This window comes from Platichthys flesus, chromosome 24 (assembly GCF_949316205.1).
Source record: "Platichthys flesus chromosome 24, fPlaFle2.1, whole genome shotgun sequence".
Taxonomy (NCBI): domain Eukaryota; kingdom Metazoa; phylum Chordata; class Actinopteri; order Pleuronectiformes; family Pleuronectidae; genus Platichthys; species Platichthys flesus.
The window spans coordinates 14,907,522-15,042,323 of record NC_084968.1 but is presented as its reverse complement, the minus strand read 5'-3'; the positions used below and the strand labels follow the sequence as shown (position 1 = coordinate 15,042,323).

The 134,802-nt window shown below is 45.6% G+C and overlaps 15 protein-coding genes, 2 long non-coding RNA genes and 6 other non-coding genes across 31 annotated transcripts in view; 12 read left to right on the top strand and 11 right to left on the bottom strand.

The window, feature by feature from the left end:
• Window positions 1–1,009, bottom strand: part of rnf175 (ring finger protein 175) — a 4,411-nt gene extending 3,402 nt beyond the window's left edge. The window contains exons 1-3 of the mRNA XM_062384363.1: window positions 870–1,009; window positions 543–580; window positions 1–79 (exon numbers count right to left, since the gene is read on the bottom strand). The exon at window positions 1–79 is cut by the window's left edge and continues 63 nt beyond it. Coding sequence (XP_062240347.1) covers window positions 1–79; window positions 543–580; window positions 870–890 — 138 coding nt within the window. The 5' untranslated portion in view covers window positions 891–1,009. The remainder of the gene's footprint in view (window positions 80–542; window positions 581–869) is intronic.
• A 455-nt stretch (window positions 1,010–1,464) lies between these two features.
• LOC133950245 (uncharacterized) lies at window positions 1,465–3,987 on the bottom strand. The gene is made up of 8 exons (XR_009920241.1): window positions 3,829–3,987; window positions 3,180–3,242; window positions 2,908–2,971; window positions 2,620–2,683; window positions 2,359–2,420; window positions 2,098–2,161; window positions 1,818–1,881; window positions 1,465–1,587 (listed from the first exon to the last, which is right to left on the bottom strand). It is a non-coding gene; the product is annotated as an uncharacterized LOC133950245 (long non-coding RNA).
• LOC133950361 (small nucleolar RNA SNORD14) lies at window positions 1,659–1,749 on the bottom strand. Its single transcript, XR_009920249.1, has one exon. It is a non-coding gene; the product is annotated as a small nucleolar RNA SNORD14 (small nucleolar RNA).
• LOC133950360 (small nucleolar RNA SNORD14) lies at window positions 1,946–2,036 on the bottom strand. The gene has a single exon (XR_009920248.1). It is a non-coding gene; the product is annotated as a small nucleolar RNA SNORD14 (small nucleolar RNA).
• Window positions 2,232–2,323, bottom strand: LOC133950358 (small nucleolar RNA SNORD14). Its single transcript, XR_009920246.1, has one exon. It is a non-coding gene; the product is annotated as a small nucleolar RNA SNORD14 (small nucleolar RNA).
• LOC133950357 (small nucleolar RNA SNORD14) lies at window positions 2,490–2,581 on the bottom strand. Its single transcript, XR_009920245.1, has one exon. It is a non-coding gene; the product is annotated as a small nucleolar RNA SNORD14 (small nucleolar RNA).
• On the bottom strand, window positions 2,755–2,846 carry LOC133950381 (small nucleolar RNA SNORD14). Its single transcript, XR_009920267.1, has one exon. It is a non-coding gene; the product is annotated as a small nucleolar RNA SNORD14 (small nucleolar RNA).
• On the bottom strand, window positions 3,042–3,132 carry LOC133950359 (small nucleolar RNA SNORD14). The gene has a single exon (XR_009920247.1). It is a non-coding gene; the product is annotated as a small nucleolar RNA SNORD14 (small nucleolar RNA).
• A 681-nt stretch (window positions 3,988–4,668) lies between the features above and the next one.
• On the top strand, window positions 4,669–14,879 carry LOC133950243 (tripartite motif-containing protein 2-like). Its single transcript, XM_062384502.1, has 14 exons — window positions 4,669–4,805; window positions 7,545–8,185; window positions 8,286–8,434; window positions 8,749–8,929; window positions 9,047–9,306; window positions 9,403–9,541; window positions 9,623–9,808; window positions 10,074–10,278; window positions 10,473–10,576; window positions 10,705–10,872; window positions 11,010–11,178; window positions 11,277–11,347; window positions 11,440–11,580; window positions 11,672–14,879. The coding sequence occupies exons 2-14, from the start codon at window positions 8,087–8,089 to the stop codon at window positions 11,822–11,824; spliced, it is 2,025 nt and encodes a 674-aa protein (XP_062240486.1). The 5' UTR covers window positions 4,669–4,805; window positions 7,545–8,086; the 3' UTR covers window positions 11,825–14,879.
• A 110-nt stretch (window positions 14,880–14,989) lies between these two features.
• LOC133950244 (uncharacterized) lies at window positions 14,990–17,105 on the top strand. The gene is made up of 2 exons (XM_062384503.1): window positions 14,990–15,150; window positions 15,738–17,105. Exon 2 carries the CDS (start codon window positions 15,741–15,743, stop codon window positions 16,650–16,652), a length of 912 nt encoding a protein of 303 aa, XP_062240487.1. The 5' UTR covers window positions 14,990–15,150; window positions 15,738–15,740; the 3' UTR covers window positions 16,653–17,105.
• An 11,207-nt stretch (window positions 17,106–28,312) lies between these two features.
• Window positions 28,313–44,546, top strand: LOC133950323 (uncharacterized). Its single transcript, XM_062384574.1, has 18 exons — window positions 28,313–28,361; window positions 28,903–29,273; window positions 29,418–29,460; window positions 29,829–30,101; window positions 31,068–31,343; window positions 35,694–35,966; window positions 36,074–36,346; window positions 36,859–37,227; window positions 37,773–38,024; window positions 38,683–38,734; window positions 39,478–39,592; window positions 41,777–42,026; window positions 42,277–42,396; window positions 42,519–42,534; window positions 42,627–42,718; window positions 42,842–42,886; window positions 43,351–43,413; window positions 43,651–44,546. Exons 1-18 carry the CDS (start codon window positions 28,313–28,315, stop codon window positions 43,659–43,661), a joined length of 2,943 nt encoding a protein of 980 aa, XP_062240558.1. The 3' UTR covers window positions 43,662–44,546.
• A 145-nt stretch (window positions 44,547–44,691) lies between these two features.
• si:cabz01074944.1 (SLAM family member 5) lies at window positions 44,692–49,868 on the top strand. 2 transcript variants are annotated; one of them, XM_062383486.1, is made up of 8 exons: window positions 44,692–44,790; window positions 46,753–46,955; window positions 48,006–48,296; window positions 48,507–48,782; window positions 48,864–48,962; window positions 49,063–49,118; window positions 49,212–49,289; window positions 49,452–49,868. In XM_062383486.1, the coding sequence occupies exons 2-8, from the start codon at window positions 46,865–46,867 to the stop codon at window positions 49,539–49,541; spliced, it is 981 nt and encodes a 326-aa protein (XP_062239470.1). In that variant the 5' UTR covers window positions 44,692–44,790; window positions 46,753–46,864; the 3' UTR covers window positions 49,542–49,868. The 2 variants fall into 2 exon arrangements, with proteins under 2 accessions (XP_062239470.1, XP_062239469.1); XM_062383485.1 differs by having other exon boundaries at window positions 49,063–49,289.
• A 962-nt stretch (window positions 49,869–50,830) lies between these two features.
• On the bottom strand, window positions 50,831–54,172 carry si:cabz01074946.1 (CD48 antigen). The gene is made up of 7 exons (XM_062383491.1): window positions 54,093–54,172; window positions 53,071–53,280; window positions 52,901–53,002; window positions 52,366–52,632; window positions 51,865–51,981; window positions 51,453–51,486; window positions 50,831–51,272 (listed from the first exon to the last, which is right to left on the bottom strand). The coding sequence occupies exons 1-6, from the start codon at window positions 54,127–54,129 to the stop codon at window positions 51,464–51,466; spliced, it is 756 nt and encodes a 251-aa protein (XP_062239475.1). The 5' UTR covers window positions 54,130–54,172; the 3' UTR covers window positions 50,831–51,272; window positions 51,453–51,463.
• A 735-nt stretch (window positions 54,173–54,907) lies between these two features.
• vangl2 (VANGL planar cell polarity protein 2) lies at window positions 54,908–61,311 on the bottom strand. Its single transcript, XM_062383482.1, has 8 exons — window positions 61,040–61,311; window positions 58,891–59,132; window positions 58,524–58,647; window positions 57,837–58,444; window positions 57,364–57,500; window positions 56,724–56,859; window positions 56,343–56,589; window positions 54,908–55,888 (listed from the first exon to the last, which is right to left on the bottom strand). The coding sequence occupies exons 2-8, from the start codon at window positions 58,959–58,961 to the stop codon at window positions 55,631–55,633; spliced, it is 1,581 nt and encodes a 526-aa protein (XP_062239466.1). The 5' UTR covers window positions 58,962–59,132; window positions 61,040–61,311; the 3' UTR covers window positions 54,908–55,630.
• A 660-nt stretch (window positions 61,312–61,971) lies between these two features.
• Window positions 61,972–80,560, bottom strand: arhgef11 (Rho guanine nucleotide exchange factor (GEF) 11). 3 transcript variants are annotated; one of them, XM_062383477.1, is made up of 41 exons: window positions 79,071–80,559; window positions 77,020–77,111; window positions 76,824–76,928; window positions 76,657–76,706; window positions 76,498–76,555; window positions 76,184–76,383; window positions 76,004–76,075; window positions 75,783–75,890; window positions 75,569–75,617; window positions 75,394–75,431; window positions 75,178–75,270; window positions 74,714–74,782; window positions 74,506–74,610; window positions 73,990–74,088; window positions 73,694–73,736; window positions 73,508–73,604; window positions 73,261–73,383; window positions 72,580–72,603; window positions 72,298–72,424; window positions 71,880–71,976; window positions 71,666–71,695; window positions 71,404–71,536; window positions 70,358–70,564; window positions 70,154–70,201; window positions 69,784–69,932; window positions 69,436–69,576; window positions 68,964–69,040; window positions 68,754–68,879; window positions 68,397–68,514; window positions 68,161–68,309; window positions 67,993–68,068; window positions 67,735–67,920; window positions 67,312–67,393; window positions 67,152–67,232; window positions 66,967–67,022; window positions 66,726–66,875; window positions 66,402–66,635; window positions 66,017–66,130; window positions 65,538–65,836; window positions 65,179–65,311; window positions 61,972–65,085 (listed from the first exon to the last, which is right to left on the bottom strand). In XM_062383477.1, the coding sequence occupies exons 1-41, from the start codon at window positions 79,103–79,105 to the stop codon at window positions 65,036–65,038; spliced, it is 4,323 nt and encodes a 1,440-aa protein (XP_062239461.1). In that variant the 5' UTR covers window positions 79,106–80,559; the 3' UTR covers window positions 61,972–65,035. The 3 variants fall into 3 exon arrangements, with proteins under 3 accessions (XP_062239461.1, XP_062239462.1, XP_062239463.1); XM_062383478.1 differs by lacking the exon at window positions 71,666–71,695 and having other exon boundaries at window positions 79,071–80,560; XM_062383479.1 differs by lacking the exon at window positions 66,017–66,130.
• Window positions 69,035–70,350, top strand: LOC133949577 (uncharacterized). Its single transcript, XR_009920157.1, has 3 exons — window positions 69,035–69,605; window positions 69,757–69,918; window positions 70,035–70,350. It is a non-coding gene; the product is annotated as an uncharacterized LOC133949577 (long non-coding RNA).
• Window positions 75,818–84,275, top strand: myadma (myeloid associated differentiation marker a). Of its 4 annotated transcripts, none has more exons than XM_062383490.1 (2): window positions 75,818–75,952; window positions 82,792–84,275. In XM_062383490.1, the coding sequence occupies exon 2, from the start codon at window positions 82,899–82,901 to the stop codon at window positions 83,748–83,750; it is 852 nt and encodes a 283-aa protein (XP_062239474.1). In that variant the 5' UTR covers window positions 75,818–75,952; window positions 82,792–82,898; the 3' UTR covers window positions 83,751–84,275. The 4 variants fall into 4 exon arrangements, with proteins under 4 accessions (XP_062239474.1, XP_062239473.1, XP_062239471.1 ...); XM_062383489.1 differs by lacking the exon at window positions 75,818–75,952 and adding an exon at window positions 78,981–79,085; XM_062383487.1 differs by lacking the exon at window positions 75,818–75,952 and adding an exon at window positions 81,069–81,375.
• A 774-nt stretch (window positions 84,276–85,049) lies between these two features.
• Window positions 85,050–90,970, top strand: LOC133949568 (uncharacterized). The gene is made up of 6 exons (XM_062383481.1): window positions 85,050–85,391; window positions 86,353–88,046; window positions 88,155–88,397; window positions 88,502–88,726; window positions 88,970–89,012; window positions 89,164–90,970. The coding sequence occupies exons 1-6, from the start codon at window positions 85,217–85,219 to the stop codon at window positions 90,222–90,224; spliced, it is 3,441 nt and encodes a 1,146-aa protein (XP_062239465.1). The 5' UTR covers window positions 85,050–85,216; the 3' UTR covers window positions 90,225–90,970.
• Window positions 90,971–93,467: 2,497 nt separating this feature from the next.
• Window positions 93,468–101,638, top strand: ltb4r2a (leukotriene B4 receptor 2a). Its single transcript, XM_062383484.1, has 5 exons — window positions 93,468–93,600; window positions 96,684–97,238; window positions 97,977–98,177; window positions 98,339–98,379; window positions 98,956–101,638. The coding sequence occupies exons 1-5, from the start codon at window positions 93,598–93,600 to the stop codon at window positions 99,257–99,259; spliced, it is 1,104 nt and encodes a 367-aa protein (XP_062239468.1). The 5' UTR covers window positions 93,468–93,597; the 3' UTR covers window positions 99,260–101,638.
• Window positions 101,639–101,766: 128 nt separating this feature from the next.
• ltb4r (leukotriene B4 receptor) lies at window positions 101,767–105,550 on the top strand. Its single transcript, XM_062383483.1, has 4 exons — window positions 101,767–102,278; window positions 102,999–103,539; window positions 103,768–104,044; window positions 104,628–105,550. Exons 2-4 carry the CDS (start codon window positions 103,019–103,021, stop codon window positions 104,988–104,990), a joined length of 1,161 nt encoding a protein of 386 aa, XP_062239467.1. The 5' UTR covers window positions 101,767–102,278; window positions 102,999–103,018; the 3' UTR covers window positions 104,991–105,550.
• Window positions 105,551–108,436: 2,886 nt separating this feature from the next.
• On the top strand, window positions 108,437–117,365 carry slc12a10.1 (solute carrier family 12 member 10, tandem duplicate 1). The gene is made up of 27 exons (XM_062384573.1): window positions 108,437–108,582; window positions 108,990–109,125; window positions 109,469–109,588; window positions 109,671–109,746; window positions 110,324–110,419; window positions 110,666–110,805; window positions 110,892–111,002; window positions 111,084–111,198; window positions 111,410–111,540; window positions 111,622–111,706; window positions 111,979–112,136; window positions 112,239–112,346; window positions 112,510–112,633; window positions 112,724–112,825; window positions 112,959–113,114; window positions 113,228–113,327; window positions 113,417–113,528; window positions 113,746–113,880; window positions 114,017–114,123; window positions 114,219–114,301; window positions 114,410–114,478; window positions 114,664–114,768; window positions 114,909–115,020; window positions 115,508–115,594; window positions 115,863–115,998; window positions 116,291–116,358; window positions 116,659–117,365. Exons 1-27 carry the CDS (start codon window positions 108,437–108,439, stop codon window positions 116,795–116,797), a joined length of 3,057 nt encoding a protein of 1,018 aa, XP_062240557.1. The 3' UTR covers window positions 116,798–117,365.
• A 2,860-nt stretch (window positions 117,366–120,225) lies between these two features.
• LOC133949576 (snaclec 7-like) lies at window positions 120,226–122,749 on the top strand. Of its 2 annotated transcripts, XM_062383492.1 has the most exons (5): window positions 120,226–120,289; window positions 120,616–120,665; window positions 120,796–120,861; window positions 121,433–121,468; window positions 121,827–122,749. In XM_062383492.1, exons 3-5 carry the CDS (start codon window positions 120,828–120,830, stop codon window positions 122,162–122,164), a joined length of 408 nt encoding a protein of 135 aa, XP_062239476.1. In that variant the 5' UTR covers window positions 120,226–120,289; window positions 120,616–120,665; window positions 120,796–120,827; the 3' UTR covers window positions 122,165–122,749. The 2 variants fall into 2 exon arrangements, with proteins under 2 accessions (XP_062239476.1, XP_062239478.1); XM_062383494.1 differs by lacking the exon at window positions 120,616–120,665 and having other exon boundaries at window positions 120,249–120,289.
• Window positions 122,750–124,122: 1,373 nt separating this feature from the next.
• On the top strand, window positions 124,123–133,745 carry LOC133949564 (protein mono-ADP-ribosyltransferase PARP14-like). 2 transcript variants are annotated; one of them, XM_062383476.1, is made up of 15 exons: window positions 124,123–124,357; window positions 125,911–126,050; window positions 126,208–128,322; window positions 128,425–128,661; window positions 128,755–128,979; window positions 129,110–129,176; window positions 129,408–129,551; window positions 129,688–129,747; window positions 130,186–130,362; window positions 130,763–130,901; window positions 130,985–131,040; window positions 131,264–131,971; window positions 132,247–132,380; window positions 132,463–132,646; window positions 132,846–133,745. In XM_062383476.1, the coding sequence occupies exons 1-15, from the start codon at window positions 124,180–124,182 to the stop codon at window positions 133,124–133,126; spliced, it is 4,845 nt and encodes a 1,614-aa protein (XP_062239460.1). In that variant the 5' UTR covers window positions 124,123–124,179; the 3' UTR covers window positions 133,127–133,745. The 2 variants fall into 2 exon arrangements, with proteins under 2 accessions (XP_062239460.1, XP_062239459.1); XM_062383475.1 differs by having other exon boundaries at window positions 126,205–128,322.
• Window positions 133,746–134,802: the final 1,057 nt, after the last annotated feature.

Sequence of the window (134,802 nt, the reverse complement as noted above, 5' to 3'; positions counted from 1 at the left end):
GGCCACCAGGATCAGAACCATCTCGGCATGCATGGCCTCGTGGCCCCGGTGCTTCACGTGCAGACGCTCGTGCTGGACCCTGGAACCGGGCAGGAGCACAGAGATGTAAACACTTCTTAATATTTGTATTAGGAACAGATATTTAAACAAAATCCCTTTTGCATTTCAAGAATAAAGTTGTAATATCAAGACCCGGGAGCAGTCAAATCTCAAAGTTAGGTCCAGATTTAGATTTATGTAGTAGTGTCAAAGAGCAAGATAAAATGAATCAGAGGAAGATAGAGATTTTTGCATTTTGAGAATAAAGTCGATATTTTCACGTTCTACCAAATACAAAAATTCCAGGTTTGTTCTCTGCATATTGACTTGAATTCCTTATTGAGTTTGTTCTGGACACATAAAACCAGTGATGGTGAAACACGTGTATATACATATACAGATCTGTGTATAGATCTATAACTAGAGCTGTGTTTAGAGCTGTGTTTAGATCTGTGTTTAGATCTGTGTATAGATCTGTGTATAGATCTATAGATAGGGCTCACCTCCAGTTCTCTCTGTGGCTCATCTTCAGCAGGTCGTCCTGGAATCACACAAGCAGTAGCTCCGCGTTAGCATCGCGTGCTATCCGCTCAATGACATCAACACAAAAAATAACTGCACACACCTGATCTCACGTCTGTGTGTGTCTGTCTATAACGTCACCGTGAATCAGGAGCAGCTCGAGTGTCACGTTTACAGCTAGCATGCTAACAGCGAGGCTAGTTAGCATGCTAGCTCGGCACGTCAACGTTGGCTCGTGTTACCGTCACTTTAGCTCGTTTAACCCCCCGCAGTGAACACGGCGGGTTTATCAACGCAGGTGTTCTTACCTGGGGGATCACCGCCGCCATTGCTAGCTTCTCACCCGCTCCTGCTGTTAGCTACCCGGCAGCTAGCAGCTAGCACAGCTGTGACTGCGGCTACGGAGGCCCGGGAGGGTCAGTTACCATCTGCTCCGTAGCCCCGCGTTGTTAGACAAGTAGCCCGTGTCCCAGTAGCCATGGTTCCCAGTTTAACTGTAACACCGGCTTCTTTTCATAAATATGAGTGTTACAGAAATATGAAGTGTTTATTCCTTACACAATACATATTAACTTTATACATTTAAAAGAAAATCATGACCTATTAAAAAAGTTCCAACAAATCAGTCCTTGTTACTTTGGTTTTAATCTGTTTCCCGTTAAAACAACTGGGTGAAACTCATGATCACAACCAAGACTGGTGATTGGTCACCAGCTCAAGATGGCGGCCGAAGGAAGTGGAGACTTGTCATCCATCTTTATTTGGTCTGAATTCTTCAGACGTCAGATCATTTGCCACAGAAATTAAGATTGAATAAGAAAACTACATTGTCAATTTTAAGGAGCTCTGTTAAAAATGAATCATTTCAGTGTATTAGAGACCAAAGAATTCACACAAGTCAACTTCAGTTAGTTCAATCTTTATTTTGTGATGAAGCAAAAACAAAAAAGCATACAACTATTAATGCTTTGACAAAATAGAGTAATCCTCCAGAGGCATCATCAGTTGAGAGATCATCTCGTGGACCTGTTGGGAAAAAGTAAACGTAAGCAAACAGACGAGCACGTTTCAAGCTAATGGACATTATTGATCTGAGTTCGCTCAGACATCCAAGGAAGGTTGGGCCGTCATCGGTCTGTGACCTCTGGTGGAAACTACGAATGGCAGGGAAAGTCGTCATCACTGCGAACTTCAGGTAGTCTATTCGTATATTACAGCTGAATATTCAATCTCAAATATCCTGTTTCCACACGTACCAGCAATAATCCAAGCTTTCCTCATCCGGGCAGGAATCATGAATAGACTCTAGTAGATTTCACCCTGAAATCATGAGGACACATTAGTTAAACCTAAAACACAAAGATCACATTCTTCTTTTTAGAGTTCGCTCAGACATCCAAGGAAGGTTGGGCCGTCATCGGTCTGTGACCTCTGGTGGAAACTACGAATGGCAGGGAAAGTCGTCATCACTGCGAACTGAATATTGTCTATTCCTATGTTACAGCTGAATACATAATCTCAAATTTCCACACGTACCAGCAATGATCCAAGCTTTCCTCATCCGGGCAAGTTTCCTGGACGGGCTCCAGTAGATTTCACCCTGAAATCACATGAGATGAACCATTAGTTTAAAAGCCTAAAACACAAAGATCATGTTCTTATTCAGGAGTTCGCTCAGACATCCAAGGAAGGTTGGGCCGTCATCGGTCTGCTGACCTCTGGTGGAAACTACGAATGGCAGGGAAAGTCGTCATCACTGCGAACAGAACATGTTTATTATAATAATTATTTACGTACCAGTCACAAGCTCTGAGGGTCCCCCCTGTCGACGATTTATCTTTGACTGACCCAACATCCTCCTGAAAGAGAGAGATATTCAGTTTAGCTCAGAAGAAGAGATGTTACAGCACAAGTTAGATCTTCAGTGTTCGCTCAGACATCCAAGGAAGGTTGGGCCGTCATCGGTCTGGTGACCTCTGGTGGAAACTACGAATGGCAGGGAAAGTCGTCATCACTGCGAACTGTATATTACAGGTGAACATAAGTTTCTTCTCATACCTTTATGTATCCCAAGCGTTCCTCAACTGGGCAGGACTCAGGGAAGTCTCCAGTGGATTTCACCCTGAAATCACATCAGATGACACATTAGTTAAAAAGCCTAAAACACAAAGATCACATTCTTCTTATTAGAGTTCGCTCAGACATCCAAGGAAGGTTGGGCCGTCATCGGTCTGGTGACCTCTGGTGGAAACTACGAATGGCAGGGAAAGTCGTCATCACTGCGAACTGAATATTGTCTATTCCTATGTTACAGCTGAATACATAATCTCAAATTTCCACACGTACCAGCAATGATCCAAGCTTTCCTCATCCGGGCAGGTTTCATGGACGGGCTCCAGTAGATTTCACCCTGAAATCACATGAGATGAACCATTAGATAAAAAGCCTAAAACACAAAGATCATGTTCTTATTCAGGAGTTCGCTCAGACATCCAAGGAAGGTTGGGCCGTCATCGGTCTGTGACCTCTGGTGGAAACTACGAATGGCAGGGAAAGTCGTCATCACTGCGATGGACACGTTTCTCAATGTTCAACCACAGGAGGAGACGTTCACTCACCTTCATGGTGCACGTGTCGGTGTCCATGTGTTCACAGGTGGTGCGCAACAGACACGATCAAATCTGAAAATGTAAAAACAGATTTTAAAGCAGAGGACCATGAATGTTAGAAACTCTTCAGTTACACCTTGTATGATGCATTTAAATACAATTCTCTTAAATTGATAATTTACTTAGAAGTCAACTCCGAGGCTCCATTTCATCTGAAAACGCATCAACGGTCAGAAAGCTACGTGACGTCATGACGTGACTCGATGTCGATTCTAAGATTAATATTCATGTAAAGTTTCGAAGCTTTGAGCCATTAAAACAAACGGTGATTGTGCTCAGGTTTCTTCAGCACGTGTTCAGCTCGTTATCTGAACCCACGTGTTAGTGAACCTGAAGCTGAGTCAGTCTCCGGACATTGTTCTTTCCTTTAGAATGTGAACGAATCCGGATCATTTAGAACCAGATGTCTGTTTCTGGAGAGACTCGAATGATCCACGTGACGGAAACCACGTGGACCAGGTTCAGACTCAATCCTGAACCATCCGCAGGTCGAGCTGCTCAGCTCAGAGGAACATGGTCGAGCTTCTCTTCACCACATTCACACCGAGGATCGAACCATCTCAACACCAACATCTCAACAGGATCTGAAGAGCTTTACCTTCTCAGGGAGGACTCCTCGCTCCTGGTTCCTCAGCTGCTGCAGCTCAGATGATCCTCACACGTGTGGTCCACCCGAAGCTCGAGCCCCGGTTTTATCCAACATGGCGGATGTGGTAGGGCCCCTCCCCGCCTGACCGCCCCCTGCTGGACGGGAGGGACAGCGACACCCAGGATTCCGGATGTTTAAAATCACACACGTGTGAACAGAGCAGATAAATAAATACACAACAGTTATTATACAGAAAAAGAAAGTAACAAACAATAAATTACTACTATGCTGACATTTAATAGACAATAGACATATTATGATTAATGTAGCTATTGTGTGTACGTGAATTTTATTTAGATATGAATATAATCTAATAAATTCTCATAACTTGTAATAAATAAATATAAATGTCATGAACACTGACTATTAAAATAACAATAATAATAATCCAAAATATTCCGATAGAACCCTTTGTGACTGCTGAACAAATTTATTTGCACAAAAACAGAAAATGTAAGTTAATAATTGATTAAAATCAATATATCATACAGCTCACTCTGTTTATATATAATAATCATAAAGATGTTAAACGTCTTTCATGGAGATTTGTTACGATGTGCATATCTTCTGAGCTGTGACGTCAGAGGAGAGAGAGACACTGTGATAAACAGAGAGAGAGAGTATCCAACGCCCACACCTTCAGATAACGGACGGACAAGTCAACCAATCACCGCTCTCCATTTCTAGACTCTCATGCTTTTGATTGGTGAATGCTTCAACTCCCCCCCCCACCACTCCACACAGTCTGGTGGTGCTGCTGCTGCAAGCTGCTGGTGTTGCCGTGACGATGACATCCTCCCCCCTCCCACACACACACACACACACACACAGACACACACACTCAGACGAGAGGAGACGGAGCAAACAAGACGTGATGGCTTCAGGCTGAAAACACACATCCATCGGCTGCGTCTCAGGAAAACATGGTGAGTGCTGGCTTTGGTGGAGATGACAGAGGGATGGAAGGATGGAAGGATGGAGGGATGGAGGGATGGAAGGATGGAGGGATGGAGGGATGGAGGGATGGAGGGATGGAGGGATGGAGGGATGGAGGAATGTTTGGGGATGACAGCAGCATCTGTAGCATGGTGGGTGGGTGGGTGGGAGGGAGGAGATGAGGATGGACAGATTCCAGGATGAACGAGGATGGATGAGTGAAGGCCGATCTGATCCACCTCAGCTTCAGAGCAAGTGTGTGTGGGTGTGTGTGCTTGTGTGTGTGTGCGTGTGTGTGTGTGTGTGTCTGTGTGTGTGTTTGTGTGTGTGTGTGCTACTAGGCCTGTATGTTCTGCACGTTAGCATCCTTGCTAACGTGCCTGTGAACAGACACTGGTTGATATATATATATATATATATATATATATGTGTGTGTTTGTGTGTTTGTATATATATTTGTGTATATCGATCAAATAACTCACACTCTTAAATTTCAGTCCTGTAAATATGTCTGATCCATGAATTCCTCTCTCAGAAATCATAGAAAATGTTTAAACAATGTTTTATCTCACCACGTTAAAGAAATATAAAACACCTGGATCTCTTCAAACCAACCGACTGACTCAAAACATATCACTCAACAAAGTTTTGCGTTATTCTGTCCCGTAGTTTTTTTGCATAATCCTGTTCACAAACAAACAAATACACAAGGTTTGAAGCCTCAGTTTGAACATATTGTTCAGCGCCATAAGTGACCAAATTTGGAGGAGTGTGGGGGCTGGAGAACACGCCCCCCCCAATCCAGCCACCTGCACCCAGGTACTAGCTGTCAATCACACTGTGGTATCCACCCCCCAATACATCTGGTGCTTTATGGTCTGTTTGACTCTGAATGATCATAATTCACTAAATGATCATCAGCTGTTTGAAGATGACCTGAAACTAGAGACTGAGACAGAAACAGTTTACTGACGTTAGAAAGAGAGAAGTCACTTTCTATAGAGACTACCAGAGGAGTCTCCCCCCCAGTCTTTGGGTTAGTGTGACTTAGGACACACGACTTTTACAAAACAGAGTTAAATACAAAACAATACAGCAAATTGACAAAAAATAAAACATAAATAGTTAAAAATTAAAGGATGCAAGAAAGAAAAATGGTTTTATTGTTCCTTTGTCTAAATGTGACAGTTACAGACAGTCACCAGTGTCACAACACACACACACACACACACTTGTCTCTCTATAAGGGAGGACATTCATTCTCTTAATGCATTCCCTATATAGACCAGCACAGCTAAATGCCTAACCCCAACCTATCTCAACCCTAAAACCAAGTCTTAACCCATAAACAGCCCTTTGAATTGAGGACCAGCCAAAATGTCCTCACTATTATAGTATTTAACCAAAATTGGCCTCATAACTATAGATACACACACACACACACACACACAGAGATTCAATGTTGCCCCATAATCCTTTGCAGCATCGTACTGCAGTTTCCTTGAATGAAAGTGTGGGGGTGGCTGCAGTGACTTTGTGTGTGTGTGTGGGTGTGAGTGTGCATGTGTGTATGTGTGTGTGTGTCTTGAGGAGATAAAACAAGAACTCATATCCATAATCCGTCCCCTTGATAAATTATTCAGAAGAACGTGTTCAAACCTAAAACACAGATATGATGTAAAATATAAACACAGTTATAGTTTGTATCAAGAAAACAATGAGACGATTCGAGGTGATCTGGAAACTCTGGATCTGTGCTCAGTGAACACACGACCACGTGACCTCATATGTAGGATTTCAGGATTAAAGCATCCCCCCCCCCCCACAGCGGTCCGTTACCATGGAAACCTCGGCTGCTCCCCGTCTCTTCCTGCTTCGTTTCCTTTGAAGTCGTTTTCGTGACCTACATCACCTGATCTCCGCCTGTGGGTTCATGAACCGATACGCCACCTACAGGAACATATGCACATTCCTATAGTTTATATAGTTAGAATGCATTATCCACTCTACTGATACCACAGATTTATTTGTGATTTGATGCCAAAGCTAAATTAAGATTTTTACTTTAAACCATCGGCTAGTTTCTGACATCTTACCAACAAGGCGATCAATACAGGATGTTACAACCACTTCCTGCAGCTATGACATCATCATGACATCATTTATATCACATGACGAACGATTGGTTGATGTTAATAAAATGTAGATTATGTCTCATCTTGTTGGTGGAAAATAAAGAAGTAGATGTCTATGGTCCTATAGGACGCAGAGATTGTTTAACTCTTCATGACGTCATTTTCTGACCTGTTCATGACGTCACTGATCACATGACATCATACGATGGGGAAAAGCGCATCAGCTCTAGATCTAGAGATTTTTAGATCTTTAGATTTCTATACACGTGTTGTTTAGTTACTTTGAATAAACACATAGGACGAAAATCAATCCCTGCTTTTGGAATACGCTGCTGCACAAGGTTGAGGTTTTACAAATTATACCGTCAGAGGTTTGTACAGCACAAGTGGTGGTTAGAGGAACTGCAGCTTAAGCCATAATAACTGTGCTAAGACCTGACACAAATTGGAGCTACAAGCCGATGTTTCACTCGACAGAATCAAACCTACGTACCTGCACATGTATCAGACATTCTATTGATTACACTGGAAAAAGTTTGAAAGTGTTATTTTTGTTATTTTCCCACTGAATCCTCATCCCTGTCTTCTCCTCAGGATTCAGAGTCTCTTCTCGTTCTGAACCCTCGGAGTGATAAATGACCAAAGACGTCCTTCAGTCTCTGACCTGCCGCTCTCACGCTGCACTTCTTCTCCTTGTAGTGAAGACTCCAGGAACACATGGAAGCAGAGGGAGGTTTTAAATGGACACTTTGTGGATTTCCTGAGGTCTGGATTTTAAAACCCAATAAGAATGTGATGAAGTCACTGACCACAGGCTCAAATAAAGGGCGTGTCTGAAGTCATAGCCCCGCCCTTCTGCAGCGAAGAGGTCAACAACTTAAAGCGTTGTTGACAGAAGTCGAGAAGTCTCAGAAACACACGTAGATCTGAACCCAGATCTGTTGAATCCCTCTGACATGACTGCAGGCCCTGAGACGAGCGCTAGCCTGTCGTTGTGACATGTTTGTTTAGATGTCGTTTATCTGAACGTCTGTTCCGGCTGACGAGAAACGCTCTCTTGTCCGAACGTCTGGCGCCCCCCCCCCCCTGGCCACAGAGTGGAATAAGGGGCGTGTTCAGGGGTCCAGCCCTCGCAGATGGAGGCTCACCAACACTCGCCAGACAGCAGCAGTGAGGAGTGCACCGTCCTGGAGGCTCCGCCCGGAAAAAACAACTGCCCACAACACGCAGGGAACGTACGTGTATACAGTGATAGTTTATAAAGACCATCAGGGACTGTATATAAAGACCCTCAGTGACCGTGTGTGTGTCTTTGTGTTATTTGTCACGCTCCAGGTGGCTGATCTGTACTGCTCGGCCTGTGATTGTGCGCTGTGTGATGACTGTGTGTCCGACCACGAGGAGCACCCCAGGGTGCCGCTGTGCGAGGCCCTGGAGCAGCATCGTCTCAGCCTGCAGGAGAAGCTGGGCTTCGTCCAGAACAGGTGATTGACACAACCGCACAGTGCGTCTTTATGCTGCTGGTTCCCTTTGGAGTTCAATATTTATTTAGTAAATATCCCAAATATTGTGAGGTTAATGAAGCTATTTAATTTTGGACTTATATACATTTACATTTAATTCCCATACACGAGACCTACTTGATATCTATACTGAGCACGCATGAACATTTACTGTGGGGAACAGATAATTAACAGAATTTAACCTGGTGTGTTGAAAAAAGACAAATAATGAAAGAATCTATAAAAACTTGGGCCTCACCATGAACTTCCACTTCCCTCTGCATGTTTGCCTCCAGACTCCCTCAGATATCAGACGCCCTGTCCTTCGTTAAGGAGATCCTCCAGCAGCTGACCAGTCAGAGAGCTTCCATCGAAGAGGACATCCAGTCCAGCTTCGAGGACCTGCACAAGCAGCTGGACGTCCGGAAGAGTGTCCTGCTCATGGAGCTGGAGGTCACATATGGACTCAAACAGAAGGTGAAACATGTCTAACACGTGTTTGGGGGGGTCAAAACTAAAGTGTGGTTGACGCGGCAGTGTAGCGTCTCCTGTCACTGTGAAAACCATTATTAAATTAAATGTGTCTGTTGCCAGGTCCTCCAGGCCCAGGTAGACAACCTGGTTCGGGGAGAGGGGGACATCAGTGCCATCTGTACCCAGACGGAGGAGGCTCTGGCTGGGGAGGCATGTGTGGCGAACCTGCAGGCAGAGCGGGAGCTCGGGGAGAGGTTGGCGGGGCTCGCCGGTCTGGGTATGCCATGTCAGCCGGAGGAGAACGACCAGTTGGATCTGGTGCTGGAGACCGACGTGCTGAGGAAGTCGATACACAACCTGGGGACAATCGTCACAACCAGGTGAGACTGATGCAAAGAATAACTGCATTACAAACACTCATGTCATTATATATTAACAATTTACACTTTCTCCTGAATCTTCCTCTTCTTCCTTAGTGCGGTGGCAAGCCAGAGTGAGGCAATGGGCGCCGGCCTGGAGCAGTGCATTGTGGGACATCCTTCCTCGGTTACCATTGTCACAAGGGACAAGTCAGGGGGAGCCTGCAAGAGTGGCAACGCGATCCTGTCAGCTGAGGTTCGTTTAAATCCCTCAGTCAGATCAAACGTCTGGACCTCCTCACAAAACACCTAAAAACTTCTGAATGTGTGGATGCAGGTTTTCACCCCAGATGGCAGCATCGTGGACGGGGAAATTATGGACCACAAGAATGGCACTTATGAGTTTGTGTACACAGTCCCGAAGGAGGGCAACTTCTCGCTGGCACTTCGTCTGTACGACCAGCACATTAAAGGAAGTCCCTTCAAACTAACCGTCACCAGGACCTTGGAGGTCGACGTAGAGGTGAGTGTCTGTATCTTAAAAAAGTTGATCATCAACTTTCCACTTGTATGACATGACTTATATTCCAGGATTTTAGTTGAGTTCAGGTCTTGTGTTCGGTCTAAAGTCTTTCATGACCCCAGCTCTTCAAACTCAAACCAGGTTCCTTCTAGAACATTTACACCTCTTGATAATAATGTTTTGCATTTCATTGTTCTCCTGCTCCACATGTTGCAAGAAAATTGGCAAACCCCTGAAAGGAACTTGTCTTCTCCAACCGTTGCAGTCTCTCCAGGTGTCTCCTTCCACCACCACAGCAACCAACTCCGCCGCCAACGCCACCCCGTCTACAGGCTCCTCTGATGGGACCAAGAGAAGAGGGAAATCCCCCGGGCAGAAGAAGAAGGGCTCTAAAAGGGCCAGCAGTGCACTGGGCACCCCAAGACGCAAAACTCAGAACCCCATTGAGGATGACCTCATCTTCAGGATCGGTGAGACAATCGTCATGAGAAAATAGCCTCTATTGTGCTAACTATATAGAACCATTCAAAAAGGTCAAACCTAAAAACGACCTGTGTGACCAGTGGGCCTTTTAAACAAGATGTCAAGGCCTGGATGGAATTAAGACCTCAGCAGTTCGACCATGAGTCTTACTTCACATCAGTTTCATGCTTCTTCTGTTCAGGAACAAAGGGGAGGAACAAGGGAGAGTTCACCAACCTTCAAGGAGTGGCCACCTCCTCCAGCGGCAGGATACTGATCGCCGACAGCAACAATCAGTGTGTCCAGGTCAGTTACAATATGTCCAGGGTTCACATCTACTCACTGAGGGCTCAGTCTGGAGTTTATCGTTTAGGTTGAAGTTAGGCAAAGGAGTTGTGTCCATGAGGTCCCTCACAAGTGTGTCCCTGCTCCAGATGTTCTCCAACGAGGGGGAATTCAAGAGTCGTTTTGGGATGAGGGGACGGTCACCAGGGCAACTGCAGCGCCCCACGGGCGTGGCCGTGCACCCCACTGGTGACATCATTATTGCAGACTATGACAACAAGTGGGTCAGCATCTTCTCCTGCGAGGGCAAGTTCAAGGTATGTGTGTAGAAGAAGGTGTAATAAGCGTCAGAGCAGAAATATGAACTGTGTTTTATCTTTGTCTTTGTTCAAACTAGCATGTTGTTCATTTGGTGGAATGATTCCTCGTCCTCGTTCTGTTTGCTCTCCGCCAGGCGAAGCTCGGCTCGGGCAGACTCATGGGACCAAAGGGCGTGTCTGTGGACCAGAACGGTCATGTGATCGTGGTTGACAACAAGGCGTGCACTGTCTTCATCTTCCAGTTGACGGGCAAGCTCATCACCAAGTTCGGTAGTCGAGGCAACGGTGACAAGCAGTTTGCAGGTAGTGATTTTTCAGAGAAACATTAAAAAAACCTTCAAGTATCTGCTGAAGTGTCAGTGATGAAAGACAATCTGCTGCTTCTCTTCTCTTTCCTGAAGGTCCACACTTTGCAGCAGTGAACAAGAACAATGAAATCATTGTGACCGACTTCCACAACCACTCGGTCAAGGTAGTGAATAAACATTGAAGTGTTTAGTTTTGATTTAACAGGAAACATAAATATGGATTCTGATGGTCCTTGTCTTTCTCTGACCTTCTCAGGTTTTCACCCCTGAGGGAGAGCTGGTGTTGAAATTTGGCTCAAATGGTGAAGGGAATGGCCAGTTCAACGCTCCCACTGGTGTAGCTGTGGATGTTAATGGGAACATCATTGTGGCGGACTGGGGCAACAGCAGAATACAGGTACAACAGAGCTGCACACTGCTTGACAATATTTAAGGGTAAGAAGAAGAACTATTGTTATCATTTTCTCTATCTGCTCCAACATTTGTAGGTGTTTGATGGCAGTGGTTCCTTCCTCTCCTACATCAACACATCGGCAGACCCTCTGTATGGACCCCAGGGTCTGGCTCTCACCTCAGACGGACATGTGGTCGTGGCCGACTCCGGCAACCACTGCTTCAAAGTCTACCGCTACCTACAATGATGACAAGAGAGGTGAAGGCAGGAGAGATGGTCGGGAGGAGCAGCTGTAGAAGACGAGAGATTCCACCCACCATGTCAGACTCCAGGAACTATTGCATGAACCTGTTGTGCTGACCGTAACGAAGGAAGGAGGGATTGCTGGAAACCAGGAGAAACAGAGGAAGAGGATTAGCTGAGCCATCACAACATCACAAGAGTTCTATGAAAATAAAAGCAAGTATTTGATCCTTTTGATGAAGTGATCAGAAAAATGGAGATGTGGATTTCAGGGACCGGAGCCACCAACACTGATCTTTGAACTACACCCCTTGAAAAGTCTAAAGAGTTTGACGTGGCAGATGAAGAGGAAGATAAAAATGTTCTGCCTTATGCAAATTTGAGAGACATCACTGAATGGGATGCATGAGGGCTGCAAGGCATGAGGAGTAAAAACTGTGATCCAAAGACGGATTAATGATGTCAAATGACGACTGAATCGATAAAGACTTTTCAACAGTGGAGGATAAAAACCTTAAGAATGGAAAAAGGGATCGCAAAAGTATCCGAGGCATGAATGACCGAAGGATGTTGATTAATTGATATCAGGAAGGAAAATGGTTTTCTCTTGTTTGACTTTCTCATATTGTTTCTTCAAGTTCAAATAATGGCCAGTGGACTAGAAGGGGTCTATGTCTTGGTTTGGCTTCAGTCATTGGTTCCTCCACATTAAATATTTCACCTACATCATTTGTACAGTTATTTGCATTTGTACATCGATGACATCACCTCTAACTTTTTGCGGCTAATTTGACCAAATACCAACTTCCTCTTCAGGCTACATCCACGTGACTACGTTTTAGTCTCACAACTTAGCATTGTTGCTATGGCTATGTCTCGGAGCTAACACTACGATGGAGAACCTTTGTTTAACCATATTTTTGAAACAAAATGTATTAGTATGTATGCAGCCCTCGAGCTTGTTAGGACACATTGGATTTTAGTTATTCTGTGAAATTCCCAGGTTAATAGGTTAAAGGGCACCCAGAAGAATTTCCTTTGATTTTCATTGAATTATAGAATCAAAATGTCATTAATAAATCATCACTAGACTAAGACATGGGCCCCTTTTAATCTACTGTTCCTTGTTTCTACATTAGGATTGTCTGAAAATGGAATGTTTCTTTTCTACCATATGCTAGAATTCTTTACAAGTCGTAGGCATCAGATTGATAATTAGAAATGATAGCTTGACTCTGACTTTGATTGTTTGAATGGGTTGATAGACAAGCACCACTGTCTATCTTTGCTTGCTTTGAGTGTTATTATATTTTTCCTTAGAAATCCGTCCCAAGGAAGAAGGGGAAAAAAAATAATCTATAAATCTATCCTATATATTTGTGAGAATTAATTTAAGAAATATCATGTAAAATGTCAAAGTAATCTGCATATTTGGAATCAGCAACAGATTTAGACACTCATTTCTGCTCGCTGGGGGCGAAAGAACCCCCCCCCCCCCATGACTCTAGAATGCATTAAGAATTGTGCTGTTGCCTGCTTGTACAATTCCACATGGTCCGTCATCTGCCATAAAAAATGTCCCTCGTTGTTCTAGAAGCATGCATGTGACTGTCGACATCGAACCTACCAGATTTTAAATATCAGCTCCCATTTTACTAACAGTTCACCCTCACGAAGCCGATTTACAGTAATGTTAACTAGAGCAAAGGACGACTGCAAAGCATTTAATCTTCACTTTTGGAAAATGCTCCATCATAATAGTACAGAGCATTTATGTCAATTATTGAATGTCTTCGAAAGGGCATTTAGGGTTACTCACAGCTGGACAGTTTGACCGACAACACTGGAAATACTGAGGAAATGTGAAAAGTGACGAATGTCTTTGTTGAACTAACAGATGCTTGTGGTCAATCGTTTACAGTATGATGTCTGTACTGAAGCAGCAAATAAGACAAAAAGAATAATCAATAATGTGAATACTCTTTGTTCACAAAAGATCTGAGGCACTTGTTTTGATTTGTTTATTGTTCATCTTTTTAGGTATTTTAATCTTTCTATCTCTCCATCTGATTGTGTTTCACCATGTGCATTGAAGTTCTTAAGTGCCCATTATATCTTTTGCTTTTATACGTATTTAATCTGTTACGTTGAATCATATATGATTGTTGGCATTTGCTTCTTTTTTCTCTTGTTGTTGTTTATGGACAAATCAGTGTTAAAAGTTTTAATTCTGTTTTTTTGTCAAAAGGAAGTTGTCATGTTGCGAAGGGAAAGCTCGTTAGCATAGCATTTATTAGCAAACCCATTGCACTTTCTTAGCACAAAGCTAATCAATTTCAGTGGCTAAAAATACATTTCAGTGACCAAATAAAAAAACACAGAGCTGCTGTTATTGCTGATGAGGTCACGAGGTTCATTTTCTAAGTAAGTATGCAACTAGCTACAAGCTAACGTGTAACGCTGGATGCTAACAAGGCTCGTACTTAGTGTCTCAGCTAACTTCAAGAAAATGGCTTAGAAACTGACATCTGCATATTTAACAATCGTCATTACATTGAATAACTGGATTTCAGGTCTTTGAGTTTCGAAATCCAACCTGTTTTGTTTTGTTTTTGGTAATCTGAGTTTTGCAGGATATTCAGCCGTAGAAATATCTGAATGTGGTTTGAAAGTTTATAAGATTTCCTTTGAGTAACACGGATTCAAAATAAAAAAGGATCAAATAAATTGCTAATTTGCAGATTACTCGTCCATTTGAGGGAAAATGTTCACGAAACAATCAAAACAGCAAAACATGCAATTTATCATTAGAAGTGTTTAAGTGTGACTTATGTGTGTCATTGTCGGTTTGGACCATGACATGAAAAACATTGATCACCAGTTTGACTTTTCTCCTCAAACGGATGTGTAGTATTTTAGAGAACAGCTCTGAAATCAGTGTTCAGTGTGTTTCAGCCTCACTTGCCTGCTCTTCCTCTCTCTGTATTTACTCTCTGTCATGTCTGATCTCCTCAATACTCACAAACACTCAACATGGAAATAAAGCGTCACTTCCTTAACGAGAGCCCATCATTGAGGTCTGTGGACGTTTGACGTATGGTTGTGTATGTGTTGACAAGCTGCCCCCCCCCTCGCCACATTCAAATGGGAATGAGTGAAGAAGACCAGGGTTAATCACATGATCATTACTGGTTTTCCAACATGCAAAAAAGGCAAAGTCGTGTTTATTTTCCACAGGTACACAAGAACCATTTATATCATCACGGTGTATCTGGACAGGACAGCTGGGTCTGACAGAGTGATGCAGGCAAAGGAAATACCATTCATCAGGTTTGCCTCTTTTATATTTAATACATTACAACTACTCCTACTACTCATTATATAGTATGTGAATAACTTTATTCAGTAGTGAAACTTATTTACCATAGATTGAGTTGTGTGTTATTGTTGAGTTGTTGTGTTAGAAGTGTGATTGCAGATTCTCATACTATGAAAGTTACTGGATTCTGTGATGATCATTATTTTCATATAATTTGTATTATATATATCATTATATATTCAGTCTGAAGCAATCATACAATGTTATTTATATAGTTTCATCAGAGACTGTATATAAAGATCTACTTTCTCCCACTTTCAAGATATACCAATATCAGAAAATATGAATAAATATCTAATAGTAATAAATACGCTGCTGTCTCACACCAACAACGTCATTCAGAGCCAGGGCAGGATCGTTCGGGGGGGGGGGGATCACAGTGTCAAAGCTCATTTGATGATTTCAACAGAAGCTGAATTTCTGTATTTTGCTCATTGTTTATTATGCTCCTGATTTGTGTAAACGTGTGTAAAAGTACGGCTTTCCTCTTTCTCCACACCTCCACGTCCCATCCTCTTCTTCTTGTCTTCCTTCACAGGCCATGACTGTCATCTCCTCTCCCAATGCTACCTTTGGCCCTGCTCCCGTCTCCTCCTCCAACTCCTCCCTACATCCTCTCCACATCATTGGTCTATGTGCCGACACAGGCAATGTCACATTTATATGCTTCACCTCCGCCAACATCCTCCTCCTCCTCCTCCCTCTCTACTTCCTGGTTCTCTACACCGGGGTCCAGCAGTGGAGGTGTCAGCGCTCCGCTCAGGGAGGAAGATCCACAGGTCAATCTGACCTCTTCACCTACAACATGGTCGCCATTGAGCTTGTTGGTCTCTTCGGACTAGTCGTCTACAGTTATGGAATCAACACCGACTCTACTCCGATGCTGACGTTGGGGACTCTGGCCTTCTTGTTCGTCTTCCCTGGACAGACTTTGTTTCACTGCCTTGTCTGTCTGGAGCACTACCTGGCTGTAGTTCACCCCGTCACCTACCTGCGCCTGAAGGAAACCAAGATCAGATTAATTAGCATTGGTTGTGTTTGGCTGCTGTGCTCACTGTGGATTGCTGTAAGAGCCATGTGCTGCCATGATGCTCCAACCATCTGCTTCCTCTGCATCCTGGGCTTTTCCATAATCTTGGTGTTATTTTGCAATCTTTCTGTTCTCCATGTTCTGATTCGCCCCAGGCCTGGGGAGGTGGGTGGAGGCAGGGATGGGGTTGACCAATCAAAGCAGAGAGCTTTCCGCATCATCATGGCTGTGTTTGGAGCACTGTTGTCCAGATTTGTTGGATTTGTCATGTCGTTCAGCTTGGCAAATATGGTGTTGCTGCGTAGAGATTTGTGTGTGTTGCTGTTTTCTGGAATCTGGTTGACTCTGCCCAGCAGTCTGGTTCTGCCTCTGCTGTTTCTGCACCGGGCAGGGAAGCTAGCATGTTGCAGGCAGAGCCGATAATAAGACTAGCTACCTTTAGGTTTGACAGATGTTTTATCGTAGTTTGAAGTAGTTGTTTTTGTCTCGACAGATATGACTTCCATCGACTTCATCAGGCAGATTGTTATTTATCTGAATGTTTTAGGCCACTTTCAATTGTACTATGTAGTCCTTGTGGTGTTCTAAGTGGCTGCTAGTAGGTTTCCATGTTATTTACATTGAATTTGTTTGAAAATCAAAGAACAGTCATATAATTTAGTTTAAAGCTCAATAAATGTATTTAAAAGTTCTGTATCTTTAAACTGATTTATCCTGATAGTGCAAAAAAACGGAGCGTTGTATCTGATCCCACTTGAGTAAAAGTACAAACAAAGGAAAGTAATGTTATAAAATATTATTGAATTTTGGACTGTTTCGATTTTGGGCTTTTCAAAGTTGTGATTTTTCTGCTATTTTTGACACAATTTGTGAAAATCTGTGGATGGATCAATAATAAAAAGTAATCATTGGGCGCACCAGTCTTTGGCTCACCACATCGATACTGATTCATTCAGATGTGACGGCTCCGAGATCGTCTCTTGTTTGGGTGGAGACATCGAGCAGAACATTTACCATAAAACTCCACCTACTAACAGCCTACAAGAATCAGTAACTCAAGTGCACAGGCTCTGGATTAAATTATAGAATTTAATGACTGTGACAGAAATTTTACTATTAGGGCAATGATTGATATGAGGAACTACTTTGATGTTTTTAGAAAGATAACAAATGTTCCCTGAGAAGTCAGGGTTGCACTCAACCTGTAACCTAGGGAGGTTAGGGAGGTTAGGGAGGTTAGAGGGCAGGTAGGGAGGTTAGAGGGCATGTAGGGAGGTTAGAGGGCATGTAGGGAGGTTAGAGGGCATGTAGGAAGGTTGGAGGGCATGTAGGGAGGTTAAAGGGCATGTAGGGAGGTTAGAGGGCATGTAGGGAGGTTAAAGGGCATGTAGGGAGGTTAGAGGGCATGTAGGAAGGTTGGAGGGCATGTAGGGAGGTTAAAGGGCATGTAGGGAGGTTAGAGGGCAGGTAGGAAGGTTAGAGGGCAGGTAGGAAGGTTAGAGGGCATGTGGGAAGGTTAGAGAGCAGGTAGGGAGGTGGAGGGCAGGTAGGAAGGTTAGAGGGCATGTAGGGAGGTTAGAGGGCAGGTAGGGAGGTTAGAGGGCATGTAGGGAGGTTAGAGGGCAGGTAGGAAGGTTAGAGGGCATGTAGGGAGGTTAGAGGGCATGTAGTGAGGTTAGAGGGCATGTAGGGAGGTTAAAGGGCATGTAGGGAGGTTAGAGGGCAGGTAGGAAGGTTAGAGGGCAGGTAGGAAGGTTAAAGGGCAGGTAGGAAGGTTAGAGGGCATGTAGGGAGGTTAGAGGACATGTAGGGAGGTTAGAGGGCATGTAGGGAGGTTAAAGGGCATGTAGGGAGGTTAGAGGGCAGGTAGGAAGGTTAGAGGGCAGGTAGGAAGGTTAGAGGACATGTAGGGAGGTTAGAGGGCATGTAGGGAGGTTAGAGGGCAGGTAGGAAGGTTAAAGGGCAGGTAGGAAGGTTGGAGGGCATGTAGGGAGGTTAAAGGGCATGTAGGGAGGTTAGAGGGCATGTAGGGAGGTTAGAGGGCAGGTAGGAAGGTTAGAGGGCATGTAGGGAGGTTAGAGGGCAGGTAGGGAGGTTAGAGGGCATGTAGGGAGGTTAGAGGGCATGTAGTGAGGTTAGAGGGCATGTAGGGAGGTTAGAGGGCAGGTAGGAAGGTTAGAGGGCATGTAGGGAGGTTAGAGGGCATGTAGTGAGGTTGGAGGGCATGTAGGGAGGTTAGAGGGCAGGTAGGAAGGTTAGAGGGCATGTAGGGAGGTTAGAGGGCATGTAGGGAGGTTAGAGGGCATGTAGGGAGGTTAGAGGGCATGTAGGGAGATTAGAGGGCAGGTAGGAAGGTTAGAGGGCAGGTAGGGAGGTTGGAGGGCAGGTAGGAAGGTTAGAGGGCATGTAGGGAGGTTAGAGGGCAGGTAGGAAGGTTAGAGGGCAGGTAGGAAGGTTAGAGGGCATGTAGGGAGGTTAGAGGGCAGGTAGGGAGGTTAGAGGGCATGTAGGGAGGTTAGAGGGCAGGTAGGAAGGTTAGAGGGCATGTAGGGAGGTTAGAGGGCATGTAGTGAGGTTGGAGGGCATGTAGGGAGGTTAGAGGGCAGGTAGGAAGGTTAGAGGGCATGTAGGGAGGTTAGAGGGCATGTAGGGAGGTTAGAGGGCATGTAGGGAGGTTAGAGGGCATGTAGGGAGATTAGAGGGCAGGTAGGAAGGTTAGAGGGCAGGTAGAGGTTAGAGGGCATGTAGGGAGGTTAGAGGGCAGGTAGGAAGGTAAGAGGGCATGTAGGAAGGTTAGAGGGCATGTGGGAAGGTTAGAGAGCAGGTAGGGAGGTTGGAGGGCAGGTAGGAAGGTTAGAGGGCATGTAGGGAGGTTAGAGGGCAGGTAGGGAGGTTAGAGGGCATGTAGGGAGGTTAGAGGGCAGGTAGGAAGGTTAGAGGGCATGTAGGGAGGTTAGAGGGCATGTAGTGAGGTTAGAGGGCATGTAGGAAGGTTAGAGGGCATGTAGGGAGGTTAGAGGGCATGTAGGGAGGTTAGAGGGCATGTAGGGAGGTTAGAGGTCATGTAGGAAGGTTAGAGGGCATGTAGGGAGGTTAGAGGGCATGTAGGAAGGTTAGAGGGCATGTAGGGAGGTTAGAGGGCATGTAGGGAGGTTAGAGGGCAGGTATGAAAGTATGTAGGGAGGTATGAGAGTATGTAGGGAGGTTAGAGGGCATGTAGGAAGGTTAGAGGGCATGTAGGGAGGTTAGAGGGCATGTATGAAAGTTAGAGGGCATGTAGGAAGGTTAGAGGGCATGTAGGGAGGTTAGAGGGCATGTAGGGAGGTTAGAGGGCAGGTATGAAAGTATGTAGGGAGGTATGAGAGTATGTAGGGAGGTTAGAGGGCATGTAGGAAGGTTAGAGGGCAGGTAGGAAGGTTAGAGGGCATGTAGGGAGGTTAGAGGGCATGTATGAAAGTTAGAGGGCAGGTATGAAAGTATGTAGGGAGGTATGAGAGTATGTAGGGAGGTTTGTATCTTTGACTGTAGGACCAGGATGTCTCCAGTTTCTCTCTGAGATTCAATCAACCAGTTTAAAGTCTCCACCATCTTTAAGTTGGTGTTGAAAACAGTCTGAAGGTCACTGAGTGGAGCAACTCACAGTGAAAGTGGAAGTGGAAGTGGATCATTGTTCCTCATTGTGACCTACATTAACTATTGTGTGGGCACACACACACACACACACACACACACACACACACACGCACACACACTTTCATACCTACGTCACTGAACTTTGTGTGAAAGATTTGACAAATGATTCAACTCTTTGATTTCAGCCCATTTGGATCAGAACACACCAACGAGCGAAGTAATGATTATCGACTGCTTCATGTTTTCATGTGTGGATTCGATGCAGAGTCCAAAAGTTTCAGCAGGAACCAAACCAACACCTCAGTTTCACATGGTTTTAAACGTAGAACTCATACGTGCCTTTAGCGCGACGAACAGACCAATCAGGAAGAGGGTCTGTCGTTGGTAGTTGAGTCTGATGGTCTCAGTCGTCACTCCACAACATGGAGCTCTCATCTCTCTGTATCCCACTGTGTGAGTAGCAGGTTCTGTTTGAAGCTTAAAGCTGTCTAAATTATATCAGATTTATTTATTCAGCCAGCATCTAGTCGTCATCTTTAGATTCGTGTTGTCTCATTTGAAGGTTTCTGTGTCTTTGTCTCCTCAGTGGTTCTGACACTTGTTGCTAAAGTCCACAGCCTGAAGGATCGGAGAGACGGTAAATCCACTTCCTGCTAATCAGCATCCTACACGTCAGAGTTCAGCACATGGAGCGTGATGTTGAGTGTCTTTGTTAACGTTTCTCATGATCCTGGGTTTAGCTCAGCAGGCAGGTGGTGTGTGTGTGGGGGGGTTAAATCACTATGTTGTAATCTCAATAACGTAAAGACAACAGCATTGAATAAATATCTTTAATTTCCGTTTGTCTCAGATGCATCTTTTCCTCACTTCGATCCACAACGACTGCAGTGGTTTCAGTACGGGTCGGTGTCTATCAGCTGTGAGGATCTGAAAGGCCTCAGCGAGTGGAGAGTGATGAGGAGGCTGAAGGATCTAACTCCATCGGACGCTTCTTCCTGGGAGACGTCGACAAGATCCCGCACGATCAAAACCGTGCTTGAATCCGACAGCGGAGAATATTGGTGCGAAGACGAACACGGAGAGAAAAGTAACGCAGTTAACATCGCTGTTGGTGAGTTGAGCAAAATCTGATCCAACCTTTTGATGTGGGGAGAGCGTGGCCTAGCGGATAGAGCGGGTGCTCTGCAACGAGAAGGTTGCCAGTTCGAATCCCACTCTATCCCATCTGCATGCCTAAGTGTCCTTGGCAAGATACTGAACCCCTGGATGGCCCCTCATAAAATGATGAATGTTCTAAAAATGTAAGTCCCTTTGGATAAAAGCGTCAGCTAAATGACATGTAATGTAATGATGTTCAACTTATCAATGGACTGAAGTTCTCCCAGCTCGAGGGGAGGTGCTTTATGAATGAACAGGAGCTTGTGGGTGCAGCTTGTAGCGTTGAAGGCACCTGATCTCTACGGGAGCGTTTTATTTCAACTATAGACGATCTCTGCCACAGCTTCATCATGGCAGAAATCATCTGTTTGGCGACATTGGTGGTTGTCCCTCTCATTGTTGGTTCATTATTACATCCATAAAGGTTTTACTGTCCTGTACCAGCAGAAAATGAAGATTCTTCTCCTCGTGCACGACAAACAGAGACCTCAGCAGGAAGCAGAATTAGATGTAGGTTAAGGTTGAGTCTGTTTTACCCTGTAGGTGGAGAGCGGATCCTAGATATTCCTCTTGGTCCTGTGATGGAGGGAGATGACCTGACTCTGCGCTGCATCATGGAGAAACCTTTCCACCGAATCGCTGAGTTCTTCAGGGACAACGTCCGTATCCAGACGGGATACAAAGGAGTGATGAGCATCCTCCGTGTGTCCAAGTCTGATGAAGGACTCTACAAGTGCAACATCTCCGGAGTCGGAGAATCACCAGAGAGCTGGCTGAATGTCCAAGGTCAGAGCAGCCTTATATAAACACACGTTATATCTCACCATTAGCTAAATGTATTAAATTAGTGTTTGAGTTGAGTTGATCAAATTTGTTCTGCAAACATGAATTATCATCTTAAATGACAGGTTCACTTTATCCCAAAGGGAAATGCGTCTCTGGCTGTGCACAAAGATAATGATCCGTCCTCCAGTGGACCCCCTCATCTGGTCCTGCTGTGGACCTTAACCATTGTTTTACTGGGCTCTCTGCTTCTGCTGGGACTTCTCTATAGAAACCGTCGAGGTAAAGTGACTTAAACTGGACTAAAGGAGGCGCTGTAGAAAATATTGATGTTTTACCTGGAAGAGTCTGAACTAAGCTTCCTGAAGAATTTCCTTTATTTCAGCACTTTAACCTCGTCTGCTTCTTTTCTCTCCTCCAGCATTAATCTGCTGTTCATCAGACGCGTCAGCACCTGGTTCAGATTTGGCCATGAACCCAACAGGTGAGGACGTGCAAGCAGAAGTTACCATTCAGGATATGTATAACACATACACATATATACACACATGTACACACACACTTTTCAATGTTAAATTCAGAAATATGAGGCATTTGTTTGTAGTCCTGTTAAATGAGATTAAATAAAATATTTTAAGTTATCAGCATATTACTTTTCAAGTACATTGAGGTGCAGGTGAAATCACATGAGGTTCCTCTGCACGTTTATTCATCTGCAGCACGAGGACCTGAGGTTGAAAGCATAAAAACATGTTCTCATGAAGATGCAGTATAGAAATGGTTCAGAGCTGAACGTCATGTCAACAGCTTTATTTAGTTTAAAGCACATTTCAAATTCAGAGGGAATTTTTTTAATTACATTTCAGTCGATTTGTTTCTCCAGCAGTTTCCAGACAAGATTCAAGTTCAGGGGAGGTCTTCTACTCTGTGATAACGATGGGTAAAATGAATCTTCACTGTGAACCACATCACCAGGTTCTGAATACTGTGCATATACTTATTTATATATATATATATATATACAAACACTCACTCAGTTTCCTCCTCTGATCCTGGTCGATCTCTATTTTCTGTTTCACAGGCCTCGCTGACGCCTGGCAGACCCTGAAGAGGAAACTTATACGTTTTTATGATAAAGTGACACCACATTAGTCATAGAAATAAATAGAAAATGCAGGAAAACATTTTAAATTGATCACTGACGTTAGACAGAAAAAGCCTAGTTTGTTTCTTTGTGTTACTTTAGTGTCAGAGTGAGTGCTCTGTCTGCAGATGAGGATCTTTGCCTGCAACTTGGCCTCTTCCAAAGGGCTTGATCAATGGGCGTGGCCTGGGGAGCTGTCAGCTGCTGATTGGTATGTCTTTAACACCTGAAAATTCAAACTGTTCAACTGGACAGCAGCGCCCCCTGTTGGCTTCAGTCCCCACACATTAGTACTACAAGTTAATACTTCCTGTTTGATTAGCTGTTGGTTCATCCTGCACCGTTTTCTCCTCTTTGTTCAGAAGTCAGGTTTAGTCGCCGTCTTTCAGGTTCATTAAGTTTCCTTTCAGTCAGATGTATCTTCAGTTTGTTGTGTGGTTTCACCCTCAAGTCTTCATGTAGTAATACATTGTGGTTATTCTGTGTGTGCTTGTGTTTCAGTGTTTTGAGTTTTGTTTCATGCACAGAGAAGAGACACGTCTTCTCCTGTTAAACTGAATAAACAGAATAAACAGCGTTAACAAGCAAGTCCCTGTTCCTGAGGTGATGTGTTGTCCATAGTGAGCAGGGGGAGGAAACCTTTACTATCAAGAGAGACATGTTGATACCTGGGATTTCATGATGGCCTGATACGATGATGATTCACGTTAATAATAGGAAACCTGATTCGTTGAGTTCAGCACAACACTGAACTGTACAGCCTCTGCAGAGGGGCTCCAGAGCCGCGGGGGGGGGGGGGGGGGGGGGGACGTTTTGTGTCTCCTGTGGCAGAAGTGTCCCTCACTTTCCTCTGGAGTGAGTCCTCTGGAAACACTTCCGTTGTCGTTTCTCTATTTGCTGCACGTTTCCGTGTTGTGTTGTGTTGTGTTGTGTTGTCTTCTTCAACTTTTCATATTCATGATTTGTTACAATGAGACTTTTTACTTTTTACCAAACAGACACCGACAGAAATCCTGTTTTTATTTCCACGTCATCTTCTGATGTGAATTTTGACTTCTAGCTGCATATTTGAATGTCGTACACAAAGCTCTCCTGGAAGTGGTTTGCTGCTGTAGAAAGATACGATCAGGTGTTCGTGCATTGAGGAGGAAGTGGAGCTGGATTTCATCATCTGATTGTGACTCAGCGTCTACTCAACTTCTTCAAACCAGGTTCTGCTGTGACTGAGCAGGAGTCAGAATCTTATCACACGTCTCCAGGCATCAAAAGGCTTTTTACATTTAACTACACTTCTATTTGTAGTTTGGGTAAAAGTGAGTGTGATGAATTCAAACTACTGCTGCACATGGTTCTTGATCTGTTCTTCTTCACACTGTGATTGAAGGTGATCTCCAGCATTTCACACATCATAGATACATGCTCCACAGAACTTGGCAGGAGGATGGAACCAAGAACCCAATGAGTTTGGTGCAGAAACAGACAAAGGGACAGGAAGTTGTTGACTTTGTTTAAAATGAACATGTTGGACTTTTCCACCAGTTTCCCAGTGAAAGAACCCATTTAGAGAACTGGTATATGAGTGTTTGCAGATTGATTGAACTGGAGAGTCGGGGCTCGGCGGAGGCACTCAGAGGGAAATTCTACATCTTGTGTCATTCTAGTGTTTATAGATTAATTCAAAACACAAATGTCAGATTATTTGCTTGCCTGTGAATCAGTGATAATATAAACGTCTTTGGAATTAGAATTAGAATTAACAGAAACATGTTGCGTGCTGTAGTTTTAACATCTGATGCATGTTTCCTGTCAGATAACGTTGTTTCCTGTCATCAAAATGTCACAACATGAAATGATCATAATCTACAAAGATATTTTACATTTTCAGACTGAAAAAACTCATCAAGAAGGCAGAGTCTGTGGTTGGCTCTAAGCTGGTCACCCTGGAGGAGGTGGTGGAGGACAGGATGCTGGCAAAACTACTGGCAATCATGGACACTCCCTCTCCCCCCCCCTCCACAAAACACTGGACTAAGGAGCAGCTTCAGCCACAGACTCATTCAACCCGCTGCTCTGAGGAACGATACAGGAAGTCGTTCCTCCAAACCGCAATAAGACTGAACAACTCCTCTACCTCTGTCAGAGCCACCATCACACAACTGACCTAAACACACCTGTCTCCTTCACTGTGTACCCTGTACAACACTCTGCTCCATATACTGGAACACTTCACATCATATGTGATATTTTATTTTTTAATTGACCTTTATTTAACCAGGAAAGTCCCATTGAGATTAAAAACCTCTTTTTCGAGGGAGTCCTGGCCAAGAGGCAGCATGTGTGTGTTAATATAAACCATATTGATATTACATATCATTTATACAATAATATTGTCTTTGCACACTCTGTCTACATATTCTTACACTCATAGTATATTATATTATCTATTGTATAGTCAAAAACTTATATTTATACCTCTACTATATATCATATCATATTATGTCACTGTCTAACAATAACATTACCATCATATCATCAGTACTATTAACATCATCTTGCCACTGCACCTTATCACCTATTTATCTTGTGTGTCCGTTTTTTATTCTTTCTACCTCAATATTTATTTTATTTTATTCTATTGTATTTTATTAAATTCAAATGTACCGGCTGCTATGACGATTTAATTTCCCTTCAGGGATGAATAAAGTAATCTATCTATCTATCTATCTATCATATTTGTGGCAATACTACATTTTCTTTTTTACTGTATTAAATTCCCATCATTGCTCTCTCCATTATTTCAGATATCATATAATTCAAAATGTCCAGTAACCATCAGGAGGACAGTTGTGTCTGGTGCAGGGACGTGTGCTGGTTTCTATCACGGTGGCTCCACAGCAACAGAAACGTATTAAAGTACAAGCAGCCTCAGAGGGGGGGGGGGGGAGGTTCCTGTGCAGAAGGAAACTGACCCAGGAAACAGAAGAGCACCAACACCTCCCTCTCTCATGTTGATAAGAGATGTGCTCCACTGATCCTCCACCTGTCTTGAAGTGTGTTTGAGTGGAGCTGCTGGATGGGACCATGGGGCTCTCTCTGCTCCGTGTGCTCTCCTTATTCTGTGAGTATCAGGAACTTTTATTCTATCAATTCAATGTTCAGTGCAATAGTAGTAGACTTGACGTTGGCTAATTATTAATAATCATGAAATATGATTTTTAAAATAATAAAAAATTATTGATAAAAAATAATAAAAAATTATAAAGCTATCAATAAAGAATAGTAAAAGAATTAATTAGAAATTATACATTATTCATTAAGAATAGTTAAATAACTAATGAAAACAATAAAATTATCAATTAAGAATATTACAATCTGTAATTATTACTTATTACCCTGGTTACAGGAACCAACAAGTCAATCTTTAATTATCAGTCTCAAGTTATAAAAGTTAAATTAATAATCTCAATATTTAATATTGATGATTATATAATAAACAATGTAGGGTTTTAAGTATGAGTACAGGCTATAGTAATCCAGTTGTATTCACATTCATATGCACAAATAATCACAAAATGCAAATACTTTAATTACAAAAGGATTTATTGAAAAGAGAAATAAAGTTAATGTTATTTTCAATGATTGTGTGTGGGTGTGTGTGTGTGTGTGTGTGTGTGTGTGTGTGTGTGTGTGTGTGTGTGTGTGTGTTGTGTGTGTTGTTGTGTTTGTTGTCGTGTGTGTGTGTGTGGGTGTGTGTGTGTTGTTGTGTGTGTTGTTGTGTGTGTGTGTGTGTGTGTGTTTGGGTGTGTGGGTGTGGGTGTCGGTGTGAGTGTGTTGTCGTGTGTGTGTGTGTTGTTGTGTGTGTGTGTGTGTGGGTGTGGATGTGTGGGTGTTGTCTTGTGTGTGTTGTTGTGTATGTGTGTGTGTGTGTGTTTGTGTGTGTGGGTGTTGTCGTGTGTGTGTCTGTGTGTGTGGATGTGTGTTTGTTGTCATGTGTGTGTGTGTGTGTTGTCGTGTGTGTGTGTGTGTTAGTGTGTGTGGGTGTATGTGTGTTGTCGTGTGTGTGTGTGTTGTTGTGTGTGTGTGTTGTTGTGTGTGTGTGTGTGGGTGGGTGTGTGTGTGGGTGTGTGTGTGTGGGTGGGTGGGTGTGTGTGTGTGTGTGTGGGTGTGTGTGTGTGTGTGGGTGGGTGTGTGTGTGTGTGGGGGGGGGGTTTGTGTGTGTGTGTGCGTGGGTGTGTTGTCGTGTGTGTGTGTGTTGTTGTGTGTAGGTGTGTGGGGGTGTGTGTGTTGTCGTGTGTGTGTGTGTTTGTGTGTGTGGGTGTGTGTGTTGTCGTGTGTGGGTGTGTGTGGGTGGGTGTGTGTGTGTGTTGTCGTGTGTGTGTGTGTGTTTGTGTGTGCGTGTGTGTGTGTGTTGTGTGTAGGTGTGTGGGGGTGTGTGTGTGTGTGTGTGTGTCTGTGGGTGTGGGTGTGTGTGTGTGTGTGTGTATGTGTTTGGGTGTGGGTGTGTGTGTGTAAGAAAGAGAAGGGGGAGGGGCAATGGAGTAATGACTTGGTCACGTGGTTTCGTAATCTGGCCGAATTCAAGTCGATGTTACGAAATTCAAAATGGAGGTTTTACGACCTCAGCGGCCCCATGAGGCCGAAGACAAAATGGCGGTAGGTCACGTGGGTTACACAAAGGATGTTTTCAGACAAAGAGATTCAGAAAAGCTCTGGAAACATCGACTTCACCACACAGTGCAATGATCTTTTGAAAGTCTCTGTAAACTTGGTCGGACGGTCACAGTGAAAACGTTCGACACAGCAACGGCTGAAATGTCTTTATCTATTTGCAGAGGTAACCAGACGCATGTATTCTGTTATATGAACTTTAATAACTTTTATTTGAGACTAAATTGTGATTGTTGGAGAACCGTTAGAAAGTGGAAACTATATTTTCTTTACATTTATTATTTGATCAAATTTTATACCTGATTCATTGATTTATTTACCAAAAGATAATTTGAAATAAGAAAAGTTGATTTAGAAACAAATCAAACATTGTGATGATCTCATGGAATTATAGACTTTAAAGTTACAGGTTGTGAATATTGTCCTGATGATTATCAGAGAAACAATCATCTGATCCACATGAATTCAAATAAATGGATCAAACTCAGTAGATCACTGATATTTAACTTCTTTGATTCATTGAGTTATTGATTCTCAAGACATTTCATACTTTTGTACAATTTCTTTGATGGGTAGTTTTAATACTACTGCTCATACTCTCTTTTACAATATAGCAGTACTTACTAACAGACTTATTACTAGAGTCTGTACTGTGTTAGATTATTTACCAGGGTTATTAATGTCTGATGAGATACCAATGTTTCTTTCAGTGCTGAATACACTCCTCTCCTGTGGACTCACTGAATGTGAGTCAGCTCTTTTCTTTATTGATCTCTATCTTTATTAATATGTATATTTCATCCCATTTTTCTTCCTGTATGTTGTCACTAAGATTAGTGAGTATATGAATGAACTGAAAACTTATAGAACAAAACTCTGGTTGGTATTTCCTCTAACTATGTTCTGTTTGTGCGCGGGGGGGGGGGGGGGGGGTAGATGCTGAGCTGATCAAGTAAAGCACTTCACAGTAACTGGGACAGTAGAAACATGAAGCTTATTTTCCACATGGTGTCGACAGCCGGACAAATCCAGGTTTCTTCTTCTGAATGCGTGGTTCAGTCAAAGCTGAAGAAGCTGATCTCAGCTCCTGACGTCGACCTTTCACACGGACAGAAAGTCAATCACATCATTCACTCACTTCACTTCAGCTTCTTGTTTGACTCAGACATTATAAAAACAAACCTGTGAGTAGCAGGCTTTCATGACTGGCTACGATGAAACAGAACCAGTCAGCAGCAACATTAACCAGTTCTCTCTGTTGGTTTTATATTTGTGTTGAATGTTCAGTGTCCAACAGAAGCTTTGTCGTGCTGCAACACAACTGGACTCAGATATTCAGCGGTGAGACGATCTCTGTCAGGTGTGAGATCCAGGGAGGAGGAGACACCCAGTGGGAATATGAATGGAGGACAACAAGCTCCCACCAACCAGTCACTGGTCCAAACACAGCTCCCACACACAGTGAATACAGGCTGGGCCCTGCCTCTGTTTTCCACAGTGGAGAGTACTGGTGTAAGGCCAGAGCGGACTGGTATTCCTCAACAGAGTGGAGTGAGGCCTTCCAGCTGAGAGTAACACGTACGTCCAATCATCTTTCACAACCTCCACGAGGACGTTACGTCTTCACCTCTTTCTATTGGTTGTTCTTAGCAGGACCAGTAAAAACTACTAAACCAATTTCTGCCCAATCCCCAGAAAGCATCTGGGTGTGGACCTGAACTGGTCCACATGTAAACCAGCTAATGTGGCCCAACTACCTTAAAACCAACCTGGGTCTTTCTGGCACACATCAGGTGCTGTAGGCAAAGTGTGATCTGGATGTGGACCTCAAGTGGTCCATGAATGGTGAACATGGCTCAAACAGCACTAACACATGGGGGCCACCTTCGGCCCTTGTGGTTGACACACGGTATTGCTACGGCTCATCTGTGGCCCGGCTCTGGCAAACAGCAGTGGACTGCCCCAGTGCCATCCCTCCATGAGGTGTGTGGGCTGGATGCCAGAGTGACAGTGTGGGCCACATCTGGGCCTGAAGCATTGAGCTATGTGGGGATCAATGAACCTTTTACATGTTGAGATTCATCATTAGACCTTTTTGTCTTATATATTCTACGATCAGAACTTTGTCCTCTACTGAGTGAAACTCTGCTTCATACGCTTTAATCTGTTTCTCATTTAATTTGTCTTTCATTTTCTCTCCCGCACTTTGAAAGCCGATAAACCCAGGCCCAGGCTGACTGCTGATGACACAACCATCACAGGAAAGGGAAGCGTAGCACTGACCTGCTCTGTGGAGAACGCGTCTGAGTGGAGATACGACTGGTTCAGAAGAACCTCAGCCTCCTCTGCAGCTCAGATCCTAAGATATAATGAAACAGATGATGAAATCAGCATCTCAGAGGAAGGCATCTACAGCTGCAGAGGACGGAGAGGAGACACAAGCTTCCTCACAGAGGACAGCAACCGAGTCACAATAGAGAACAGAGGTAAGAGTCCGTTTAGAAATCCAAACACTAGTTACCTCCTGTGGAGGTTATATTCTGTCCCTGGACGTTTCTTTCTTTATTTGTTCGTCAGCAGGATTACACAACAACTACTGGATGGATTTCAACGAAACTTGAGACAGAACCAGGGGCGTTGTTAGGATCATGAGACATCGGGGGCTTAGCCCAGGGGTGAACATTGACTTTCCTCACTTAGAGATGGTTGCTATCTATGCCAACGCAATGTGGATATTCTGCCCCGTTCTATGGCCAGGGGAGAAACTGGAGCAATTCATCTAAATTTTCTAAAACATACATGACTGCTTTGGAAAAACGTTTGCTTTATAATCAGCGAATGTTATCGCGGGGCTATAATTAAAAAAAAATAAAAATAAATTAAAAAAATTAAAAAAAATAAAAAATTGATGCGAAATTGATCCGTGGCTATTCATAAAACATCCGGGGCTAAAGCTAATGACGCCCCTGGACAGAACCAATGAGATTTAGATGGAATCCAAACATCCAGACTTTCTTTAACATGATTTAACTTTAACTGAGCAACAGCGCCCTCTGCAGCCACACCTGATATGTTTTAATAAGTTCAGAGTGTTATGAACTGATCTCAGTTCAGCTTCACTCTTCAGCTGCAGCTGGTTGTGTCTGTGACTCTCAGTCAGTTCTTCTCTCAGGAGATGGAACCCACTCACCAGAGTCACAGAGAACAGACGCTCAGGGAGAGAAGGAGGAAACTTTCTCCTTATTAAGACAGAGAATCATTACATTAACTTGGAAGCTGCTGTTTCAAGGTTAAGAAGTTGCAAAGTGTTTTTCTTTAAGATTGTGTGATTCTTGTTTGATTCTTTCCCTGATGAAGAGATGAGAGGACTGGTATCTGTACAGTTTGGTGGAGGGAGGAGCTGTACTGAGCCATTCTACTTTCTTCTGTTCTCTGTTTCTATTTGTGATCAGTTTCCCACAAGGCCTCTGTGGTCCTGCAACCTGACTGGTCTCTGGTCTTCAGCGGTGAGAGGATCACTGTCCGGTGTGAGGTCCCTGCAGATGAACTGACTGAGTGGGAGTATGAATGGACCCAACCCAACTCAACTACGGCTCCAACACACAATGAACACAGGATTGTCAACGCGTCCTCGTCCGACAGTGGAAGCTACAGGTGTTTGGCTAAAGACAAGAAGAACTTGAATTCCACGACCGAGTGGAGCGATGACGTCACATTAACAGTTTCTGGTGAGAAAGACCGAGTTTTGAGAAACTGGCAAATGTCTCCTTCAGTTTATGTTCATATGCGCTGATAAGAAATAGAATACAACAAAAGTAACAAGGGATGCACCGATTCAAAAGCTGAACATCTTACTGATATTTATCTCATTGTTGCGATCAGCCTATTGGCGAGTACGATGACGTTCACCGATGTTTAGATGTTATTCTCATCTGGGAGGAAACGAGTGCTGTTCAGAATCCAAGTGAAAACATCCTGGAGACAAACGATCTGGGACCAAGGTCCTGCCGATACTCGACCAATCGTGAGTCAGCCTCATCAGTCAGTCACGATGTTTCACCCTGTTTTTATAACATCAAAAACTAATTCAGTTCAACCCAAAACTTGAACATACAGAACATCAGACGAACAAGAACTTCCTTTCCTCTTGAGATAATCTGACCTGTACTGCAGCCAGCCACCAGGGGGCGAGCTCACTGTTGTGGAGCTGTGATGTGGTCCATCTTTATATACGGTGAATGCTCAGCACCTTTAGACCAGATGGATGTGGTCCACTTCAGGCAGTGATACTGCTCCTCTAGCTTTCCTGTGGACAGAATGGATCTGAGCCTAAACTCGTCCACTTGTTAAAGAGCTAATGTGGTCCAACCATCCCAGAACCCACCTGGGTCTTTATGGTAAACATGAGGTGCTCTAGGCAAAGTGTGATCTGGATGTGAACCTAAAGTGGTCCATGTGGTGAATATGGTCCAAATAGATCCAAACGAATCGGGGCCACGTCTGGCAGCTTTGGTTGATGTACGGTACGGCTGTGGCTAACTTGTGGCTCTGATGTGGCAAACAGGTGGTATAATCTGGACCAAACCATTCTGTGCTTCTGCTTTTACTGCTGTTTTAGTTTGTACGACTGCAGAAGACTGAAGGAGATACATGTTCTACTCATTTCATTCAACTCACATCTCATCTCATCTCATTTTCATCCGCTTATCCGGGGTCGGGTCGCGGGGGGAGCAGCTCAAGCAGGGGGCCCCAGACTTCCCTTTCCCGGGCCACATTGACCAACTCTGACGGGGGGATCCCGAGGCGTTCCCAGGCCAGTGTTGAGATATAATCTCTCCACCTAGTCCTGGGTCTTCCCCGAGGTCTCCTCCCCACTGGACGTGCCTGAAACACCTCCCAAGGAAGGCGCCCAGTGGGCATCCTTACCAGATGCCCGAACCACCTCAGCTGACTCCTTTCTAAGTGAAGGAGCAGCGGCTCTAATCCGAGTTCCTCACGGATGGCTGAGCTTCTCACCCTATCCCTAAGGGAGACGCCAGCCACCCTTCTGAGAAAACTCATCTCGGCCGCTTGTACCCGTGATCTCGTCCTTTCGGTCATCACCCAGCCCTCATGACCATAGGTGAGGATAGGAACGAAGATCGACCGGTAGATCGAGAGCTTTGCCTTGCGGCTCAGCTCTCTTTTCGTTACAACGGTGCGGTAAAGCGAACGCAATACCGCCCCCGCTGCTCCGATTCTCCGGCCAATCTCACGCTCCATAGTACCCTCACTCGCGAACAAGACCCCAAGGTACTTGAACTCCTTCACTTGGGCTAAGGACTCATTTCCTACCTGGAGTAAGCAATCCATCGGTTTCCTGCTAAGAGTCATGGCCTCAGATTTAGAGGTGCTGATCCTCATCCCAGCCGCTTCACACTCGGCCACCAGCCGATCCAGTGAGTGCTGAAGGTCACAGGCCGATGATCCAATGAGGACCACGTCATCTGCAAAAAGCAGTGACGAGATCCTCAGACCACCGAACTGCAACCCCTCCCCACCCCGACTACGCCTCGATATCCTGTCCATGTATATCACAAACAGGATTGGTGACAAGGCGCAGCCCTGGCGGAGACCAGCATCCACTGAGAACGAAACTGACTGGCTGCCGAGGACGCGAACACAGCTCTCGCTTTGGGAGTACAGGGATTGGATGGCCCTGAGGATAGACCCCCTTACCCCATACTCCCGCAGCACCTCCCACAGTTTCTCCCGGGGGACCCGGTCATACGCCTTCTCCAGATCCACAAAACACATGTAGACCGGATGGGCATACTCCCAGGCCCCCTCCAGGATCCTTGCGAGAGTGAAGAGCTGGTCTGTAGTTCCACGTCCGGGGCGAAAACCGCATTGTTCCTCTTCAATCTGACGTTCGACGATCGGCCGAACCCTCCTTTCCAGCACCTTGGAGTAGACTTTACCAGGGAGGCTGAGAAGTGTGATGCCCCGGTAATTGGCACACACTCTCTGGTCCCCCTTTTTGAACAGGGGAACCACCACCCCAGTTTGCCACTCCTTTGGCACTGTACCCGACTCCCACGCGATGTTGAATAGGCGTGTCAACCATGACAGCCCCTCAACACCCAGAGCCTTTAGCATTTCTGGCCGGATCTCATCAATCCCTGGGGCCTTGCCACTGCGGAGATGTTTGACCACCTCAGTGACCTCCACCAGGGAAATTGACGATGAAACACCATCAACCTCGAGCTCTGCCTCCAACATAGAGGGCGTGTTATTCGGATTCAGGAGTTCCTCAAAGTGTTCCTTCCAACGTCCGACAACCTCCTCAGTTGAGGTCAACAGAGTCCCATCCTTACTGTACACAGCTTGGATGGTTCCCCGTTTCCCCCTCCTGAGGTGCCGGATAGTCTTCCAGAAACACTTTGGTGCCGACCGAAAGTCCTTCTCCATGACCTCTCCGAACTTCTCCCACACCCGCTGCTTAGCCTCCGACACGGCAGCAGCTGCAGCCCTTCGTGCCTGTCGGTACCCTGCAACCGAGTCAGGAGTCCTCCAGGATATCATATCCCGGAAGGCCTCCTTCTTCAATCGGACGGCTTCCCTGACCACCGGTGTCCACCACGGTGTCCGAGGGTTACCGCCCCTTGAGGAGCCTAAGACCCTGAGGCCACAGCTAGCCGCCGCAGCTTCAGCAATGGAGGCTTTGAACACCGCCCACTCCGGCTCAATGCCCCCAACCTCCACAGGAATGCCAGAAAAACTCCGCCGGAGGTGTGAGTTGAAGATACCTAGGACGGGGGCCTCCTCCAGACGTTCCCAGTTCACCCGCACTACTCGTTTGGGCTTACCAGGTCTATCCGGAAATTTCCCCCACTCCCTGATCCAACTCACAACCAGATGGTGGTCGGTTGACAGTTCCGCCCCTCTCTTTACCCAAGTGTCCAAAACATGCGGCCTCAGATCAGATGACACGATCACAAAATCGATCATTGATCTTCGGCCTAGGGTACTCTGGTACCAGGTACACTTATGAGCACCCTTATGTTCGAACATGGTGTTTGTTATGGACAATCCATGGCTAGCACAGAAGTCCAATAACAAACGACCGCTCGGGTTCAGATCAGGGAGGCCGTTCCTCCCCACCACGCCTCTCCAGGTGTCTCCATCGTTGCCCACGTGGGCGTTGAAGTCACCCAGCAGAACTACGGAGTCCCCTACTGGAGCCCCATACAGGACTCCATTCAGGGTCTCCAAGAAGGCCGAGTACTCTGAACTGCTGTTTGGTGCATACGCACAAACAACAGTCAGAGTTTTCCCCCCTACAACCCTTAGGCGCAGGGAGGCGACCCTCTCGTCTACCGGGGTAAACTCCAACACCGCGGCGCTCAGCCGGGGATTTATGAGTATCCCCACACCCGCCCGACGCCTCACGCCCTTGGCAACTCCGGAGAAGAATAAAGTCCAACCCTTATCCAGGAGTACGGTACCAGAGCTGAGACTGTGCGTGGAGGTAAGCCCCACCAGATCTAACTGATAGCGCTCCACCTCCCTCACAAGCTCCGGTTCCTTTCCCCACAGCGAGGTGACGTTCCACGTCCCCAGAGCCAGCTTCTGCCGCCCGGGTTTGGTCCGTCGAGACCCCCTACCTTCGCTGCCACCCATGTGGCTGCGCACCCGACCCCAACGGGTCTTCCCACAGGTGGTGGGCCCATGAGATGAAGAGAGGGGGGTTGCCACGTAGTTTGTTCGGGCTATGCCCGACCGGGCTCCGTGGCAAACCCGGCCACCAGACGCTCGCCATCGAGCCCTCCGTCTGGGCCTAGCTCCAGACGGGGGCCCCGGGCTTCCTCCGGGCTGGGTCCCATCTCCTCTTTTGTCGATATTCATTGAGGGTTTTGAACCATTCTTAGTCTGGCCCCTCACCTGAGACCACTCTGCCATGGGAGACCCTACCAGGAGCACAAGGCTCCAGACAACACAGCCCTCAGGTTCACAGGGACACGCAAACCTCTCCACCACGATAAGGTGACGGTTCACATGAAATGGACTAAAAGCCAAAGTGTTTTTAACATTAACAGAAAGACCAGCGGCTCAGCTGAGTGCTGACCACAGAGCCTTTCCAGTAGGGGGCAGTGTGCTCCTGACCTGCTCCGTGGGCCCAGCATCACCTGGATGGAAGTATTACTGGTACAGAGGTGAGAAGACCTCGGAGCCCCTGACGGATGAGGACTTCAAGTCACATGGACAAAGTGCTAGTGCCTCACGTGAAGGACTGTACTGGTGCAGAGGAGGAAGAGGAGATCCAGTTTACTACACCCAGTACAGTCACTCAGTCAGGATTCATGGAATCGGTGAGTGAGGAGAGAATCCATTCTGCGTCCATGATGTTTGTTGAGATGACGTAAAGGTTGATGCTGATACAAGCTGTTGTTCTGTCTTTACTGGTGAATATGAACAGTCCACAACAGAGCTGCTGTGACTCTTCAACCCAACTGGCCGAGCAGATACAGAGGAGAAGCCGTCACCCTGAGGTGTGAGATCCAGGGAGGAGACTCTGAGTGGGAGTATGAATGGACAGCAACTAGCTCACATGCACCCCCCAACACAAAGGAGTTCAGGACCAGTCTGGGGTCAGATCTGAGAGCCAGCTACTGGTGTCAGGGCCGACTGAAAGGTGCATGGCAGAACTCAACAGGATGGAGTGCTCCCCTCACGTTGGACCTGTCTAATGGTGAGTCAAGTCTTATTTAGTATTGAAATATAGGTGTTTAACTTTAAATATAAAAAAATGTTTATATGTGTTCAATGCTCATGTACAGAAGAGAAGCCAAAGTATCCTAGATTCCAGCCATCTTTCACTTTTCAGGTCATTTAGAGCCAGAGTCTGTGAAATCATGATGGAGGTGTGGAGCTGGGGCATCGAGGTCCCGCCCATACATGTGCTCAACCAATCACGAGTCAGAGTCAGCTGTCAATCAGGACGTTTCACTGTTTTTATAGCATCAAATAACTAATTAAAACCAAACTGATCAGAAACATGAAGATGTGAACAAACTCAAATGAAAGAAACCATAGTGGACATGTACTGCAGGCAGCCACCAGGGGGCGGTGTTATAGTTTGGCTTCACTTTTGGGGGCAGTCATGTCGATGTCTGAATGTGAAGCATCCAGAAATGTCATTGGTTCCAAAATGAACATCTGTAGACAAACATGAAGACGTGTTTCTGTTGTGACGATATTCAGTTTCAGCGGCTGCACCACCACCTGTCCTCACTGTGTCTCCATCATGGCTGACTCCTGGAGCCTCAGGGACTCTCACCTGTGGGGGGGTTCCACATCCCACTGCAGGATGGAGGTTCTACTGGTACAGAGCTGACCCCATTAGTTTGGATCCAGTCCCCAGATGTAAACAGTCATCTCTATACTCGTGGTATGATTTTCACTTTCCTGAGTTCAGTTATGAGCTGCTCCCAGGAAGCGACGGAGGAACTGAACAAAACTCCTTCGTCATCCAAGGCCTGACGGAGTCAGCAGGTTATTCATGTCGAGCTGGAAGAGGAGACCCCGTGTTTTACACTGAGTACAGTGAGACAACGTGGGTGTGGTCTGGAGGTGAGTTTGTTTCTTTCTCTGTAAGCAGATGTTGTCCCTTCAGTCGGTCAGTTACTTGGGGAACTTTACTTTGGCTGGTTCCTCCAGCTGATTCACTTTTAGAGGTCATAGGTCAAAGGTCAAGACAGATACAGGGTTAGAGAGACAATCTGAAGTTTATATTGATCAGAGAATCATTCCCCAAAATCTAATGTCACATGAAATTATTCTTTGTGTTCATCCTATAGGACTGACCTGAAGGTGATATTATTTATGATCATATGCTCGGACTGACATCATCATGATGTCACTGTGATGTCACTGTGATGTCACTGTGATGTCAACAAACGATGTCGTCCTTCTGACGTTTCCTCTGTAAAATGACTCAAAGCCTAAAATGACTCTTTAATCTGGAAACATTACAAATGTATTCTGGTAATATTATGACCTGATTCCCAAAACAAGAAGTGACTGAGATGGAGTCTCTGCTGATGACTTCACGTCTTTAATGCTCAACTCATTTAAACCATTAGTTTCTGTTTCACTCTTCATGTCACGTTTTTCAGATTCCAACTCGTCAGTGTCTCTCACAGCGAAGCCGGACTCAGTGCAGCACCACTATTATGACGAGATCCGTCTGACCTGTGAGGGAAACTCTGATAAGTGGAGATTGTGGATGTTTACTGGAGACAAAGTAGAATTGTTCGAGTGCGAGTCTCAGGAGACAAGCTTCACATGGATCATGGATCGTTTTGATTCTGGAGTTTTCTGGTGTGGATCTGGATCAGAGATCAGCAACGCAGTCAACATCACTAAAGGTTGTAGTTTTTCATTGAATCTATTCACACTGTCCATGTTACCAACATCCCATAATGTGATTTAAAGGTACAGTAGCTGAAAGTGGGGAGCACTGCCTCCCTTCACTGCTCCTGCAGGAGCTGCACCCCCCACATGTACCAAGATGCATCACATCAGACATGATCTCTGGATGAAATTCACCCTCTTTATTTACACAACCACACGTTCAACAACCAGAATCAGCTGTGAGAGTGTGTCTGTCTGCGTTACACAAGCACACATCACGTGACTGTGTGGACGCCACAGCCCACAGCGCCACCCGGAGGCTGTTTCCCTCTCTGAACTCAAGAGGGAGGTCTTTTGGTTGGAGAGCAGGACTTATTGATGTCCCATTCAGATTTTGTGATGCTCTCACTCTAAACCCTGCGCTCACACTCAACTCTCCCTGCTTGAGCTCAGATGTCCTGCTCTTGAATCCAGGGCTGTGTATTGAAACCAGATGTTTGTCCAGCGCACTCACAACGTACAGCTCATGGACGTGAGGAGCAGAATGTGACAACAAGTGCATTGAATGACTTTGGCTCCACTTTAGCATCTAATATTTAGACTCAAGCTGTTTATATACGAGCTGAATCATCAGGTTGTTCACATTGTTGATGGTTTTTTAACTGTTTACAGTTGGAGGTGATGTTATCCTGGAGAACCCTGCCCATCCTGTGACTGAGGGACAGTCAGTCACTCTCAGCTGCTCATGGTTCAGAAGAACAAACCTCGATTCCAACATCTCTTTCTACAAAAATGATGAACTCCTCCAAAGTGATGTCAGAGGGAAACTGGAAATCTCATCTGTGTCAAAGTCAGATGAAGGTTTCTACAAGTGTGAACGTTCAGGAGTCTTCTCAAAGGAGAGTTGGATGTCAGTAAAATGTGAGTGTGATCAATATGAGGTAGAAAAGGAGTCTCCAGGTTGAGAAGTAGATTCAAAACTTTTCTACTCAGTATTTTCACTGAGACGGTTTCTAAACACCAGGTCCACTTCATCAATACACTTATAAAACTGTTTGGATACCAGCCATCTTTCACTTTTCAGGTCATTTAGAGCCAGAGTCTGTGAAATCATGATGGAGGTGTTGAGCTGGGGCATCGAGGTCCCGCCCATACATGTGTTCGACCAATCACCAGTCAGAGTCAGCTGTCAATCAGGACGTTTCACTGTTTTTATAGCATCAAATAACTAATTAAAACCAAACTGATCAGAAACATGAACACGTGAACAAACTCAAATGAAAGAAACCATGGTTGACATGTACTGCAGGCAGCCACCAGGGGGCGGTGTTATAGTTTGGCTTCACTTTTGGGGGCAGTCATGTCGATGGCTGAATGTGAAGCATCCAGAAATGTCATTGGTTCCAAAATGAACATCTGTAGACAAACATGAAGACGTGTTTCTGTTGTGACGATGTTCTGTTTCAGCTGCTGCACCACCACCTGTCCTCACTGTGTCTCCATCATGGCTGACTCCTGGAGCCTCAGGGACTCTCACCTGTGGGAGGGTTCCACATCCCACTGCAGGATGGAGGTTCTACTGGTACAGAGCGGACCCCATTAGTTTGGATCCAGTCCCCAGATGTAAACAGTCAATTCGATATGGGTGGAGTGATTTGTACTATCCTAAGTTCAGTTATGAGATGCTCCCAGGAAGCGACGGAGGAACTGAACAAAACTCCTTCGTCATCCAAGGCCTGACGGAGTCAGCAGGTTATTCATGTCGAGCTGGAAGAGGAGACCCCGTGTTTTACACTGAGTACAGTAACACAAAGTGGGTGTGGCCTGTAGGTGAGTTTGTTTCTTTCTGTTGATGCAGATGTTGTCCCTTCAGTCAGTCAGTTACTTGGGGAACTTTACTTTGGCTGGTTCCTCCAGGTGATTCACTTTTAGAGGTCATAGGTCAAAGGTCAAGACAGATACAGGGTTAGAGAGACAAACAGAAGTTTATATTGATCAGAGAATCATTCCCCAAAATCTAACGTCACATGAAATTATTCTTTGTGTTCATCCTATAGGACTGACCTGAAGGTGATATTATTTATGATCATATGCTCGGACTGACATCATCATGATGTCACTGTGATGTCACTGTGATGTCAACAAACGATGTCGTCCTTCTGACGTTTCCTTTGTAAAACAACTCAAAGCCTAAAATGACTCCTTTAATCTGGAAACAAAACAAGATGTGACTGAGATGGAGTCTCTGCTGATGACTTCACGTCTTTAATGCTCAACTAATTTAAACCATTAGTTTCTGTTTCACTCTTCATGTCACGTTTTTCAGATTCCTATTCGTCAGTGTCTCTCACAGTGAAGCCGGTCTCAGTGCAGCACTACTATCGTGACGAATTCCATCTGACCTGCAAGGGAAACTCTGATAAGTGGAGATTGTGGCTGTTTACTGGAGACAAAGTAGAATTGTTAGAGTGCGAGTCTCAGGAGACAAGCTTCACATGGACCATGAAATATCTTCCTTCTGGAGTTTTCTGGTGTGGATCTGGATCAGAGATCAGCAACGCAGTCAACATCACTGGAGGTTGTAGTTTTTCATTGAATCTATTCACACTGTGCATGTTTCCAACATCCCATAATGTGATTTAAAGGTACAGTAACTGAAAGTGGGGAGCACTGCCTCCCTTCACTGCTCCTGCAGGAGCTGCACCCCCCACATGTACCAAGGTGCATCACATCAAACATGATCTCTGGAAGAAATTCACCCTCTTTATTTACACAACCACTCGTTCAACAACCAGAATCAGCTGTGAGAGTGTGTCTGTCTGCGTTAAACAAGCAGACATCACGTGACTGTGTGGACGCCACAGCCCACAGCGCCACCCGGAGGCTGTTTCCCTCTCTCTACTCAAGAGGGAGGTCTTTTGGATGGAGAGCAGGACTAAAGGCCGATTTATTGTCCGATTTTACGCAGGCACGCAAGAGCCCCTTGCGTCCCCCCTCCTGCGGCTTGCGTGCTTCTGCCAATTTTCCCAACTATACGACAAAGCTACGCAAGCCTCACTCAGCCCGCAAGGCTGGGATTGGTCTGCTTACAACATCCCGTCCGGAGTCACATTTCCGGTTTCATGCCCCATAATACCGGCAGAAATCACGGAAGATTTAGAAGATCGAATATGGACCAAATAGAAGAGCGTTTGGCAGAAGAGATCCGAAAGTTTGACCACTTGTATAACCGTCACTGACTGGACGATTTGTCCGCCAGCAAAAAGGCTATGAGGAGCCGGAGTGGCTATGTAAATAAACAGTCGACGATGACTGCCATACACAAAGAAAGCGTCTCTAAGGCCGTCTTCGATATAAAACGTTACTCCGCCTAGTGTTCTGGCGGTGAATTACTTTGCAAAACGTGCAACCCTTGGAGAACCATAAACCAAAACGAGTCCGTCGATGCAACTGCTTGGCCAGCAGCAGTTGCAGACGCAGTACTATAATTCACACTTTATTGATGTCCCATTCAGATTTAGTGATGCTCTCACTCTAAACCCTGCTCTCACACTCAACTCTCCCCTGCTTGAGCCCAGATGTCCTGCTCTTGTTTGTCCAGATCACACACAACGTACAGCTCATGGACGTGAGGAGCAGAATGTGACAAAAAGTGCATTGAATGACTTTGGCTCCACTTTAACATCTAATATTTAGACTCAAGCTGTTTATATACGAGCTGAATTATCAGGTTGTTCACATTGTTGATGTTTTTTAACTGTTTACAGTTGGAGGTCGTGATGTTATCCTGGAGAGCCCTGTCCGTCCTGTGACTGGGGGACAGTCAGTCACTCTCAGCTGCTCACTGTACGATGGAAACTTCTATTCCAACATCTCTTTCTACAAAAATGATGAACTCCTCCAAAGTGATGTCAGAGGGAAACTGGAAATCTCATCTGTGTCAAAGTCAGATGAAGGTTTCTACAAGTGTGAACATTCAGGAGTCTTCTCAAAGGAGAGTTGGATGTCAGTAAAATGTGAGTGTGATCAATATGAGGTAGAAAAGGAGTCTCCAGGTTGAGAAGTAGATTCAAAACTTTTCTACTCAGTATTTTCACTGAGACGGTTTCTAAACACCAGGTCCACTTGATCAATACACTTATAAAACTTTCCCCCATATTTTACAGCTGGAAACTTAATTTACACATATTCAAAGTATTTCTACAACTACAAACCGTTTTTGCTCATGGATCTTTCTTTGCTCCTCACTGCTCCTCGTCTGATCAGTGACTCCTGCAGCACCTCCCTCTGCGTCTCCTGTGCTGCTGCTCGTTGGGCTGGTTGGAGGCTTCACACTGATTCTCCTCCTCTCACTGCTGCTGTTGTGTTGGTGCAGGAATTCAAAGAGTGAGAGCTGCTCTGGTTCATTTCATTTAAATCAAACTCATTCAAACTATTGTCACGATAGTCATGGAGCAGAGGTTGAAAAATAAAATCATGTAACGTGATCATTATTGTCTTTTCCACAGATCTGTGTTGTGACAGGTTGGTTCCACTCTCTCTTGTTTCATCTTCAACAAAACATCAATACTTTACTTTTTCTGTTTCATTCACTTGTGATTGTTTGACTGTTTCAGGCTCAGCCAGTCTCTGAGAACCAATCAGAGCTCAGACCCAACTGTCCACCACGATGAAATCCAGCTGCCAGTGTACTCGTCTCTTCTCCACGGTCAGCCGTCCTTCTCCTCCTGAATGCCTTCACAGATATTTCTAACTTGATGCTTTTCAGAAGAACCTAGTCACAAAGTTTCAATTACATTTCATGTTGATTTGATTTTTTATTGACTCGTAGGTGACGACTGCATCTATGAATCAATCAGAGGAGACACGGAGGAAGGTACAGTATAAAATGAGTCTCCTGCAGAGAAGTCCTCAATGAAACCTTCTGGTTTCAGGTGGACGGGCAGAGGAGGACAGAAATGTCCAACACAAAGTCATGACCTCAATACACACGTGTGGTTTTCCAACATCTCATTTTAGTCACATGGTCCAAAGACAGACATTTGGACTTTTCAGTTGAGTCTGAAGCAGAGTTACAGGTGGAAGGTTCCTCAGACCCGGATCCAGACCAATGCACCAGAATGTAGTCTGACCCGGATCAAACTGAACCAGGGATCGGTTTTGCTGCGTCCACATAATGTTTGAACAACAAGGACGTTCATTTGCATTGGACCACGTGTGGAGCACCTGAAGCTGGTGAAGCTGGTTGAGATAGAGATATTAGAGTGGCAACGAGATCAACTACATGAATCAAACAGTGGTTCTCCACCTTCTCAAGTCGTTTCTGTCTGATCTTCACAGGAACCCGAGGTGGTCCAGAGGAGACGTCTGACTACGTTAATGAAAATCCACATTCAGCTTCAGGTACAAATATTAACAACTGGCTGTTCAGCTACTGGCTCATGTGCATCTGAAATAAACCTCAACTGAAACTCCATCATATCATTATTAAATACTTCTTGTACGATAAGTATGCAGTTCAATTGGTGTCTCACATTTCAAATCCTTTGTGTAAAACTATGAACGGCCTTGATCCTGTTGTGGTGTTGAAGTATCAAGTGTGTACTTTATTAATTTATAGTTATTGTCTCTTTGTTTCAGGAGGACTATGAATGGTGCATCCTCCAGAAAACAAGAGCATGAAAATCAACATTCATCCTGAAACACCTTCACATGTTAGACTCACCAGTTTTAAAACAGCTCATTGGAAAGAACGACTTGATCTGGATTGAATTTCAGTATAAATGAAAAATAAATGTTGTGATATTTGCTTTGTGTTTACGTTTGATATTTCAATTGGCTGATATGGGCCTTTTAAGATATGCTCCGATAAGGTTTATTTTACAGGATAAACAGTGTGCTTTATGATAATATTTTATATTGAACATTTTTTGTCTTAATTCAAGTTCTTATTTCTTATTAGTCTTATTTGTGTTTTCTTTCAATTTATCTTTATCTCTTTATAAAATATTGTTTTACTTGAGCTTTATTGCAATTTTATATATAAGCAATAGTTTTTTGCTCCTTCATATCGCTAACGGCATTGGCCCCTAAAAAAAATTATTCTGTATATTTTTGCCACAGTCTTGCAACAAAAGTTTGAATACAATCTGTGATATTTTCCATTTGTACGTATAAATATGTCTTTGTTATTATTCACCAATGACTCAATGGAGGATGATGTCAGAAAGGACATCGTCTGTCTGTGTGTTATGTTCCATATACAGTCTGTGGTTATGTTCCATATACAGTCTGTGGTTATGTTTCATATACAGTCTGTGGTTATGTTCCATATACAGTCTGTGGTTATGTTCCATATGCAGTCTGTGGTTATGTGTGATTATTTCCATGGCTTGTAATTCTCTGTTTGATGAAAACACTCGTCTGCAGACAGTTTAGCTTTTTGTTTTGAAATGTGATGAACTGTAACAGATTATAATTCAAACACATAATTTGATGTGTTCTTTCTTTTATCTTTATTAAACTTTGAAATCCCAGCTGGACTCTGTCGATATGTCCTGTTTTATTTTGAAATCCCTCACCTTACGTGTCCTCAGTGTGACTTCCTGTCTGAGTGGGAGCTGGTTCCCTTCTGGTCCACCAGTGTCTCCTCAGCCAGTTGCTCATGTCTGCAGTGGTAAGCTGGTCTCTGCCCAGTGAAGCTCTGCAGCTGATGGATGTTTCCTCCACATGACGTCTCTGCTCTGACGATGACTCCGGCTTTCAAGTGAAGACAAGAAGGTTTGTGTTTTATTGAGGCAGGAAACTCTTCTGTTGAACATTTAAACCTTTGTCTCAGTCGGAAGACTTTTCTCCCACCTGCAGGTCTCATCATCAGCCACATTGGGGCGCTGCAGCTTTTGATTTGATATATGAATTATCTTTTGCAATAATCTCATCAAACTCTGATGAGAAAGAAATGTATTTGGGGCGTTTAACCAGAAACTTTATCATAAATAGATGAAAATAAAACACACATGCAGCCAAATATATAGAACATGAATGAATATGTTCTGCTTATTATTTAAAATAAATGTTTTTCTTCTGTGTGGATCAGCAAATAAACTCTGATGCAACACGTCACTGAACAGCTGATATCTGACGATTCTTATCAACTAATAAATCAGTCGTTCTTATTTTCTGCTGCAAATGAGCTTTTACCAACATGAGGACATTGTTTCACTGCTGTTGTTATTATGTTGGTGGGTTTTAAAAACCAGTCTAACCAGTGGAAAAAGGGGCTTGAGACCAGGGAGAGTTGTTTCTCATCTGATGTTAAATCAACATTATGCAGTTTTCTTGACCTTAAAGCAGCAGCTTGATGAAAGTGAGTCTGATGTTTGAGTGTGAACATGTCAAAAAGAGTTAATCATCACATGTGGCCGCAGGGGGCGCTGTTCTTCACTAACAGTTACATAGTGTTGGTTTAAAGAGATCTCTACTGAACTCTGTAGACTGCTGCAATGAGTTCAAACCAGGACTTTTCATATATGAACATATATAAATAAAGATATATATCTAGAGAGAAAGTTCCTGTTGCATCCAGCTGTTAGTTTTCACACTGATGGTTTTATCTTCCCTGCTCATTTGTATTTCAGCCACTGGAGGGCGCTCCTCTCTGTTTCCTCTCTGTTGATGTGTGAGGCAGCTCACTGTGCTTCAGTGGCTGTTTGCATGTGAGTGCACGTGATGCATGTTTATTATCACTGGAGGATGTTGAGGTGGTTTCTCCTTCCTTTTGGAAGAAGCTCCGTGTTTCTCCTGCTCAGTTCTTAGATCATTCAACGTCTGTGTGTTGTCTTTTGTTTCTTTGTGTTTTAATTACAGACAAATGTAAATTGAAAACTTGAAACCTGATAGTTAGAAATATTGTTGTGAAATAAACCCAGTGGCAGTGCTGAGCTCTTCTGGTTATTGCTCCTCACATGTGTCGTCTCTGTCGTGGTTCTGTTTCTTTGGCGACTCACTGTCCAGCATCATTTCACCATCTTCATATCACTTCTCCTTTCCACATAACTGTCAGCTAACCTGTGAATGTGTTCTCCTGATCGGTCAGCCGGCTCCACGTCCCTCGCAGACATAAGAACTGAAAGTTCAGTTAGAAAAGTAATTAAACAAAATGGTATTAAAAGAGGAAGCTGATCCAGTCTGATCAGCAGAGGGAGCTTGTTCCTCAGCTTCAGAGCCCGAGGAGGCAGATGGGGATTTGTGAGTTTTCATCAGACGTGGATCCAGAACCTCCAGACTCCTTCTTGCATTCGTCTCCAGACTCGATTCTTCTGAGAGGTTTTGCTGATGTGACATTTTGGTCGAGTTCAAATCATAATCTCATCATTTTACTTCTTTATAAATTCACTTTTTTCACTTGAACGTTTTGTCAAACCGTTCTGGCGATAACATGCAGGGGTGTTTCAAGAGACTCTGAGTTCCGCGGGCTAAAGAGAGGTGGGGGGCCCTCAACTTCCCCCTATCCAAGAAACGCATGATACCAAACCAGTAAATTCCAAAACATAAACGGGTCTCTGAGCATCAAATCATAGACAAAGTGCAAACTGCATGAACATGAATGACACAAGAGAAAAAACAGGGACTCAACTTTTTATCCAACTCTTTAAATTCTTTCCAGTTTTGTTGTTTCTAATGAACCTTGTTCATAATTCACAGTCGATGCATCAAGGTCATTTTCTTCTGCTTCTTCTGCAGATAAAAACCTCCCCCGCTCGCTCTCGCTCTTTTTTCAGTTTTGTGCTGACTTGTCACAGAACGGTTTGATCGACCAGAAGAGGAACCAGACGTCGTTCCTCTCGCCACAGAGATGGTTGGTGGTCGCCTGCGTTGCCTGAGCTGCTTCTTCACACACAGCGAGCTGCTTCTTCACCTGCTGCTTCTCGGGGTCTGCTTTCACGGTAAGTTATGTTTTACTGTTATGAGTAATGAGAGCATAAAGGGGCAGAAGTTGCTGGATCACCTTTGACATGTCTTTCACGTTTAAATAGCAATAAAAATGATGTGAGAACAGCCGCGTCCAAGTGAAAGAAATATAATCGTGGTAGTGTTCAAAGAGCATTTATATAAAAACTGATGAACTCCTCGTGGTGAGCAACGTTGATTTAAATTCTGCGTCTGCAACTTTTCTGCTGAACTTTGGAAACAAACTTGACACGAGTCAGGGACGGGTCGTCTTTCTGTCTCTGTCGTGTCCTCATCGGTTCAGGAGGATTTACATTTTGACATCGTACTTCTGTTCAGCTCTATTGTTACGAGCCGTGGGGGGGGGGGGTCAGACAGGGAATCGAGTAGATTCATGAGTCTCAAAACTTAGTGCTGCACATGCACCAGCCAGCAGGGTTTAGTGTGCGTCGTATTCTGCAAGTACACACTGTTAAGAGAACTGGCAACACTCATTCAAGTCAAACACACAACATGACGGCAGAAACTGTTAAACCATGAATTTCCTGAGTAGCAGCTGCAGCAGCAGCGACAGATAACGAGCAGTGAAGAAACATCTTTCCTGTTCGTCACTGAGGTCAGGGTTCCTGGTCACACTGTTCTTTCTTCTCTTGAACAGCGGTAACCAATGATCTGCTCTTGAAGACGATGTCATCAACCACATAGCTCACACTCAGGGGGAGGGGGAGGGGGGGGGGGCTGTCACCATCCTCTGGGGCCCCCTTTCAGCTCAGGGGCTGCTGCAGAGGAGGTTTTATTTCCGCCCCTGTCCATTGGTCTGTGTTGTTTGGTCTGTCAGGAGGATTACACACTTCATGAAGGATCATCCTGATGTTGTGATCATGTGATACCACTGAGATGTGTTCTCGTTTCATATTACGCACAAATGAATTAATGACATCTCATGATGTCGTGTGGAGTTTTCTTTGTTTCAGCTTTTTGCTCTTTGACGTGAGGTTCGTCCGTTTCAATCAGATTCTCCTCAGTTATGTGCTGATGTGTTTCAGATGTGGAGGCTTCAGGCTGTGATCGCACCGTCCATAAACAAGTTGGAGACACTGTGGAGTTTCCTTCATGCTCGTCACCTGGTAGTCTCACCTACGCACAATGGGACTTTAATAATTCGTTGAAAAACGTAATGGAAGAGCTCAGGTTTGAAGGCAGAGTCCAGGTGAACCCCACCAACTTCAGTTTAACAGTGAAGCAACTGACATTTCAAGATTCTGGTACTTTCCGTTTCCTCTCAGAGGTGAATGATAAACAAATGACCACAGTCTTCATCCGTCTACATGTTCAAGGTAAGAAGCTTTTCCTTCAGGTCCAAACACCTGTTCATTTAATATTCCATCGATTCATTAGTAACTTACTGATCTAAAAACCACACGTAGCATAGAGGCTGTACTGCAACACTTCACTAAAGCAGCTAAATGTTATTAACTTGGATTTAACATTCTAGAGACATCGAGGTTCCAGGTGTAATGTCTCTCTCTCTCCTCGCTGCACATCAGAGCCCTCACCTCCGCCCGTCCTCAGCTTCAACTCCACCTTTCATCCTTCAAACGGATCCTGCACAGTTTGGCTGGAGTGCGTTTCGACCTCCGACAGCAACGTCAGCTACAGCTGGAGCGTGAGGAACCAGACCCTGGTCGGCCCCAGGCTGAGGTACACCATCAGGCCACAGGACGGAGGAACCAACTTCACCTGCACCATCTCCAGCAGTGAGGGCTCCACATCTGAAACAGTGACGTGTGTCAACAGCAGCTCGGACTCAGTCGAGGAGAAACGTGAGTGTGGCCCATCGGGGGGGAGATCCTCAGAGGGTTTAATAATGCTTTAATATTCCAACGTGTGCGTGATCCCCTCAGATAAGCTCCTCCTCTTCGTGGGGTTGGCGGCAGGAGGAGTTTTGATTGTCGGCCTCGTGGCAGTTATCGTTGTGTGTCACTGCAAACAGAGACCAGCTGGTGAGACACACGTCCACATGAGTCTTTATTAGTTCTTTCTGTCATTTGCCTTCAGCAGCAGTTTCTCTTTGTGACACTTTGCTTTCAATCCCTTCACCAGACCCTGACTCCAGCGACCTGACGGTGTACGCTGACATCACTGAAGCTGCTGAGGAGGCGAGTGATGAGAATGTTGCTTTGGGTAAATTGTCTGCTTCCCTCTGTGTCCCAATGATTTTGTCTCTATTCCACTTGGTCACGTGTCCACAGTCAAACGGCCCGAGGACATCGATGAAGTGCTCGGTGTATGAAACCGTTGGGGACCCTGTCAACGCAGTGAAGCCTGGGGTGAGAGCCAACGTCCAATCAGGAGCTCTGTGAGCATCATGTTTAAAGATGAGGAAGAATGAAAGGACTCGTGAATTCATTACATTTCTCTCTCTCTCTCTCTCTCTCTCTCTCTCTCTCTCTCTCTCCCCCTCTCTCATCTTGTCTCTGCTGCTCTTCCAGCCTCACACTGTGTACGACAAGATTCAGCTTGGTCGTATGAAGGCGGCGCCGGTGTCCTTGTACCAGGACGTTCAGGGGATCAGGCAGTAAACTGGGAAGCTGACACTTCCCAGTTGAGCTCCGCTTCCTCGGCTGCAGCTTCTGTAGAAACTTTGATTTGGGTCCTGAGAGATTTTTGCACCTCGTGTTTATACGGATTTTATCAAAGTATATTATTAGAACCAATGAAATGCAATTTAACTTAAAAGCGAAATAAATGAAATCCCATATCATGTGAAATCCATAATAAGTGAAATGTGTATTATTGAAATCCAATCCCGTCGGCAGTGCTGTAAATTCTGTAAATACAGAGAATATATATTTGAAGAATGTTTTGTGCTTATTTGCATTTCTATGAATAAAGTTGGCTATATTTGCTTTTATGACTATTAATTATTACATCAGTTTTGAATTGTTTTTATGGTGTTTCCTCATTTAAATTCTTGAGTCATCAGTTTATTTCTGCAGACATTTTCCAGCCTGACTCTCATGAGAATATCATATATATATATTTTAGTATTTATAATCCACGATGTTGTTGCAATGAGAGCATTAGCTGTCTGCAAAATTATGACATATAGCTAGCATTACATTACAACTTATATTTAGGCTTTAATAGGCTGGGTTTATTTTTATTTCACATAAAATAACTTAATATTTCCCCGACCTTTAACTCCTACCTGCTCTCGCTCTCCTTCATCACCTCATCCTCGGTACATCACATCCTGAGGGCGATGCTATTTAGAACATAATCAATTTCTGAATAATAATTTTAGCAATAGTCATTTTTCTTTCTTGGTTGAAGTCCATCAGCCAAATGTTTCCTAGTAAGAGCTTTGAGCCTCAGGGAGGACATCTGGAGGACAGTAATATATGGTTAGTTAAATATTTGCAATGTCCACATATCAAATCTAACATTGTTTGGAGATTCCAAATCCATATTGTGTTTATGTATTTTTAGCTTTTTAGCTCAACAGCTAGTACTTGTCCATGAGGTGCAGCTGAGTTCTTAACAAAACAATAAAATGTTTTTCCTCGTCGTGGGAACTGTTGAGTTTCTCTATGATATTGAAAGGTCTCGACCTTACTTTGTAAAGTATTTGAGGTTATGTAAATATTATATAATTTACGCAATACAGGTCAAATTTAATTGAAGCAATAACACGTTGTCTTCTAAATAAAGAGGGAAGAACGTGTTCAGACAACGTTAACAGTGAAAGTAATATATTTGCACATTTTGACGTAAACAAGCTTGATATTGTTTTCAATAAACATAACAACAGTTCAAATTTAAAAATGTACATATATATAATAAAATATAAAACACAAAGGAAACAATAGATATTAGAAGTAGAAAATATAATAAACAGTACAGTTTGATCAGAAATGAACTCAATACCTTGAACACCACTACTATAATCTGTCATCAAATTTTATTCATCAATCACCTTTTATTTGTATGGTCTCATATTCACAAATTATAATAAGTCTGATAGATCTTAACAAGAGTAAAACTAACTTAAAAACCCTTTTAACAGAGAAAAGAAATAAAACCTCAGAGTCCCACGTGGACGGACACAAGGACAAGAGACAAAAGACTATTTACAGCGTCCATGAGAAAAGACACCAGGTGATGTAGAGGTGAGTGAATGATGGAGCAGCAGGGGACCATGCAGTGTACTCTACTGTAGGTTGTAATCTGTGTAAGGAGGGGGAGCTGCAGTCCTGGTCTGACAGCATCAGGCTTCCTGTGCTGAGCTCCTTCCAGCTTCCTGACGCTCTCTGCAGGGAGCAGATGGAAACAATCGTTAACTGAAGAGAAATCAAAATGTCCGAGCTTCGATGGACAGAGACAGACGGGCCGGTCCATGACACCGAGGGAAACTGTCTGAAACCCGGTGGAGATTTGTGTAACGATTGTGTAACAGAACATCTCAGTCTGATCAAATGAAGTGTACCTACCTCTCAAACTATCAACAAGGAGCGCAGATGTTTTCTGAAATGAAAACCAGACTCAAGTCAAATGATTTAATCTCTTAGTTTGATTAAAAACAGATTTCATGAAGTGTTGGAGGAGCCTTTACAGAACATGTCTGATCACCAGACAAGTATTCCTGAATAACTTATATCCAGATATGTGTTTATGAGAAAATAGACACAAGGTCAAAAATCATATCAAGAGAAAGGTGATAATTATGACGATAAATGTCACAATATTACAATAAGACCGATGGTTTTGACAATTTTTAAATCTGAGCTCGATGAATGAAGAGTTTTACTTTCTGCTCAAATCATGAAAATTACAGTCGGATTATTATAAATATTGTTTGATCAGTCCTATATGAAAATATAAATCCTAATATCTTCTTCTCACCTCTGCACATGTATAATACCACTGGTATGACAAAGCCGATGAGCAAGCAGATGGGTAATCCCAGAATGCATCTGTTCCTGCTGGGAGATTTTCTGGCTTCACAGATTGTTGTATCATCTAGAGTCAGAGCAGAGGAGGTGAAACGCTGGTTACAGGAAGTTGTTGTGTAAAACGACCGACACACAAAGGCCTCAGCATCCTAGCAGCTCGACAATCTTATCTTCAAGGCCAGCATCTCATCCTCAGACCTTCATGACTTCTGCTGTTTGTTCCTCACACATCTAAAACATCATCTGACCTAGAAGCACTGAGCAAAATGTGCAGTGAACTGAGAGGAGCTGAAGGTTCTGCAGATCTTCTCTGACCCGGCCTCACCGAACAGGTTGGTCTGACTCCTGGCACGGTGGATGATGTGTCTACTTGTGGGACGTTCATGCAGGTGATGAGTGGATGAGTCCAGCACACGTCAGTAATATGATGGTTTGCTTGTTGGGACCTTACCAGACTTTAGAGTGAAAGTGCTGGAGACGTTTTCCTTGGTCCTGCTGGTGGTGCAGGTGAACTCCACATCGGTCTCCGTGTTCTTCAGGAACATGAAAATCTCTTTTGACTTTCTCTCCGCTTGCCTCCCACTCGTCTCAGTGGGGGGTTCGATCTTCCAGGAGAAATCCACAGCTTCATCTTGAGAGGAACACTGCAGCCCCAGCCAGAAGCCGCCCCCCCCAGCCGCTCTGAACAGTGGCTCAATGGTCGGCTTCTGAAGGCGTCCTGCTCGGGGATCAGGTTTATTTATGATTAGAGGCTGTCACGGGCTCTGAGACACTTTATACCTTTTCTTTCTTTCTCTAGTGATGTGGTTCTCAAACTGTTTGGAGCTAGAACATAGAGGGCGATACAACAGGATTGAAACTATGGGAACAACAAATGCCTGTCACATGTAATCAAACATTTAACCGGCAATGTCTCCGAACCAGGTGACCGACAGTCCCTCTCCAGAGCTGCTGCTGCATGTATCATGAAGGTTAGTCCCACTCACGGTTTACTATGAGCCGGATCTCTTTGGTCTTTGGCTGCGGTTCCAGTTTCACGGTGTATTTCATCTCATCTTCTTTCCTCAAATCACAGATCGTCAAGTCACCTGGAAGGAAGCAGTCGTTAGAAGGTGGTGAAGACCGACTCCCTGGCAGATGATGGGTTTCATCTCACCTGAAGTGATGTTGAGTTGGAGTCTCCCTTGGAATCGAGCGACACGGTCGATGACTGTCAAACCATTGCGACGGGTGGCAATCCACGTGGTGTTGGAGAAGATGGACCACTCGATTTTGGTGAGAGTCAGTGACGGATCTGCTCCTGAGGGCAAAGTGACGGTTTCTCCGAGGTACCCGACGACCTCGTCAGGGGGTCGAGCTCCTACAACTGGGAAAATAAGGGTCAGCGTCACTCCCATCAGCCCAACTGGTTAGAGAAAGATCTGCTCATTGTGGCTACTCTAAAGCTACAGAGGGAGAATAGATAGGTGACATTTTGTCATCATTTGGCTTTTTGTCGACATCACAGACGAGATATGAAGATTAATGAGACCATCATTTACTAAATGAACCTCATTCTGAATTAAAGAACTTGTTACGAGGGATTGAGATCTTGAACTCCACAGGAAAACGTTCACAGACATTATGAATCAAGAAGCAGTTTCTGCTCTTCTTTAGGAAAAAGATTTACGTGTTTTATGTTTGTGTGTTCTAAGTATTTGGTTGTGGTCTAGTTACCTTCTGCTTTCAGTCGTCTTCTGAGAATGAACTTTTAGTTTGTGTGTTTGGGTTTTGATCGGTCTGCCAGAAACACGAACCGTTAACAAACAGCCGACCACGGTTAGCGCCGGTTGAAAACATCCTTATCAGGATGAGGTGCACTTGCTTCGAGGAGTGACCGTTAAGTCGCCATACTTCCTTTTTCTCTGTTTGTCACTACATATTAAATATTCTACAGCTCCCTTCCTGCTGCCTCCAAACACTAACATAAGTTCAGTAAGACGGAGAAGAACAAAACTAATCAAAAATACATCTGAAGTATATTTTGTGTTTTTGTTAAACCCACTCAGGAGTTCAGAAATACTTGAGTTCTAGATTATATCATGTAGTATTTTAGTTTTCAAATGTTCAGCTGCTCCTTTAATAACAATAACAATAACAATAATAATAATAATATCAGAAAATGGAAAGAGAACTTACCGTGGAGAAATAGAACCAGGAGGATTAGAAGAGACATCGGCACGACCCTCGAGGTGGAAAGGTAAAGTTCTAACTTCCTACTTCCTTCTTCTGTCATGATCATGTGCGCGTGTTACAAAACAAAAAATGAATTCCTCATAGATCGTCACATTTTTACTTCTGCTCTGTAGTTTGCTCACTTTGCATTTTTTTAGGGTCACTTTTTCAAATCGTATATTTTATTTTCATCATATTCTGTGAAACAATGTAAAATGTGACGAGCTGCACACTCCCACGCCACTTCCTGCTTCTTTCTCTGTCTCTTTTCAACCTGTGCAATAAATTCATAGAAACCAGATAAACTATAAGAGTTGATTTTGACCTGGATTTGTGAGAAACTCCCAGAGATGCTTGAGGAACGCAGCAGGGAACCATCCAGGGGCTTCGTGTTGTAAATGAAGCATCTGAAGATTCTGATACTTGATTATGATAAATAATGTAGGAGCAAGTGAGTAGTTGATGGATCGGGGGTTATTGTCCTGAGTTTACACATTACTATGAAGTTTGGAAAGTATTATTCATAGCTTGAGGAGATCGAGTGTATTTCTCTTCTGAGGTATTTCTCTTTTTAGTGACAATATCATTTGGCTGAGATTTGAAGGTTTGTAATTTATTCCAGGTTTTCTCTGCGGGTTCGTTTGCAGTCAGTTCTTTTTTCTGGTTTTTCTAAGTTACTCTGAATTCCTCACTCTGTAGTTTCTAGATTCAAACTGGTCCTCACACAGACAGACACACAACAGCACACACCCCTCGTATGCAGAAGTAAAACCTCCATGGTCACTGAACATCCACTTTATTGTTCCTACATTTGTTGCCAGTGCATCAGTAACGTATGAAAAACACATTATTACAGGTGGAAAAGCCATTCAATAAAAACTTCATGAGAAATAACACAATCAGAGTCCGTCCAGTGTTTCTGTCTTCGTCCTCCGACTCGAGCGTGGGACCTCTCTCTCTCTCTCTCTCTCTCTCTCTCTCTCTCTTCGGGGAATTATAAAAAGAGAGGAAGGTTTCAGTGTTTGATGTGTTCTGTGAAAACCTGACCACATGTGAAAGGTCGACTTTTCACAGACGTTCAGGCACGACGGGAAATGAGAAGTGGTTTGAATGAAGAGAACTTTATCACACCACAGCCGGGGGACATCTGACAACTCTTGGTTACATCTTGGGATCTGAATCCAGCTTCTACCCTCGGGAGACGGCTCCTTCCTTTGTTTCACTAAACGAACGCTCTGTTACATCTGTAGTGAAGTGAATAAAACCCCAGCCTGTCAGAGGGATGGGAAGTGAAGCGTTCTCCAGTTCTTTATCACAGTTACCAGTCCGCACTCTGAGGCCCGTCTGACTCACCACAAACGAAAGAGGAACCACGTCAGAGGTTATTTCTGTTGCCTCTTCTCGTCAGTGAGTTTAATGTCGACTCCATTTGACGTGAAAGTTGTGCACGGTTATATTAACAGATTCAAAGTGATGCTACAGGATTATTATCTCCTCTCCTGCTACACAGACGTCTCCGACTGCAGCTTCATCACAAACTTGTGGCTTTTGGGGTCGACGAACTCCTCGCCCAGGCGCAGGAAGGGAAGTGGTGTCACCGTGATGACCAGGGAGAAGTCCGGGCGCTTCAGGGTGAAGACCTGGTCTTGGCGCAGAGACGCGGTCACAGGCTCCTCGCTCACTAGTGTCCACTGGCGCCCCCTGCTGCTGTCCAGGTACTGGAGGGTGGGGCCGGGGCTGAGGTAACGCTCCAGGAAAGCCTTCAAAGACAGACACACGGGTTCTAGGTTATGATTCATAATGTGACTGCTCCACAGGGTAGCATCTTCAAACGTGTTTCACTCATTGGTTGAGGTACAGGAAGAGGTTCAAACTTTTATCTTTAAGTGTTAAACTTTTAAGATAAATTAGAAAACAGGTATAAGTGCTCAGAGAGCGACTTCAGGATTGTTCATGTCCACAGAAACTTTATAAACGACTGTCCCCTTCAGCTGTTCACTGAGATTAGCACTCATTATATGCTGGATTATTTTCATGTAGATTTCTACATTATTTTGTGATAAATTCCCCCCCCCCCCCCCAAAAAAAATATCAAAATTCCTGAGTTTCTGGATCTGGCCCTGAATCAAATCTCCTTCAAACGATTGGTTCTTCTCCGTCCTGCTCTAGAAGATGGTGGCAGTAGCTTGGTCCCTGTAATGAAGCTGCTCTGACCTTGGGTGTCATGTTGTGTGTGATGCAGAACTGCAGGAAGTCGATGATGCTCTCCATGCTGTGGTAGGACTGCTGCCTGGTGGCTCGGAGGTACTTCTGCATGGCCCGCGCCATCGGGGCGAAGATGGCCTGAGCCGCCTCCCTCGGGTCCATCACCTCCCGCGGGTGTTTGGGCGAGGACACGAGCGCCTCCTCTTCCTGGTGACGCTTGATGTGGGTGAAGGCTTCTTCTACTGCCACCACCAGCCTGGGAGGAGCAATTACACCGTGAGTGAGACCAGCTCAATATTTTGATAAATATCAACGATGGTTATTTGTACAATTAGCCTAAAGAAAAGGAGAGTTGATTAGCAGCAGGTGAAGCTGTGTCCTCCTCCTCACCTGGCCTTGCGCTTGCGGACCCTGCGCTCCACCTCGGCCTCCTCGTAGTAGAACTCGGTGTGGGAGTTGTCTCTCCTGCGAGCGTTGGCTGCGATCATGGCTCTGGATTGTCCCGAGGAGGCGTTGGTGCTGTTCTCTGTGGACAGAGACGCTGACGTCAAATAACGAGCCGTCCATGGAGTGGACAGACGGAGAGACCTGTTTATCACGTGGAGGGTTTCATGTGGAAATCTGTGAATTCTGAGCAGGATTGTTTTCTAATTCAGGATTAATGCAGTGGTTTTATTTATCTTGTCTTTTTGGTTGTTTGTGAGCAAAGTTACAAAAAACTCCCGAATGGATTTCCATGAAACTTGGAGGAGGCACTCGGTCCGGGTCCGGGTCCGGGAGGAACCTGTGGAATGTTGGTGTGGATCCGGATCAGTGGGCGGATGAGATTGTGCTTTTTAAAATGATGTATAATTTTCTTTTTAAAGAAATCCTGGATCTGGAAGTCCAGGCCTGATATCTGTGAGTGTGTGTCATTTGGTGCAGCTCAGTTGAAGCTGAGATTCAGAATGTGCAAAGTGTTCTGATGCAGGTGGATCTGATGGAAACGGATCGTGAGAGACCAGGTTCTGGACACTTGATTATTTTCTACCTTCTCCGAGATTGTAGACCTTGAAGGCCGACATCTTTCTGGTGAGGATGGACTTGGGCAGGTTGAGCAGGGCGGGGTTATAGACTGGGAAGTCACTGTAGTACTGGTCCAGAAGCCAGGCGGCCGCCCGCTGAATACTGTGCACGAGAGGGAGAGAGACAAAGACTTCAAAACACACACACGTGGTTGTAGTTAAACTGTATACAAAGGTGGCCCCCTGGTGGCTGGCTGCTGTAAAGGTCATAAACCTCTTCTTCATTTCAGTGGATTGGTCACGGTCTTCTTTTAACGGTGGTTTGAGGTCACATGGTTTGTTTGTGAGTTCACTCTAACAGAAAGTTTGGTTTTGAATATTTTTTTAATGCAATAACGACTCTGTGAGACGTCATGATTGACAGCTGAGACTGACTCGTGATTGGTTGAGCTGAGACACGAGTCTGAGGAGTCAAGAGGATGAAGGTCCACACACTGACCTGAGATGTCCGACGCTGTAGAAGCGACTGGCTCCATCTGTGGTCCTCACGACCTTCAGGCAGAAGGCCGGCTGCAGGTGCCGCACCTCCAGCAGCACCAGAGCCAGGTACTGGATGAACAGCAGCGCGTCCACCAGCGAGGCGGCATATCCCACAATCCCCCTGTAGTCCGTCTCTCTGGGCTCCAGCACCCGCACGCCGTAGAAGAGCCAGTAGGACGCCACGAAGAGGAAGACCAGCGCCAGCAGCAGACAGCGGAAGATGAAGAAGCGCGGCAGAGTGGCTCTGGTCGGGCGGAGGAACAGCGCCCAGGTGGAGATGAGGAGGATCAGGAGCTTGAAGGCCAGAGAAATGTAGAGGCCCTCGCAGGGCGTGCCACAGGGGTCCAGGACGTCCCGCCACAGCAGCTGCGGCAGCGCCAAGAAGGCCAGAGGCGTGACCAGAGCAAAGAGCCCCAGCACGCCGCCCAGCACCACGCCCAAGTAACGCCGGCACTCCAGCGGCGAGGACTCCTCCAGGTCCTTGGAGATCCGTGTCAGGTCCTCTTGGGAGGCGCTGTCCACGGAGGTGCCGGTGACCACGGTGTTGGTCTCGCCCCAGTTGTCGTCCTGAGGGGAGAAGGAGGACAGAGGGATGAGTGACGGCGGCGCCACACGTTACCGGCGGTGACTCAGGCTGGACTCTGACCCGGTCGTCCCCGCGGGGGGGCTCCACGTCCAGCAGCGTCTCGCCAGGAGCCTGGATGCTCACGGACTTGTCCCCGCGGAGGCTGCTGTCCCGAGCCTTGGAGCGATGCTTGTCCCTCCTCTCTCTGGAGACACGTCAGGAAAAGGACAAGAGCACACGTCAAGTCACATTTATCGTCTTCACAGCTCAAATACAATCCTTTTATCTTTGAGAATAATGAATCTAATGATAAAGTGGTAGAAAATCTTTGGTCTGAAGGAGGAGACTCTATGAAGACGTCTCTAAATCGTCTCTAACATTCTAAAGACCATTCATTGAGACAGTCATCGGATCAATTGTGAATATAGAATTTCCCATGATCCTCTACCTGTGCTTGCGGGAGGTCCGTGAGTGTGAGGACTTGAAGGAGTAGGCGGAGTACATCGACTCGTTGTCCATGTCGGAGGCCGGCGGTGGGCGGGGTTTCTGAGCCCCTCCTGCCCCGGAGCCGCCGCCCTTCTCCCAGACCACGCCCAGCTGGCTCTTGTGGCTGCTGATGGACTTGGAGGAGAGGGCCAGCGGGAGGCGGAGCAAGTCCACTGCACTCCTGAGGGAATCTATCTTGGAGGCCTGTTGGGGGGGGGAAGAAAGTGGAGAAGAAGAGAGGAATGAAAAGAGGGAGGAAGGCTCAGGATAATTTGTCATATCAGACAGAAAGCGTCTCCGATGGGAAACACACCAAGCATGAAGAAGAGAGACGCCATTGTTGAGCTTCTGGCACCGAGTGTTAGTGTGTGTGTTAGTGTGTGTGTGTGTGTGATTGTGTGTGTGTGTGTGATTGTGTGTGTGTGTGTGTTTTCAGTGGCACGAAGCTGAGCCCATTCTTGTGCTTTGAGGGAGTTTTTACGGGCAAGTGATTTGTCCCCTGGTGCATTCTCAGCCACTAAAGGCCAATCAGCCGCCTCCCCCTCTGGGCTCAGGTCTCTGTGGCGAGGTCGACCCGCTCTCGAAACCAGCAGCTCTCGAAACCAGCAGCTCTCAAACCAGCAGCTCTCTAAACCAGCAGCTCTGAAACCAGCAGCTCTCAAACAAGCAGCTCTGAAACCAGCAGCTCTCTAAACCAGCAGCTTTTCAAACCAGCAGCTCTTAAACCAGCAGCTCTGAAACCAGCAGCTCGAGGTGGACCGATCCTCTGGTGGTTTGTTCTGGTTCTTCTCGTCCAGACGCCACATTCCCCAGCGGTCCCCCACGCTCTCCAGGGGCAACGGAGCTGAACTCCAGCACAATGGGATGAATGGGAGGCTGTGGGGGGGGGGGGGGGGACGACCATAGCAACCAGACCATCAACTCAGCACCCCCCCCACCTCCCCCCTCCCCTGAACTCAACACCTCAGAGAAGCAAATCATTTACCAGTTTACTCAGATGTTAGATTTACCTCAGAGCACTGGTTTCTGTTGACTTCCAGTTCAGAACAGAGGACAGCTTCTCTCGGGACTGGTGCTTTCCCAGCTCCAACCATCAGACTCCACTGATCTAATAAGGATTCTCCTCGCGCTCCCCATCTGGACCTGCTACCTCACACACACACTAATGGGTTCCATGTGATCCCATGTGATCGCGGCTCGTCCTCCTGAGATGAGATCACTTCACTGCAGAAGAAGAAGAAGCTCTTCACTAAACCTCGTCCATGAGTTCACGTCCCTGTTGGGTTTGAGAGGTTTGAAGCTGAGGGATGGAGCTGGGACTCTAGGTTACCAAAGTATTAATGTGGGTTAAACCAACAAGTAACTTTTCAATATGTTGAATAAATGTGTTTTAAAGGACGAACTCCAGAGCGACTCGGAGTTCAGTGCCGGTCTGAGAGCAGCCGGAGCCCCCCCCCACATTTCATTAGTGCCACAAAACATGCCCCCCCCCCCACGCCAGCAGCTCTGTGGCTCTGCAGAAGGTCAATGCCATCGACCCACTCTGATGAAACCTCTCCCACTATGATCGATCTACTGGGATCTGCAGCAGCGACTCAATGAGGTTTAGTCTCAGAAGTTTCTGTCTGTGTGAAGTCATGAGCCAGTGGCCCCACTGACCGGCCCCAGTGGCTCCCAGTGGCTCCCAGTGGCTCCCAGGGGCCTCCAGGCCTCAGGGTGGTGGCAGAGGGCCAGGGAGCGAGGCGTGGCCGCTGCCTCGGTGGGCTCCTCACAACGAGCAGCCGTTACAACTACACACAACACACAGTAAAGTGTGGAGCTCTGGTTCCAGGAGGTGCGAGGAGCCGCTGGGAGGAGGTGAACCAGCTGGCCCCGTGCCTGAAAGCGCGAAATGGATAAAGTGTGCAAACTATTCTGAGTACGAGGGAAAGTGCGTGTGTGTGATGTGTCCCGACTAGCGGAGGGTTCCAGCCCCGCACCCACCTCCTCGGACCCCGCACCCACCTCCTCGGACCCCGCACCCAGGACGAACAGGAGGTGGAGGCTTAGATTAAAGTTCGATCCCTAAGTCTCGAGCTGCTTCCTGCCCGCGGCTCCGAGGCGGCTCGTACCTTTCTGCCCGGACTCGAACCCGCTGCAGCACAAAGCGCGTTCCAGCCTCAGATCCGCGCGGCTCCAAAACCCCTCAGATCAACTTGGTCCGGACTCTCTCCGTGCGCGCGCTCCCGTGCAGTCGAGATGTGCACGTGTCTCCGGGTTCTCCTGCTTCCTTCTCGCGGCGGGACTCGAACTTCTCCTCGGGTCTGGTCTTCGGGCTCGAGGCTGAGTCCGGATCGGATCCGCACAAAGGCAGCGACGCGCAGTTCATCCCGGATCCGCTGTGTGTGGGGGGGAGGGGGGTCGAATCCCTGCAGAGCCAGGGGGAGGAGGGGGGGCTGATGGCCTCGCTTCCGGTGTTGATTATCAAAATAAAACCAGTGTTGTCCAACAAACAACAGCTGACGTCACTCTGTATCCATCATCCTTTAAAACACATCTTTCAACTCTTTTGATTTCATATCTGTGGCTCCTGTCAGCAGAAAACTGCTCTTCAATATTTAATGAAGTGGTGAGAACCATCAATATTTAATGAAGTGGTGAGAACCATCAATATTTAATCTAACAGCAAACTGAGGACACACCTCGGTGTTGAGTAGACATTAAAATCATATATACACCCATAATCTGAAAGGGCCACGAGGGTCCTGAAGCCAATTAATATACTACAATATAATAACATCAAATATATCATAACATAATAGCATCCATCCATTATCTATATCGATTACCCTTAAAGGGCCCTCGAGCCAATTAATGTATAATATAATATTCATCCCTGAGAAATGAAATAACGAAAATGTCCTATCTTACAATGTTAGTGTAAATATTAATATCCTGGATCTGCCCCTTGATCCGAGTACACAACACAATCTGAGGGATACTTCCTTCTATAACACAAACAAATTCAGATACAAAATGAACAAACAAAGACCCACACTCACTGTTTCTTTATCCAGTTTCTTTTTAATCTCACAAAACACATGAATCTGAAACACGAGCTCCGGTTTTCCTTCTGTGCAGCTAACAATCTCACCAATTTTAAAAACAAGGGCGAAGAAAATAATTTATACATCCTTTTCTTTTTTTAATCATATCTACAAAAATAAAATCAAATACGAGGACTAAGGCTTTACAGAAAAAAATTAACATATATAAAACAAGTGGGTCTGATTTCTCTATATTACATGTGTGAACAAGATTTAAAAAAAGACAAAATAAAAGGACAATGAGATGAGAGTTAAAGACGTGTGTATGCATACAGTAGTTTGCACCGTGCAGGGGAGTTTTGTTTGTGCAACATTAACTTTTTTATATAAAAGGAATCAGTTATAGCTTCTTTAAAGCCGGTTAGGGCCACAACGCTGATGTCAATGTGTGAGAAACAAAGAGAAATAAGAGAAGATGTAAAGAAAGTTAAGTGTAGAGGTAGAAATTGAAGATTTAAAAAAAAAAAATGTAGTTAGAGTGGAAGGAAAGAAGAGGAGAATGTTTTAAAATAAAGGAGAGGAGATCCAACATGTTGGGTTCAACCACCAAGGACCAAGTGATGATCTGATAAACTCATTACTTTGTGTGATGCCTGTGTCCACAGCTCGATATGGAAATATGTTCATGTTACAGAGTTTCACATGACACGTGAAGAAAAAGGGGGAATGTTCCCTTCAACACCTGCGGAGACAGAATTCACTTTGGTCGAACGTTTTTTACATTTTAGCACAAATTCCTCTGTGGGCTCCCAAGGGATCAGCGGAGACACGGAGTCGTGCTCGTTGTTCGTAGCACAGCTCTCGTTCAGTCATAGAAAACCTGTACATCTACTCCTGCTCCTCTAGGGGGCGCTGGCTAAAGAGTAAAAACCTCCCACCCGGCAGTGAACCGTCACTTTAAAGGAAACATATTCACGTTGATCATTTTAATTTGTGTTATTACTGTCATCAGACTGCCCATCGCTGCAGCTCCTCTTTTCAGCCTCTGTCTCAAATACTTGGTTTAGCTCCTGTCTCTTTAAACCCCCCCCCCTCCCCTGATGAAGACCAGTCTGCTCTGATTGGTCGATGAATTGCAGCCCATGTGGGAACTCTGCTCTCGCTCTACCTGCCTCTGTTAGCTGCTCTGTGTTTGTGATGTCACATGAAGAGGAAAGAGAAACAGAAGAGGCCTCGTCTCCTTTAACAGTAGACTCAGTGGCTGACAGTGTTCAGGCTGTGATTGGCTCTGAAGCTGGTGAAGAGGTCAGCTGACTCACTACAACCGTCCCCGGGTCGTATTTGAAACCAGCTCAAATGAAATGCAGTCCAGTGTGATTCCGCCTGGTTAGACAAAGAGGCGAAAAACTTCTCATAAAGAAGTGACTTCGCAGTTTAGATACACATCTTGTGTCTAGTGTTGATGAGCATGAGAGACAGATAAAGACTTGGCTGGTTGTGAGCACCAGGGACGAGCTGCTTCTGCACTGGATCCAAAAATAGTCCGAGCAGAAATAAGCTTCTTTGCGTTTCATGCACAGAGTTAAATGAGAAGATCAACACCACAGAGGTGGAGCAGGTCCGTGGAACACAATCCACAGACCTGCTCCTTCAAAGCTCCTGGATTAATGCATCATGTTAATTTGTCTGTCTCACGCTGACAGTCCATGAGACAGCTGTGTCCCTGTGTTGATGCTAAGCTAACTAGCCGTGGATTCATGTGTACTGCACAGACGTGAGCGTGGAATCAATCCTCTTATCTGACGCTCTGCAGAAAGCAAAGAAACACATCTCTCATGTTGAGCTGGAAAGCTGCTCCTGGTCACAGATGTGGGATATGAACACTGTATGGTAAGACCAGTGGATTGGGGAGAAGATGCTGGTATTTACTGTGGCATTCACACACACACTCACAGACACACACAGACTCACACTGAGTACACTGGAGAGGACTAAAGGATGCACAGTGAAAATGTAGACAGGCCATGTTGGCGGCAATATTTGGCAGCAATTGTTTTGTGTTGGATGAACCGGTTTTCACGGAGAGTTCAAGTTTCTGAGTTTGAATCTGTGTTTCGTTCGCCGACAACATTGAACCCGTCGTGACCTCTGACCCCGAGTCTCCCACAGCTTCCAGCTCCACTTCTTCATGTGCTGGAACATCTGCGTGACTCCGCGGAGCTCGTTGTGCTGGGAACTGAGATGTGCGCCTCTGGAGCAGCGCTGGAAATAAAACCTGCCAGCATTCAGTAGTAAACAGCGCAGTAGTGTTTCCAGAGCTGGAACTCACACAACCAACATGTCGACTTATAACAGCTGCAACTGATCCCACAGATAATAACTCTGTTGTTTCTCAGGAGGAATATGAACGACTGAAACGAGCGAAATGGTTAAACATGGTGATCATGGTTTCCTTACCCAGTGCAAATAACCTGAATGATAGACACACACAGAACTCAGCCATCGTGGCAGGTGAACTCAGTGTAAAGCAACCAGTGGAACGGGGGGGGGGGTCCAGTCCCTGATCTGTCCACTGCAGAGAGGATGTCCATGACAGAGGGATGGATTGTGGGTAAAGTGCTGGGATGATGGTCCCTTGGATTTTTCCTTAAATTAAACATTTCAACACTTTTCTGCTCCTTCAACCAGATCTTTGAAAACTCTTTTTCCTTCACGAACATCCAACTTTCAGTTCCTCCGACTTCTACTCTTCTCCTCGCTCGTCAACTTGTCTTCTGCCTTTAAAAAAAAAAATATCATTCATACTTGTTCCTCAGCTGCCCCTGGTCTCCCTGCTGCTCTGGGAGAAGACTCACACAGATCCTGACCAGTCCGACCGGCTTCTCGGTGTCAGTGGGAACCAGAACCACTAGAGCGGTGGCTGCGGTGCGTCTTCGGCTCTGCTCCACCGGGCGGTGCAGGGACGAGGGGCGAGGGTGGAGGGGGGCGAGGGGGGCCGAGTCCGACAGCAGCTCCTTGTGGTTAAGTCCGTATGCCACCAATCCAAAGTGATTGACTGTGAGTAGATCCTCTGGAGGGACGTCAGAATCCAGTCGACTGAATCCTGGGTTCTGCAGCACTCACTTCTTTTACTGGAACGAGAGGCCAACAAGAAAAACCAGTTGTCAGAGGAGAAGTTCAAACCAAGTGGTCAGTCGTCAAACTCAAAGTCGGAGTCCACTCACCGTCCCCCGAGCCGCGGTCCAGCGAGGGCGTCCTGGAGACAGTGGCTGAGTGACACTGCTGCTCCTCGGGCTCCTGATTGACAGACAGCTCAGTGATGGTTCTCAAAAGCTTGTGATGATCCTTTTCTATTTCCTGTGGAGGGAGTGAAGTCAGATTTACACCCACAACCAGAACAACACCCAGGAGAGCTCGAACCTAAATTCAGTAGATCTGGATTTTTATTCAGATCTGCATCAAACACACACTCACAAATATCAGTCCACTAAACACGGCTCATTTTGTTCATCAAGATCCATGAATCCTATTCTGGGAGACCTGTGCAGATTGTGTAGCCTCACAGCGAGGGCTGTCTACGCACCTTCAGGTGACGCAACTTGCTCATCAAGCCCTCGATCGTGTGGAAAATCTCGTCCACGTTTCTGATCACGTTACTCTGGTGCCCGGCCTGCGATGGAGCCGTCTCCTCTTCCTGCTCCTGCCGCGTGGCCTCTGATTGGTCGGGCTCCGGACCACAGGCTGGCTCCTCCGCCTCCTCCGGCTGCGGTGACGTCGCCTCCTCCAGAGGCCGAGGGGAGTGGCTGGAGGTGGGGGGGTCGATGAGGTCATCAGAGTTGCTCTCTCCCACCTCTGTGGGCATGACCAAGTAGAAGGTGTTCCCTAAAGGAGACGTGAGGACAGCACGTGACTTCAGGGCCTTCATTAAAACAACCCCAAGACTTAAGATTCTAGTCATTATTCATTACCTTGCTTTTGTTTTCCAAACAATATAAAAATGCACTAATTACAAAAATGTACAGGTCTGATTAATCTACAGCAGGTGACGGATCCGATCATTACCCTGCGCAGACGCTTCGCCGCTCAGCTCGGACGATTGGTCGGAAGGGAGGGTGACATCATCAGTGATGCCATCAGGGACAGAAGAAGAAGAAGAGGGAGGACCCGCAACCACAGCTATGCACAGAGGACAGATGTGTGACAGAGGAAGAGAGTGGAAGTGGAGTGAAGGAACAGAGTGTGTGGGAGAGAGGGAGGAAGTCGATAAAGGGTCAAGCAGACAAAACAGACAGAAGATAAAAGTGAGTGAGAATCAAATTCAACAGATTCACCGAGCCCAGAGAAAACATGCAGAGGAAGGAACCGGCTGGATCCACCTCATTAGGACCTAATTATCAGAGAGGTGAACTCAGGGTCGTCCACCTGAGACGACTATGGGACTCGTTACCTGTCCTCACGACCTGGACGCCGGGCGGCTCAGCGTCTGGGGGGGGTCCCTCGTCAGGCTCCGCCTCCCAGTCGTCCGTGCTGAAGTTCAGGATGGTCTCCAGAGACTCCGGTCGCTGCCTTTCACTGAGTGAGCTCCCCTCATTGGCCGTCTCGTTGGTGGGTGTGTCATCCGAGCCATGGCTCCACCCATCGTCCTCCAGGTCTCGTATTATGAGGCGCCGCAGAGTTTCCACTGTCGGCAGGAAAACAACAAACTGGTTCTTTTGATTCCAGCACTTTAAAGTTTGGAGAAGAGATGCTGCACTTCCTGTTTCCTTCTTACCGTCTTGTAACGCGGCCTCGGCCACACACACTGTTCGTCTTTCACCACAGAGGAAAGCTCCTGATTGGTCCATGGGTGTGTGGTCAGAGAGCGCCGTGTCCTCGGAGGAATGAGCGTCCAGGGAGACGGACTGCTCCGTCAAGGAGTTGTCTGAAACATTCAGGAAGGAGATGAGAAAAAAATCCATTTTCCACAAACACAGAATTATATTGAAGGCTAAAGATGATAATGTGGTTTTTACCTGCGTAGACATTGCTGGTGGTTGAAACTGGGGATGCACTGCGTGTACTGGGAGAACTGGAGAAAACACAAACAAACATCAAGCACTTAGAAATCACTTCAAGAGATCCTTCAGGTCTCCGTCAGGACAAAAAGTTTAAAAGACAAGGAGCACGATGTTTCTTCATGGAAACCAAATCTACTCACGGAATCGGAATACAGCCGTGATTGATCAGAGGAGAGGAGCCGTCGGCCGATGAGACCGTCTTCTCAAGGAGGTCTTTCCACCTGTAGAAGATCAGAGACACCGTGAATGTGAAGCAAGACAAACAAAAAGAGACAAATCACGTCTCAAGATAAGACTGACGTGTTTTTCTCCGATGACGTGCCGGCCACCAGCTCGTAGATCTGCCGCTCGGTGGTGCTGATGATGTAGAGCGCCTTGTTGTCTGCGGAGAAAAGAGTCGAACGAGTGAAATGTGTTAGGCTTTTGTATTTGATAAGGGGGGGGGGGGGGGGGGGAGAGAGAGAGAGAAGGATATCTGTGAGTTAAACAGGTCTTTTAATTCTATTTGCTTCAGAGGCTGAGAAATTAAAGTTTTTGTCATTTTTTTAACAATGCAGAGACAATTATTCACAATTGAATCCACATATTTTTGGTCTGAGAGAGTTTCTTCTTCAGAGGCTGAGAAATCAAACATTAAATTCCTTCCTCTCAGATTTCAGTGGGTGTCTCAGGTCAAAGGAGACCATGTGTATTTAGCTCTTCTGAAACCCAGTGTGGATGTACCTGTGGCTACTGGGCGGACCAGCAGCGAGTCCAGCTTCACCAGGGGGCTGAAGGACGTCTTGCTGTCTGCGCTGCCTCCGACGCTGCCCCCCCCCAGCCAGCGGGACGGGTATCTCAGCTGCAGCCGGTCGTCCGGGCCCCTCTGCAGGAGGACCAGGCAGTCTGACAGCAGCAGCGCTTGGATCTCTGATGGAGGGAAGGAGTGTGACTAACGGGTGTGAACGCAGAGGGATGTGTTGGACGGACGCAGACACTGACCTATCTGCTTGTCCTTGCTCACTTTCCAGGTGAGAGGACCTTCATGGATCATCCTCTTTGTGGTCAGGTCCAAACTCTGAGGACGAAGAGAAGAGAAAGACAGCTTTAGATAAAACAGGACGACTGGCAGCTCTGGAAAAAGAGTTCAAAATGAAACTGGTCTGTCACCTTGAACTGGGGGGCAGCGTCCAGTCTGCGTTGGTATTGGCTGAGACGTTGCCTGTGTTCGGTTTCCCCAACGACCTCATTGACCACCTGCAGTATTCCTCTGCAACAGGCCTGAGCCCGCTGTAGTGAGGGCAGGTCTGAGCGCCCGGCTGAGGGAGAGCAGGACAAAGTCTTAAAATCTGCGTCTCAGGAACTCAACGAACACTCACACCCGACGTCAAACACACGGTCCTCACCCTCGGTGTGTTTGATGATGTTGTCCAGCAGCAGAGGGTACTTGGTGATTCTCTGCATCTCTGAAACCAGCAGGTCTTTGAGCTGCAGCCTCCGACAGTGGGGACTGGCCTCACACTCCTGAGCAGACGTGGAACAGAAATCAGCTTTAGTGGACGGACATCTAAGAGGGTGGGCAATGAGCTGAAGATCCAAATCAAAATCTGGATCTAGTGATTTAGTTCTTTAATCGTTGGTGCAGGATCTAAAGGGACAGTCGTACCAATCCACTGAGAGCAGAACTCAGACAACCTTTTCTCAAGTGCAGCGATGAAGCCCACAGCTGTGATGATGTTAGCCTGGACTGTAAGTGTGTGTACCTGGATGATGTGAGCGAAGCGGGGGTCTTTGCGCTTCTTGTTCTTGATGAGCTCCACAGCCTGAGACTGCTGACTGCACAGCTGCGACGCCTGCTCCTGGAACTCGTCTCCAGCTGCTCCTTCAAACTAGAGACACACACCAGCGTTAACACACGTTCCTGCCACCTGGCGGCGGAGAAGAAGAAGGTGAGGTGGAGCTGATGGTCTCACCCTGGCCAGCATGACGTCCCCGATGTCCTGGACGATGGGAGTTTCTCTTCTCTTCTTCATCGCCTCGCACAGACTCGCTGCGATGAAGTGAGACAGAGGCAACGTTAAAGTCACGTTGAATTTAAGAACCTTAATCTCAATAACAAGTATATTTAACTGAACATCTAAAAGTATTTCTTCATGCAGCTGGATCGTAACGTGACAGCGTGTGTCTCCATGTCCCACAACAAGGCCCAGGACACATATTGACACAGTGGAACAGCGGGCTGAGATTAACCACACCGGTTATGACCCTTTGATTGGTGTTTGCTTCACTTATTCTTATTTACCTGGCATCAACCCTGCACGTATAAGTTACTGTGCAAAGAGAATCAGCAGCAGAGGAAACCAAAAGCAGCAGCACTCTAACAACAGTAAGATTCATTTCTATAGTGCATAAGACAGATCCAGCCCCACAGACACCTGGACTGACCGTGGAGCTCGTAGACCTGAGGCAGGTTGGGGAAGATGCAGGCCAGCTCATCAGAGTTCAGGACAGACCTCATCTTCTGGAAGAAGACCTGGTCCAGGACCCTCAGGGTCCGCAGGTGGGACGCCTCTGTGGTGAACAGCTCTGGAGGCGAGGACACAGAGGGTGAGCAGGTAGAGACTAACCATCAGTTCACACATTTATCAGACATCTGAGAACTTCTTTTTATAATGACTCTCAGGTAACAACATTCAGATCTTACTCTATCGGCTCTGCAGAATAGTAAATTCTTCATTCATCCTTTTATCTTATCTTTACGTCAAGGAGAGAAAACACTGATTGAAGTCATACCATATATCACCGCCTGTCTGTCCACTTCCTTTGGGCTGAGCGTGGCGAGGAGCTGAGGAGACACCGTGTCCTGCCAGTTCTGACCGTCACACACCTCCTCCTCCAACGCCACGGCGTCCGGCAGCAGGGCCAGCGGTGAGTCCACGCTCCTACAGTCAACACAAGTATGGGGCAGGGGAGGGGAGGCACAGGAAGCATGTGTAAGGACGACCAATAGAATGAGAAACAATCGTCTTTCTACTGTGTTTTAGGTTTGTTTGAGACTGGAGCTTGAAGAGTTGTGCATGTGGGAAAGAGGTGGACCGTCCTTCTCTCTGTTCCCTATCACTTCATCCCTGATCATCAGTTAACTGTGGACATGGAGACTCACCTGCGTCGAGAGCGAGGCGTGTATGGGGGTGTAGGGTTCTCTAGAGACCTGAGTTTGAGAGAGAGTGGAGAGAGCGGTGATTGTTTGGGGGGTGATTCGGTTTCTGAGCTGGACGCATGTTGGAGCATCATCACGGATCACCACAGATGCTGCACATGCCTCTTCTCTTTGAACACCATCTTGTGATCATCAGTGAATCTTTACCGTGCAGAGCTGCTGGACGCAGACGACGAGGCGCTGTGCTGCAGCGGCCTGAGGCCCGGCCCCTCCCGCTCCTCCCCACAGTCCTCCATGTCCACATCGCTCCGTGAGCGGGGGACGGACTCCGCCACAGAGGCCACGCCCCTCCGGCGCCCTTCGCCCTGAGCCTTCAGCGACTCGCTGCGTGCCAGACGCACTGAGACCGTCGGGCTGCGAAGACATCAGAGCAAGTTACTGACACAGATCATATCAAGCTCTGCCAATGGGACGCTGACCCAGGTGCCATGTGACGATCAGTGCTTCCTCTTGGTTATCTAGATCAGGGGTCTTCAATGTTTTTCAGGCCAAGGAAGAAAATGGTGGAAAGATGGAGCGGGGACCCCATACTATATATATTGTTTAAAATTGTGATTTATATTAAACTGGGCCTAGTGCCATGTATAAACATAGCTACCCTGTTATTGTGCATTCAGTACTAAGCTATTCAAATATTACACAGGTTCATATGTTCATGTTTTTAATTTAAACATGTGCAAGGTGCAGGGTGGCCATGCCACTGCCAATTATAAACATATACATCTTGCATACAACACTGAGCTATTAAAGTAATTCACAGATTCATGTCTTCATTTTAAACATGCATGTAGAAGAGACAGTGAATCCTCAAGCCATCTGTGCATGGCACACATACTCCCACCTGAGTGAGATGTGGGGCCCTGATGGGTAGCACACAACTTATCTAACCTTGGACGGATGGATGTTGTCAGGCAGAGGGTCAAATCAGCCTCACAATACGTTGGATGCATGTTAATGTGTATTTAAAGACATTTCAATTTGTGGGAAAAAAATTGGTTCGAAAATAAATACATTATAAAAAATTAAAAAAATTGTCTAATCAACCAAAGAATTTGCGACCCCCCAAGCAGTACCTCCGCGGACCCCCTAGGGATGGCGGACCCCCTGTTGAAGACCTCTGATCTAGACTGTGACATGGCCACCTCTTCTGATCAGACACAACCCAGAGAGGAACCGAGGGACTTCAGAGCTACCTGTCCATGCTGTCTTCTCCCAGGCTGCTGGAGGAGAGCCGGGGGGGGTCAGCAGCTTCACCTCCCTCCTCTCCTGTCGTCTCCGTGTGATTCTCAAACTGCTGAATGATGTTCCTCACACTGCCAGGACGGACTGCACACACAGAGCTCGTTCAGATTACAGCACACACGCACTCTCCGCAGAGAGAAGGTTGTTGTGAATAAAAACACGTAAAACCAAAAGCAAAATTTAACTTAAAAAACTCAAAATGATGCAATGTACCTTCATTGGGTGACAACGGGACATGGAATGCTACGAAGCCCAAAATAAACCAAACAGAAACAATGAAATCAGAATCACAACACAATGGAAGTTCCATAAATCAATAAATAAAAAAGCAATCACAATAAAAGGGCAAACGAAGGACAAAAAGAAATCAATGTTGTCAGACAAATACGAGTTGTGTGTGTGTGTGTGTGTGTGTGTGTGTATTTACTGGACTGGGATGTGGAGCGGGGTTTGATGTACTTCAGGATGGGATTTCTCTTTTTATCCTCTCCATCTTTTTCCTTTTCCTTCTTGGTTCCACTCAGCTGTAGGGAGAGATAGTCAGGTCACATAATCATTGCTTTTTATACATTTTAGCTTTAACACGCCCACCACTCCTTGTTATCCTGAGATATTTGTACAGTTTCCTCATTTCAGAATCATTAGCAGGTCCAATCCCTCGCTGTGACTTTTCACTATATTTCCCTACTGTATTAACTTGTGGTCTCCCCATGCTACTCGGGGGAGAGACAGGAAAAGTTGTGTCTGGATAATATCCAAAGAAGGATGTTCTCACACACGGCCCCTCTGGAAAGCTTCAGGAATTAGCATTCTGGTTTTTGGGGCCGTGCAGCTGCAGCTCTTACCTTCTTGGTCTTCAAGAAGGCGAGCCACTTCTCCTTCTCTGTGCTCAGACCCGGGAACACCTTGGAGTCTCTCAGCTTGATGCCAGAGTGACGCAGGTAGAGGAGGACCGCTGATGCCAGAGGAGAACTGTGGGAGGTGGAGACAGAACAACATGGTGGTAGGATGGAGAGGAGGGAAAGATGGAAAACAAACAAAGAAACATGTGAGGAATCGGTTGAAGAGTCCGTGAGATTAGTGCTGCTGTAAAAAATGTTATAACTGAGTCAGATGTGACTTCTTACCTTCTGTCTTCTTCGTGCTTCGATCTGCGGCGGGGGGGGGGCAGAAAAAGAAAACTGTATTAAATCCCTCCACAAATACCAGGATCCAAAGAGAAGGTGACTCGGGTCGGTGTAGGACAGAGGAGGCAGTGCCACAGTCATGTGACGGGAGTCAGTGGGTGTGTGTATGGTTAGTAAACGTCAGGTGGTTCCTGGGTTAGCAGCTTGGGTTATGACCTTTGTTATCACAGCTTGGCTGATCTCTGTCTGTCACTTTGTAATAACGCTTTTATGGGCCTCCTCACAACCGGGCCTGTTGCTGGGCAAACCTGGTTAACAGTCCTGGTGTGTATGTGTTCATGTTCACTGCATGATCTGAGCCTCATGCTGAAGTAAACCTGTGTTTCGTTAATTAACAGGGATGGGTTTTTGACCTTTTCACCCCCCCCCTTTCACCCAGTTCCAGGAAATGGGTTCAGTAGTTTGTGCGTAATCGTTCTTACAGTCAAACGGCAATGAAACTATAACCTCCTCGGTGGAAGTAATAACTTCTAAAGGAAAACCGATCTTCTCTCTTCTGACATCATTCAGATGACGGTTAACTATTTAACCAGGAAGTGAACCCTTGCCCTCAGCATGAATTGCATTTCTTGTAATTGTACAGTTGTTGACAGCAGCCACATCCGAGCCAGTCAGACTCACAGTATCTCCCAGAGGGCGGTGACCTGTCTGTCCACCACCTGTCTCTCTTTGGCCGGGTCTCCGTCCAGGTGCTGCAGGTCTCCTTCTCCAAACAGGGAGCCAAGACCCATCATCTGCTTGTTCCTGTGAGACGCAGAAAAACAACATGAACACGTTGAAATGAGCTCCTGAATACGGGAGATGAACCTTGGCTTCTGATGGTGGACAGGTCCTTCAGTGAAACACTGCCAGTGTGAAGGACTTGTACCTGTAGTCCTGTATCTGGTCCTGAATGTCCGGCAGCACCAGCTGCTGCAGCTCGGACAGAGGTCCTCTGATGTCCTCCTGAGCATGCAGCCGACTCTCTGATGGGACGACAGACAGACAACATCAAGTCCGTGGAACAAAAATCTCCTCACATGAAAAGTCACAGCCAAGAATGATCAAGTCTTACCGATATCTGTGAGAAACTCCTCCCGCACTTTGATTTTCAGCGGCTGTAAGAAAAAAGTAATAATTAATGTTATTTCAGATACTGATGATCTGTTACTACATGATGTATAGTAACTTGAGTTACTTGATGTATCTGTGTTACATCATAGCGCTTTTTAACCAAGGAGAACATTTATTCGTATCATCTCTAATGCCAAACTTTTAAAGGATCAATATGCATTGAAACAAATTAGTAGTAAAGTCTGGAGTATAAGAGATAATACGATAAAATAAAATCATTTTTCTTTGTGTACGTACAGCGTCCGGGTCCAGGAAATGGGAGCAGATCTGCGGTGCCAGTGCGCGGGCATCTTTCGGACTGGAGCCCAGGTAGGCCTCCACCGACAGGTAGAACAGCTGTGAGACACAGAACCAGTGAAGCATCAGTACAGATGTGCAGGTCAGAGCTTTGAGGAGCTGCTTTTTGGCCTCTACTGATGATGGATGCAGTTCTCTTTCTGAAACTGTAAAAGTGACTTCTCCAGAGGTCACTGGTTTATTCAAATTGTATTATTGAATGTATTGAATGTCCAACTCGTGCCAAATGCTACACTAAGCTTCCTATGGCCCTTAACGATGCTCATGTCCAGCATGCTGCCGATACGATGAGCGGTTCCAAAGATATTCACGTCACAGACAGAAGGACAGACATGCAAGTTATTTTATTAACAAAATGACAAAAGATTACATAAAAGAAAAACTTAATAACTTGGAAACATAGGGTAGACACCAAACCAGCCCTTTGATTGAAAGGAGATTAGAAGCTGGACTGACCAGTGGGTTTGGGTCCAGCAGCTGAGTGAAGACGTATCTCATGAACACCGTCATGTGAGCTGGTCGAGATTTCAACAACTCAATGTCCTGGAAGGGGCCGTCCATCTGAGAGGAGGAAGAATGGAATCATTTAAATAATTACAAACTGTGGGAAGGAGCTGGTGGTTGGATTAGAGTCTGATGGATGTGCAGCAAATGTTCTTATCACCTCATTAAATGCATAACCATCATCTTCTTCATCCTCTTCCTCAGGGCCGATGATCTGGGCCTTTCCACCCTTTAAACACACACACACACACACACTTGGTTACACACTCATGTTCTGCACACACTCAATGCTAAATAATTAGATGACATGAATTATAGGAATATAGAGAACAAATGACTGGGAAGGACGGAGCTAACACTTTAAATATGCAAAATATTTCCATCGTGATCCATAAAACACTAACAAGCAGCTGATGATGAGGACTTTTCCTGGCATGAACTAAAAATACACTTGAGATCTCATCCACATGTTGACAAAAATAAAATATGTCCCCTTTTGACCACCACAGACAAAAAGACTCTGCTGGAGTCCTCCCATTGGCCGACAATCTCAACTGAAGTGAAACCAGTCACTCAGTAACGCTCGAGTTCAACTGAATGCAGGTGTGTGTGTGTGCGTCTCACCGAGTCAGAGAGGGTGTGAGTGTCGGAGCTCTGCCGTCGGTGGAAGGGGGTCCTGAAGGAGGATGAGGGGGAGGAGTGGGGACTCTCAAAGGCCTGAGGAGGAGGAGGAGCAGGAGGAGCAGGAGGAGCAGGAGCAGGGGGACGGGATGAGTGGGAACCATCATATACACACAAACAATCTCACCAGTTTGAAATGAGCCCAGATTAACGACCTACCTCCACGTCTCCTTCACTCACGTCCACTGATTGTCGCCCTGCAGAAGCACAGAGCAGATTTTAGACACTGAGTACAAGGCCTACGAATCAACACTGTCACTGAACAACAGCGTCCTCTGCACTCACACATGGTGAGTCCTCCTGTGTGTAGTAGGAAACTGAGGGAGATACAAACCTTCTCCTGCTATGAAGTAACTGGCGATCGACTCTGATCGTGTTCCCTCCTGGAGAAGCAGAACAAAGCAGCAGTTCATTTTCAGCACCGGCTAAAGAAACCCTGAATTCAATGCAGCTGGATGAAAGACATATTGAATAAGTGTGTTTTTGTTAATTCCATTTGTCCTGCTCCATGCAGGTGAACCCTGAGACCCTGTGAATGACGTCCTCACCACATCTTGCTGGATCTTGACCCTGACCTGGTGAGCCCTCCTCTTGGCGCTCTCAATCCGCTCCAGCAGGGCCGCTGACGGGTTCCTCGAGTGCTCCTCCATCAGGTCCTGTGAATCGACCAGGTCTGGTTATCGAGAGCATCTTCAGAGGGATCAGCGATCAATCTGCAGTGAGTTGTGTTTCCTGCACGGACTCATTGGTTCATGTGCGAGGGTTTTACCTGCAGCTCGGCTTCTTCCTGCTCCAGCATCTTCCTGAGTATCTGAGTGGCGTGTTTTTGTACTTCTGAGTCCTAAACACACAAAAGCAACAGATGATGACGATGTGCATTTTCTCCAAGTACCTAAGTCCTTTAGCTGTTCCACTGAATTACATGAATGCTTAACAAATCGTCTCTCGCCTGTAGTGGTTTGGGTCCAGTGATTCTTTGGGAAGGGCTGCTGCTCAGTCCAGAGGGTAGGGGCGGAGGTGGAGGGGGTGGAGCCTCCCCACCGAGAGACGTTCTTTGATTGGGGGTGAGGTCAGTGTGGAGGGGCTCCAGGGGCAAGGAGGCAGCTGATGGGGGAGGTCCCTGTAGTGTCAGAGCTACATAGGGCCCAGCTACAGGTCCATAGAAAGACACAATCAGATTTGAAACATACAAAGCTAATTAAACAAAACATTGGCTTTTCAATGTCACTCAAACAGACCAACCCCACTTCTTTGAACACTCACATTTGATGAGCTTCACCACCTCCTGATGGGACATGGACGACACCAACGAGCCGTTCACCTGCGAGAGGGAGGACGAGGACAACATGTCAACACAACCAGTAACAACGACAACAGGAAGAAGTGGACAGCTCTCTCATTGGACGGCACTGTGATAAAAACCTTTATGATGCGATCCCCTTCTTGGACTCCGGCCTTGACTGCTGCGCCCCCTGGGAGGATGAATAACAGCAGTGGGTCAGTTCTGATGGTCTGTCTGTCGGTGTCAGTGTTGGACCGTGACTAAGTTTACAAGGACTGGGATTGTGGTTATTACAGAACCGGCTCACCTGGTCGGACATTCTGCACGAGCTTCACTCTCTCTCCACAAACTGTGAAGCCGAAACCGAGCTGGTCCTTCTGCACGACCACACATCTCTGGACTAGACCAGGACCTGGGAGAGGAACACAGGACCATATAAGGGGTGTTTGGGAGGAAATGAATTCACCTTGAGTCTATATCGGTCCTGAAACCATGTAAATTACCCGTGGTCTCAAGCATGATGTCAGGCGGTGGCTCCCTCTGCTGGGTGGCAGAGGATTTGCGCTCCGAGTCCCCGATGGTCAGACTGTTGAGCCTGCGTTGGAGGGATGAGAGAAACGCTAAGAATCAAATAATAACAAACATCCGGAGGGACTAAATGACAACAGTGAAAGATAGATGGATAAAAAGTGAAGGAACAGACCAGGGAGGAAGAAGGGAAGCTTACATAGAAAGCAAGGAGAGAGGGGAAAGAGGAGCTGAGGAGTTAGAAAGAGGGGGAGAAGATGTGTGCATAGACGAGAAGAGGCAACAAGAGTCGACAGGAAAACTCACCAAGCAGCAAAGGGGCTGAAAGCGAAGCATGATGGCAAGGAAGGAAAAACAGATAGGAGGGGGGGGGAGAAGATATTCAGATAGACGTCCAAACCTTGATGCAACAAGTGACCAACAGGAGACATTGAAGTTCACATGATCCCCCACGCCCGCTCTCCTCACACAGATCATAACACCGAGAGCCACGACTTCCACACATGTATTTGCTCGAGGGTGAATGAAGGATGGATGAACACAGTGAGAACACTGAAGGGATTCTGTATTATGAACCAACACACGTGGCTTCAGAGCCTCCATGTGGAGAAGTTCCACACGGAGGCTCTGAAGCCTTTCACACATGACCTCTGGAGGATGATGTCTGGAGAGAAGGGTCCAGACCTTCCCCGGAGGATCTGGTGTTCTCCAATCAGCTCCTTCAACATTACCCTGAGTTCTTACTAGAGGAGGCGCCGACTCTCCATTACACACAGACCCTCCGGAGAATGTCCAGAGGATGCCTGGTGATAAGAGCCATGCATGTCTTTCTATATTTAATCATCCATCCATATCTCAAGTTATCAAAACTGAGATTCTATGAATTGACAAGATATACTCCAAGTAAGTTGTACTTGGTAAAGCCCAAGTATCAACGATGTAGTCCTGATAAAGAGGATCAGGTGTCACCCATAATGGGATTGATCCAGTTTAAATACAATTCCATGCTCTGATACGTGTTGTGTGGATGGATATGATCATTTCATTATTTTTTAAACACAAAAAAATGTATCATGCACGTGTACTTTTCATTTCTCATGCAAATGCTTGATGTTTCGTCCTGAACCTCGAGTCAAATGTCCCTGAAATAACAAGAGAACCCCCAGCTGTACACCCCCCCCCCCCCCCCCCCGAATACCCCAGACATGAGCGGTGATGGGACAGCGGTCCTACCTGAGCAGGTGGGTGTTTTTCCTATTGGGTGCCCTGCTGTCACATGACACACACAGACACAGCAGTGGGAAGCGGTGGGCACGTGCAACCAGAACCCACAGAGGAGACAAAGGGTTGACAGCAGGAGAAACAGGAAAGACGTGATCGAGACAAAGAGGCATCACACAGGACAGTCACAGACACACAGTGGACGTGGTCAATGTGGTGATGAGACAGACAGGATGAACTACAGACACGGCAGGTGAAGAGTGACACACCGACCCTGAAGCCACAGACTGAAGCCGAGACTCACTGTAAATTATTTAAATATCATTGCCTCTGCCAGCGAGCTTGGCTTCTCCCCTGCTTGTTTGTTCTTTTAGCAGAAATCAGCACAAACAGATTTACATGAAATTTTGTGAAGGGGTGGCACACGACCCGAGGAAGAATCTTTAAATGAAAATGATCAGTCATATTTAGGGATTGATATGTATGACCTTGTGCAGTTTGTGTTTTCCTCAGGGGGCTGCTGGACCGGGGCGGAGGGATGCTCTCTACTCTCGTTGTGAAACCTATGACTTCAAGTGGGTTGTGTTAGAGATCTCAGCCTGCTACTTTTGTCATGCATGCAGCGTTCTGCCCTCCGTGTCCCAGAGTTCAGCTTTATCACCTCCCAGCCTGTCAGACTTGTTTTTCATTGGCCAGACTGGGAGCGAGATAAATACGCGTCAATTGGCTTATCTGGGAGGCCTGCAGGTTTGGAACCAAGGCGCTGCCATGTGAGACTGCTCCTGTGGGTGCTGTGGGCTCATACCTGTCCAGCGTGGAGGTGGGTTGGCGGAGACTCATGTCTGCTTCCTGGTGCGGGGGGGGTCAGTGCGGTCACTGGGCCTCTCTGATCCCCATCTCGTCCTCTCCTTCGGGTCTCAGTCCTCTTGGCTCTCTGCGGGGCTCTGATCAGATCCTGGAGCTGCTCGGACGCCGGTCCTGATCAGACGGCGTGCTCCTCATGTTCCCCCCCAACCTCCAGTGGCTCCAGTGAGGTGTCAGTGGGGAATAGAACAGGAAAGACCAACGTTCAGAAAGTCAAACCAAGGTCCCGTGTCCTCTCTGGGCCAGGTTACATGAGTGGCTCGGAGGTAAACAGCCCAGCACAGACTGGAGGTGGCCTGGTGCAGGGGGGGGGGGGGGACCTGGAGAAAGGACAGTCTGCCTCCTCAAAGATCATCAATCATGAATGAATGGCTGATATGTCTCGTTGTGCTCCGGGAGAACCAGCCCAGCCTTCCGGTGTGCGGCTCCTCCACCGGGAGATGTTCAGTGGAGTGAAAGCAGAACCCTCAGAAGCTCTGTTGACACATGTGTGGACTAGAGACTCTCCTCCAGCCTCAGTCACACCCTCGGGCCGCTGCTTCGGTCCGGTTCGGCCCGAACACGCCGGGGTCGGTGCTGTTCGTACCGAAGTGTAAATTATTATAAAACACGAGCCTCAGCCCGGGGATGTAAAGCGTCTTTCCCCGCTCGCAGGCTAACTGTGCCTGGCAGAGATAAACAAGCTAGCACACTGTAAACAACCGCCCGGTCGCTAATGGCGAGCCGGCTAGCTGAACGCTTTACCGGCGTGTCTTGCCTCTCACGTTGATCAAAGCATGGAGCTGACACGAAGCTCCAGGTGCTTCCCCGGTGCGGGGCTGTGACTGGTCGAATTAGCCGCCTGTGTGGAGGTAGCGACCATCGGAGGCGGCCTGTCGTGCCCAGCTAGCGTTAGCTCGCCGGGGTTAGCTCCTCGGACAGGCCGCTTTCAAGCCGCGGCATGGCGCCGATGCTCACGCCGAGCGAAAGTGCGGGGTCACCGGCTCGCTGCTGCGCCGACGGGTCGGTCCTTCCTCCGGACTAGCGAGCTAACCGGCTGGTTCTGCGGGACAAGGCGGTCGGCGGGACCTCACCTGCATGCGGGTAGAGGGTGACGGGGGGAAGTGGGTGTCCACGCACAACTCCGGCGCGATTAACCCCAGTTTTTGGTGCAAATTCAGGCACTAACGCTGCAAGTTAGCCGGCTAGCTACCAGGGAGTACGGCTCCAGCAGAGCTCCACCCGGGGGTCTCCTCTCCGGAGCAAGTCTCACAGGTACGAGGCGGGTTCGCCTCTCTCTCCCGGGGTCCGACACTGAACTCCAGGGCTGATCTCTGCCTGTTTCTGCTCCGGATCGTGTCCTGGTTCCTCCGCTGTGTTGTTATTCTGTCTGATCCTCCAGCGGGTCCTCGAACAGCTCACACGGCGCACAGCAGCGGCCTGGCCCGGCTGCAGCGCGCTACTGCAGGACGGGGCCACCGGCTCCGGACGCACACATCTCAGTTTATCAACTAATAATAACAATAATGAATTATTATCAAGTAACTATGAAAATAGAAAGTAATAAGTGGATCATTTGAGAAGACATTTTTGTTCATATCACATTTGTTACGTTTTTATTACTATTTTTTAAGTGGTTATTGAAACAGTCATGACTTGTTACCAGGTTGTCAACAGACACATAATTAGCTGTGGTGCATTACAAGCATATGAAGTACAAAAATAAATATAGAGCAAGCAAATGAATAAACAAGTTCTCGATTATAAACCTACACAATAATAATCTACCCCTGTTTGTTCAGCATGGAAATATGTGCAATATTCAACACTTCTTTATCTGTAAATAATAGTTTAGATTAGTTGACGGTTCGTGTTTACTTTATTATGAACCCGCAGCCCCCCCATCAGAACATGTGAACATCTGGCTCTGCAGCAGACAAACATCTGGAGGAGAGTGGATCCCTGCTGGAGCCCGGTGGGAGCTGCACGCCTGATGGTCCTCGATGCAGCAGGGCTGTGGTGGACTGGGTGGACTGGGTGTAGTGGGTGGAGGCTCATCGGAGAAGGTTCCTGCTCTTTACCAAATAAGGCTCAGTTTGGGGCGGGGGACACGCTGCTGCTGGGAGGAGGAGGAGGATGATGATGATGATGATGATGATGATGATGAGGAGGAGGATGATGAGCCGCGGAGTGCGCACAGACATTCAGAAACTTTAATCTTGTTTAAAACCCACCAAAGGAAACACAACATCACCACACTCCCCACGGTAAGACCTTCTCACTGGAGCGCGTCTCTCTCCGGCCGCCGGGGCAGGAGGAAGCAGCTCGAGGCTATTTCTGGAGTGTGTGATCACAATGGCTCAGCGGCCGGGGCGCGGTATGTCCGCTATTTGGAGCGTACCACTGTGTGCATCAGGTTTACTGGGTTCGATCCTCTGAACATCCGCCTAACGGTCTCTGAGCCTCATGTGGTCTCACGGTGCTGCTGTGTGCAGACCTGGTTCTGGTTCAAGAGGAAGGGAACCAGGAAGGATTTCATGAAGTTTCAGTACTCGGTGTAAACGGACCTTCTACAGTAGTTCTCAGGTTGGTCCATATATATATTAAAAGCCAGCGGTGAGGTATGGATGTAATGAATACTAACAAACTATTAAAGGAGTAAAAACGCAAACCAAAGAGCGGTTTCCTGTCAGCAACAGGGGCAGATACAGGGGCGGATCCAGGGGGGGAACCGGCCCCACTGATATCTGATTGGCCCCTGTCCTGGTAGCAGTGTGTTTCTTTTAATAATTTAGTCACCACAGCTGCTTTCAGAAATGCACTGACCTCCAGAGGATCTCCGGACATTGTGGCTGTATGTGAGAACGCATGTGTCCGAGGCTCGATGGCTGTGTCGGGGCCTGAGTCCCACTTTGTGATGAAGTGCTGGTTTTCCTGCAGAGCCATTAGCTCCTCAGAGCTGCTTCCTGCGTTCGTTACACAAAACAGGAAGTGTGTTATCGGGGTTAGTGGCTAATGAAATTAGTTGTGTGTTTGTACAGAACGTCCTAAACACCCGCACTACACAGGTCACAGCTTGAACGACCAAGATTCATCACACAACTTTAGTGTGAGTCTCAACATGTCAGGGGTGGAAATACAAATAAAGATATTCAAATCTGCAGCTGCCTGATGTTTCACAGCTTCGAGGCCTAAACTAACCTGTTGATGATATCTAGTGGTGAGCTTGCAAACTGCAGCCTCGCCCCCCCTCCCATTCCAAGTAGAGAAACTACTAAATGAGAGGCGGTGGTCTAGTGGCAGAAACTTGGACTATGGGCAGAGAAGGTCTCTGGTTCGTCTCCACGGAGAGACAACAAAAGACGAACCTGGATTGATCTGTCCAAAAATCCAAGAGTCTCCCTACCCTGTCTAGTGCCCCTGAGCAAGGCACCTTACTCCCCCAACATCTGCTCCCCGGGCGCCGTACATGGTCGCTCACTGCTCTGTGTGTCCTGCACCAGATGGGTCAAAAGCAGAGGTTACATTTCCCTACCTGCATGAGTGTGCCTTTGCATGTGTTTGGGACTAATAAATGCATCTTAATGGTAATCTTAAATAAATACTGAAATACTAAATACTCATTTCAAAACCCTGCATCTGTTTCACCTGCTGCTCTCTTGTTTTTTTGTCTTTTGTTGCAGAACATGTGACGAGCAGCCAACACAGGATCCCACGTTCAGTTTTCAATCCTCATCTTTGACCCCCGCTGGACGACAGAAGCCTCTGTGAACTCCGAACGTATCCCAACATGCCTCTGATCGTGTTTCCCACCTCCCAGCTGCTGTGGGTGCGCCTGGCCGCCCTGTTATTCACCTGCGTGGCTTTCAGTGCCGCGGCGCACGCCGGCTCTCTGCAGCACGGAGGCATGGCCGACTGGTGCATCTTCTGCTGGGCGTTCAGCTTCTCGTGCACCCTGCTGGTGCTGCTGGTGCTCCAGTTTGGCCTCCAGTCGAGAATCCCAGTCTCCTGGTCCAACTTCCCCATCACTATAGCCTGCTACGCCGCCCTCCTTTGCCTCTCAGCCTCTGTCATCTTCCCACTCTTCTACCTCAGGGACCAGCAGGGGCCCAGCGAGGCCCGTGACCATCGCATCGTGTCCACTGTCTTCTCCTGCCTGGCAGCGGTGGCCTACATGGGGGAGGTGAGCTTAACTAAAGCCAGGCCGGGAGAGACGGCGGGTTACATGGCCACGGCTCCAGGCTTGCTGAAGGTGCTCCAGACCTTTGTGGCCTGTATCATCTTCATTCTCGTCAGCGACCCTGTGTCCTATGACCAGCAGCCGGCGCTCAAGTGGTGCATGGCCGTGTACTGCATCTGCTTCATCCTCTCCATGGCTGTGGTGGTGCTGTGCGTGGGCGAGTGCACCGGCTGTCTCCCCATCCCCTTCTCCAAGTTCCTGTCGGCATACGGGCTCTTGGCGGTTGTCATGTACTTGACCGCCACCATCATCTGGCCCGTGTTCCAGTTCGACAAACACTATCAGGGCAGGAGCAGCGCCTCGTCCAAGCTGATCGCTGCGTCTGTGCTCACGGGCCTCAACCTCCTGCTTTACCTCGCTGACCTGGCCTACACCGCCAGGCTAGTGTTTGTGAGCGCCTGAGAGGAAGACGTTAAGGACACACACACTCACACACACACTTACTGATAACTGATGTGGACTCAAACAATTTTCTGCCTTATTCTGCTGAGACGAGGAAATCCCAATAACTCGAAAGCTCACTTACAAAATGTGTGAATGTACGTGTGCACGGTGCATGTCTGCGTATTTCAAGATATCTGCAAAGATGATATTTAACCTCTAATGTGACTCTTGCTCAGTGTGCAACACAAGTATAAGGTGACAGATCTGAGATCAGATCTGCTGTATTTTATATGATGTGTGACACGGGAGGATGAAGTCAGAAACACTGGAGAACACAGGAGAGCAAAAGAACACTGTCAAATATTTTCATTGACAGAAATGCCCTCAGGCACTGTTTGCTTTCTGAAGTGGAAGCCTCTGGTGCCAAACCCCCCCGAGCTGAATATCCTTCTTCTGATCTTCTGTTCATGACAGTGAAATGTATCAGTATTAAACCGTGTGAAAGTTTATGATTTGATTAAAGAATTTAGTTAAACAAATAAATATTTAGTGTCGTGGTTCAGACAAGTTTTTCAGGAGTGGTTCTGGCTCCGGGGAATTTTCCATGACACAAAGAACATATTTGGATCAAAGTGAAAGAGGGAATGCAGCTGTAAACTCACAGAGCAGGTTAGCAGGTGTCTGTGGTTCTCTACCACCATCTTTACATTTAATTAACAGTATTATCATTATAGACTTTAAAAGCTGTTTCGAAACGAAGCCGAGTTCTGAAGGGTCAACAGTTCCTGAAAGAAAAGAATTAACAAGGTTGAGAAATGTAAACGGGAGTTGAGAAGAGGTGTAATATTAAAATAATAAGAGTTTAGAGGCTAAAGGAGGAATAATGAATAACCAGTTAATGTGAAACAATAAGCATCTCGATGGACTTGTTTTGAGAGGATGAATCCATCAGGGACTGATGAGAGAAACTGCTCCACCCAGACTAGTTAACTTTTTGTTCTTAGAAGGTTTCTCATAAAGTTCCACACACTCAAAGGAACTCCACCAACTTTGCAGTTTGTCCAAAATATAATTCAATAGAATGACAGAACCAGCTGAGCTCAGAAACGCTTCATCTGTTATTGCTTCAAAATCCCTTTTTAAAATAGAAACATCTTTCTTTTCTGGTTGAGTTTGATTTTGTTTTTGTTTTTATTCCTCATTTTATAGTTTTATCCTCTTGTCAGGAAAGTGCTACACAGATAAAGCTTGTTATATGTAGGATGTATTTCCTTGAGACGGGTCAGAATAACTCCACATGATCTCCGACAGGGTTAACATCTCCTTCTGCCCAAACGCAGTCTGCATGGCAACCTATATTTGGCCCTCCCTCTTGCCAGTGGATCGTTTCCGTCAGAGACGCGCAGACAGTCCGCTGGTCAGGCGAGGTCCTGCGCTCCTCCAGGCTGAACCAGTGCGCGTGCACCTCTTCCCACAGGAGGACGATGGGGGACGTGCCCCAGTATCCAGTTTTCTTTGAGTGCCCCAGTCAGCTGCCCCATCAGAGGAGGGCGATAAAAATGTACTTCTCTCTGAGCCGCAAGTCAGGAGGAGGTGAGTGCGGACCGCTGACCCGCGTGCGCGACGAGGTCTTCAGGGTCGCGTTCACCAGTCAAACAGGTTTGTCACCACACGCGCACATCACTGAATGTCTCCTTGTTAGTGTTGTCTAATATGTGGAGCCTCTTGTCACGTGCGTAAAAACTATTTGAAGCTTAGATTCAGTTTGATCAGAGCGTCAAGAACCAAAGAGGTTCCGGACTGTGGAAGTGTTAATAACAGAAATGAGTTGATATTAACTCTGCCCTGGTTCCTGGGAAACGTGTTCATTTGAAACAACCGAAACACTTTCACTTTCGTCCGTGACGCGCACTGGGCTGAGTTTGTTGACTTTTACGCACGAGCATTTGTTTAAAGTTAAAGAACAAACAAGTCACTGCGGGTTTGTTCCCTCGTGACTGGACCGCACCCGGTGAAAATCAGTAACAATATACAGCTGGTTGCATGGAAACCCACAAGGTGTGTGTCAATGCGTCATGTCGAGATACAAGTGTTGAGTTGACTGAGAAATATAACCCTTTCCCCACATGTAGGAGGGTAGAGCTTTTAGAAATGAGAGTCCTCAGGCTCTGGAACACCCTGTCCAAGCAAATACAGCAGACTGAGGTACTAGATTCATTATTATTGTAATGCTGAAATCTGTTTCCAGTGTTTCACTTGTGTAGCTGTGCTTTGAAAATAAAGAAATTATTATAAGTACTTCATAAGAGGAGGAAAGACAAATGGTTTAACAGGATGTGAATCCCCTGCTGGTCTACAACAGATGAGTAACACCTTTTATTCACAAAGCACAGTTACAAAGTGCCTTACAAGACTAAATGATAAAATGCAATTCAAACAGTTTAATAAATATATAATGAAGAGAACCATATAAAACTAGATTAGCACAGTGCATATCAACCCATGAAACCACTCAGATCTGGACTGTCCTTTACCTTACTTGAAGACGTTAACTTTCTTTCTGGATTTGTCTTTGCACTCTAGAGTTCTTTGTTGGTTCTAATTTTCTTTCCCTTCTTAGATCAGCAACGTGTCCTGCAGAGATCTGTGCACAAGGTGGTGGTTGGAGATGAGACTCTGGTGCTCGTGGTTCGAGGAAGCCTGGAATCCTCCAGTCCTCCCATTGCAGCCTCCAATCCTCCCATCGTGAACTCCAGTCCTCCCATTGCAGCCTCCAGTCCTCCCATTGCAGCCTCCGCAGTGACGGTTCAAGGTCGATCTGGTGAGAAGCAAACCAGCATCCGTCGACTGGGTGAGGCTAAACTCCGCCTCCTCTGGAGAGAGATGGAGGAGGGCTTGGGAAAACGTTTTCCAGGAGTTCAGGTCACACGGAGAGATGCAGGTCAGGTAGCTCTAGAAGGTTCTTTGAAGGATGTTGTTGAGGCTGGAGAGTGGATCTCTGGTAAAGAGAACCTGGTGGTAGAAAGGAGAGTTTCTAACATGAGCACCCATCTTCTGGCCTTCGTAAGGAAGGCTTATGGAGCTCCAGGGGCGCTGCAGGACTTCCTAGGGGTTGGTGACGAGGTGGAAATAGAGCTACGTGACATAGAGCTTTGTTTCTTCTCCCTCTCACCTGATCAACTGGACGACCAAGCCAATAAAATGCAAGAAAAGTTCAAGGAACTGAAGATTGACCTTCCTAATAGCTCAGCTGTTCCATCTCAACTTCGGGAAAAGCTCAAGTCCAAAACCTCTAAGATGAACCAGGGGCAGCTAAGGGCTCAGGCAGTGTTTTATGCAGACAGCACAGTGTGCCTACTAGGTCACACCAAAGAAGTTGCCGAGTTGAATGAGTATGTCATTCAGTATATTTTGCAAAACGCAATAAATCTCCCTTTCCTAGAGTTAGCACACGAGTTACAGGACTTTCTGCAGCTGCCTGGTTTTGACCTTTCAGACGTTACCTTCCATCCTCTCACGCTTTCCTCTGGGTGCGTGCTAGTGCTGGAAGGTCCAAACAGCCAAGTGACTCAGGTCAGGAACCTGTTGGGTCCATTTCTCGACTCCCTTGTTCAGGACACCACTGACCTGATGGCCTCTTTGAATTTGAGAGAAGGAAACCAGACAGTGTCCAGCTCTAGCCTCCAGGTGCTGGTGTGTCAGGGGGACCTCAGCAAACAGGATGCTGATGCCCTGGTTGATGCTGCCCATGAACATCTGGAGAACTCTTGTGATGTTGCTGCTGCGATGGGTAAAACAGGTTGTCCTGAGGTACAAAGAGAGCGAGACATCTTAGTGAAGCAGGCTTGGAAAGTCCCTACAGGAGACGTGGAGGCGACCACAGAGGGGAGCCCACACTTGGCAGGTGGCAGAGAAAGGTCCTTGCTGGAAAGAACTGTCCAGTTCACTCTGAATGTGGCAGAGAGCATGGAGCTCAGGTCTGTAGCCATGCCCTGCATCAGCTCGGGTCTGTTTGGGGTTCCTGTGAACGTGTGCTCTGAGGCCATCGTGACGGCTGTGAGAGAGTTCTGCACTCAGGGAGGACGAAGTCTGAGAACAGTCATCCTCATAGATAACAGAGCCGAGGTGGTGAGGGCCTTGCAGGAAGCATGTGACAGGCTCTTCCCAGGGAGAAGTACCGGAAACAGTCCACCTCGTGATGTGAGCTTCCAGACGGACGCTGCAGGAGGAGACAGGACAAGTGGAGCCACTGCTGGAGCTCCTGGAGACAATGTCCATGTGGAGGTTGTTCAGGGAACCATCGAGACCCAGCAGGTGAGAACCTTTATAAATTGTTAAACAGAGACATTCACTTATACTGCTGCTGTCTGTGGCTGGCTTGTGAGAGGATGAGGAACCTTCCATCTTCTGCTTCCCTTGTAGGTGGATGCCCTGGTGTCTCCTATGGTTGGACACGATCCTCTCTCTACACTTGTTGGTAACATTTTGTCCAACATAGTCGGATCCCAGTCTGATTTGATTCCTCGGTTTATAAATGGATCAAGAGAGGAATCAATGCCCGGCGATGCGGTTCTGGTGGAGGGTGTCACTGGACTCCCATCTAAAGCAATCTTCTTCCTCAACCTGGTTCCCTGGGATGATGACGAGGATGGAACCGCAGTCCAGGTGAAGCAGTGGGTTTCATTAGTGTCTCAGTGTGAGCACACTCAGTTTTCCACTTTCTTCACCATAATGCAGCTCCTGCTTCTCTGAATTCTGACCCTTTGCAGGTTCTGAGACTGGGCATTAGCAGCATGCTGACTTCCTGTGAGAACAGGGAGTTTGGATCTGTGGCTCTCCCGGTGCTCGGGGCGGGTGCTGCCTTGCGTTTTCCTCACAGAGTGATTGCCAGGGCTCTACTGGAGGAGGTCCTTGGATTTAAACAGAACCGAGCCAGTAGAGCGCCGCTCCTGCTCCGAATCACCATCCACCCCTCGGACACGGAGGCTCCTGAGGTATAAGGGAAATGCATTAACACTTTATAAAATACAAAATATAAGAAGCAGCAGAAATGTCTTTTCCTGATGTGGATTTCTTTTATGTCAAATTCACACAGAAACTATCTCACATTATATAAACATGTCACAGGCTTAATAGTAGAAATTGTAAATTTTATTTTGAAACTATCAAGCTCTAAACGTCAGCTAATCTTTTCAGCATCAGATATGAACAGTAAACGTAGTTCCTTGTTTCCGCAGGTCTTCAAAGGATTCATAGAGGATGTTCATCAACCAGACCAAGGTGAGTAGAGACCAGAGCTTCCAGCCCCTGGTAACTAAAAGCAGCATTAATGAAAGAGAAAGAAAAGATTGCAGAAATAATGTCATAATATTACAAGAAGAAAGTGAATACTTATACTATAGATATTGTCGTTGTCACTATTCTCCTCCAGCGACGGGTCCGATGAGGATCGTCTTGCTGGGAAAAACTGGATCTGGGAAAAGCGCCCTGGCTAACAGCCTGTTAGGAGCCGAGGAGTTGTTCAGGACAAGCTCCTCCTCCAGCTCGGGAACAAGTCAATGTCAAGCGGAGACCGGAGCGGTACATGGAAGAAGCATCACTCTGATCGACACTCCTGGTCTGTTTGATACCGACCGGTCTGAGGAGGACCTGAGACCTGAGGTAACCAGGTGTATGGTGGAGCTGGCCCCGGGGCCTCATGCTTTCCTCATTGTGCTTAAAGTGGAAAGATTCACTGAGCAGGAACAGGCCACCGTCGAGAAAATACTTCAATATTTCTCTGAGGATACTCTGAAATATGCAGTTATCGTGTTCACTCACGGTAAGCAGCTTGAGGAGGGGCAGAGCATTCAGGAGTTTGTCAGTCAGAACAGGAAACTGAGTCATCTGGTGGAGACGTGCGGGGGCCGGTGCCACGTCTTCGATAACATAGCCTGGAACAACAACCAGAAGAATGACTACAGGAGCAACCAGTTCCAGGCAGAAGAGCTTCTGGACACAATAGACAAGATGGTGAGGGAAAATAATGGGGGCTGCTACACCAATAACACACTGCAAGGAGTGAATGAGGACATAAAGATGGAGGAGCAGCGTCTACAGCTGTCATCAGTCAACACATCACAGCACGTGATCCGACAGAGGGCGAAAACCAATGTTCATAAAAGGTTTCTGATCCAACTCACAGGAACCGTAACAGGAGTGCTGTTAGGAGCTTTATGTGGTGCAGCATTCATGATTGGAGTAGATATCAGATCTATGAGGGACTGTTCAGAATTAAATAAACTAATTCCAGCTAAGAAAGTCATAGCAGCAGGAGGTCAAGTGCTGGGGCTCGGTACTGCAGCTGTGATGTCAGTAGGAGGAGCAGCAGGAGCAGCAGCAGGAGGAGCTGTTGCATACGAGGCAGCGAAGGAAGCTAATTCACCACTTGAGGCAGCTGTGAAGGCATTTCACGCCGTCTTTGACAAAGGCAAAGATTTAAAATCGAAATAACTGATTTCTCGGCCACTAGGTGGCAGTGAGTGGAAAAACCTGGACACCTTTTTAAATCACTTATAATGTTTATTCCACATTCACTCTCCTCTTAGCTGTGTTTAGTTTTTGATTCCAAAGTTTACGTTGGAGAAAAATCTCTTTAGCTGCTAAATGTTAACTTTCTTTTCTTTGTTCTTTAAGAAGAAGTAAATGCTCTTCAACATCCGTCAGCTCCAACTCGATCCACTCGCTAACACTCGCTCTGAAGTAAACACACGCCAGAGAAGATGTAAATAAACGAACCAGAAACTGGAGGACGATTCCCCCGATGGCTACTGAGCCGATACAGAGGCAATAAAGATATATTCTATCTAACTGGAATTATCTGTCATGCAATGCAATCATTTTAATAAGTATTTTCACTTCAAGTTGTTTTGATGATTAACTGAACTTTTATGCTCTTCTTCTTTATATTAGATTGATTGCTAAAAAAAATCACTTTTCCAAAACTTGAAGGAGCAGATTCAAGTGTTTATCCGTCTGTTGTTCTTAAGGCTTTTGTTCTTAAGGGTTTTGGTGTCAGCTTGTTCAAAGTGCACTTACACACTCTGGCTGACAGGGGGCTCCCTACAGCAGGAACGATGCTTTGTTAAATCAGAGGCGCTGTCAGTGCCAGACTATCGGATGTGAATCTGTAAACATGAAAGCTGAGCTGATGCATGCACTAATAAGAACTAATAAAGTTACAATCTCCTGTCATATTCCATATTTTACCATTTATTTGGCAAATGTTTGTGTTTCAGACTTCATAATAATGATAATAATACTTTTAACTTGGCTTAAAGAGACTTTAGACAAGTTTAAAAAACAGAAATATAGAAATATACAATTAAAATCATAATGACACATCAAAATATTAAATATGCATCATAATCACACAGTAAAATATATAATTAACATCATATGCAGATTAAAATATAAAATTATAATACATGCTCTACACCCTGTAACACAGGCTTTCTGTCCCAGATTTGAAATTCAGAACCTCTAACTTTTAAATAATAGTAACGGGCATTGTAAAAATAATTATCAAATTTATTTCCTCATTTCTTAACAAAGTTTCGTGAGGATTAAGACAATAGAATGAAGGTAACAGTGTTTTAAGAAGGGATTTTTATCTTTAGTAATAAATAAAGCCTGATCTGAAGACATTAGTTATTGTGCATTCATGTGGCGTTGAAATAATCAGAACATTTGGTTGCTGACGTCATCACTTATAAACCGATTAAAATGATTTTAAAATCAGCTCTTACAGAAGCTTCGTTGTGTAAAACTAAATCAAAACAAAAACAAAGATGAAGCTAAAGCATCAAGTATTGAGATACTCTCCCTAGGCTACACGGGGAGAGTGTGGCCTAGGGGATAGAGCGGGTGCTCTGCGACAAGAAGGTTGCCGGTTCGAATCCCACTCTATCCCATCTGCATGCCTAAGTGTCCTTGGCAAGATACTGAACCCCTAGATGGCCCCTCATAAAATGATGAGTGTTCTAAAAATGTAAGTCGCTTTGGATAAAAGCGTCAGCTAAATGACATGTAATGTAATGTAATGTTTTCATGAATCCTGGCCGCTGCATGTTATTCATCGTTGGATTATCCCTCACCAGGGCTAGTGAAGTTATCCTGCTGTGTAAAACTGGTTCCAGTCAGGGGACTCCTCCCACTGATCCAACTGGTTCTCGATGAAACCCAGCAACGCTCCTGTCCCTCTGAGACGCTCATCAGGAAACGGGCTGACGAGCTGCAGCAGCACAAAGGTGGAGTGAACCATGTGGCTCTGCGGCCAGGAGCCAGTTACCATCCAATCATAATGAGGATGGGGTTGAGTTAGTGCTGAGGCTGCAGCAGGGACTACTGGGACCATAACGAGGAGACTGGAGACTGCTCCAGCTGAGGCTGCTCTGTGGCTCCAGTCTCCATCAACAGACTCTGCAGGTGAATGTGCAGGGACAAGACCGGGGGGCTCACGTCCCAGCAGTATCTGTAAATATGTTCACTGTATGGGATTTATGTATGTCAGTGATGTGTTAAGTGTACTGGATGATCTGAATTTCCCACGGGATTAATAAAGTATCTATCTATCTATGTATCTATCTATGTATCTATCTATCTATCTATCTATCTATCTATCTATCTATCTATCTATCTATCTATCTATGTATCTATCTATGTATCTATCTATCTATCTATCTCTCTCTCTCTCTCTCTCTCTCTCTGACGTGGCCGCAGGTAAATGGCCCGTGTGGAGAGAAGAAGAGGTGGAGCACATGAACTGAAATCCATAGAACGGATCTGTCTTTCTGTGCAGCGACAGTCGCCCCCTACAGACCACCTCCTCCCTGCAGAGGAGGTGGTCAGTATGTTGATCTGCCTTCGTCTGCTTGAGTTTGGTGTTTTGGATTCTTACTGATAACTTTCTGACTGAGGCCACGGCCTTTGACTTTGACCTCTGTGGCTCTTCAGGAGGCCTGAAGGAGCTTTGGGATCAGTAGAGTATAGAGATGAGCCTAAATGACGTCTGGTAGCACTGTTCAAGTCCGACTCGTGTGGACTCACTGGACTTGAACGTGTAACAGGGAGAGTTGGCCCGCTGTCGTCCCTGGACGCCCCAACACATTGGCTGGTGCCTCAAGAGGCTAGTTTGTCATGAGATGATCCTTGAAGGGAGAATGTGATTTACCTGCAACTTTAACCCCATCCGATACCTTTGAGATGAACTGGAATCGATGGGTGCTTGTATAATGTCCACCCTGTGATTCGCTGCATGGCGAATCACAGGCCCCCCCCCCCCCTTGGCCCAAGGGCACGTGGGATCAGCTCCAGCCTCACCGTGACCCTCGAGGGACGAGCTGTGAAGACAGTTGATGGACGAATACCTACAGAGAGGCTTGTCTCGCTCAAGCAGTGTGTGACTCATCCTGATTGGAATGACATTCACATCCTGGTGTAGTTAATGGGGGGGGGGGGGGGGGGGGGGGGGGACAAGTGGAACTATGTGAGAGTAGATGATGTCCTCTGGATGAAGTAAACCGTGAAGTGGACTCGTCACAGGTGGAACCTCCACTCAACGCGTGAGGCAGCTGACAGGCCGGCCGGGCAGAGGCAGGCCAGAGAAGGGCGACACGCCTCCCCCCCCACCCCCCGCTCACTGCAAATACATGTTACAGCAAGCATGACACATCAATGGAGAGACAAGGAGGGAGAGCGAGAAAGAAAGAGGGAGAGTAACTGGGTGGGTGGAAAATGTGTGTGGGAGAGAGAAATCCAATATAATCAGACTTCTTCTCCAGCTTTTTGTGTCTTCTTTCTTCTCCTGGGATTTACGTCTGATGCCATGGTGAGTGTGTGTCTCCTTCATGAGTGTGTGTTGGTTTGTGTGTCAGTGACAACACTGTGGTTGCAGCGGCTGCAAATCACTGCAGTCAATCAGAGCCCTGCTGCTGAAGGAACCTTTCCTTTAGAGGGTTTTCAGGAGTTTTTGCTTCCGACCTGTTGTTGTGTGTCGTTGTGTAGAGACATTAATGTTTGGTTCGTTTGACACCTGCGATTTGTTCAGTTTCAGCAACGCGTCAACTTAACCTGTTTCACTATTGTTTATTGTGCGTTGTTCCATTCCTGTGTACCGGGAAGGTTTTTGCAAGTATGTGCATGAGTCACACAATACACACACACACACACCTTTTCAGTGGAGTTGTGTAATGTGGTCACTTGTGTCTCAGGGACGTCTGTTTGTACAAATTATAATAAAACGCAATAAAATGTGGAGGAAGAGAGGACACCTGCCAACCACAGGAGAAATGACAACAGAATCCAGATGCGTTCACAAGCTGCAGATTGTTGTTGTGTAGTGTGTCGCCGTTGGGCCGTTGCACAACTTGTCACTGTGTGAGTAGCTGCTGCTGCTCCGAGGCCACTGTCAATGTGGTCGGACCGGCTCTCTGTAAACACTGGCCATGTGGTTACACGTCTTCAGTCTATTCTTCTCCTGAAACCTTGAAAAACTGTTCCTCTCAGCAGTGATTCATCGGAAAGGAGTGTGTGTGTGTACAGTGCACCTGAAACACAACACAAGGGACAGCTTTGGGACTTTAAGTATAAATCTGTGTATTTCTGAAGGACCTACGTGTCGCTGGCTTTGGGCAGTGACATTAGAGACAGACAATGTTCTCCTGGTCACATCGTCCTGCATCGTGAGTCTCATTAATTATAATCTTAACTTCTAATTAAAGCAAGTTGATAGTTTCCAATGTGCCTCATAAGTCATCTGAATGAACCTGACTCACTTGTGATCCATTAGGAAACAAGTAGGATGTATGAAACTGAGGTCTGTACTTGGAAGGAACGAATAAGAACAACAAAGGTCAAATAACTTAATTAGTTATAACCTAATGATTATTACCTTGTGATCTTTCATAAATATCACCAGTTTTTAGAGTCCCAAAAGGTCAAATTAAGTGTGTGGAGCTTCCTGTTTATTTTACAATAGTATGTGCACTTCTGCTTCTCCTGAATTATATAAGCACAGTTCTGCTGCTGTAAGAACTGTGCTTATAAACAGTGAATATCTATATTATATAGTATAGTTAAATAAAAGAAATACAATCTAAAACCAAAACCCCACATGACAGAATGAATATAAATACATACATTAAGTAAAAGAAACCACCCGTGAGGGAAAGAGGCCTCTGTTTGTAGTGATGTCACCTTGGTGACACACTCAGTGTTTAATCCTCAATTACAGATGCTAATAAAAATATTGATGTGGGCGTAAATGATTGAGAGCGGGAGCCGTCTTCAGGGCGTGTTCTCCTATGAATACTGGAGATATGTTCTGCAGGTGATGACATGTTACTGTTTAAACGTGTTTCCAGTAACTTCAAATAGTTTTAACACACATGTTGTCTGGCAGGAGCCACATGACAATTATCCCTGACCTGCACCAACTGTTGTGTGTCTGTGCAGCTCGGGTTTATAAAGTCATGTTTCATTGTTTCTAATAAATCGATTAAACATTAGTTTTAAACAAACGTTACTCAACAGGAGGAAACTGTGCCTCTGTTGTGGGACGATTTTCAACTGTGGATGGAAACTTAGTTTGGGTGTAACACAAGTGATCTTCAGAACAAAAAGGAATCAACAATATCAAGCTCAGAACTTCTCATTATGATCAAGTTATTGTTAGTTTATAGAAGTGGTTATAAGATTTGCAGAATAATGTGAAAAATACAGATCATTAAAGATTTACACTACTTCAAAACAAGATCCTTATTTGGTTTAATTCTTCCAGAAGCATCTCAACAACACTTTGTCACAAATATTACATATTATCACATTTTGTTAGTTTTAGAGATAAAACATCACATAAATGAGATGAATTTAATTTAACTGATTCACTTACATTCAAGTTACATGAAGAGTGGAACTCTTAAGAAATTAAATAAACATAATGTAGTAACCAATGTTCTGTAAAGAGAATGTGTTTTATGTAAAATCTCAGTATGCAGAGTAACTGTAGATAAATGTTATGATCATATTTGTGTTTCTTGTCTATTTTAGTTGTGTTTATATTTTAGTTCATGTTACGCTGCCTGATCTTATACTTTCTTTCCTCTAGATCATATTTCTAATAATCTTTGTCTAATCGTTTCAAATAGCTTTTGTGTTTGAATTGTAATATAAATACATGTTATCTGTCGGGCTTAAAGAGGAACAGAGGGAGACGGATATTGAATCTCTGCTCAAACACCAGCACCATGTCTCCTGCTCTCCGCTCGTGTCTGGTCTCGTCGTTCAGGAATTAAGATCCGCCGTTAAAACTTGTTTCACTTGTGCCACACGCCCGAGTTTATTCTACACAAATACATACTTGTATTTTCAAACCCGTGCTCGTGCCAAAGCGACGGATTCAAGAGCTGAGACAGTTTATTTGGTCGGAGTCGCTGAGTAACAAAGTCTTTTGGGAACTGGAAAAAAATGATTTTATATTCCTGTTAATTTTCTGTGAAACTGCAAAGGAAACGCTGACTCATATTTATTAAGAGTTTTAAAAAACACACTTGTGAGCTTTGTTAGCGTTTCTCATTTGTCATTTGAAATACCTGAAATCCAATGAACGTAAATCTCAAACTTGTGTATTAGCCACACATGTGAACAATAATAAAGCTTATTCAGATAAACCAGATAGGATGAACGTAAAGTGTTCTAACTTCCCTCTGCATCATGGGCTGTTTATTAAAAACCAGAACACAAACAGTAAGAAAGTGACAGCACGTTGTAGAACTGTTCTCACGACAGAGTCTGGAGAAGCTGTGAAGCATCAACACAAACAAAGACAACACAACAGTCCACCAGGCCGGTTTAGAACGGGCACTGGTCTGGACCTTTAAACAAAGTCATTCACCAATGTTCTCACTTTGGCAGGTAACAGAAATGGCTCTAAACAACAGTATGAACAACCCTGAGACCCCCCGGCCCCCCGAGACCATCGTGGGTAGCAAACACCCCACCAACGTGGGCGCCGTCATCCTGAGCCTGGTCTTCCTCTTGGGCTTCCCCGGGAACGTCTTTGTCATCTGGAGCATCCTGGCTCGCGCTCGGAAGCAGTCCATCACCACGATCCTCATCCTCAACCTGGCCATCGCAGACGGCTCGCTGATGGCCCTCACCCCGTTCTTCATCATCTACCTGGCTATGAAGAGATGGGTGTTTCAGACAGCGATGTGCAAGATCCTCTTCTACCTGTGTCTGGTCAACATGTACGCCTCCATCTACATCATCATGCTGATGAGCCTCTACCGGCTGGTGGCCATCCTGTGGCCGCTGCGCATCAGCCCCGTCACCGGCCTGAGGACCACCATGCGGGTGCTAGCTGTGATGTGGGTGCTGGTGATGGTCGCCTCCATTCCTGCGATGATCTTCAGAGAGTCCCGTGGAGAGCCGATGGTGTGCGACTCCTTCCACGACAAAAACAGTGATGTGAGTGAAGAAGATCCTCAGAATACTCTCTTCTATTCACTGAGGTGGCCCAGTCTCCTAAACCTGTTGTTGAATAGTAAAATAATACAGCTTTTCATTCTGCAATAGCATAACAGACGAGTGCGACTCATTACTACTTTACCACATTTAGCTGGTGGCCATGTTTCTGTATTGCTAACCTTTGGGGAAGTCAAATTACATTTGTGGTTTGTGGTTGGCATTGACCAATCAGAAGTGTTTCAAGGGACTTTGGGGGCCCCAGGTAAAAATGCCAAATCTCTTCTTTGCCTACGCCCCTGTGCCCATGTGCTCCAAACAGTGACCAGACAAATACAGATGTTTCCCTGAACAGCTGAGCCGTGCAGCTGAGGTCAGAACCTCTGGACAGCTGTGTGAGGTCACAAAGGCTAATCAAACTAATGAATTATTAGTTCATTACCTAAGATATAACTTTAGTAATCGGTGCAATAAATAACAGGAAACATAGAAGAGCAGATTCAAAGAAAACAGGCCCGGCCTCAGGTTGCCACCTGGTGGCTGGCTGTGATATTTTAGCTTCATTTCTGGACAGTTAAGATAACTAGAGATGCGTCGTCCATGTTTATATGAAGTCACTCGTCAACTGAAGGGTTCAGATCGTTGTGTCAGGGTTCTTTTAATTTCACATGATGCAGAATGTGTTAATATTGAAGTGTCTGTCCCCCTGTCCTCACCCTGCCCCCCCCCCCCCCCCCACAGACGGTCCTGCAGTACACGCTGGAGCTGGTGTTGGGCTGCTTTATTCCATATGGAGTCATTTTAGTCAGCTACATCTGCATCTTACGCCGAATCCGACAGTCCAAGTTCCGCCGTCGGATTCGCAGTGAGAAGCTCATCCTCGCCATCGTGCTGGTGTTCTGTCTCCTGTGGTTGCCATACCACATCATCAACATGGTGCAAGTACGTCACGCAGCTTGACTCTACACATAGAACATGTCTCCACACATTAAGAACATTGAGAACATGGAGTCTTTAAATGTTTCTGTCGTCAATGAAGGTTTGACAAGTTGAAAACACAACTTTTAATGTCACTAATCAAACAAATGTTGTGTTTCTCCCAGATTACATCGGCTTTGTGGCCAGAAGGTCAAGTAAGAGACACGTAAGTGATCATACAAACAAATAAAGTTCATTATTTCATAAGTCAAACTGTGTTAGCTTAGCATACTGGACGCAGTTGGAAACCGCTAGAATGATGAGTGTTGTGCAGTCACCTGTGAAGCTCATTAGTTAAAGTCTGTTTTTAAAGTCGTATAAAAGCAACACCGGGCTTCATGGGGAATTGCGTTGTGTCAGATGTGCTATCGTTATCCAGCTAGCAACTGTGACCTCCTCTCCACAGCACAACGAGTTTAATGTGTGTGAGGGTGCTGGTGGCTGTTGTCCGTCATCGGAAGGTTGGCAGTTCGATTCCGACACAATCCGTATGCCGAAGTGTCCTTGGGTTAGACAGAAAGAGTTCCTGTCTATTTTACTTGACCAGTGTTGGTGTGTTTCCCGGTAACCTTAGATAGAGGCAGGCTAGCTAGTCTTGCGAAGCTAGGCTAATCACCTCCTGCCGTAAATGTAGAGAAACAAGAGTGGTCTCAATATTTCCATCAATCGTTAATAAATGTACTTTTCCATAATGTTAAAACTATTAAGTACTAAACTCTCTGCTCACTTCCCCACCCACCAGGCTGGATAAAATCTGGAAAATCAGCCGTGCAGTCACCTCCTCCATCGCCTTCATCAGCAGCTCCGTCAACCCGGTGCTCTACTTCTTCGCAGGAAAGTCGTACATCCGTCGGGAGGGGTTGGAGTTCATGGCCCGCTTGTTCGAGGGCACGGGGAACGACTCGTCGAGCAGGAAGAGCCGACAGAACAGCCAGAACAGCCGCGACAGGGAGAAAGACGCGGATGCTGTCATGCTCAAGGACAAAGGCAGAGACTCGTTAACCAACTCCAGCTCTAACGCCAAAGCCGTGAAGAATGGCAAGTAGCGGAAACAGGGGGCAAAAGACTGGATGATCAAATAACTGAACCCCCCCGGCCTCTAACTCTCTCCTCCGTCCGCTCACAAGAACATGTCATGTTAAACGATAATAAGGGTTCCTCTTGCACCAGCTGGTTCCTGATGATCACAAGAAGATGCTTCATCACGTGGATCCACTTCCAGAAGATTCTGTCACAAACTCTGACCGGAATGTGGACCAGTAGCCTGACGTTGTCAGACTCACAATTCTAGTCAGAATGTGAGTCTGAGACGCTCCATTGGGCTGTGATTATGGGGCGTGTTTCAACTGACCAGGAAATAAAATTCCTCTTCGCTCAAGTGGATAGACCTACAACCAATCAGAGCAACGTATTATGTGATGTATGTTATTTACTAACCCCGGGTTCACACCGGACGCTTCAGCGCAGCGTCAAGCCTTAAATAACAGCTGGCTCCCATCCACTCCCATGTTAAACCTTTGTGCCGGTCACACCGGAGGCTGAAGCACCGCGCTGCCTCAAGGCTGCCTCACTCCGTGCAGAGATCGTTTTCGGCGTCGAGTCTATTTCTTGCGCTTGACGCGAGTGCATCGCACCAGGAAACTCACTGAAAAAAGATCTTAAACTATATGATGACATATCTTATATGATATAAATGATCAAATATGCATCCCATACCTTGAAGTCCCCTTCTGTTGTCCTGGAGTTTTAATTTGACCAATGACATTATTAAATGTCCCCCTCTGCCCATCCACTACAGCCACACAAGCAGTGATACAGATAAAAAGAGAGAGGGGGGGGACTACGTATTCTCCACATAGGCTTGAGTGGAGAATACGTAATTTACCCCCGACACCCGACATGTAACGGAGCAAACAGAGAAGTTCTTCAACATGAATGACATTAAATTAATAATTGAAGTGGAGAAGTGCAGTGAGTTGTATGATCCTCGGAACATGTTGTATAAAGACAACACCAAGGAGGACACATGTTGGGACGCTGTTGCTTAATGTTGGAGCAACAAGTAAGTTTATGATTTTAATCTACTGGATCAACGGGTGATATTATTAGCGCTGCTTCAGTGTCCGGTGTGAACAGCCGAGCGCCGGGGATGACGTGGTTGATTACGTTACAGTTGATCATCTGTCCATCATCGTATAAAGTCCACCCTGACAATCTGATTGGTCCGGATGATTTCGAACCGGGCATAATTTCTCTCCCAACGGAGCGACTCCAGACCGAACTTCCCGACCTCAAATGTTGTGGGCGGGGCTAAGTTCGTCTGGCATCCAGGCTAGTGGACCAGCTTACTGCCGGAGGCCTCCTACAGACTGGTTTACCACCAACCTCCAAAAGCATCCATCCAAAGACAAGTTGTTCCCTATGGGGGGTGGGGGGGTGGGGCTGCGTGTTTCTTATGTTTATCTGTCATTGTGAAAGTTTTTTAATGAATCTTTTTCCAAATATTCGTCTGTGTACTTTTCTTCTTGCAGTTTTTCACTTGTACTAAAACGTCTCAACGAACTGTGAATCAGTGAAGACTGAGAGTTTGAGCCGTGTGAGGTTCAGGTTCAGGTTTGAGGCAGCAACTTGATTTTGTCTTTACAATATTCAAATTCATGTGTATGTGTTGAGAGATTCTACCACATTTCTTATGTCTGTACGACTGCGCAATGTATTTTTGGTGACTTTTGATTTAGTGGATAATGCTGTAAACACGGGGTTAACAATTTTATTACGTAAAATGATGCTAGCAGACGGTTGCATGTTTTGTTTGTGATCTGGAGTCCTGCACATGTTCACTCTCCTTTGAGCTTGTTTTGGTCTCGACCAGCTCTCCAGCTGCTGAATGACCTGAATGACAAAAACTGAAGCCATCTTGATTGCTCCCCGGTGCCAAGCGGCATTATCAGTCGTGAGTCCAGCCTCCACCATGTTAGTGGATGGGACAAGGACCAAAGTAAAAAGATCAAAGTTCAAGTTCAATATTTTTGATCTTAAAAGATCATTTTCGGTAGCTCACGGCACTTTTACGTTCAAGAACTCATTTTGATTATTAGTCAGACGTGTGTAGCATCATGGTGTCGGATGGTAGCGTTCGCATCGTGGATCATTTGTCATCATGTCTGAATCGATGGGGGAAGTGGAGACATGCATGAGTTTGCTTTTCTGCTGGAAACAGCTTCCTCATGTGGTCAGAAACGATTTAGTTGAGAGTGAAGCAATTACTGGGTTGTAAAATGTAAACAGCGTTTGATTGCACTGATGGAAACTGCAGACTTTGTTCATTGTGTAAATATAGTTGTGTTAATGCTCCCCTCTGAGCATGCGATGGAACGATGAAATGGAGACACAGCATCGAATAAAAATCTTTTCCATAACCTTCACACCTTTTGTCACTGAGTACGTCCTGTCCCTCATGAGCAGCCTGTGATGTGTGGAAAGAGGAATATGATGTAAATCTGCCAAAAAACATCTGGTGCAAGAGGAGAGCGATGTGCAGCAGCAGAGGTGAGAGGCGAGGATCATGTATCAACAGGATCTGGACTCTTTACCGGAACGTTCACCACCTCACCCCTGGTGACGCCGTCTCCTGCCGTTCCTGCTTTTCCTTGAAAAACCTTTCGCAACGTTTCTTCTGTCGATTTCTTTCTGTCTTTGGTCCTTTGGCTCAAATCTGCTTTCTGAGAAGCTTCATGTTCACTTTCGTTGTGTTTGTTTTCCAGACGACTGCAGAGCACACGACGCTCCACAAACAGGAGCAGATGCCGTGTTGACTCTTTCCATAAAGCCGTGGTGCATACCAGTATCACCAGTAGTATTAAGGCACTGGAGAATGAAACGTGTGGCATGAACATCACAAGCTGGTTTCTTGTGGTCACTGGGTTTCCCCCTCACATGACCCGTCTTACTCAATACATCAAATCCTGTGTTTTCCTGTGGCACACTCACATGTAGGAGGACGCCGGCCTGTACACACACTGGGAACCAGTCGCTGAACTGGATTCTACACATCTGCAGCTGAAGGTCAGTTTTTCAGTTTTATATCGGTCACAATATCCAAATATTCGGATTGTTTGGTTCCTAATATCTGGTTATTCTTTGTTAAAAACTTTTAAATTATTGTTTAAAAGGAAGAGCTTAAGTGAGCAGGTTCACTGGATAATTATACAATTTAAAATAATTTTATTTTTACATATTTCTGTTATCTACAAAAAAAATAGCTTTTGTCTTTCTTGGTCATTTAAAAAAAATAAATAATAATGATTATGAAAAAACTAATTATAACGTGCACAAAATAAGAGTGAATACAATGTCATTTAAAATCAAAGACAGCAAATTATTACATTTAATACATTTTACAAAAGTTATTTTTTGTAATAACACAGGGATCTAACGTGATTATAAATACGGAGCGGCTCCATCCTATGACTTTACATTAGGGTTAGGGTTTCTGTTTTTCAGGTATTTTATTTCAGCCTCTGACTTTCCTCGAACTCTTGACCTTACTTATCAATGTGATTAATTCATTTGACTTTGAAAGTGTAACTGATGAATACCTGTTCCTACCCCCCCTCGCCGAGGCAGCCCCTGACCTCTGACCTCTCTTCACTGTCCATCATGAGCCCTGAACTGATGAATTCATCAAGCTGAAGAAGCTCATTGTGCAATGTTTGGCCTCCTTGCACATCCACATGTCACAAACCCTGATGCAACATTTCCTGTTTCCTGCCTCTTTTTTCATAGAACGGTTGAATCACTCTCAGATGTCGAACACAAACTCACAGATCTCTCTGATGGCGTCTAATTTCACCGCCGCCGCCGCCCCCCCCCAGCAGTCCTCCCCTCTGCCCATCAGCGTCTCAGCCCAGGTCGGCATCGCCATCCTGACCCTGGCCCTCGTGCTGGGCCTCCCCGGGAACCTGTTCGTGGTGTGGTCCGTGGTGTGCCAGGTGAAGAAGCGCTCGGTGACCTGCCTGCTGGTGCTGAACCTGGCCGTGGCCGACGCCTCCGTGCTGCTCAGCGCGCCTCTCTTCCTGCGCTACCTGGCTGGAGGCCGGGGCTGGGAGTTTGGCTCAGCGGCGTGCAAGCTGGTGCACTACCTGTCCAGTGTCAACATGTACGTGTCCATTTACCTGATCTGCCTGATGAGCATGGACCGCTGGCTGGCTGTCACCAAGCCGTTCCTGTCCCAGAGGATGAGAACCAAGCGCTCCCTGCTGGTTCTCCTGTTGGGGGTCTGGGTGATGGCGTTCTTCCTGTCCCTGCCGATGCCTTTCTATCGCAGGTGAGACTCAGATTTACTTTTCACCGTTCTGTCTACTTTGCAATGTTTAGTTTTCAATGCTTGTTGCCAGGCAAAAGAAAGAGTTCGATATCGTTCCAGGAAATATGGCCTCATTTCACCAGAAAGGACATTTTCCTTCTTTCAACTGTTTTGAGTTAATAAACATATCAAATCTGATCTATTGTGAGATCATTTTATCTTATGCTCATGTTTGTTTCCCTCCTGCAGTAATCTGAAGATCCCACTACCGAACAACACCACTATCAACCTGTGTAGGCCGTACCACTGGAAAAGCGTGGGTCACCAAGTGTTCCAGTACACGTTTGAGACCGTCATGTCCTGCCTGGTGCCGTTCTCCCTCATCAACACCTGCTACGCCGGCGTCATCTGCCGCCTGCGCAGCGCCGTGTTCCAGCGCCGAGGCCGAGGCAGCCGCCTCATCCTGATGATCATCGGGGCCTTCGCCGCGTTCTGGCTGCCGTACCACATCGTCAACATCATAGAGGTGATTTACTTTGTTGACAGAAGTAGAGATTTTACCAAAAGTAGCGTTACTTTGTGAAATATTGTGAACAAATCTAAACCAGACCAGCAGATCAATTATGAGCCTTTCAGAGAAATAGAGATTTCAGTGTTTGCCGATATGACAACTTTTTGCTTTATAGAATAAACAATGCAGAAAAGTTTCAACTTTGGTTTCTTTAAACAGTATTTTATGTTAAAACATATTTTCTATAAATTATACAACAAAGTTCATAATAAAGTATATTTTCTTGATACAGGTTCAATATATTGTATTTGTCTTTTCCTTTTATTTACAGAAAGTTTATGGTGAAACTGTAAAATGTCAAGCTTCCATTACAATTACATTCCTGCTTTTAGTTTCGTTGTAACTTCCATTCTTTTATTCGTATAAACACATTTCGGTCAACGTGTTCGTAGTGGACCTTTTTTTACTCTAAAAGTAAAATAGTGAAGTAAATACTGTTGAAAAGTCATTTTTCCCAAATGTTGATGCAGCTCAGTAGAAGAACAACACAGTTTAATATTTGTATGTTTATTATAATGTTTCCGCCCCCCCCCCCCAGGTGGTTGGCCTGTTGCAGGGCAGTGTCTCAGTGACAGCTGCTGCTCACACAGCTCGACCCAACGTCACCGCCTTCGCCTACTTCAGCAGCGCCATCAACCCCATCCTCTACGTCTTCGCCGGCAGCTCCCACATCCGCCAGGCCGGCCTGAGCTTCATGGGCAAGCTGTTCGACGACACCAACTCCGAGAGCCGGACCGGCTCGACCTTCACCCGCAGCCGCCGCAGCAGCTCCCGGGACGAGACCACCGCCCTGCAAGCGCTGTCGGCCAAACTGGGGAACACTTTCAAGAGCAAGAGCAAGGAGAGGAGCGGCAGCGGGGGGGCAGAGGACACGCTCGCCAACCCGGAGCAGCTGGAGTAGAGCTGCCGCCATTTTCTTCGGACTACGTTTTTTTTATTTGTTAATTAGGTCCAACCTGGGTTGAGTCATCCATTTTGTATTTCTGAGCCATGTTACGTCCCGAAGTTATAAAGTTATCAAACATTAGACTGAAAACTGTTTTGTGTCCCTGTGTGAAATCTGAATCCAGCGTGGGACTGAAATCTTCCACTAATAAGCACTGATTAGTTATCAATTATTTCTGTAGTGATTATGGAATTTTTTTACTAATTAAGTTAGATCCATGTCCCATTTGCTAACATGGAGGAGGTTGGGTTCATGACCTTTACCGCAGCCAGCCACCGGGGGGCGATGAGGAGGATTTGGCTTCACTTTAAGGGGGCTGTCATTTCGTCCATTTTATTTTTATAACTTTACAACATATTTGCTTCGTAAAGCAATGATTTTATTTGAAATGTAAATCTAAAAGTTATTTGAAGTGGGTTTTACCTAAATTATTTTGTGTAATATTTTTGTGAGGCAACTCGACGTTCAAAAGAAACGATAAAGTTTGTCAAATTAATAAAATGTTCACACAGTCACTGGGATGTGCGAGTTGTTTGTGTGTTTTTCACAGACATGTGGAAGATGCGTTGGACTTATGCAACGTTCAGCTGCATGAATGGAACATTGCACAAGCAGCATTTCCTGTCTTCACAGTTTTCTTCACTTTCTTAACACTGACCTTACACGGCCTCAGTTTCCTGCTCGACCTCCTTCACGGCTCCGACTCGATGTTCTGAGATTTCCCCATCACCTCTGGTATTTGACTTGCGGCTGAGTGAGTAATCGCCCTGCCCAGGAACCAAGAGGCCCGATGTGGCAAGAGTTCACCAGCTTCCTGAGATCATCACAAATTATTCATGTTCTGCTGCAGGACATAGAAATTCATCATTGTTCAGACAGAGCCTGAGTTGTTTTGACTTTTCAGTTCACTCAGGTGTGTCTGGACAAAGGTGATTCGATTGTTCTTGTGCTCTGGATTTCATGTCTTCTTGGTTTATGGAAAGGAACAATGATAGAGGATCAACTTTTTCTTTCAATCATATATTCAGATATTTACTCTGAGTGGTCAATTTATTAATCTTGTGCGCACGAGATAAAATAAACATCTTCTGGGACCTCAGGGTCTCTATATAAATCTAATTGACTCAAATGTATTTTGTGTTTTATATATTTGATCTCCTTTGTTCCTCTTTGACTTCTCATTATTTTAATTTGCTTATAATAAATCCATTGCAATTTTCCTGGAATTTTGAAAAACCCAAATATATAAATGTGACAGAAACGGTATCGAGGCTGTGATGTGAATCACTGGCTGTAGATTGTTGATCAAAGCCGATAGAAAGATAAATCAGAGAGATGAAGGGAGGATGAAGAGAGGATGAAGAGAGGATGAAGAGAGGATGAAGAGAGGATGAAGAGAGGATGAGAAGAAGGTCTTCAGCAGAGCGAGTGGACCTCTGACGGCAGGAAGCAGTTTGAACAACGAGGACAGACCTGTTGTGTAAAGCAGAAGATTCACTGCTGTGGTTTGTTATGACCTCATTTTGGAGTTTGAGACGCAAAGAATAAAAAGAATTGTGTGCGATTGGCGTTTTTGAGGTTTGACACCAACGTCACCCGGTTTCCTCTGACATCGTTCGCCCACCCTGCATCACGCTGTTTCTGGTTGGCCGAGTAAAAGACGCTCTGTTTTACCCTCCAGGACCAGTGGGGATATTTGTAATGTCAACATCGTGTTTCCCCCCCCCTGACGAGTCATCAGTGTCTCCCCCCTCAGGCGGTCTGATGAACAGCAGGAGGGCCTCTCGGGTCAGGAGCTGTTTGTTTACATCATGCAAATCAAGCAGCAACACAATCTGCAGTGGATTGAGGAGTTTCTTCTCTTTGAGACAACACACAGACACACAAACACAGACACAGACACACACACACACACACACCGTACCTTGTCCATGTGACCCCTCGTGACCCCTGAGGTGTGCCTGATGTTTTCTATACGAAGTGTCAACATTGTCCCGATAACGGATCCATTCAGGTTCACAGTTTGTTTCAGGATCCTGATGCTGGTTCTCAAATCATCACACATTACCTCAGCTTGCTCAACTGTGGAAATTAATCTGAAGACATGATAATTCATTATTAAATAGTTTTTGCAGCATAACCTGTGGAAGTTAAAAAGGATCTGACATTGTTTAATGTAATCTGAAGGATAGAATGATATTTCTTCACGTAGAAAAGTTGGTAAGGATAGAATATATAATAGAAGGAACGGAGTTGAATAGGCCACAAGCTGTTTCCTGTGAAAATCTTAATAACATACTAGATTCTTCCTCTTATAGACAAAGAGAAAACTACTTGAATCGTTTGTCTCAACCTAGAACAAAATAATCAGGGAAAACAAATTAAAATCTGTAAAAATGAATGATTTCCAAACACCAGAATAAGTCATGCTTCACAGTATTTGATGAGTAAAGAGCCCAGAACATAATAAATCAGAATTTTGGTTCAAAACAAACAAAACTTTACATTTGTGTCAAGAGCTCGTCAGGAAATTAGAAATCATTTACAATTCAGATTGAGTTCCTTTCTCTTTTTTAGGCTTTGGCACCAAACCACCCACTTGCTCCTTTGTTTACCCCAAACTCTGCCAACACTGCGACACAACACTTTGTGTGTTGTGTGACAAAGATTTATTTTCCCAACAGCTTCAGAGACGTGATCCCAAACAGAATAAGTTACATGTTAACAGATTGTATAACGCTCTGTCATCCTTTGTTCCTCAAAACTTCATTTAACACGTTTTAGTGATCAACTGTCTTTACTTCCAATTTAACTGCTTAAGAAATGAGCTCCAGCAAGAAATCTGTGTGTGTGGGACGGATGAAGATGGCAGGGGATATCCTCCTCCTCCTCCTCCTCCTCCTCCTCCTCCTCCTCCTCTCCCTCTTCCTCCTCCTCCTCCTCCTCAGGTTGGGATATAAACAGTGTTGGTGTGAATCTGTTGACGACGACACACTCACCCGGAGCAGAAACCACTTGTGAGTAATCAACACTTATTTTAAAGTTTCTCTTCATCACTGAAACAATAAAGCAAGTTATTATTTCAGCGTTATAATCTTATCGTTAAAAGTCCTTATTTCACACTTTATCTTTTTGTAACAATCATCTTCTCACATTGTCACGTGAAAGTTTCTATGATGTCATATTTAAAAGCTTCTACTATTGTGTGAGAAGTCATTGTTAATTGATATAACAGCTATAAAAACCAGATGTTTAATGGAGGCGGCAGATGTTGCTGATGACTTTCCGATCAGACTCAGTTGGGATCTCGGACTCAAGGAAACTATTTGACATTAAGTCACAAAGGTGATGAATCAGCTCTCTGTCTTTGTGCTGTCTCTCAGGGATCCATAAGACCTGCTATGGGACAGTTCACATCCAGAGGAGGCCGGCTGAGCTCCGGCGTCCGCCCCCGAGTTCGATTCTCCAGCGACGGGGAGGGATGTCACAGGTTCCCGGAGATCTTCCAAATCCCATCCACCATTTCGGCCTCGGACATGGAGTCAAGGTTTGTGTTGATTTTCAGTTTCCAAAAGTGAAAACCTCTCATTTTGAATCCAAATCCTTCTTAGCTGCAGCAAAAGCTGGTGTGGCTGAAAGACTTTAGGAATCAGACAAACTCAGATTTCATGTAAAGTGCAGAATTGTTTCCTGTGTAGTTTGTGTGAAGTGAAACTAACACAATGACTCCAGTAGGTAAGTTTATAGATGAATGGATGAATCACAATAGAACGTCACTGCTGTTACGAGAAGGTTTGACCCACTGGAGAAAGTTTCTTATTCTTTGTAACTCTGAAAACTAAGATGGACGCTGCCTGATTTGAACCTTTCCCTGTTTTTTCCTCCGCGCCCTGACGCCACACTTTGCAGCGTCCAGCTCTCGTCTCACTTTGATATCTGCTCTGACTTCTCCAGTGACTCCGGGCGTCGGGGCTCGAGGGTGGAGCTGCGCAGGTCCTCCGTCTTCAGCACCTTGGACCTGGAGTACTACGCCAGCTCGGTGCCGCCGAGGGGCCGACCTTCTCTGGCGGACCTCTACAACTCCTTCTATGTGAGACCCTGACCTCTGGGGGCCACACACCTCACAGCCACGTCCACCTCAGCAGACCCTTGTCTCCTAAAGACCTAATCAACACAATCGTCTATCTATTGTCTCTTCTTGGACAAACTGGGGACTTTATTCTTTTCCTTCAAGAGTTTAGAACCAAGTGCTATTGAAAGTCTATAATTCAAGTCTCACAGACCGCAGTATTCTCTTTTCCACAAAGTTGTGTTAAATTGGTTTGAATATTGAAGGTTAAATGTTGTGTATCATTGAGGATTGAACTGGATTGTGTTGCTTCCCAGTGAAGCTCAGAACATAACGAGGTGTGTGACTGTTGTGTTTCCCTCAGGGGCTGGAGGTCGGAGACGAGGCAGCCAGCACCAAGACAGCCAATGTGCCGGTCGCCCACAAGGTGGACGGCCCTCAAGGGAACGCTGCTGGTAAATTTGGTTGGATGACCGGAGTCATGGTGAGTGTGTGTGTTTGTGTGTGTGTGTGTTGGACTGAATGTGATTCAAGCTGTGTACTCAAGCTCTTCTCTCTGGTCTCAGTTCCCCTGCATGCTGAACATGTGGGGCGTCATCCTGCTGCTCCGCCTCTCGTGGATCACGTCTCAGGCCGGCATCGGTGAGTTGTTTACCTTCATTCCTCCGACAGACGCCATCTTGCATGAGCATGAAGCTGGTCCCTGTCCTTCAGGACGACCCACAGCCTACCAGCGGCAAACCAGATGTTCTGTTATTTTGACAACAACAGTGAACGTGGGGTTAGGATTGTGGGGCGATCATGGGTTGGGCCGGTTTGGGCCAATCTCGAAACCCATCTGCTATTGTCTGTCAACGTCCGGCCTCCGGGGGTTTCGGTGCAGACGGTGGAGATCTGGAAATCTGGAGATGGAGAAAGATACGACATCCACGACGGGGCTTCTCTGTCTTCTATTAGCATCTATAAGGGAAACACCTTGAACCAGTGTTAGAAGGTGACACTCGAAGGAACCAGACATTGCAGGGTGGTGCTCTCCAGGTCAAGTTACCATAACTTAGCCATAAACCGCCTGAGTTTATAAACTCCATGAAGACGTACGTCACAGGCGCAGACAGATAAAGTATCAAGAGCACATCCACCATCTTTAAAGAGTTAGAGCACGATAGTTCTGATGATAGTGTTGTAATGATGACGAGCACCTTCCTCCATCTCATCCCAGTATTGACCTGGCTTATTATCCTGATGTCCATGATGCTGACCTCAGTGACTGCTCTCTCCATCTCCGCCATCGCAACCAACGGCAGGGTGACCTCAGGTCAGTCCCCGTTTCACTCGTGAATACGTAAATGTGCTGAAATCATCTTGTGTCGGACATTTGGAAAACTACATTTGCTTTTAAATTCAAATTCAATTTCTCCGATTTGAACTTCTTCTCCTTGGCCTCATCTGATATTGTTCTCAGCTCTCTGATGTTTGAATCAACCAGACATCCCAACCCTCATCTTGATTTGTGTTTTAGATCTTTCTGACCACCTCCTGTCTTTGTGGTCCCTTTGTCCAGGTGGTCTCTACGTCCTCATCTCCCGCTCGCTGGGTCCTGAGATCGGCGCACCAGTGGGGGTGCTCTTCTCCTTCGCCAACACTGTGGCGTGTGCGCTCAGCACTGTGGGCTTCGCTGAGGTGGCCAGTGGCCTGATGCAGGTACTGAAGCTGCTTCATGCACTTTCAACCCGTTTCTATCAGCGTTGAGGATATTAACACACAAACAATGTGATTGGCGGCTGCAGGAGTTCGGTGCGGTCATGGTGGATTCCGTCAATGACGTCCGTATCGTGGGCGTCATCACGGTGACGGGGCTGCTGCTCATCTCACTGGCTGGAGTGAAGTGGACGTCCAAGGTGAGAACATCCCAACACGGCTCAGGTCCTTCACTCTACTGTGCAGTTTGTGAATTAACTCGTCTCTCCTCTTCTCTCCAGACCCATATCTTGTTCTTTATGTTTGTTTACTTGGTCTCTTTCTCCAACTACTTTGTGGGAACGCTCCTTCCTCCCGGTCCAGAGAAACAGGCCAAGGGCATCTTTGGTTACCACGGTGCGTTAGGCTGCTTTCTTATTATTGTATATTGTTTTATAAGAAGCTAAATTGAAATTTGATAAATGTCTAAATGTTTATTTAATTGTTCCTGTAAGTTTTACAATAAGAAATTGCATGATATTGCAAGCATACCTTGCTCAAATATCGGAAATCAATACAATATAAAGATATACTAGCAAATTTAGACTATTTTCTTGTTCATGTCCAGGTGACATCTTGATTTCAAACTTGAAACCAGCCTGGCGAGGAGCTGACGCCTCCTTCATCCAGATGTTTGCCCTCTTCTTCCCCTCCACCATCGGCGTCCTGTCTGGAGTCAACATGTGTGGAGACCTCAAGGTACGAGGGATTAGCTTCTTCCAGCTCAGCTGCCAACAACAACCACCTGAATGTTGACTGGGATATCGTTTCCTTTTGCAGGACTCTGCCTCGGCTGTCCCTAAAGGAACCACCCTGGGCATTTTCTGGACAACAATCACCTATTTGGCTATTTCTGCAACCGTTGGTAAGATCGAACTCCTTCAGCTGCTGCGTACGTCCGGTTCAACGGGTTTGTTTGAATCACGTTCCGTCACGATGAAAGAGCAAGAGTCCAATCTGCAGATTCTGAACTGAGGCTTGGTCGAGGGAATGTTTTATATACCCAGAAAATCATCCATTCCACACTCCAGAAACATTACAAACACAAAGTGAACTACACAATGCGTGTGCAGTCGTTCAAAAAGACGTAACTCTGTGTTCTGAAGCTTAAATTAAAACGTATATTCTTGGACGTAGCTTCGTGTGTCGTACGAGACGCTTCAGGAGATATCGGTCACGTTCTGTCAGGAAACCTCACTGAGAGCTGCGTGGCTCTGGGATGTGACCTCGGCTGGAACTTCACCGACTGCATCGAGTCGCAGTCATGTGATTATGGTCTGGCCAACACTTTTAAGGTACCCTTCTGTCTGATACCTTTAACTTCTGTTCCGTTGTTTTTTTCGCTACATGCTAGTGTTTAAAATCGGTGTGTTCATAAAGTTATGGATATCCTTCAGGTCCCGGGCTACGTGGCTGGTTTCTACTACCTCAACACCGCCGGCGTCTTTGTAGCCACGCTGTCGTCTGCGCTCGGCTTCCTCGTCTCGGCTCCCAAAATCTTTCAGGTTAGAAACAACAAGATAGATATGGACGATCAGCTTTGATAAATTGTCGATTGTTTTTCCAAATCTCCCAAACTCATGTTATCGGAGGAATGTAAATGTGGTAGCTTGAAATGAACGTTAATAACGTGTTTTACAAATCGATATTTTCCTCTTCTTCTGCCAGTGTCTGTGCAGAGACAACTTATACCCGTTCATTGGATTCTTTGCAAAGGGTTATGGGAAACATGATGAGCCGCTCCGGGCCTACATCCTGTGCTACGTCATATCCGTGGCGTTCGTCCTCATCGGTGTGTCTCGAATTCGTATAAATGTATTTGTGTTATTGATATTTAATATCCAGCCTTCCTAACGTGGTTCTCCCTCCGGTGTGGCCACAGCTGAGCTGAACTCCCTCGCCGCCTTGATCACCAACTTCTTCCTGTGCTGCTACTGCCTCATCAACTTCAGCTGCTTTCACGCCTCCATCACCAACTCCCACGGTGAGTCGCCATTTATCAATTCACCGTGAAACCTGCAGAGCCTCCACGGGGTCACGACCTCTCGTTGAAGCTCCCCGATGACGTGTGAGTTTAAATGTTTAAATCCTCCCTCTCTCACTGTCGCCCCCTTCAGGTTGGAGTCCATCGTTTCAGTACTACAGTAAATGGACGGCTTTGTTTGGAGCTGTGATCTCTGTGGTGCTGATGTTCCTGTTTACCTGGTGGGCGGCGCTCATCACCTGCTGCGTCATATTCTTCCTGTTCGGATACGTCAGCTACAACAAGCCCGGTGAGCGTTAACAAACAGAAGCCGGGGTTTAAGATTTTTGCTGTGTTCTGAAAACAGATCAAATTTGATATGTTTGGTCTTTTCCTCACTCGTGTGTATTCTAAATTCCTCAGAGGTGAACTGGGCGTCTTCGGTCCAGGCGGGTTTATACAACACGGCTTTGTCGTACTCTGTCTCTCTGTTGTGTGTGGAGGACCACGTCAACAACTTCAGGTGAGCAAACACACACTCCTGTCGTCCAGTAGAAGTGGTTCAGATGTTCAAAGGTGTTTTCTGATGCTTTGGTCTCTGACGTTCATCAGGCCCCAGTGTCTGGTCCTGACCGGGCCCCCAAACCAGCGCCCTGCACTGGTGGACTTTGTCGGCACCTTCACCAAGAACATAAGCCTCATGATCTGTGGAGACATCATCATGGTCAGTCGTCAGATTCTTTTCTCCTGCAGGAAAATGTTGAAATATTAAATCATGAAATAAGAAGGAGGGATTGTACCTTTGAATCAAAGGCCGGTTCCATGTCTGAACATCCTTCTTATTGTTTTGGACACAATTCAACTTGAGCCTCTTTATCCTGATTTAAATCTTTTATTAGAATGTTCTTATATAACGATGTGCGTGGATCTGCTGCCTTCAGGAGCAGGAAAGAGAAACTCGCCCTCAGAACGCCACCGAGCGCTTGGTGAAGTGGATGAACAAGAGGAAGGTGCGCTCGTTCTACACACCTTTCAGTGCCGACTGCCTCCGAGCTGGAGCACGACACCTGCTGCAGGTACAACTTTTAACTGACAGATCCAGCAAGACGGTGTTTTTATTACACATATTCAAATCATCCAGCTTCTCTCAGTATATATTTTGACCTCTATTTTCCCAAACCGTCCGCTGCTCTTTGCTCCCATTGGTTGAAGGCGTCTGGTCTTGGGAAGCTGAAGCCCAACACTCTGGTCCTGGGCTTCAAAAGCAACTGGAGGGAGAGTTCTCCTGAAGGAACTGAGGATTATATCAACACCATAAAGTCAGTGGGATCATTGCTCGGTTCTCTATAGAGTGAGTACTTCTTATCAACCTCATATTTAAACTTCAATCTCTCCTTCCTTTTCTTTTCTCAAGTGATACGTTCGACTCCAACTACTGTCTGTGCATCTTGAGGATGATGGACGGGCTGGATGTCTTTGACCAGTTTCATTACGAAGGTTAGAAATCCAGACTTTCTTCTTTACTTGTTCCGACACCAAGAGATGTTTGTTTAATGTTTAATTGAACACAAACCATCGGTTAAGGCTGTAATGTCTGTCCTCCAGTGAACCAGGGATTCGAACCTGATGAAAGTGTGGACAGTAAAGTCCAACAGTCTCCTGCTAGAGCACCAGGTGAGGACTTACTGCCCTGTAAAGATTTACTGGTTTTAATCTGCTGCGATCGAACCAGGTGAACACGTTCATCAGGGAAACGTATCAGTGCTAATTGGGGAACAGATGGTTAGAATACAGAGGAGCTGCTGCTGGATCCATCATGGGTTCCATGCTCGGCTGATTGTCCTGCTCTGCTCTGTCAGCTGAAGACATCTCCACCACGGAGGACGGCGACCAGGTGAAGACAGTGTTTCAGGACGACCAGGGCAAGAAGAACATCGACGTCTACTGGGTGGCTGATGACGGAGGTAACTGACACCAACACACTGAGCTGCAGCGGGGGGGGGGGGGGGGGGATTTCTCGAGTTCTGCTTGTATGTTGTTATTAATTCATGTGCATATCAAGTTCGCTCCTTCATCGTTAGCCACCATCTCCGCCCCCCCTCAGGTCTGACTCTGCTGGTGCCCTACCTGCTCACCAGGAGAAAACGCTGGCGCCACTGTAAGGTCAGGATCTTCATCGTGGGAGACGAGCACAACATGGAGGCCGGACGCAACGAGTAGGTTTCCACGTTTCTTCTTCTTCGATGAGACGAACTCTGAGAGACACGATTCATCTGTTCACTGCCATGATAGGATTATTATCTTATCACTGACATATCTTCATCTGCATTTATGTCTGCTGGTTTGAAAACTATTGTTTTACAAACTCAGTAATACAGAATAGATGTGCAACATCTTTTACTTTGCATTGAAAGAAAATGTCATATTGGTTTATAACTTTATCTATAGCTTATAATTAAAGTTTGGTTAAACTGTAAAATGTCAAACCTCAATTACATTTATCTTTAAGTTTCATCAAACGACATCTAAGGAATAACCGCTTATTCTTTGTCAGCATATTTACTGGCCGATTTATTCATTTTGAGTATCAAAAAGCAAAGTAGTATTTAGTGTAATACTTTAGTATTTTCAATTGGAGATGACAGAACAGTTCACAACATGATGTTCAGTGAAATCTGATCTCTTATTATTCTGTGTTTTTAGGATGATGTCATTGCTGACGAGGTTCCGTCTGGACTTTGATGATGTCATCGTGATGACAGACACCGAGAAGCCGCCGCTCGCCAAGAAGTACGTCACAGAAACCTGTGGGTTAGCTAGGGCTTTGATCAGAAAAGATAAATTACAAAACCTAGTACATTTATGAGTCTCTCTCGCCCTAGTGGTAGATACAGGTATGACACCGCTAGGGTATTTTTTTGTTATGATCACGTAATAATCTAAAGATGAATAAACAGCAGGTGGATTTAAACTTAATCTGCATTGTACAATATGTAGAATTCATTTCTGTCTTTCACGGCAAAGTGACGTGTGTCCTGTTTGTCTGTTTGTGCCTCAGCCTGAGTAGGTTCCTAGACAGTGTCGCCCCCTTCAGGCAACATGAGGAACAGCAGCAAGACGTCTCAGATCAGGAGTTAAGGCCAAGGGCTCCGGGGAAAATATCGGACAAGGAGTATGAGGCCTTCAAACTTAAGGTGTGTTTGTGCGTGTGTGTGTGTGTGTGTGTGTGTGTGTGTGTGTGTGTGTGTGTTTCCCTGTGTTGTGTAACGTATGCTTCTGTCAGACCTGCACTGAACTCTGGACGTAGAGATGCTGTATGTGTGTTTGTAAAAGTCAGAGTCAGTTGCTTTGGACAATTGGTCCCCCTGGTAAAGAGTCTGTGAAGGACTGTGTCCTGCTGCGTCCTTCACGTGGACAAGCTTTGGAAGATGTCCGGACGGGGTCGTCCTTGCTTCAGTGTCTCACTCTGATTTCCTCTCCTCACAGTCTGAGAGAAAAGTGCGACTGAACGAAATCATCCGGAGGAATTCCCAACAGGCCACTCTGGTGCTTGTGTGAGTCCAGTTCACACGTGTGTGTCTCTGCATTACAACTTCATGCTGTTTTGTTAAGTTCATACCGAAGAGAGATTAGTTATCATCATATTATTTATTAATAGTCATGTGCTTCGACTTGATCGTGAAATGTCCTTTTGATTCTTGACACTATGACACTATCTTGAAATGCAAAATGGAAAAGAATCTTAATTCTCTTCCATGAGTTCATTTATTTTGTAGTTATTTTATAAATAGAGCGAAAGTAAAGTGCTGCACAACAAGAAACCTCTGAGTCCTGATTGTCTCTCGTCTGTCCAGGAGCCTCCCGGTGCCACAGAGGGACTGTCCCTCAGCTCTGTACATGTCCTGGTTGGACACGCTGACCTGCGGCCTGCACTGTCCTGCAGTCCTCATACGAGGAAACCAGCAGAACGTCCTCTCCTTCAACTGCCAGTGAACGAGGAGTCGGAGGGATGGACGACTCTCCCGGAGGCCGACAGTCTGAGATATATGAAGAATAACGAACAGTGGCCTGGGAACAGAAGGCGGAACTCTGTGAAACGGGTTCAAACACCAACAGCTTCTGAGCCTGAGGAACAGACGACACTCATGGGAGCACAAAGTCCTCGTGAAGCCACATTTAAACTCACTTCATCCATGTTGTATTTCCAGATTCACGAGGTCCTTGAATTCTTCTCTATAAAATCAACAAAAATGAAAAACGCTCGATCGCGCGAAGGTACGAGAAAGTGATCGCCTGATCCGTATCTGCAAAAACAAACAAACAAACAAACAAACAAGGAAATCACGGATGATGAGGTGATGTTAAAGCAGCAGTATGTATCCTCCACAGAGCAACAGCGCCCTCTGCTGCCACATGGGGTGATTAACTCTGTTTGGCTCCGTGTCCAAGTGATTATCATGTTGAGAGAAAACGAAGCTTATCAATGTGTCCTCTGTCCTGTGTCTCCTCTGTCCTGTGTGTCCTCTGTCCTATGTGTCCTCTGTCCTATGTCTCCTCTGTCCTATGTCTCCTCTGTCCTATGTGTCCTCTGTCCTGTGTGTCCTCTGTCCTGTGTGTCCTCTGTCCTGTGTCTCCTCTGTCCTGTGTGTCCTCTGTCCTGTGTCTCCTCTGTCCTGTGTGTCCTCTGTCCTGTGTCCTCTGTCCTCTGTCCTGTGTCCTCTGTCCTGTGTCTCCTCTGTCCTATGTCTCCTCTGTCCTATGTCTCCTCTGTCCTATGTGTCCTCTGTCCTGTGTGTCCTCTGTCCTGTGTGTCCTCTGTCCTGTGTCTCCTCTGTCCTGTGTGTCCTCTGTCCTGTGTCTCCTCTGTCCTGTGTGTCCTCTGTCCTGTGTGTCCTCTGTCCTGTGTCTCCTCTGTCCTGTGTGTCCTCTGTCCTGTGTCTCCTCTGTCCTGTGTGTCCTCTGTCCTGTGTTTCCTCTGTCCTGTGTGCCCTCTGTCCTGTGTTTCCTCTGTCCTATGTGTCGTATGTCTCCTCTGTCCTGTGTGTCCTCTGTCCTATGTGTCCTATGTCTCCTCTGTCCTATGTCTCCTCTGTCCTGTGTGTCCTCTGTCCTGTGTGTCCTCTGTCCTATGTCTCCTCTGTCCTGTGTGTCCTCTGTCCTCTGTCCTGTGTCCTCTGTCCTGTGTCTCCTCTGTCCTGTGTGTCCTCTGTCCTGTGTGTACTCTGTCCTGTGTCCTCTGTCCTCTGTCCTGTGTCCTCTGTCCTATGTGTCCTCTGTCCTATTTGTCCTCTGTCCTGTGTGTCCTCTGTCCTGTGTCCTCTGTCCTCTGTCCTGTGTCCTCTGTCCTATGTGTCCTCTGTCCTATTTGTCCTCTGTCCTGTGTGTCCTCTGTCCTGTGTCCTCTGTCCTCTGTCCTGTGTCCTCTGTCCTATTTGTCCTCTGTCCTGTGTGTCCTCTGTCCTGTGTGTACTCTGTCCTGTGTCCTCTGTCCTCTGTCCTGTGTCCTCTGTCCTATGTGTCCTCTGTCCTATTTGTCCTCTGTCCTGTGTGTCCTCTGTCCTGTGTCCTCTGTCCTCTGTCCTGTGTCCTCTGTCCTATGTGTCCTCTGTCCTATTTGTCCTCTGTCCTGTGTGTCCTCTGTCCTGTGTCCTCTGTCCTCTGTCCTGTGTCCTCTGTCCTATTTGTCCTCTGTCCTGTGTCCTCTGTCCTCTGTCCTGTGTCCTCTGTCCTATTTGTCCTCCCTGCAGAGCTGCTTATGTAACAAATCCTTCAAACTGTTCAGAACTCTTCATGTTTCACAGTCTCCTGCTGAGTTTCCTGGTTGTTAATAACTGATCTCAGTTCAGCTTCACTCTTCAGCTGCAGCTGGTTGTGTCTGTGACTCTCGGTCAGTTGTTCTCTCAGGAGATGGAACCTATGAGGGAAACTGTCCCTTGTTCACACTCACACATCAGACTCACTCTCAGGCAGGAGGTGTCTCAGGGTGTTTCACATTCCGTGCTGAGGGATCCGATCACAAGTTGGCAGCTCTGAGTTCACACCTCGTATTAAAATCCATCTGCTGTGATCAGATCTCACTTCCCGTTGCTACATGCAAATACAGACGCACATCATTTGTGTTCGCAGGCAACAAATGATGTTGTTTTTAAAATGCTGTCCTTAAAGAAGATATAAATGTGTTTGTTTCATCCAGGTTCACGGAACAGAAATCATTTCTTGTTCGATGTTTGTGACAAGATCTAAAATTCATCAGTCCCTTTTTCTCCACAGGCCATAAAGTTGAATTGTGTTGTTTATTACACATGTATTGAAGATTCTGTATCTCAAGCTTGTGTTGGGTTAGTCACCAGGTTATGGAATGAAGATTGAAGAAAATTAAGCAAAAAACAAATATTAAATTATTAAAAATCAAACATAAATAAACTTTAGAAATTAGACCCTTGAATGACATTGATTCAAATCTTTTTATTTTCTCTCATAAGTCAAAGTATTTCTGATCGTCCTCTTTCTGACAAACTGCAATGTTGACAAATGTACAAATGTAATTTTATGTGTATATGTTTATTAAATAAAATGTCTCTGCTTGTCGGCTGCTGAACAGGAAACAGTTTTCCACATTTGTTTATGCCTTTGTGTTACTCCATGGAAATGATGTCCTCATTGTCACTGGGAACTTTTCTCACTAAGGTCCTTCTCCTCCATATTTTAATATTCAAATGATGATATATATGTGACTACAATACACAAGTCATCAGAGTGAAGCTGCTGAGGAAGGAAAGGAATTGTGTAACTTTATTAATCAGCTGATTTCTAGAACATTATTTGTTTTACAGATGCAATAAAACATTTAGACGAAATCAAACATGTATATAATATGTATAAATATGTAATAAATTACAAAATCTGACTTTATCTAAATGAAAACTTGACTGTTGAAAAAAGACAAACTTATAAAACAACACGTATGAGTATGTGGTAAATATTAAATATGTTTTTATATTTACTGCTGGGATTTTGCAGTGGACTCAGAGGTCAGCAGGTCATCGTCCTTCCTCTAGATCTCCGGTGACTCTTCACCTTCATTCAGACCATTTTACTTTTGTGTTGACGTGTTGGTTTTGACATTTTCTCTCACAACAAATGTTCCTGTTCAGTAACAACGTTTGTTCTAATATAAGAACACAAAGGGAAGATTTAAAAGTCAGAGTGTGAAATAGAAAATGGACAAGTTTTGTATTAGGCTGTTTAAACAGAAAAAGGATCAAAGGTGATATATAAATGCTTTAATGCACGTTTTAAAATGTGAGATAGTGTGTAACGGCGTCAGCGGCTCCCCCCCCCCCTTGTGTTTGTTGTCACAACATGTAAATCACTTCTGTTATATCTGCTTCTCCAATGAGGCTCTGAGGATCATACGAGAGGTGAGAGTGAGTTTAGAGCTGCTTCACTGAGACCAGCCGTCAGCACCGAGAGAAGAAACCACCAGTAAGTAAAACTCTTTAATCCACATATACAAGACAAGTATTTATAGCAGATAACACGTGTGTTAGTGTAACAGCAATTAGATGAACAATGTAAGAACACACACACGTTTAGACTTGACTTCATAAAGTCTAATTGCACCTTTTACAGTGGTTGAAGATTATAATACAAATATCACAAAGTGTTGTGTGATTATTATCTGCTCCACAAACAAACACACTTTGTTCTGTTGTGTTCACGTTTGAGACGACACTGTGTAGACGTCCTGTTGGAAATCTTTCAGCTAACCCTGTGTTTGTTTTATTTTGTGTTTCACTTGTGATTGACAGACATCGAACGCACAACATTGCAATCTTCCAGATAGGAGCACATATTTCAGGTTGTTGTTTTGAACATAGTTTTTAATTTGTATTTTACTGAAATGAAAAATTGTTAACGGTGAAATGAACTGTTCAAGTTACAAACTGTTTCTGAGTTTGTAGAATTATCTCCATTTTGTGTTTCTTCAGACTGAAACAATCGGTCGTCCAACGCAGTGAAGATGCAGTGGAGTCTGTTTCTGCTCATTCTGATGGGTGAGTGCGTTATCTACACAGCTCGACAAATCCACAACACAACTTCATCTGTATTAGTTTGACCCCCGGACTGTAAAGAAAGATGGACGCCATGACTGCTCCGCAAAACTGAAGCCGAAGCCCCCTGGTGGCGGGCTGCAGTATAGGTCTCCCTGACTCTTCTAAAGATGTTTTTTCCAAACACACTGTGGTTAAAAGTTTTTCCTGTAACTTAGATTTAATTATTTAATTCTATGAAAATGGGATTAAACTTCCCCATTTGTATTTGAGACTGACTTGTGATTGGACGAGCGTCTCCGTCAACTTGACCTCATCCCCTGGTTGCTACTGCACAGACTCCGCCTCCAACTGCGCAAGACTGCAGCATGGTCATTAGTTTGAATTCTGGACCTCGTCCATCTTGATTTACAGTCTGTGGTGGGACCACACGGAGCCGTTGTTCCATGACCGCTCTCCGACCTCAGTAGAATTCAATGAATGGAGGAAGTGAGATGTTGCCTCTGATACTCGTGATGAAGATTTGATCTTTTTATCAGCATCAATACTGAATAATGTTTTCTTCTATTTGTAGGTCAGGTGTTTTTCGTCATGTGTGTTGCTTCTAAAGGTAAGTGCTGGATATGGATTTTGTTTTTTTGATTCCTTTTCTGACAAATCAATCTTTCAGGTTTCCAGACAACTTTTATCTTCTATATTTCCACCATGAGAATTAAACGATGATGCGTAGGATTGTTCGGCCTCTTTCTGGATAAAAGATGATCCTGAGTTCATTACTTGTCTAGAAACGGTTTAAAACTATTAAATTAGTAATTAGTTTCAAAGTAGACTGTCAGACATTCTGGTTTAGGCTCAAATAGTCCAAGCAGCTACTTCAGTATTGAACTTCTTAATATTATTATGATGCTTTTTGATTCATGATTTTTATCGGAGGCCATGATGAGCAAATCCCTGTTTGTTCATAACAGATAAAATGCAACTGATCAGCCAAAATAAGACCTGGGAGGAGGCCTTGGATTACTGCAGAGAGAAGCACCATGACCTGGTCTCCATCACCAACCAGAAGCAGCAGGAATCGGTCCAAAAGGAAGTCGAGAATGCCGAGACTGATTTCATCTGGCTGGGGCTGCGCTACACCTGCACCCTGGACATCTGGTTCTGGGTCAATGGTGAAGTACTCAACTATGAAAACTGGAATTCAACACAAAGTCCTGACTGTTACTCTGCAGCAGCCATGAATACCACAGACTATAAGTGGGTCAAAAAGATGGATAATGAGACGTTCAACTTCATTTGTGTTGAATAGAAAGTGTTCAACCCACCTGACCGCAGTGGGGACACTTTTCATAAATCTGGGGCATTTTTTTTCTTTGCTACAAAACTCTATGATATAATACTGCAGTACTACAATATCATACAGTATACTACAATACTGTATGATACAATACTTCAATACTACAATATCATACGGTATACTACAATACTGTATGATACAATACTGCAATACTACAATATCATACAGTATACTACAATACTGTATGATACGATACTGCAATACTACAATATCATACAGTATACTACAATACTGTATGATACGATACTGCACATTCTGCTCTCTGGGTTTATTGAACAGCAGCATGACAAACGTAGAAATTACATTTATTTACATTTGTTTGCTTCTAGGTATTTAAAAAATATTTAATCTTTTCGTTAACATCTGGTGATGGTTATAAAATGTGTGAGACCGTATTTTATCTACTCTGATATTAATATTCATATGTTGATTATCGTGAAACCTTTGACTCAGCTTGAGAGTTTTCTTACACAGATTCTTAATCTTTATTAAAGTAGAAAACAAACCTGTTTCTGATTTCACTTGGTTTGTTGAACGTCAATAAAGAGCTCGTGAAAATGTGCCGAGTGCGTCGTGGGTTATTCTTTAATCTAAATCTGGATCTAGTGAATTTTAAATATTAAATCACACAAATATAAAAAAATGTAAATATGGTTTCTGTTGGCCCTTCTAGTCCTTGGTGTCCATACCCAAGCACTGTTCGTGGAACCATCTCCCACACTTTTCACACTGAATCTGTGCGTGACAATTTGGAAATGTAAAATATTATTTTCAGAGAATTCTCTTACATTTAAGTGGGATTGTTCCACAGTTAAATGACCTGGGGGAATAAGTACTGTTGGAATTGTTTGGACAGTGCAGAGGTTTGCCTTGTGCGTTGATGAGACACAGAGGGATGCCACAGACCCAGTGGCAAATAGATTTGCATTGTAAAAGCAGAGGCTTATAGTGAACCAATCGATATCAAATGTTCATTTTTTTCACAGCCATTACGTTGTGTCTTTTGGATTTTATGATTCCACTCCCTTTCTCTGTATCTTCTCATGCAGACTATTAATGTGGGCTTTTAACAGGTTCAACTAGTGCAATCAAAGTTGACAAATGAAAAGTTGACACACTCCACCTCATATCCTTGTACGTGTATTTGGAAATGCTTTTGTGAGAGTACATCGAACAACATGGAGGAAGGTAAGACACCAAAATGATATACAGTAACAATTAATTAATTGTTTAAAAAATAAAACAAAATCCCTTTTCTGTTTAAAGGGGAGTAATTTTTAAAATTGAGTTCAGTCTTTACTGATATAATGTCTCTGACACTCAGAGATGTTCTACTATCATGTTGAAGTGGAATGAATCTGTGAAAACAGGAGGTTCCATCTAAATTTTAATGTGGACATTGCATAGTCAGAGGCTCTATGAACAGGAATCCACTGGAAATACTCAAAACCTATTAAGCAATATCTTTAAAATTCATCCAAATATGTATATTGGGCCACTTTTGCAGGTTTGCACTAAAATTTTCTCAGTTATTCTACAGTAAAAATACACAAAAATGTATCTCAGCATATTCAGAGACAGCATGAACCGGAATCCACTCGAAGTAGCTTATAACCTCTTAAGGCATTTTTTTAATCAGCATCCAAATATGGTTTCTTTAGGAATGCATTGGTCCCTTTTTAAAGACTTGCCCTTCCATTTGCAGTAAAAATACATAATTTACATGAACAGATACTTCATGAAGATAAACCAAAAATCAAATGAGAGACTTTAACTAAAATATAGTTGTCTTTTCGTTCTTTTTAGGCGCTCACACTATCTATACGGCTTTACCGTATGAGGCGCTAATAGACGCGCAACAACAACACAAGAGGCGGCTGGCTGCCCAGATCACGGCTCACTTATCTGCAGTACGAGGCAGCAGCGCACCTTCTCTCTCGCAAACCCCCCCCAGCGCGTGTTCCTCGATGGAGGTCCCTGAGCAGTTCCCGGTGTTCTTCTCGGTTCCCTCCGGTGCGGACGCGGAGCAGCTTCGGCGGATTCGAACCTATTTCCAGATCCGCCGCAGGTCCGGTGGAGGAGAGTGCGGCTCGGTCACGCACCTCGGAGACAACGTGCACTGCGTGCGGTTCCGTGAGCGAGAAGGTGAGTCAAGAGCCAGACCTTTAATCCTAACCCTTAACCCTAACCCTAACCCAACAGACTGAGACCTGGACCGGGTCTCAGTTTGTTGGACCGGAGCGTGTCGGTGAAAGTGAAAGTGAACCTGCACCAGAATCCCTCTGTCGTCCATTTCTTTATCTCTAACTCATTTTCTAATCAATAAACTCTTTGGCTCACACATCAGAACAACTTGACTGCGGTTCTGAACCCCCCCCCCCACATGAGTTTCTGTGCAGAAACTGTCAAATTGAACATGTCCACTTTACTTTCACTTTCACATTGAGTTCAAGCTGCTGCTCAAACGGTACAAGTTGGAATCTGGACATAAGTTACTGATGCAGAAATGTTGTGTTGTGAATCCTAATTCATAACAATCCATTTACGATCCGTTCTCCTGCTCTAAAGCGACAGAACAGTACGTCACAGTCACAACACGGAAGAGGGTGGACCGGGTGTGGCTGGGGCCTAAAGTCCAACTCAGGGTTCTGCTGCTCAGGGACTTTCTGCTTTGACTCCTTTTACAGAACTGTTGAGTTTCAATTTTTACAGTCCCACTCTACTAACGAGGAACAAGACAACTTCTCCTACAGTATTGTCACACTTTAATGCTCAGAGCATGATGCATAGGTTAGTTTGTAATATGCCCCCCCCCCCCCCATAGGAAGCAGCTCTTTGTCTGGTTGTTGCAAAGTCAAAGGTCAGGATCTTCTGATGACATGAAAACAACAACGCCTGAGTTAAAGCAATCAGGAAATTAACAGGAACAAGTGTTGTGTTAGCTTGTTTGAATAAGTGCTACCCAATAAGGTTATGAATATGATTATTACTCCGTGTTGGACCTGCAGCTGCTCCGTCTCTTTTCAGGCTTTGTCTCATGTCTTGTTTTCTCCTCAAGTCCTCTCTGTGTCCCTCTTCTTTCCTTTGTGGCAGTTTAGTGTCTCATTGTGAGTATTTTGTTGTCTCTTCGTTGTCTTGGTTGTCATTTTGAACTTTAATGTGATTTAGTATTCACTTCACACAGCTTCCTGTTAGCACAGATCAACATTGGGCCTCATTCAGGCTGAACTGGAAATATGTGTATGTGTCCTGTCACCATGTTTGTTGTTGTCAGCAACTCTCCACTCAGCGGCGCCCTCTAGTGTATCTCTTGCTGAACAGCCATACTAACATAAAGGACGCTCCTCTGCACAGATATGCTGATCCTCACTGCAGCTCACTGTACTGTAATGGTTCCCAGTGGGCCCCTGAACCTCTTGAGTCTCTGTATCTGTAACTGTTTCTTCAAGTTCCATTAAAAATACATTTTTAGCACTAAGTTATACACAGTTACAGTCAAGTGTATATATAAGGCACATGTTAAACAACCAAAGTCTGGGAAACTGTTCCAAAGCTTTGCATCAGCAACAGAAAACACACAACCACCTCCACCTGTGAGCCTGGACTAAGGGAACACCAGTGTTTACTGGTTTGTCATGTACGGATTTGACATTTACATGTTGTCCCTAATAAGTAGTGTTCCCTTTTTTTTGTCTCAGCTCAGCAAAGAGTCCTGCAGACATGTGAACATGTGTTGGAGTTCGCAGGTGGCTCTCTGGTGCTGACTGTCCGGGACAGAATCGAACCTCCGGGCTCTTCTCCCATCGCTGCCTCGGATCATGGCCCGACGTCATCACAGGTGAGAGTTGAAAACCTTCCAATGGGGTCAACGTGATGCAGTGAAGATCAACAGGATCATAATTGATTATTGCAGGAGTTTTCTTTTAGACTTTATTAGTTTGGGATAAATGTTCCTTATGAACTGACAACCCACTGTGCACTTTTCCCTAAAGCAGAAACAGCCTGTTCCTGCCTCCAGCCTGCCACCAAGTGGTGAAGAGTGTGATCTACAGCCTGATACCTACCTCCTTCGTTATCTGAAGGAATGTCCACAGGCGTGGAACGAGCTGGAGACGGAACTTGCCTCTATGGACTGCACTGCTCAGCTGTTCCCAGAAGAGGGCAGGCTAACAGTCAGGAGATCAGCTCAACCTGGTGCTGGAGCTGAAAGTAGAAGTTTGAAGGCTCAGTTAGACAAACTCTTACAGGGCTACCTCTGCCACTTTGAGTTTGACCCTCTCAAAGTCAAAGCTCTGCTTCGGTCTCGTCAGGCTGCAGATGATGTGAGGGAGTACCCTGATATCGGGATGGTGGTTGTGGTTGGAAAGCATTCACAGGTTAACGCCAGATTGATGGATGTTGAGGAAGTGACGGTTCAAGGTCGATCTGGTGAGAAGCAAACCAGCATCCGTCGACTGGGTGAGGCTAAACTCCGCCTCCTCTGGAGAGAGATGGAGGAGGGCTTGGGAAAACGTTTTCCAGGAGTTCAGGTCACACGGAGAGATGCAGGTCAGGTAGCTCTAGAAGGTTCTTTGAAGGATGTTGTTGAGGCTGGAGAGTGGATCTCTGGTAAAGAGAACCTGGTGGTAGAAAGGAGAGTTTCTAACATGAGCACCCATCTTCTGGCCTTCGTACGGAAGGCTTATGGAGCTCCAGGGGCGCTGCAGGACTTCCTAGGGGTTGGTGACGAGGTGGAAATAGAGCTACGAGACACAGAGCTTTGTTTCCTCTCCCTCTCACCTGATAAACTGGACGACCAAGCCAATAAAATGCAAGAAAAGTTCAAGGAACTCAAGATTGACCTTCCTAATAGCTCAGCTGTTCCAACTGAACTTCGGGAAAAGCTCAAGTCCAAAACATCTGAGATGAACCAGGGGCAGCTAAGGGCTCAGGCAGTGTTTTATGCAGACAGCACAGTGTGCCTACTAGGTCACACCAAAGAAGTTGAGGAGTTGAATGAAACTGTCAATCAGTATATTTTGGACCAGTCGAGCATAGAAGGCAAAGTGAGTCTTCGTTTTCCAGAGTTAGTGCAACTGTTACCAGAACTGCTACAGCTGCATTCGTTTGACCTTTCGGGGGTCACCCTCCATCCTTTAACTTCGGCCTCTGTGCCCATGGTGGCGCTTGAAGGTCCATCCAGCAAAGTGACCGAGGTAAGGAACAGGCTTGGTCCATTTCTCAGCTCCCTTGTTCAGCGCATAGTCTCCTTCAACCTGCCAGGCGCTCTGAGGTATTTTGAAAGTCCCTCTGGAAGAGAGAACATTTCACGTGTTGCTCTTTCTCAGAAGTGTCTCATAAAGCTTCAGGTCCAACCTCACATGACACTGAACTTGGAATCTGGTGCAGGGTTGAGCGATGGAGGGACAATAGTTGCAAGCTACAACATGTGTGATGGCCTCCAGGTTGTGGTGTGTCAGGGTGACATCACTAAAGTAGTTGCTGATGCCCTGGTTAACGCTGCCAATGCAGATCTGGAGCACTCCGGTGGTGTTGCTGCTGCACTGAGTTCAGCAGGTGGTCCTGAAGTACAAAGGGAGAGTAAGACCTTAGCAAAGCAGATCTGGAAAGTTCATACAGGTGACGTGGTGGTGACCACAGGGGGGAACTTGCCGTGCAAGAAGCTGCTGCATGCTGTTGGACCTGTATTTGGAAAAGTTGGTGGCAGAGAAAGGTCCTTGCTGGAAAAAACTGTCCAGTCTGCTCTGAATATGGCAGAGAGGATGGAGCTCAGGTCCGTAGCCATGCCCTGTATCAGCTCGGGTGTGTTTGGGGTTCCTGTGAACGTGTGCTCTGAGGCCATCGTGACGGCTGTGAGAGAGTTCTGCACTCAGGGAGGACGAAGTCTGAGAACAGTCATCCTCATAGATAACAGAGCCGAGGTGGTGAGGGCCTTGCAGGAAGCATGTGACAGGCTCTTCCCAGGGAGAAGTACCGGAAACAGTCCACCTCGTGATGTGAGCTTCCAGACAGACGCTGCAGGAGGAGACAGGACAAGAGGAGCCACTGCTGGAGCTCCTGGAGACAATGTCCATGTGGAGGTTGTTCAGGGAACCATCGAGACCCAGCAGGTGAGACACGTTGCTCCGATGTTGATGCATCAAGTACTTCTCAGGATTATGGTGAAGATTATTTAGATGTTAACTGAAATAAAACTTGATGATGTTTCACAGGTGGATGTCTTGGTGTCTCCTATGGTTGGACACGATCCTCTCTCTACCCGCATTGGGAACATCTTGCTCAATGTGGTCGGACCTCAGCTGGTTACAAAGTTTTCTCAAAATGCAGGAGGAGCAACGATACCTGGTGCCATCGTCCTGCTGGAGGGATTGTCTGCACCGGGGTGTAAAGACGTGATCTTCCTTCACCTTCTCCCCTGGGATAATAACCAAAATGGAACTGCAGTCCAGGTCACTTTCTTCTTCTTCTTCTGTAGCCACGTGCACATGTTTTGAATCACAGATTATCCTTAAACTAATCTGGACCGTGCTTGAATCTTCCAGGTTCTGAGACAAGGCATCAGAAAAGTTCTGGCCTCCTGTGAGGATAAAGGTTTTCACTCAGTGGCCCTCCCCGTCCTCGGGACCGGTGTTCTCCTGCGCTTTCCTCACTCCGTGGCATCCAGGACTCTTCTGGAGGAGGTCCTTGTTTTTCAACAGAGCCGAGCCAGCAGATCAGCTTTCCTGGTCCGTGTTGTCATTCACCCCGGGGACAAAGAATCAAGCAAGGTAAAGGAAATTCACTGCATGCAGGTTCATGGTCTGTGTGATGGAGGAGAAGGCTGATGCTGTCAATGCACAGTGCTATTGTCATTTATTCACTGTCTCCTGGAACGTGACCTTTGACTCGTCTCTTCAGGCGTTCCAATCGGCTCAGGAAACTGTGCACGTCAGAGGATTCAGAAATGGTTCTAATCCAGATCAAGGTTTGTGTGAACAGCTTCTTTTCAGGTTGAGCAAGTCTGTGGTTAACTTTATGTGAACATCCAGGAAGTGCTTTCAAATCTGATGGAAACATTCACTTGTGCTCAGATGAACTGATTAGAGTTTGAATTAGTTTTCTTCAAAACATTTCTCGGACATTTGATTCATGATAAATTGTTATTACTTCTAAATTTATTAAAAATGTGAAACCCTAATCGTGTTTTTTTCTTTAGCTTCCTTTTACCGAAAAGTCTCTGGGACTAATGATGAGGTCACAGCCATGGTGGGTGGAGTCAAGCTTCAGATGGTCCTGGGCGACATCGTGACAGGGGGCACTGATGTCATCGTCAACACAACAGACTTCAAAACTCATTCGGGTACAAACCAACTGTTTTGATTGCGATATGTATATATACATATATATACAGTATATATATATATATATATATATATATATATATCTGTACACCTGTGTCATGTGATTGATTCTAACTGTATTCACGCTCTTCACAGGTGTCTCCAGAGCGATTCTGTCTGCAGCAGGGCAGCAGGTTCAAGCACAGTTAGCACAAGGTAAGCCTGAGGGAGGGACTTACTATTATTGTAAACAAGTGTTTAAGTAAGTATCATTTCAGATTAGAAGCTACAGGTACAAATCATTTAAGCTTTCAATCCCAGCCACTGTTCTGTTCAAATAAACCATTTAATTTATGTAGAACTTTTCAAGCTTTCCAAAGAAAAGAGGGTAGAAAATAAAATAAGAAAATGACAGCATTTATATCAAGAGAACCACACACTGTCCATATATTACTAGATTGATGTATATCGTTATGAATCAAAAATATAAAATCATTTATTAAAGACAATTCTAAAAAATCATTTCATAGATATGGAATAGGTTCTGTACTTACATGACATGTATATGTTCATTCTCAGTTTGCACACTCAAATAAATGAGTAAGACCAATTGTAGCTCCTGTGACCTGATGTTGCATTTGTTGTTTTTCCCAGTGGGCATTCCTGCCGACCACATGTGCACCACCGGACCCGGAATGCTTGGTTGCAGAGAAATCATCCATGCTAGTTTCAGGAGTGACCCTCAGTGGATTCAGAAGAACTGCAAGAAGATCCTGAAGCAGTGTGAGAGCAAAGGCTACAGCTCAGTGTCCTTCCCAGCCATCAACACTGGTTTGTACAACACACATGTGGGTGCATGAGTGTCTGTCTGCACACGTTAGATTTAAAGAAAAACACTTTGTAAATCACTCAACATACAAGATTAGTGAAGTTAAAATAAGGTAAAAACAGCCAGTGGCCGGAGGCAAGATATTCAGCTATCTGTTGAATCAACTCATTTGATGAGACTGAAATCACACTTGCTTGAAGGAGGCATACAGCTGCAGGCTGATTTTTCCTGTAAATGTAAAATGATAAATAAGAAAATACACTGAAAAGACCTGTCCAATTAGAAACGATGCATTCGAAGGTAGAGAATCAGCTCGATGACCAAAACAAAGGTCCCCACCTGTCACTGCTGCAATGTAAGTGTCATCATTAAATGTCAACCGTTGTGTTCACGCCACATCAGGCGTGGCTGGTCTGGACTCGGGCCGAGCCTGTAAAGCCATGCTGGACGGCATGGCGTCAGCTGTTAGGGACTTGAAACTGACTTCACTGTCCCTCATCCGCATCGTGGTCCTGCAGCAGCCGGTCTTCCAGGTGTTCAGGTCAGAAAGGACTCGTCTGCGAGCAGCAGCCAGAATCAGAAGGCCACGTGTTCTAGATTGTAATAAAGTCTCTTGCTTTGCAGATCAGAGCTGGCGAGTCGCTTTGGAAAACCGGCTCCTTCCCGCCCCAGCCTGAAAGGTTTGTTTACATTTACACTGCCGGAAAATAACACAATTTGTTCTTCTTTATCATAAGTTCTCATGTTTTAAATAAGAACATAAGACATGTTTGTGGATGGAGAAACTTTGGCTCATGGAAACTTAATTGATTATTAATATTCTCAACAATAATTCCCATGAAGTTGAATATTGATGCTGATACTATGTGATGAGTTTCTCTCTTTTGTGTTTATTTCATTTAGAAAAAGCTAAACAGATTTTCAAGAAGATACTGGAGAAAAGTTCAAGAGCTTCCTCATCTTCAGCACAACAAGGGAAACCCATCTCGTCCCAGCCTCAGCCGGCCGTGCTCAGTGTGATCTGCTGCGGTCCAGACATCATGGACGCCATCAAGACAGATCTGGAGGGCCACCTGCACAAGCAGCTGATAGAGAGAGAGGTCAAGATGCAGGACTTTGCCTCGCTCGATGACATGGAGCTGGAGGCCGTGCTAACGAAGGTCAGAGGCTTCGGAATAAGTCTGGAATCGAGGAGACGTCAAAGTTCAGAGAGCTCGAGATCAGGAGTCCCAACGAGAGCTGGGGCCAGAGATCGGTCAGCGGCGGCAGAGGAGATGTACGTGCTGCGAGGCCTGAAGGAGGATGTGCTGAGCACCACGGAGCTGATAAACAGAGCGATACAGGAGGCGCTGTCCAAAGACCGCCAGGACGAGAAGGAGGCAATGACGGCTTATCATGTGCAGTGGTTGATTCAGGACGCAGAGGAAGAGTGGCAGGAGCTGAGCCTGCATGAAAACTTTCTGCTGGAGGACGCTTTCCTCAACAAGCGAGCGTCGGCAGAAGTGACGGCACGAGACGCCACAGCGCTGAGGGTGAACCTGTCGGCACTGGAGGCCGTGAACCAGCAAACCGGGCAGAGGTTCAAAGTGAAAAGGAGCGAGACCGGGACAAGTACGTCACATTTGTTAGATTTCAGATTTAAAATCGTAATGTGATTGGTTGTAATGTGAAAAACAGTGCAACTTGTAATTCACATGATTAATGGTGTAAAAGAAAAAACATTTTTAGAGTCATGTCTTCATGTCTACATCGGCCGATCATAGTTTTATTCCCTAATGTCGGCACTAGCCTCAAGAAATCAGTCGGGTGTTAGCTGAAAGAATCCTGATTAATCCACAACCGGTGAGTACCATGCAGAGACACTAACTGTGTGATTTGTACTTTAGCCCTGGAGTTACCAACAAACTGGGAACCGATGAATGAAGACGTCTTTAAAAAGGTGGAGCTGAACCCGACCTCACACGAGTATCAGGTGGTCGCACAGGGTTTCCTCAAAACGGCTAAATACACCATTCGAAAGGTGAGCAGGTCAACACAGGCGCACGTGTCTCGTAGGTTTCAGGTGAACACAAGAAATGATTTTGTTTGTTTTCTGATCCCAGATCGAGCGCGTGCAGAACCTCTACCTGTGGCAGGCGTTCTCTGTGTGTAGGCAGCGGATCTTTTCTAAGAACGGCAGAGATGAACAACAACTGGGAGAGAGGTCGCTCTATCACGGCACCTCCGCGGAGTCATGTGACTGCATCGAAAAGGACCGATTCGACAGGAACTACGCAGGAAGACATGGTGAGGGGGGGGTTGTGATGTTGTGTCATAAGGGAAAAGTCACGAATGAGCATCAAAATATTCTTTGGTGTTAATTATTACAGGTCCGACAGTAACATAGACTGTAATTGCTAATCGATTTGTCAGCCTCTTGGCAGGAAACAGAAATGTCGACTTGTTGCTGTTGACATCCATCTTTCCTTATGTAATTCTACCACAGCAACCCGGTTTGGGAAAGGAGTTTACTTTGCTGTCAACGCGGAGTATTCGGCCAAGAACTTCTGCCCACGGGACCCATCCGGCCTGGGGCGGCTGTACGTCGCCCGGGTCCTCACCGGCCGATACACTGTCGGCAATCCGAAGCTGAACGCCCCCCCTCCTCGTGGCACTGACCCCACGGACTGCTTCGACAGCTTGGTGGACAACCAGCAGACTCCCACCATGTTTGTAGTCTTCCACGACGACCAGGCCTACCCAGAATACCTCATCACCTTCAGCTGAGGGCCGGCGTTGTCAGAGCAGTGAGTCTCGGTTCAGACGGGATTGTTGTGTTTGTGTTTAGGAACGTAGAAGCAGTGTAGCAGAGGCAGAGTATAACAACAACACTGCAACAGATTCTAAACAAAAAGACAAAGTGGTGCTGTGCTACAGAGACCATCCATTACTTCAGTGTAATAACTTTTACATTTATATAATGATAATACTTTACACGTCAGTTTGTTTCATCTGTTTTAAAGCAACACTTCTCTACCTGAAAGCAGCAGCTTGGTGAAAGTGAGTCTGGTGTGTGAGTGTGAACAAGAGAGAGTTTCCTCCTTCACAACCAGCTGCAGCTGCAGAGTGAAGCTGAACTGAGATCAGTTAAAAACGCTCTGAGGTTATTAAAAACCAGAGTTTATCTCCAATATTCAGCAGGAAACTGTAAAAAAAAAAAGGTGTAAAATGTATTTGTAATGATGAAGAATTTGTGATCCAAGTAATTTCTGATATTATATATGTAAACAGGATTGAAACAATACAATGAGTTTCTATGCTTTTAAGAATCACACAAGCGTTAAAGTAAGTGTATGATCTTTATTGAACAATGTCAATAAACAAGGTAATAAAATCAATAACAAGATTTTTAACTGAGATTTTTATTTCTGTGGCACATTCTTGGGGCATCAGAGAATGATGAATATCAAGTAAATGATATTTTACTTGATATTTTAATAAACATGCATAAGGCTATGGATTATTAATAGGAGTCATTTTTTCTTAACACATTTCAACTATTTCTCACAGAATAAAGCATGAATCTAGATTTAGTTTCAAACCCTTTCAGACTTTGTGGACTGATATCGATGAATGTTTGCATTTTGTTGCACATCCAAATGAAAATCTAGGGCTTTTAATCATTTATTTTCATACTTTGATCGATCCTCTGAAAAGACTTGCATCTCCATTTGCTTCCTTGATAAACTTCACACTGCTGTGGTTGTCGAGGTCCAGTGGAAACTGAATCTCTGTGACCCTGCAGCTATAAATAACTGTTTGTGCAGTGAGGGTAATTGTGTCCGGGCGAGAGAGAAGAGTTGAAGTAGCATGAGAGAAAGATCGGGGAAGGGAGAGAAAGCAAATATGTAAATCAGTAGTAAGTGAGTAGTATGTCAGCTTTTATAAGTACCACAGATCAAATCTCCTTCCTGAGATCAGTGGTAATATAAAATTCTTTGGAATCAGAATTAGAATTAAAGGGGACATATTATGCCCATTTCACCACAGTTGATATGGTTCCTTGGGGTCTTAATGAAATGTCTGTAACATTTTTTGGTAAAAATACCCCAAGGATCATTTAAAACAGCACCTTTTTACTCTGTCTAAAACAGACCTCCTCAGATCAAGCTGTTTTGAGGGCCCCGCCCCCCTCTCACCCCGCCCCCATCTTACCCCACCCCCTTCACCCCTCTCATCCCTCCCCCTTCTCACCCCTCCCCCCTCTCATGGAGGTGTAGGACATGTGTTTGAATGTGTTCTCACTACAGAATGCATTCAACATCTATAGGGCCGATTATGGGCCTTTATGTCTAAAAGGAATAGAGCAGTAAGTTTTTTTTTTTTATGCATGAGATATCAGTCATTTCTGCAATAAAATTATGACTAAAATACATAAATTACTCTTCCCTCTGTATTACTTT

Coding starts and splice junctions, on each gene's coding strand:
- LOC133950243 (XM_062384502.1), top strand. CDS start 8,087: ATGGAGGCTCACCAACACTCGCCAGACAGCAGCAGTGAGGAGTGCACC. Junction 10,279..10,472: donor TGACCTCATCTTCAGGATCG/GTGAGACAATCG, acceptor TCTTCTGTTCAG/GAACAAAGGGGAGGAACAAG. Junction 11,581..11,671: donor GGGGCAACAGCAGAATACAG/GTACAACAGAGC, acceptor CAACATTTGTAG/GTGTTTGATGGCAGTGGTTC.
- LOC133950244 (XM_062384503.1), top strand. CDS start 15,741: ATGACTGTCATCTCCTCTCCCAATGCTACCTTTGGCCCTGCTCCCGTC.
- LOC133950323 (XM_062384574.1), top strand. CDS start 28,313: ATGTTTCTTTCAGTGCTGAATACACTCCTCTCCTGTGGACTCACTGAA. Junction 42,027..42,276: donor GAGTTGGATGTCAGTAAAAT/GTGAGTGTGATC, acceptor TCGTCTGATCAG/TGACTCCTGCAGCACCTCCC. Junction 42,887..43,350: donor CAGAGGAGACACGGAGGAAG/GTACAGTATAAA, acceptor TGATCTTCACAG/GAACCCGAGGTGGTCCAGAG.
- si:cabz01074944.1 (XM_062383485.1), top strand. CDS start 46,865: ATGGTTGGTGGTCGCCTGCGTTGCCTGAGCTGCTTCTTCACACACAGC. Junction 48,783..48,863: donor GGACTCAGTCGAGGAGAAAC/GTGAGTGTGGCC, acceptor TGATCCCCTCAG/ATAAGCTCCTCCTCTTCGTG. Junction 48,963..49,062: donor CTGCAAACAGAGACCAGCTG/GTGAGACACACG, acceptor TCCCTTCACCAG/ACCCTGACTCCAGCGACCTG.
- si:cabz01074946.1 (XM_062383491.1), bottom strand. CDS start 54,129: ATGTCTCTTCTAATCCTCCTGGTTCTATTTCTCCACG. Junction 53,281..54,092: donor CCTGGTTCTATTTCTCCACG/GTAAGTTCTCTT, acceptor TTATTTTCCCAG/TTGTAGGAGCTCGACCCCCT. Junction 53,003..53,070: donor CCAACTCAACATCACTTCAG/GTGAGATGAAAC, acceptor GCTTCCTTCCAG/GTGACTTGACGATCTGTGAT.
- vangl2 (XM_062383482.1), bottom strand. CDS start 58,961: ATGGACAACGAGTCGATGTACTCCGCCTACTCCTTCAAGTCCTCACAC. Junction 58,648..58,890: donor CGGACCTCCCGCAAGCACAG/GTAGAGGATCAT, acceptor ACGTGTCTCCAG/AGAGAGGAGGGACAAGCATC. Junction 55,889..56,342: donor CACACAACATGACACCCAAG/GTCAGAGCAGCT, acceptor CTGTCTTTGAAG/GCTTTCCTGGAGCGTTACCT.
- arhgef11 (XM_062383477.1), bottom strand. CDS start 79,105: ATGAGTCTCCGCCAACCCACCTCCACGCTGGACAG. Junction 71,537..71,665: donor CCCGTTGTCACCCAATGAAG/GTACATTGCATC, acceptor CTGTGTGTGCAG/TCCGTCCTGGCAGTGTGAGG. Junction 68,880..68,963: donor GGGACGTCATGCTGGCCAGG/GTGAGACCATCA, acceptor GTGTGTCTCTAG/TTTGAAGGAGCAGCTGGAGA.
- myadma (XM_062383490.1), top strand. CDS start 82,899: ATGCCTCTGATCGTGTTTCCCACCTCCCAGCTGCTGTGGGTGCGCCTG.
- LOC133949568 (XM_062383481.1), top strand. CDS start 85,217: ATGGGGGACGTGCCCCAGTATCCAGTTTTCTTTGAGTGCCCCAGTCAG. Junction 85,392..86,352: donor CGCGTTCACCAGTCAAACAG/GTTTGTCACCAC, acceptor TTCCCTTCTTAG/ATCAGCAACGTGTCCTGCAG. Junction 88,727..88,969: donor CGGACACGGAGGCTCCTGAG/GTATAAGGGAAA, acceptor TTGTTTCCGCAG/GTCTTCAAAGGATTCATAGA.
- ltb4r2a (XM_062383484.1), top strand. Junction 97,239..97,976: donor TCCACGACAAAAACAGTGAT/GTGAGTGAAGAA, acceptor CCCCCCCCACAG/ACGGTCCTGCAGTACACGCT. Junction 98,178..98,338: donor ACATCATCAACATGGTGCAA/GTACGTCACGCA, acceptor TGTTTCTCCCAG/ATTACATCGGCTTTGTGGCC.
- ltb4r (XM_062383483.1), top strand. CDS start 103,019: ATGTCGAACACAAACTCACAGATCTCTCTGATGGCGTCTAATTTCACC. Junction 103,540..103,767: donor CCGATGCCTTTCTATCGCAG/GTGAGACTCAGA, acceptor TCCCTCCTGCAG/TAATCTGAAGATCCCACTAC. Junction 104,045..104,627: donor ACATCGTCAACATCATAGAG/GTGATTTACTTT, acceptor CCCCCCCCCCAG/GTGGTTGGCCTGTTGCAGGG.
- slc12a10.1 (XM_062384573.1), top strand. CDS start 108,437: ATGGGACAGTTCACATCCAGAGGAGGCCGGCTGAGCTCCGGCGTCCGC. Junction 109,747..110,323: donor CACGTCTCAGGCCGGCATCG/GTGAGTTGTTTA, acceptor ATCTCATCCCAG/TATTGACCTGGCTTATTATC. Junction 115,595..115,862: donor AAGCCGCCGCTCGCCAAGAA/GTACGTCACAGA, acceptor TTTGTGCCTCAG/CCTGAGTAGGTTCCTAGACA.
- LOC133949576 (XM_062383492.1), top strand. CDS start 120,828: ATGCAGTGGAGTCTGTTTCTGCTCATTCTGATGG. Junction 120,862..121,432: donor GTTTCTGCTCATTCTGATGG/GTGAGTGCGTTA, acceptor TTCTATTTGTAG/GTCAGGTGTTTTTCGTCATG. Junction 121,469..121,826: donor CATGTGTGTTGCTTCTAAAG/GTAAGTGCTGGA, acceptor TGTTCATAACAG/ATAAAATGCAACTGATCAGC.
- LOC133949564 (XM_062383475.1), top strand. CDS start 124,180: ATGGAGGTCCCTGAGCAGTTCCCGGTGTTCTTCTCGGTTCCCTCCGGT. Junction 130,902..130,984: donor CCGGTCTTCCAGGTGTTCAG/GTCAGAAAGGAC, acceptor CTTGCTTTGCAG/ATCAGAGCTGGCGAGTCGCT. Junction 131,972..132,246: donor AAGGAGCGAGACCGGGACAA/GTACGTCACATT, acceptor TTTGTACTTTAG/CCCTGGAGTTACCAACAAAC.